Here is a 103,905-nt window from a genome sequence, read left to right on the forward strand (position 1 = left end):
TATGTCTTTATGGATAATAACAAAGAGCTGTCTCTTTAGGGCAGAACATCAAAACTTACTCTGCATCCATAAGACAGAAATATAAGTAGAAAAGAGTTTTAGGTTTAGTTATTTCAATAATTATGTAAAAAAAAAAACATTTGCATTTACCGCCCTATAACTAGAGGTCTTTGAGTTGTAAATATACAATGATGACTGTTGTGACTGCTTATAGAAAGAGTTACTCTGTAACATAACATGGTGCTTTCAAAGACTTTTTCTTAGAGGATGGTACACAACAAAAATGTGATATGTAGACATGAAAGTCTGGCCTTAGAAGTGGAAATACTGGAAACTTGTACATAGAATAAGATGGAATGTAAATCTATACATTAGCTTCATCCTACTTTATTGTAAAGTCGACACTGAACAGGCAGTAATATGTTTCCATGAATTTCAGTCTCACAACAAGCTGTTTGTCCTCTTTTTTTAAATTATTTATTTTTTTATTTTTTACAGTAGCATGCCCTAATTATCTGTGACAAAAGACTCTAAGATTATATTAGGGTGAGCCAGTGCTGTATATATACTGATATTATCATGGTTGGTTTTAAATTTTACTTGACTCATTAAACAAAATTATTAAACACCTTGTCTAATAGTCTAGTTGTGCAAATGCCAAAAGTTGTGCATGATCTATAATATTGTCCATTTTTGTCGATATAAAAATCGTCTTGTTTTGAATCATATTTCTTACTGTGAACAAATTGCCATTTTAAAATTGTTCAAAATAAATGTATTTTTATATGGAATTATGTTTTTTTTTTTATTATTATGCACGCACCTACAGTACAGTATGTGTTGTAATGGAAAACATAAGATTATAGTAGGGTTTGCACTTGTTTTTCCTCATGAAAGGGCGCCAAGACAGACTTTTGGGCTGTTAGTGAAGGGGTGTCGTCATGACAAAAACCTGAAAATGAATTAGTTCGTGAAGCTTTGTTTTTTCAGTGTTTCCACAGCCTTATCTGAAACGCAGGTGCCTTGTAGCAGCCAGTGTATCAGTCTCAGTGCACAATTTTTAATGATCCCACAGTGGCTCTGAAGTTGGCTTTAATGGGCAGAAGTGTGATAACACCCATGTGATGTGAAGATTCCCATCTGACACTCTGACTGCAGCTATCACTCGATCACTCAAGCCGGCAGTTACAGATGGTTCCTCTTTAATGGGAACAATTATTGAGGCTGTAGTCGAATGATGAGAAACAGATGATTTTGTAAAGAAGAACTTCTGGCATTAGTATTGCTAATTCTCCGTCTGCAGATTTAGAAGAGAAAAAAAAAAAGCTGCGCATATTTAAATGGCAAAGAGATGGCAAAGTTGAAGGACAGAACCGTGTGGTTGATTGGCTGAAATAACTCTTCACACACAAATCTGCAGCAACAAGGCCCTTGTTCTTCTGTTTTGCATTTTGTTTGCCACTTCAACAGCTTCATATCACACACCAATCTTCATCACTCCAACATCCACAGACGCCCCGAGAGTCTTATTCTCGTTGCTGCTCTCAGTCTGAATTAACACCAAGGCCTTTCTCTAACTGCCCTGGGATGTTCGGCGGCGCACAATCAAATTGAACGGTGACAATCACTAATGGATGATTCGCTGCAGCCAGACACTGTAATGTAGCACTCAATGAAAGGAAACATGCTCATCAATTTCACACTGTGGCTAACACAATATTGCTGTGGGTTATTGTTGTGGGACATTTTTCATTCAAGGTGCTACCCAGTCTGGGAAATCTTCCTTGATTGTGTGTGTGTGTGTGTGTGTGTGTGTGTGTGTGTGTGTGTGTGTGTGTGTGTGTGTGTGTGAATGTGTGTGCGTCGATTTCCTGGAGAGAGGGATAATTAATTTGTTACACAGTGGGAGAGCCAAGGAACCAGCCCATTAGAATCACTCCAGGCTACTTGGTGCTTTTCATTGTCCTCCCGCTCTCTCTGCCCCATTGTATCATGCAAATGGCCGCACTGAAACTTTGAGCATGCTAAGCAACACTTGTTAGAGACAAAGCAGAAAAAGCAACAAATTTGACAAAGCGAGAGCGCCTGTCGATCAAAATTACCAATTTGTGACTCATAGTGAGCCGTGGTGGAGTCCTGTCCTGCAGTCGATTGTAGTTGGAACTCAGAAAAACAACCTCTGACATGGAAAAGTGCAATGCAAGAGTCATTCAAGTTGGAAACAAGGGCAAGACCCAACTAGCACGAGTTTGCTGACGTAAACACACAGCAATATGGCAGTGCACACAGTCACCAGTAAGTAGAATTACCTTTTCATCAATTTTTATCAGTGGCTGACTCAAGTTGTCTGAGGGGCAGGGGTGAAAAAGCTAAAAGGCACACCAACTGTATTCTTTGGGGCACCAGTGCATCTAAAATTGTGATGCATTTAATTGTTTTATTATGTGAATTAAAGTACAACTACTACATCTCTGTAATAAAAACACACAGAGAACTAGTAACTAATAACACAAGCACGTAGAGGCCAACTCATTTTCTAGCATGTAGGGGCAGCCAGTGGAACCGTATCACTTTTTATCCATGGGGTGGACACCACAGAGGACACTTTACCACATTGTGTCCACTGAATGGCACTCTGGAAGGCACTTTATCACGTTTCGTCCATTGGAAAGGCACCCTAGGGGGCACTTTATCATGTTTTATGTAAAGTAGTGGCAACCAAGAGGTCACTCATTTTGTCCACTGGAAGGACACTTTAGAGCAGTCATTCCCAAAGACTAGTGGGTCATGGAAGATTTTATTTGGTTCACCAAATAAATAAAAGACTATGGATAACATTCTGCAACATTTAAGATTTATATCTGCAGTACACCATTTAAAATGTGTGTATTGTTTTACTGATGAGAGAAAAAAAGCAAGAGGTGATTAATTCCTCCTAAATGCACTTATTTTGTCTTGTTTATGAATCCGCCTAAAATAATAAAAAATAATAAAAAACCCAAATAACAGCAAATCAGGTTCACAGCTCATTGTGAATAATTTTTGAAATACAATTTTCTTTGAGTTTCTAAACTTCAGATTAAAGTTTATTGAAAGAGGAAACTCAACAAGGTCGGTTAATTCAAAACTTAAGAGTCTGAGTTTGATTCAAAACCCCAGGCCTCTCAACTTTTTTTAGTTTGTTTTCTTGATGAGGGAAAATAAAAACGACGAGATAATCTAAATGCATTTATTTCTCATGTGTGAAGTATTTAAAATGCTTATATATGCATGAGTCAAGATAACATAAGGTAATGTGGAAAGGGCAGTGAAAATAGTCAGGAATTTCATTTATGCTCAAATGAACTATCTCACGATTTATTAATATGGCCTATTGTGAATTGGATCATGATGGTTTGTTATTTTTAAAAAGCACTTTGTCCATTGAAGGGCACTCTAGAGGGAACTTTACCTTTACTTTACCCTTTATTACTTTAGGGGCAACCAAGGCACTTTGGTAGTATTTTTTCAAATGCAGGTCCACCAGGTGGGCAATCACCACCCCTGCCACTCCTCTGAGTCCACCAGTGATTTTTAATATATTTAAAGTTTGTGTCGTGAAACATGCTGTAACAACTTTGTATTTGCTTCCATTCAGCTGATTTATACTTGATAGAGGTCTCTGCACATGGTACTAGCCTACTCCTGTTTCTTTTCAAGTGTGCTAATCTGTTAAATCAGCTGCAGTTGATGCTTGTAAAGTTCAAAGACTTACCATACGAATATCAGTTTGCTGTGGCTATCCATGTTTTTCCAATAAAATGTACTGGGACACACTTAGATCGGAGATTGTGAATACTGAATGGATCTATCAACTTCCGACTTTCAATGGATTGCAGCAATAGTTTTGCCCTACATGAAGCCTGTTGATTGACTAAATCAAAAAGAGTCAAACACAACAGATTCAGACGGTTTAACATCGAAGACAGTAAAAAAAAAAGCTGTTTCTGTCTTTACAAATAAGTTTTACAACCAACCACACTGCATTTATGTTGTGTTTCTGCTTTATTCCGCAACCATGGTTACTTCTGCAAGGTCAAATGAAAAACACATAAACAACCCACTGAATAATCACGTCACTTGTAATTAATGAGTTGTCTAGCCTTTGAGAAATGTAAAATACTGCAGTTCACAATTCATTTTTTCCTAATTAGGACGTATTTTAAGTATCTTGAAAGAGGAAAAAAAACGTCATGCAAATATGTTCACAATCGTATTCACAGGTTGATTATTGGGACTTAACAAAAAAACTTTGTTAAATATATAACAAGCACAAAATAAAACTCTTCTGATGATCACTGCGGAGAGATGGCGTTCGTCTGATGACAAGCCCAAGTTTATTTATGCTTCAGGCTCAATCGTGGGATTGGAGGGAAGAAGTATGGAGAAGCCTCCAGTCAATTTGTCTTACTGACATATGATGCTGACAACACTTAAAAAGAAAAGTTTGATGAAGAAGAACTTCAGTACTTATCCCAAAGAGACAGCAGCTGACCAAAGCTCTGTGCGTAGGCTGAGCCTTGTTGACAGGAGATACGTCTTCTCTATCTCCGTGTCCCTCGCAGCGAAGGAGATGAACAAATCTGCAGCCTTTTGTCCGCTGAGTCCTTGGGGGCGAACCTAGAACAGACTGCTGGCTCCTCTGCATCACTGTAAACTGAGGAAATGCCATGTGGAGATGCTGGTATCATCGTAGTAGATAAGCAGTCCCAGAATGAATAAAATGTGCTTTAACACAACATAAACAACAGAACGTGTTTCCATTCAAACCTGGTGTAGCCTCGGTGTTGTCGTACATCCTGTCAGAAGGCACCGCAACCTTCACAGTGAGATCAGTTCAAAGAAAAACAACAAAAGCATGAGAAAATATGCTGTAACTGTGTCAAGGAGCACAAGTCTTTTAACTAAATCTAGAAGACAAACGAATAGCTAATAGATCTCAGACTCATAATTAAAATACAGATGTGGCACTGTAGCACTTTTTTTTACTGCATTAACAGTGAGTGTTTGCTGCTGTCTTTGTTACCAGAGGAATTATTCAGAAAATTTACATGTAGCTCACTGTGTAGAAACCAGAATGTACAAGAGATGCTCCGGGCAACAAATAAATATGAACACAAGTTTAAAAGTCATTGTATTGTTTAACAGTCAAATTGACTGTAAAACTATTAAATATACTGTAAGGATCACCGCTGCAGTCATAGTCTGTATGCATGATTTGCTGTAGATTAGAGAATACTTGTGTATAACTGGTTTTTCAGTTGTTTTACTATTTATGATGTTATTTATTCCATAGTCTTACTTGAGTCACCTAAACAAGAGGGACTGCTCAGTTTCTCGCCAGTCTAGTGTATCCACTTTAATTTTCTGTTCTTATTGTTGTTATGACATATATAACATTTTGAGCGGCAGGCTTGATGGAATACACAGATCAGGGACTCGGAGCCCTCCCTCATCTCCTGGATATTGCAAGCTTTCATTTGATGAGAATCTGGTGATAAGATTTACTGATTGTACAGAGCTTAATGAATCTGCTTCCCTCACTGTCTTACTCAGATAAGCTATTTCCACATAGTTAAACAAAGTAAACTTCACAAACACAAGCCCAAAGAACAGAAATTGGAGCATATTTGGAGATATTATTATACATCACTGCCTTTCCGCTGTTTGATATTTTCATATTTGAGCAGACGCAGCTGTAACCAGCTGAGACAAATAACTTTTACTTCTTCCATTATGGATGTACATTATTTACATAAAAAGATCAATGTCCTTGCAAAAATACAAGTATTTTCAGTCAAAAAAGTGTCCCTTTTCAAGAAGCAAGTATAAATCTGTACAGTCTCCTCAGAGGGATTAGGCAGCACAGTGTGAACTGGTCCATCCATGCATGGGTAGCAAAACACTCGAGACCATTCATTGTGACCGTGGTTTCATAGCTTGCTGGAAGTAACTGCCAAAGAAGATGTATTGCTTTCGAGTCGGTCATAGACTCTCAACATTAAAACACATGGGGCGCTTCATCAGAGAGCTTGATGTCTGTGTGAGATGGCAGGTAGCCTGGCAAGGGAGAAAAAAGGAAAGAGACAGAGGAGGAATTTTATGTAGCTATTTGCATACGGGTGTATTTTTGCAGGCAAACACATTTATCTTGGATGGGTCGATTGTTTATCTACGGGTGGAGGTAAATCAGCTGGAACCTCATAGATATTTCTTGATGAAAATGCTTTCACCACTCCGCTACTTTCCTGATGCACTAATTATTTTATTGGGTCAAATAATTCACCTAGACATTCTCATCACTTTAGCTTGCACTTGATTGTGCTTCACTTACCTGTGAATACTAATACCTTGCTCTAACAAACTCAGGTTGGCAAATACATAAATATACAGTGCATAATAATAACTGTATCTTGGCAACTCTTATGGTAATACAGGGCCAGGAAGAATATAGCATCAGCACTTAACAATAAGTGAATATGTTGTATTTCTCTCCTGTCAGTGAGCTTCAACTTGTTCCTCTTCGCCAATATAGTTTTCAATATACTGTCACAACTTACTTTGCTTTGGAAGCACAGTACTAAAGGCTTATTTATGCCTCCCTTACATTCAAAAATAGACGTGTCAGTTAGAAATGATTTAACTGTTACTGCCCTCATACTACTGTGTCTTCTACGTTGGCATGGATGTTAAATAATGCACATCCACGAGAATGTGTCGTTAGAAGCAAGACTATATGATGACAAACATTTCCAATGCTTTCAGATTTTTAAAACGTCTTTGTCATATCTTGTGATTGTGTCTTGCTTTAACTGTTGAATACACTGTCCCCCATGACTACAGGAGGTACTGCTGCATGGCTGTAAGCTTTCAGAAAGCGTGCAGAATTACAGATGAACTTAAGTCGCATGAATGAGTACGGACAGAAGGCTCCGTCCATATCTAACATTTAGCACAAAGGAGCCTTAAGGCTATTTTGCATACAGTTTTCTTGGATAGACGTTAATAGCTACAGAAACATGTTACATGTGTGTCATATATTCAGCTCTCCTCATGTTAGTGTTGCATTTTGTATGTTCTTCAATGATGAATCAATTGTATATAGTTAAAGAAAATAGAAAATAGAAACTTGTGTTGTACACACAAATTAAGCAGTAAAACTTTTTGAATGAAATGAACATTCCAACTAAGATAAACAATTATTGAAAATGTTACCTGGCTGCCTTAAAATAGTTATGGCAACACAAAAGTTAATTCAACAAGATGTTTAGTTCAGCCAATCCAAAGATTTGCTTTGGTCTTGAGAGGCTGCGGCCTTTATTCACTGACACACCCAAACCTAAACTGTACATTTACTGCCAGACCAACAACTTCACAGTTTATTTTTTCCTCTGCTCAGTGTGCATTCACTGTGGCTCTGCCTCCACAGAGAGTGATCAGTCTGTTACTCGCCCTCTCTCACACTCACTAACGTTACAGACTCAAAACGCTGCGCTACTCTGACCAATTAGTAGGTTGCAGTGTTTGCTGCCTCATCTTTGTCACCATGACTAAACCCAAAATACTCAGCCAGACGCCATGTTTCTCAGCTCAGCTGTGTTGCCATATAGAGAGACTGACCTCTGGTGGTGTGTGCTGCACACTACAATACATCAATCATCGAAATACAGCTTCACCATATCAGTTTAACAGAAAGAGGAGCGTCTTTATTTATTTATGCTATCAAAAATCATACCATCTGGATTTCTTAATACCCTGGTATTCTGTAGTACCTTTATACTACCCAAGCCTAGCACAACTAGAAATGTATTAATAAATTGATTCAATAATAATAATAATAATAAAAATTATCAAGATACTGAGTTTTAACGACCTCTAGTTTCATATTATTCTGATTTTATTAGTCATGCTCTTCTAGGATCTAGGTTTGCACAACTTTAAATATTTTGCTGGTTTCACTAAAAAATTTGTTGATTACATTTTAAGTATAAAGTTGATGGAACTATTTTGTCCTCTTTGCCATTGTCACCCAAACTGTTTAATCTCAGGAGAACAGATATGAGCAAACAAATGACATTTATTTGCTTGACTAACTCAACTTTTAAGGCAGTGAGGTTTCAAATTATTTTAAGTTGGACTGGTTTGTTAAACAGTCAGCATTTTACAAAAAAGCAGTTTCTCACTTCACCCTTGTGATATCTACGCAGATAGTTTTGGTTTTATGTGCAGAGGTTGTGAGATATCCATCTGTGATTACTACCAGATTTCCAACACAATGGAGGCAAATAAAATGTTGTGTGGGGTGTTCACAGCAGAAACAGAACTAATGTCTTTCCAGAAACAATGTTGTGGTTAAGGTACGATCACATTAGCCTTCTGTTCAATCAAAAAGCCCCAGCATTCAAACATTTGATGTCACAATTTTGTTGTGGTAATGAGCGAATATGAGCTGAGTAATCACCAACTGTAAGTGGTTTATGAGAGGGATGCTGCAGTTTTTTGGTCTAGTAGAGTGATATTGAACAAAACAAGTTGATTGCACAACTTTAGTCTCCATGTCAAGAAATCTTTCATTAAAACATACACAAAACAAAAAGAAAAACATCAGTTACAACATTATATGTACTGCTCTATACTTTCAGCAAACATGCTGAGGTGCTAAACTTCACCTCGATAGCACAAGAAAGAAAATATGCTTCAAGTTTAAAGTTTATACTAATAATAGGCTTTTCTCGTCTCCCAGGCTGTTTCCAAGTAACAGGCAAGCCCACAGTAAATGTTTTGTGTGTGAATATAGCCAACTCTACCGTACTAATTAACAAGAATAATGAATATATTTCCAAACACAGAGCATCTCTGTTTCTGCAAATTCACAAGGGGAACGTTTAATAACAGTGAAGTCTGAACCAAGAGCTGACCTGAAGCTGACCAAAAGTTCACAACAAAACAAGAAAAGCATCCTTAAATTCCTACTTCCGAGGAAGCACTTTTGCAGCTACCTCCTCACAAATTGGACTTGGCAACCATAATGAAAATACGAAGATCATGAGGATGAATGCAACTTTTGTTGAACCAATCACACCTGAAGGCAGTCTGTGTGTCCTTCACCTCTTTGGCAGGTGTTGTGGACAAACAGGGAGGGACAGATGTCAAAGCGAAAATAAGCAAGGCATGGATAGGCTTTTTGCAGCTCACAAACATCTAAAGTGACACAGCAACACATGAATATAGTGTAAAATCAGTGCTGCTTTATGGTGCTGAGAACTGAAGAATGACAGAGACTACAATCGATAAAGTGCAAACCTTTATCAACCGCGCAAGAAGAATTCTTAATATCCACTTGCCAGACAAGATCAGCAATAACTATCTGTGGACGGGAACAGAACAACTACCAGAAGCAGACGAAACTGGAAGAAGAAGTTGAAAATGGATCAGGCACACACTATGAAAAACAGCGTCAGATACCACCAGAAAAGCTTTGACATGGGTCCCTCAAAGGAAGAAAAAAAAGAGGCCAAAACACACCTGAGGACGGAAACTCCAGGCAGACATCCAGAGACTGGGATACACCTGGTATCATTTAGAAAAGAAAGCCAATGACCGAGAAGTTTGTCGATGTCCCAGTCCTCAGGATGGGTGTCAGTAGTGTAGTAGTAATCCTTGAATTCATCATGCATACAGTTTTGGCCTCAACTGAAGTGATGGGAGTGTGATGTGACCGTACCTTTAGTCTGTAACGTGACTGTATCTTTGCTGTTTTACTCTTCACACCCATTGCTGTTAAGTTCCCATGAAATGGCTAGCAGAGGGCTTACTGCTTTCCTGTAAAACAAGCAGCTAGGGAGGGACTTGTTGCAGATATTGATAGGCTGTTACAAAAGCCAATAGCGCTGTGCATTATGCTCCCTGCCCACTATGCAGTTAAAGCGGTTCATAGATGTAACGGTATGAGGGAGTGGACCTATTAGATGACTCTTCCCAGGCTGAGACTTCACAGTGAACACAGCCAGACCAGGACCAAAACAACCTCAGAGACCAACAGAGGCCAGTTTGATGAGAAGGAATAGGCCACAGTGCCAAGGCTTTCTGCTGGGTTTGGTTCTGGGCAGCCTGGGCTGAGTCATGGCTAACCAAGCTAACAGCAGTTAGTGGTTAGCTAACTTACTTTAGCAACAAGTACAGATAGCTTTCCACAAGGAAACTCCATAAATGACCTCTGTTTTGTCTGTTTTCCCTGTCAGTCTTAAAGCGTTGAAGTTGAGCAACCAGAGGATGTCAGAGGGGAAACTAGGAAATATCTTCTCCTTAAAATATGATCCATTTTGACCAACATCAGTGAATAAAGTCATAAAGTTGAGCTTTTGTACAGTGAGGCAGCTCCCAGAAACACTGCTGTCCACTTTGGTGAACTGATGTATTCTTCCTCCATGTTCTGCTGGTTCACGAGCGAGAAAACATTTAATTGGACGCAAATGTATTCTACCGCCCCCGAGTGCAGGGTGAGTCATCAACAGTTTTTAATTGAAAAGAAAAACTCTGAAATACCATTAAAATACCTACAAAATGACTTTGTAGTCATTGTTGAGCCAGATACTGGCGTATAGGTGGCATATAGCACAATACATATGTGATAAAAAGACTTTTACATTGATGTTGACTTCATGGGAACTTTAACAGTTTTAATGACTTTATACTTAAGAAACAGTTTAAATGAAAACAATCAACAGTGTATTTTGTGGGTTTTCCAAAGAAAAAAGGAAGAGAGGGAGATGATAGAGCTGAATTCCCTAAGTGTTTTTTTTTTTTTTTTTTTTTTTTTTTTGCCATTAGAACTACATATTAAATTCCAGAAATCCATGAGATGGATCTCAGGGATTTTCATCTGGAAACCTGGACAAATAAAACCACTGGATACCACTAAATGTAATTAGGAAAACGTCAGCTGGGATTGGCTGCAGCCCCTGCAGGGTACAGCCAATAGCTAATGGATAGAAGAAAATGTTTCTTGTGATTTGATAAACGTATTTCTGCAGTTTTTATGACCAACATTTTGGTGCTGCCCCTTTTGTTGCTTTGAAAACTGATTACATACATTGTACACGGTGATTACTCAGATAATTACTCTGACAAGTGAAACAATAAGGCACTACATAAAGAATAGACCTTCACTGTCCAACGTAAGTATCTGAAAATGATCTGAATAAAGCCTGTGTATTCTTGAGGAATGAATGAATCACAGTAGCTTGGAGGAAGAAACTGGCACGTTAATACCTCTGCTTTTTGAGTCCAGCTGTATATCCACATGATCCAGTGAGGTCAGCTTGTCCCCCTCAGGGTTTGGGACGGCTAAGGAGGTCACTGTTGGGATGACCTCTTGTTCTTTATCAGGCTGCTCCGCTGTGTATGTGTTGATGCCTGGGATCTTCCTGTAGGTCATGCAGGGGGAAAAAAAAAGAAGATCTTAAAAAAGGAAAGTTAATGGAAACCTGCCATCAGGTCTGTTTCACTAATGCTTCCACTATGCATAATGTGTCACACACTATTTTTAACTGTTAAGGATGGCAGAGGATTGCTTGAAAGCTAGGGAAACTAGGGCATTTTGCATTCCACTGGGCATTGCTCTCTCACTTTCATATTGTTCACCTCACTTTTCAATCAATTTTTCATCCCCTCAGATGCACCCCCCAATTCTGCTTAAAACTAACATCTTGCATTTCTAATTTCAGATCCTCCCCATGTGATTTTGTGCTGCAGCTGGCGCTGTGGCATTTCAGGCGACTTTAGAAACTCAAAAGTTGATTTCTTAATGCAGTAATTATGATCACGAAAGCTAAAGTTAAGTGATGTTTTTGCTTTATAATGAGCAAAATTCTGCAAACTACAGAGGAGCTAAAGCATTCCCCGATGATTGGCATGGGATTACCTGCAGCAGAGGATGCTATTTACTGTATGTCCCTCACTGTATAATATATGTTGTCTCAGGACTTATCTCTTCAACCTTTCCTGCCATTCCGCAGAGTATGCCTCACCTTGAATGGCTGTGTTTAGCATTTCCGAAAGGTCAACCCTCACATTGTCAGATAGATGAATATTGATAACTGCAGGACTCTGACACCCATTCAGCACTCTGGGAGAATTGATTAGACTGTCATTCCCTGTAATATTCTGCAGATTGAGACAGAGGGGAATTGTCTTATTCCTCGAGCTATTATTGTGTCGTGGATGTCCATAACTGAGAGATATATGGAGTGTGAATACTTGTGGAAAGTTTCAGGAGTTCAGAAGTGGGGTTGCTTTTCCTGTGGATAATGGGGCCGACTTTAAACTGGGCCGTTATGCAACACACGCACAAACAAAACAATAACATCTATCTCATCGTGGTTATTTGCTTTGATGAATCTGAAAATCTGGAGATTTATCTTCACACATTCATTCTAACTATTCAATTTATTGTGATGGAGGACTAAAGAAACTAGAAAATATTCACATTTGAGAAGCTGAAATCAGAGAATTTGTCCATTTTTGTTTCTTAAAAAATGACTCAAAGTGATGAATTAATTATCAAAATTTTTGGAAAATAATGAGGCTGTACAATATGGCAAAATAATTATTTTGACAGATATTAACAAAGTAGTTGCTCTATGATCCTGATGAAGACTCAGTTAAGTTGAAATCTGTTGGTGTATCCATTAAATAACAGAAGATTTTTAATTTATTATCAGAGTACCCTAGATCTTTCCAGACTGCCATCTGCAACTTTGTATTTTCATTTTCCTTGAAAAGCACCTGATTTTTTAATTTGTTACACCACCAACACTTAACTTTTGATCCAGTGCAGCATTCCACATTTTTTGTCATTAGTTTCCAATTAATTTCAGCATCATAATATTTAGACTGATTAATCAACTAATATTGCAACTCTACCTCCAAACTGGAAGAACTGTACAAACTCTGGCTTCACATGAGAAACAACACTGTGTCATCCCACCTGAAATGCACCTCCTGGCCCCCAAAAATAGACCGGAACACCATTTGTTCAACCTTTCATGTGGTCACAAAATAAATACAGCATACTGTACCTTTTAAATTTATATATTACAAAGACGGCCAGGCCCATCAGTACGACTGACACGAGCATGATGACTGCAGTGCCACTGTGGCCGCTATCGCTGGTGTCCACAAGAGGAGCTTTGAGCGAGGAAGAATGAAAGAGAAATGAAAAGGCAAAATGAGGACAGATGCATATTTTATTATCTTATATGAATAAAAATTATATAACAATCCTATTAAATAACAATGGAGAATAACCACTGGCTTGTTTTGCTGATAATATTATGACAAGAATTATGACTGAAGGAGCAAATGTCCAATTAACACTTAATCTTTTTCTTCATAGTTTATCCAGGATAATCCACTCACTATCAGTACTGCTCTCCGGGGAATCATGAGTATGTATATTAAAAACAAACAATAAGACAAGTAAAACATAATTAAAACACATAAAACAGTCTGTCCATCATAACTGCTGCCAAGGTGCGTGCGCCACTAACATATTATCAGTATTTATTAACAACTGTATATGACTAAATGTCTATGGATGTGATATGACAGCCATAATTGTAGTATAACCTGGCTCAGAATAAAGCCTTAAAACTTGAACAAATACATGCAGAGAACAAATGCCATAGAGCATGACATCTCTGTATCAGGGTTAATAAGTAACATGGTCTCAGATCGGTGCATAGACACATGTACTCACCAATGCCGACACCAGCATTTTAGGAAATATAGGAGGCATTTTTCAAATACAGGTGTCAGAACAATACGTTTGAAAACCTAGACTTACTGGTCATCTTCACCTGTGAATAGTCTTGTCACTAATGACTGTTTTCATTTTCTTGATTGATTGAAAATGGTGAAAAATGTTGATTGGTGACATATCAATTGTCTTGTTTTGTCCACAACCCAAAGATATTCAGTTTATGGTTATACACGAGTAAAGAAACAGAAAATATTCACATTTAAAAGCATTTTTTTTCGAAAATATATAAATAAATAAATAAATCACCCAAAGAGATTAATCAATTATCAAATCAGCTGGCAGTATTTCAATTTATTATGATATTCTCATCATTTTGACTTTATTCTAACAGTGAGAAATTTAAGAAAAATCTTCCTCCTCTGATTTATTTTTTCCTCATGCCTGTCCCTAATACTCTGCCAAAGCACAGAAGGTTCTAGTTCATATGGTCTTCAGCATCTGGCCACATGTTCTTGTCCACTGAGGTGTTGCTACTTCATTAAATGTGTACATAGGGATATTCTGCTTCAGTAAACTCTCAGGACAGCAGCATCACTTCTGTCCTCTGTCCTGTTCCTTTATACTATATTTAAGGTTTTGAACTGTGTGCAGACATTTGTGAATAAGACAAGAAAGATCCATCATTTTGTTATTGGGTAACCTTGTATGTAAATAAAATGTAAGCATATAAGATGCTGAATTGCCTGCATATTCTGTAAAAAAAACACCATGAATTGTGTTAATGGTGCAGTCCACAACAGAGAGACGTTGTGCTTATTGTGTTTAGACTTTTGAAAATGTGACTAGCTACTGTAAAAAAAAAACCACAGCTCTGCCTCCAAACTGTGAAAATTGCACAAACTCTGGCCTCAAATGGGAAACTAACCCTGTGACAACCACCTTGAATGCACCTCTTTCCCTCCGAAGTGGACTCGTTTGTTCAGGTAGGTGTGCGACAGAGGCAGCAGACTCACCTGGAGACAGCCGCGTGGCGTACACGTTCACCTGCACCCCCGGTTTGAGTGTGAACTGGATGAGGTCTTGGTTCAAAGCACTTAGCAGAACCTGAGAAAGCTATGAGGAAGAGTGACAGAGCAGAGAGGACTCTGTTAGCGGCGGCAGCACAGCAATATTCCACGGTCATCAATATTTCAGCCGCAGTCATTTCATCCAACAGCCTGAATTATGAATCAGAATTTTTGCTTCCTTCTAAAGAGGGGCAAATGTTGATATGACACGGAAAAAGCCAAACCTGCTGCACCGACAGCCAGCGCACAGTTAATGGCAACGGAAACCCTATCAGGTAAAAGGGCGGTCTGCTTATGGTGTGACAGTGTGACCTTTAAAAAAATTAATCGTTTGATATTTCTATCAAAGCTGCTCATTTTTCACTTTTTTAAAAAAAAAAAAAATAAAAAAGAAAACTTGATTCACCAGTTTAAAAGTTAAGTGAGGTAAAGCTATTGGAAATCAGTTCTAATATCATAAAATTGCAGTTTTAATTTTTCTCCCTGAAGTGCCCCGAGTTCCCCTGTTTTTCACACCTAGATGAAGCAGTCATTTAACAAGAGACCAAAATGCCTTTCCAGAGCCCATTTGAGTCCTTAGCCATGCCTCACTAATTCCATCTCGCTCTTTCTAAAATCTTTCCACTGGTTAAAATTAGACTGCTCTACACAGTATGAATAATTACTTTTTGTTCTAGTGGCATATCAGGGTCAGTAAATCTATTACACATTTTAATAAGCTGCTCCACACATACACTCACACCACGCATGCACGTGTGTGTGTGTGCGTGTGTGTGTGTGTGTGGGCACACGCTCAGTTTAATGCATCCACATCGCAAGTCATTCACTGGAGATGAGAACAGTGAACTGAAGATTTATTACCCTATTGTCTGTGAGGTTCTGCCAGGTAATCAGACAGGCTTTAGATAAATACATCTCTTTAATTCCCAATCCAGGCCGCCTGCCCCAGTTTGTCTCCTTTCTCCATGGTGCCAATTATATGATGCATCAATGTAATTAAATACCTATTAAGTTAGTTCAGGACTGACTACGAGCCAGTAAAAAGATGTTTACTTGTGATGCGTCGAGGCCCTATCCATTATGATGAATAAATGAGCTTGTCTGGCTGGTGGTTTTAAAAACATCCCCGCTGTTATATTGTTTACATGTTTAATTGCTTTCTGTAACATGATAAGAGATCAATTTTGAGAATTCAGAATTATTTTGCTGTTAGAAAATAATTACAGCCATGAAGCATGGAGGGTTAGAATGATTATGGAGTTGCTGTTATCTAAAGATTCTAAACTCTTAGAAAATATGGCTGTGAGATGGTTTGTGAGAATTATTTCACTGCTCTGAAGGAGGCTGTGTCAGTGCTTTACATGGGAAGACATTGCCCTCTAGTGTTCACACTATGCATTACTCTTTTTAGGAAGCACGTGTGTAGGGACCATCAAATCATTTAGCACTTGAGCCATAAGAGACAATATGAGACACAAAATCTCGTTTTTTAAAGCCTGGGCCTCTGTCATACGATGAGTGCAATCACGTCTTTTTGTTGGGTGGCAAAGTTACTGAACGCAAATTAACAATTTAAGTTTGTGTTGCAAGATTAAACCATTATAAAACAACAAATACAGAAAAATGAGAAGCAGTACTTCGATTTGATGGCGCCACAGGGAGTCTTAGGAGTTTACCACAGTTTGGAAACTAAATGTGGAGGGTGTCTTATACACTGTTAAAAAAAAAAAAAAAACTTGAAGAAGCTCATCATTTCAAGTGCTGTTACTAGATTTTTTAGTTTGAATCAAACTCAAACTCAGCATAATAACATGGCCTAGCATAACATAGTAACTTTTTCCTTAAAAAATAATGTATAGACTCATGCAGTAGAAGTGTGTGGTGGTGTATGTGCCTGCAGAGACCCTGCCCTCTGCTTGTTTTTTACTTATTTTCTCATTATTCTGCTGTGCTTGGGATGCTCAGGACCAACCCAAAACATCTATATTTGACATCCCATCGTTTTTCTGGTGCATTTATGAACAGTTTGGACAAATCTTACCGATTCTACCTTTAAGTTTTGAAATAACCTAAACAAAGTTTTGCTGACCTATAATCTTTTGTTGACATAATTTACTTTTCTTATTTAGAAACCCCAAAAAATGTATCTAAGTTGTTCATAGTGAGCTGTGAACCTGATTTGTCATTATTTGGGTGCTTGAAAATTAAATGGTTGCAAGTGAAAATTGCTTGCTTGCCTGGGGCAAGTAAAATGCCATGTTGGGCTAGTAAAGCTGGCAACCTACATGCCCGACTGGACCCGACCTGGCAAGTGGGAAAAAAATAATTAAACTATTTTGACAATCACAGAAAGGTGACATTTGCAAGTCCTGTGTCAAACAAAAATAAAACAGCAGTTATTTAAAGTTTTAACAAGTTTGGTAACATTAAATTTTTTATAAGTGATTAATTTTTCATGCAAAAATTATTTCAAGTTTCATTTAAGTGAAGTGAACCATTAATGCTGAACACTGTTCACTTCATTGAGTTTCCTCAACAAATTTTGAGAGACAGTTTTAGGGGTTTTCTAAAACACAAAGATTACCTGTGTTTACCTAAAGAAGAAAAGTAAATTATCTCAACAAAACAGTATTAGCTGTTAAACTTTTTTAAAAGAAATGTTTTAGTTGTGCTCAAAACTAAGAAATGAAGTAAACTACCTTGAAATGTTGAGTTTTTACAAAGTAGAGCTATATGAGATGAAATGGGTCCTATATGTCTGCACACTACTAAAAGAGGAGCTATAGAAAACATATCCCTCTTGTTCTCTGTGTGTTTTCATTTAATGAGCCACACCACAGTTTTTACTCCAATTACCACAAAAAATGTGTGCTCTTCATTACCGCTGACCTTTTCCAAGGAATAACAGAGCGTTTCCTCCTACCTACCACGCAGCCGGCGGTGTCCATTCATTTCACCGTGGTATGAAAATACATTTGCAGAGGCTTTAAACTTGGCTGACTTAGGTGATCCATCACCATGAGCATCATGTCCGCATTTATTTTTGTCAAAGTTAACCTTATTGTTGCGTGACGACTGAGTGCAGACTTTCCAAATAAAGCTGCACTTAAAACTGTGTTACCATGCAACGATAATGTAACTTTGACAAAAATAAGCGCAGACATGATGCTCATTGTGATGTATTGCCTCACCGAAACCAGTTTAAAGTCTCTACAAGTTGATTTTTATGCTACTGCACTGAAATGAGCGGCAAGCAGTGGCTGCCTGGAAGGAAGGGAAATGAATTCAAATGTGTGTAAAACGTAAAACAGTAAGTGACAATGCAAAGTACGTTTGACTTTTAGCCTCTCATACTGTATCTCAAATAAAGGATAAGTATTGCAACTATCGATTCACTGTATTTTAATAACAGTGTAGACATACTCTAAGGACAGTGCAGATAAGATGTAACCTTCTCTTTGCTCAAGTGCGTACAACCATGACGAATATTCTTCAGACATCTTCAGGTCCCAATCTGAAGACAGCTGATAATTTAATTTAGTTGGAATATTCACTGATGCATAATTTGTGTTGCCTATTAAGCTTATTGTTTATAGTGCTATTATTTAATTTATATATTTTCATGTCATGTGTTCAAGCTGTGTCTTCATGTCCCTCTGACTCTGTTCATTAGTTCCTACCTGCTGTTGCCTAGGAGAGACACATGAGTGTAACAAGAACGTGCCAAAGATGCTAACTAGAATCTGTGTTCTTCTGCTTGTCCCCATAGGAGAACCATCTGTGTTTCTTGGTAGAACCTTACATGAAGGTTTCACTTGGAACCCTTTCAGAGGGTTCTACCTATAACCCAGTATAGAACCCAAAATCCCCTATGAAAGGTTTTAGAGGACAACCTTTCTCTGGTGTCATGGGCCTATCCAGAACCCTCTCTGCGGGTCTTATCCAGAATCTTCTACCTTCTACGGGATTTCTACTGAAAACCCTTTCAACCAGTTTAATCTAGAACCCACCCACGGCACTGTACTGATAACTCTTATATTATAGAACAAAAAACCATTGACAAAAGAGTTCTTCAAGGACTTCAACAATCTTCAAAGAACTCTTTCTTCCAAAAAGGGTTCTTTGGGTGAAAAGGGTTCTTGATGACTGCTTTGTCTTGCAAAGAACCGTTAATTTGCATTAAAAAAAAAAAGGTTCTTCAGAAGTAAACGATTCTGGATAGAACCACAGCCCTTCAAGAAGAACCCTTTTGGAACCCCTTTTTTCTAAGAGTGTAGAGTAAGAAACCTGCTGAGAACCCCCAGAGAGTGACGTTGGGTGTACTGCACTGTCTTGCTATTTTTGGTGTTGATTAAAAGAAGAATAAAAGAAGACTAAAGAAAGAAAAGTTGTAACCTGCTTATTACTACCCACGGCCCAGAAGGACTGGAAAACACTAACAAACAGGAAAACAGGGTAACACATATAAGATTAAAGAAAACAAACATCTATTTAACTTTATAGAGTGGAACACAAAACTTCAAAGATGACTGGATATCCATGTGGAATAGAAACTGGAGAGAAAATCTGATATGATTGAGGATGATTGCAGTAATATATGGTGAAAGCCAGACAGTGATGATGAAAATTGAAATTTATACACGGGGGTTCTCAGGGACAAAATGTCCATTTTCATACTTTCTGTATTTGCCTTTTGTCTTTTTCATTTTGGCAAGAGACTGTAAAGGAGATGATGAAAATATCTGGAATAGAACTTGACGTTTCTGTTACATTACGTCAGGATAAAATCCTGGATAAACTGATGGCGCAGGATACTTTTGGCTACGAGCAAGAAAGCTATCACGCAAATGGCTGCAGGTAAATCCTTCAACAAAGGACAACTGGACTGCAACTGTCAATGAAGCAAAATGTAAGAAGAAACTGACCTTCATCTTAAGACTACAATATGAACAAATATCTAATGCTGGCTTTACACAGTGAAACTTTCACGCATCACAGCTATGCTTTAATATAAAGTTTTAATGAGGGCCAGAGTTGTTATCCAAAATACCATAATATATCAAGCTACAATTTCATATTGATGTCAGAAGGTGGCAACAAAGATGTTTTTTCCTTCAATCAAAAGGTGAACGCACTCACCAGAGGCTCACTGGATCAAGCTCCTTGAATGGAGTGTGAAATGATCCATAGGTCTCTTTTTCATTAATGAATTAATGCAACTCTCCTCCTTATTTCTGGGACAGCCATTATGAACAAAGTAGCCATCCAGTGCTAGAAGAAAACGTGATACAAGACATCTGAATTGATGTTATCCATGAAGAAAATTATATGCAACAAGATACAAAGACACAAGTGTAGTTACAGTGACACTTCCCACTTGATATAAATAGCAAGAAAATAGTTATTTTAAAAAAATAATCTTAATCTTAGTGATATTAACTGTTAAATTGTGCTGCATGAGACTTTGATTATTTTTGAATTGCTTCATGTAACTGTCAAGTTGCATGGAAATTATGTTTCATGCAATTTGCCACCTAGTTGCATCAAAGTTTCGCCATGTAAAGCCAACCTAAAGCACTGGGGAAAATGGACTATGTCCCTGTAAGATGTCACTGGCAGACAGTATTGTGTTGCTCGTGTGAATCCACTCAATGTGCTTGAAAACATGAACAAAATAAAGCCGCAGAACAAGCTGTAACCTACTGGTGAGGGAAATGTCTAAACATCACAAAACATGTTCTCTTTTTAATACAACAATAGAGCTTAAACTGACTCACTGACACTCTAAAGTAAAGGACATATTCTCCAGGGATGTTCTCTCAAGAGACGCTCTCTCTTGACTCCATCTGCTTACTTTTGTGCCGTTTTAATTATCACAGAAAACCACGTTGTACTGAGTGTCTGCCAGGGGCTGTTGAAATTATTTGACAACACACTACCTGATCCAGGTGCGCCCACTTCTCATCCATGCCTCCATTTCTCGACCTCTTCTCGGGCACAATGAAAATCTCTGCCGTAGTGGGTAAACCTGGAAGCACCGTGACCAGGAGCTGATCCTCACTGATTCCTGTGACCTTTATTAAACACAACAAAACCTCATTAAAAAGGGTTTTTTAATTGAGGTGATATTCCGCGTTTTTAGCTTCGAAATATGATCAAGGTTTGGCTGTATTAATGAGTAAATACTGTCGGCTTCCTGTTTCATATATCATTTGCCTAAGTACCAGTCACTGTCAGGATATAATGCACACATCAGCTGAAACATGCAAGTTCAATTTGACAGCCTTTGGTAAATGCCAGGGCTTTTAGTGCATTTATGCCATAACCAGAGGTCTGCTGTCAGTTTCCTGGTGTAAACCATGGTCATATCTGACAAGACAGAAGGTCAAAGTGAATGTTTCATACTGAGGGCTACTGTTGGATATATATAGAGCTCAGTAACCAGGTCTTTTACATAACCTGCTGCTTTTTGACATCCCTACAGAGTCTGAGAGGGAGAACCAGACGCACTTAACCACAGTTAGGCTCTCCTTACTTGAGGTTTTGGTGTTCTCTCAGAGTAATAGCATTCAGCTCTTTAAAGAGCAAATGGTAACTGTCATGGCGATGCTTTTACTGCCCTTTAGTGTTTTGACAAGTTCAGCTGAAAGCTTGTACTGGTAATAATCATTTTGGGTGATGTGCCATGTCAGCATGTAGAGGTTAACAACTAATTATACAGCAAGTGAGGTCAAAGACACTGCAAGTAGTGGAGTGCACCACTTGACACGACCACATGCATACATTACAAATGCAGTAGAACCAAGAATGGAAATATCAGTGGCTCACTCGACACCGGCTTGAGTTTCCCTCTCCAGGCTGGTGCAAAGCTGCTAATTGCCTAAATCCAAATGAGCTCTTCTGGAGTTTAGTTCATTGTTGTTATGGTCTTTATAATACGAGCTGTGAGCTGCAGCACTGACCTGAACCATGGAGCTCTTCACCACTCTGCTGATGTCCTCTCTCCACTCAGACACACCAGGGTTCAGCTCATCCAAATTAGATGAAAAGGCCAAAACATGTGACCGGAAATAATCTGAAAATTGAACATAGATCTAATTCAGAACTTTCTTCTGTCTAACTTCATGATGCGGGATCCTTCTTTACAATATTTTATTTGTTTATATATATATACAATTATTTGGACAACTTTTTACTCTTAGTCCCTACAAATGAAAAAAAAATCTGTACTTTTCTACACCTTACATTTTCAAAACAGTCTTTAATGCTTTGAGGACAATTATTGATAATTATTCATTATTTTTATGTTGCATCATTGCGTGCCACCTTCCAAACATCAAGACAGATTCCAGCCTAAATGGATGGGACAATAGATAACACATAAAAAAGAAGATTCCTCACATTCTGGACGTGCCCAAAGCTTAAGACTTATGGCATAACATATATGTAACACTCAAAAATGTTTTCAGCTTTGACCTGCCCAGAGATCCCTTAGTACCACTACTTGGGAGTGATTCTGGAGGGTATTAAAGGGCGGGCAAATACTTACCTTCATCAGATTCTATTTGCTGCAGCTATCAAATGTTTCACTATTCATTGGCTAGACCCAGATCCTCCTACTCATGCAATCTGGTTCCAGATCTACAGGTATTGTACCACATGGAACTCATTACTTACACTTACAGAAACACACCTCTGATAAATATTGGGAGACCTATTAGAGTATAATTATGCCTGACCATAAATACTATTGAATGTCCATATCTTTATTATTAGGACTTATAATGTACCCTGCTGTTACTATTTCCTATTTTTATTATTTTTTTTTGCCACATTTACTTTATTTATTGACTTTTACTTTGACCATGAAATACATGTAGGTAATTCCTTGGTGTAGCTATCTTTTTTTTCCTCAAGTATCTATGCTTCTACTTGGGTAAAGACTGTGTACACTTTTGCCATCTCTGCAGATACCTTAAGCAACCCTGATCCTGACTGTGAGGCAGACTGTACAGAGGTGTATTTTCAGCACAAAATATAGAGGCTGGCAGTGTGACTGCCAAATTGAAAAGGACAAGGACTGGAGATATTCTCAAAGTTCATAAATGTTCATATGATTTACGACTTCATTTAATGCTTTTTAAAATGCTGCATACTATAACCCATTCATCTTTTGCAAAGATGCATATGATTTATCTATGCATCTTTGCATAAGATACAAAGATTCATCTTAGATGCATAAGGTTTATCTTATGCAAAGATGCACAAGATGAATGGTGAGATGTCTTTTCTTTGTCGGCGCTGTAAGAAGCAAAGAGATATATTTTGGTCCTGCAACCTTCTTACTTTATTTTGCATCATTATCTATCACTAAGTCCCAGTGGTATTGCTTAATTACAAGAAAAACAACTGGTACTAAAGAATACCCAAAGTAAAAGTACAAAGTATTTTTCTCAAAAACTATTAGAAAAAAGTATAAGACTTTTAATTTTTAACAATTGATGTGTAGTGCATTATCAATAGCAGGCAATCAATCAGAGGAGGTTTCTGTTTCTCAAGACCTTCACTCTAAATTACTCTCAACTCTCCAAACCTGTGCCTGATGCAGCTTTGTGTTTTGTTTTTCCATATGTCATGATTTTTTTGGCCCATTTGCAATCTGAGACAGACAGATATTCATTTTCAATTTTCACTCCGTAATGAAAGGGACAGTTAACCCCAAACCAAAAATACAGTTAGGAGATATCAGTCATAGAGATGTCTGCCTTCTCTCCAATGTGGTGCTCAAAGCACCAAAAATACATTTGTAAAATTCAAAACTGGTGTCTCTTTCAAAACACCATGGCCCGGTTACTCAGGATAATCCACAGACATTGATGTGAGCAGTTTCATGTAGGAAGTACTTTCTTTCTACAGTAGAATCTACTGGACCTACTTTCTTTTCTGTGAGAAAGAAAGTAGTTCCTACATTCAAATGTATTTTTCTGGTGCTCGTTAAGTGTTATTGTAGGCAACGTAGACAGACTTCTTCAGAACTTCAAGAGGTCCAGTTGCCTAAAATAATCCTTAACTAATACCATGGTCATGATAACTGAGAATCTTCGCTGACTTTTTTTTTTGCGTGTGCTTTCAGCACCACAAGCCAAGAGGGGAAGAGACAGAGACGGCAGACATCACTTTAGCTGATATCTCAAAAAATGTAGATGAATAAATAGCACTACAGGCCAGGGGAAAACTATGTATTTTTGATTTTGGGGTGAACTGTCCCTTTAATTATGATTTTAAAAGTAACTAAGTATAAAACATAGCATACTTAAGAAAGATTAAAATTACAGACTTGTAAAATAAAGTGCCCCCAAAAAGAGCTTAATTACAGTAATTTGAGTAGCTGTAATTAGCCACTTCCAGTCCTGCTTAGTCCTCGACTTTGTTTATTAGGTACTATGAGACAAAGCCACTTGTTGTTCACATGTTAAAATATACTGATCTCACACTACTGACAGTTTGGATATATGCATTGTTATTCACTACATCTACTGTTTTGCCAATGCCTTCATAAACATCAAAGAAAACCCCCAGGAATTTTAGAAAACTAGATTTTTGGAAACATTTTGAAGCTATTCAAACCTGAAATTAAATTATGAGTTATCTGAATGTTGATACATAGGCCTTCTAATAGTAATTATAATTATGACTGCATGTGTGTGTGTATTTTTCAAAGTTTCAACCTTAGAAATTGCAGGTTAAAGGAGAAATATGTAAGTCCCTAGCATTCAAAAATGAGTAGTGCAGTCCAAACAGTGAGTTGGACTCATAGAGGGCATATGAAATAGGATGAATCCCTATTTTATCTATGAAGCACGTTGTTTTCCTCCACCCCCTCCCTCTCCAGACTCGAAGCTCATGCAGGTTGCCTGCAGGTTGCAGTAACACTGAACAGGAGTGCAGGATACTGTTATTGACAATAACAAGTGGCAACTAATAAATGTCATTTCAACTCAGAATGGAAATTTCAAAGGAGCACATGCTGGCAGCAAATATACTACATATTTCTCCTTCAACAAAATAATTCTTATTTCAAGGTCCACTTTCTTGAACCTTTAACCACATCTCATAGCCTTCATCAGCAAATGGAATTTAGTACAACCACCCTTTATCTTGTGGCCAAATACCATACTTATGTTATGCGATAACAACTAAGCCAACTCTATCTACTGATGAAGGCCACAAAAGCTCTGGAAAAATCAAGGAAGTGCACCTTTTTTATTCAGTCACTCAATCTGCAATTTGAAGAGAAGTGACATATAATTGACACATATATGTATGTGTGTGTGTGTGCGTGTGTTCATGTGTATGTATGATTCACCGTAAACTGCCACAGTCATTTGGTCCTGATGGACCGTGTTGCCCACTGAAGCCTGAACAGTGACAGTGTGACTCCCCTCCTTAGAGAAAGTGAAGGACATCGCTCCGTCCAGGGTCACAATGGGCTAAAAGACAAAGAGACGGAGAGAGAGATTGACTGTGACTTGTGAATTTATCATGTCAGTCAGTTAATAGACTGCATGGTGCAGAAAGAGAAAGTGAAGCGCACCTCCGTTTTGTTATCAAACCACCAGTAATAGGTGACTGTCCCCACATTGCTGGGGCGTAACACTGTGGTGAGGTTTACTGCTTTGTTCTTGACGACTACAGAAGGAGCCGAGAGCTGGACCAGTTCGAGTTGACCTTAAGAGAGGAAACATAAAAGCGAGAATAATGGCTGAATGCTGCTTTCATGGTGCTCAAATTTCCATGTTTAGCCATACTTCGGCACACAGCGGCTGTCTGAAACACAATGAGCATATAGACAGGTGGTGGTGAAGCTGATCGCACTGCCAGAGTGAGTTGACAAGTGTCTGTGGATGTTTTGATGCTTTTCGCCGCCATGAAAATGTCACCGTTGGTATCCATTATAATGAGCTGAATCCGAACTGACCACAGCTGCCCTTCTCTGTCATTGAGGAGACAACAAAAACAGCCGTCTTTCACGCCTACACAGGGTGAGTAACGCTAAAAACTTTGGATGTGGATTTTGGATGAAGTCTCACTTTAATGAGCGAATTTGAAGCAACAGAAGAGTCGTGAGCATACTGGCCCTAGTGGTTTGTAGTGTTTTTTTCTTTCTAAGGGCTCACAAGTGTTTTGACCTACTTGAAGTGTGTTGGATTTTATAGTCTATGATTAAATGTGATAAAAGATCAAGAAAATAGCTTCTAGTGTAGTAACTTTATGATACTTACTAAATGAAGTTAGTTTCTAACAAGTTCATGCTATATCACAGGGCAAGAAACAGGCACTGTTAGCCAGTTAAAGGGATAGTTGGGGGTTGGATGAGGTACTGGCTGACTTTGCATTGACAGTGCATTAGCTACAGTAGATGGCGGTCTGCCTGCCTCCCATTTTAGAAGCAGAGAGGAGCACCAGCACATAATCTAAGCAATTCACTTCTGTGGACACAATCAGCAAGAAAAGGTATTTCAGGCACTTAAAAAAGGTCCAACTGAAAGAATCAATATCAGTTTAAAGTGTGCATGATACTCACTTTCACTGCTTTACCTTGCTGTCAGACAACCGTTATATAAACCAAATATCACTCTCAACACACCAACCAAACACCACAGGCAAAATCAGTCATTTCAACTCTCAGAAAAAGGGAGTTGCTGTTCTGTCTAATAATCTGTTAGTTTGTTTGTGTTACTGTGTAAATTTGGTGTTTTAAAGGAATAATTTGGATTCATCCCACTCACACAACGACAAAAACAGACAAACAGACTGAGGCAGTAATGGATCAGCAACTCTGAGAGGTAAAATGACTGATTTTGCCTATAGAGTTTTATTGGTTGGGAGAGAGTCATATTTGGCTTATATAACTGGAGATCGACTTCAGAAAAATCTGACGGCAAAGTAAAGCAGTGAAAATATACTAAATATAGTGTACACTTAAAATGATACTGATTTTTTTAGGTGGACCTTTTGTAAATGGATAAAATATGCTGTCCACATCAGTACATTGCTTACCTTCCATTGTGGTGGCCCTCTCTGCTTCTCCAAACAAGTGGTGTGCCGACCGACATCTACTGTAGCTAATAATAGACTTTTGATAAAGACCTCATAGAACCCCACACCAAATAATCCAAACTATCTCTAAACATTACCTATGAACATTATCTATAAACATACAATAACTTATTGGGTATTGTGGAGGAAAAAGAGCTCAATTTTCTCATATTAACACAGTGAGAAATCATTAAAGAAAAGGTAAGGTGTTCTAACAGCAACATTTAAATGACTTGTTTCGACTCACAGGAAACGTGCAGGTACAGTGTCACCCTGTCAAAGCCCAGAGTGTTGCTTGCTGTAGCAGCAACCTGGTAGATGCCAACTTTACTGTAGATGTGCTTGACCCCATCCTCGATGGAGCTTATGTTAACATACGATATTGCGGTCCCATCGCCGAAGTCCACTGTTATACTTGTCGTGGAGCTGAGACCCTTCAAAAAGAAAACAGAATCCTGTCACTCAGAGTGTAGCCTCAGTTGTTTGTCGGAGTCCTCGCTCACACATAACAGAGTGCATTTTCCATAATATCTACGAGAACGAGGTCAAGTGGTAAATCATGTCACTGCATATTTATCTGACATGTTGGCGCACCGGCCTCTGTGCTGCATCTCTGACAGCATCTCGATATACAGATAAGAGTAAAGAAACAGCATGCAGTCTACAAGTATCACCCTGTAACAAACACGACTATTGCTTTGTTAAAGTGAAGTCAGCACCTCCTCTAGAAAGACCAAGAAAGTGACATTCCTCTCCAGTGTCGCTACCAGCGTTCCCTCACTGGTGAAGAGCTGGAGGCCCCTGGGGGCCTGGCTGGGACACTTTTGTCGCCTGGGGCTGTACTTCAACAGCGTTCCCTCAGTGCAGTTGTTTGACAAAGCCCTGCGATATCTGGAATTCATTAAAGACCCCCCAAAAGACACAGATGAGCTCTACATGACTGTAAAAGCAGACATACTAAAACACATGCACTCACAGGAAGACGTTCTGTCTACTACACAACCACAGCTGTATCAACTCAATTAGCCCTTGTTTTCAATTAGATGCCGTTTAACATTATTGGTTACATAAAAATTAATAATATTACAGTCATTTAGCTAAATTGATTCAACTACTTGCTTGCTAAACAGTTTTCAAGCATCCTAAAATGCAGCATGTGGCATTAAGATGATGGGAGGTGTGTCCTGTGCAGCTGGATTATTACAGCTGGCAGTTCACTGGTTATTGTGGCAATAAATATACTAAAGATCTGCCTCACATCAATTTGTAATCCTATTTGCGTTCCTCAGTAAACTGAGAACCTCAAAACTACTCTTAAATAGCTGCATGTATTGTATTGTATAAATATATAATCCATGATTATGCTATACCATTAAATATTATACTATGCCATATTACGTTACATTATTATTTATTTATCCATTGCAACGCCACTGTTACTTAACACTGACTACTACTGTGCTGCACTCTGTCACTTCGGGATTACTGCAAAGTCTTAAGGACTTAAAGTACCTCCAACAACTATCATGCTACCTCAGTAGAAAATACTACTATAATATTGCATAACTGTTGTCTTGCGCTGCTGTTCTGTCCTGCACTGTGTTGTTGGAGTATATGTGTAATGACAATAAAGTTTGAATTGAATTGGAGTGAGTAAGTGTACTTAGCTGCTTTCCACACCTGCAGAATAGCAGATAATTTATCAAGGAAGTTGAGTTTAAATGTAATTTAGGGCATTTGAGCACCAACTAGTCTCTTTGCTGGTGTCAGTGCAGATGGACGAGGTGTACCCACCCTGTGGTGTTGAGGAAGCTGTCCCCCGTGATGCAGTCCCTGGATGTTGCTGAAGGAACAAACCAGAAAGCCGGAGTACAGCTCCCATCAATCTGCCTCTCAAACCCATAGTCGCTGTTTCAGTTGGAACAACAAGTACAGAAAAAAAAAACACACCAGGGTGTTACTGGGATTAGTAATAACTTATTTAAAATATCAAATACAATTACTCAGCTCAAACAGAATCGTACACAGTCTGTGCATATCTTCTGTGGATAGAGGTGTTCTGGGCTTGAGAAAACTTTTCACAGCGCAGCAGCGCGGAGTATTTGAGATTTGATGTTTTATGTATCAAGCCTCTGAAGCAGAAAAGGAATTGTGTTTACACAAACTATAATTACACCTCGGCAAAGTCAGAGGGATCCGTCAGATTCCTTTCATCATGATCAACACAGTCTCAGGAGCCGGAGTTGGAAAGTTTAATAAGTCTTTTAGAAATAAAGTGGTGTTAAGCTTGTTTAATACTGCAGTCAGAGCTGCTCATTTAGCACCAGTGAGATCAGAAAGATAAAAGATACAAGACAGTGAAACCTCTAACTGGTTAGATATATATCTATATCTATATCTATATCTATATCTATATCTATATCTATCTATATCTATCTATCTATCTATCTATCTATATATATATATATATGTATACATACATATATATATATATATATATATATATATATATATATATATATATATATATATATATATATATATATATATATATATGTATATATGTGTATATATATATATGTAAGTATATAATAGAGAAAGACATGACTTAAATCATTATGAAAATCTACTCTATTCTAATCTAGAACCTGTTCTCATTCCCCATATACATTAATTGCATTACTGCACACCTGTCAACCACAGTATTGTGTTCTATTTAACTGTGTACACATTATATTATATTTAATCCTCATGTTTTAGCTGCTTAACTATTATCACGGGCAATATTATGCTCATTATGTTGTGCAATAATACTTTAGATTCTTATTACCATGTAGAATATTAAATTTTATATCAAGTGCAACTTTCATCATTCATTGTTCATTATCTGGTGCAATATAACTTTTTATTACTTTCAATATCACTGCCAATATTACTTTCAGTGTCATTGCCAATACTACTTTTGTCTATTTTACTTCATTTTACTTTTCTTATTTCTATTGTTATATGATTAGGCACTGTTTTTCCATGTACTTATATAGAATTCATATTTTTTATTTTACTTAATATGTAATCAGGGCTCAAATTACATAGTGGCTTTTGGGGAGGTTTATTTTCTGGTGTGCACTGTCACATGTCACATGTCACATGCATAGCGGTTTCATAACAAGAACATAACAGTACTGTTTCAAAATCAAAGAATGCATTTATTAATCAAGAGCAAAAAACAAGAAACAAAATTATGACATCAGTAGCAGAACTTATCTTATTATATCCTTTCTTATCATATCTTAATTTGCATTGTTGGGGGGAGGCTGAGATCTAAGAATTTCCTCGCTTCACTGTAACTGTTGCATGTGACAATGGAGAACTTGAACTATTCAAGTTCACTTCAAATAAGCAGAAAGAAACAGCAGTGTTCAGCTATCAAATTTTGATTGTTAGGAAAGGGGCTTCAATATTTCTGTTAATCTGTCAGTTCAAACTGAGTTGTGATGATATGATCATAGACCCTTACACTTTCATAAAGTTATGCTGTCAAAATTAATTAGTCCATGCAAATGGTGGTTAAAATTAACAGAATTAGTCACTGAAGTTTTTGTTTTAAGAGTTTTGTCTGATGTAAAGAGTGACCACAGACACAGTTCATTGCACTGAACCATCAATTTGATTATTATAATCATTTTGCACACATTTGCCATATTTTGATGTATATGTATAAAAAGTCTGAAAAAATATTTCTGGTAAAATCAGGATATAATTACATATGTTGAATGTTATTTGAAGGTTAGTCACACCTAGTTTTAAATCATAGTACTAACATCTTATGCTGACGGGAAGATTATAAAATAAGAATATAAGTTGTGAATTATAAAATAAAACTGTCTGGAAACCCCCCCTTGTTGTGCCTTAGGTTTGCTTCACAGACTCTGTCTCTGGAGAATGACAAAATGTTGTGCATTGGTATTTAATGAAGTGAAAAGAGTATCTGCAGAGCAGGGAACTCACCACTCAAAATCTGCCTCTGTGCACGGGCAGGAGTCTGACATCTGGGAAATATACTGATCTCTGGCCTTGACACATCGAACGTTTGCTTTCAGTTTTTGGAAGATTCTCTTCATTCCCATGATGCACACTTCGCCCTGTGATGAATAATGCATCATAAACATTTCAGAGGTTCTTCTTCCTTTTATTTTATTTTTTTTTTTACTATCACCATCTTGCTTTTATTGTGTGACTGAATCAAAGGAATTCACTTGGGTTTAATCAGCAACTGTGTGTTATCAGCAGTCAAGTAGCAGCAGGATCCTCGTACCTCATTGTGTAGCTGCCATGTCAGATAATCTTCAGATGTGCATCGATGTTGAAAAATAGACCGGAAGTCAATCTTGACAAGTTGCCATTCAGATCTATGGCTGAAATGACCAAATATTCTGCACAAACAAGAAAAACTAGGTCAAAAACAGCTGGTATATGGGTCAGATTCAAGGAAAAAAAAAAACTGTTGTGTGAAAACCTTCACTTTGAGTAATTTTAATGCAATGACTTTAATCCGTGTTCCTCTGTGGGCTGAGAAACTCCTCTGCATCTCAGGCTTATGAAACCCTTTCAAAACCACATTAAATAAACTCAAGAATATTTATGTACACTTCTAAGTCTTCATCAGGGTGCTATATCATTACCCAGTGCAGTAATTAACAAACTAGAAACATATGAGCTCTTTGTGGTTCCTTCATATCTTACGTCATTATGAGGGTGTCCTCTCCAGGCTCCCCCAGCACCCCGTCAACATAGAGCGGAGAGGAGGTGAAGCTATATTTGTCCCAGTTTCTGCCCTCATCAAAACTGAGCCTGGGGGAGAGAACAATGGTTGGATCACAGACAGACCAGCCGCAAATGGGGTTGAATTCACAGAGAAAAGCCTTAGCAGGAAAGCAGTCTCGCTCCTCGGTTTGAAGATGGTTTCTAAAAACATCCTTGGAGAGTCTTACCAAATATGTCTAATTGGCAGAGGTGTGTGTCGGATGGCCACCAGAGATCCTCCTTGATTCAGGAAAAACACGCTGTACTCTTCCTGAAACACCTGCAGACACGACCAGCGTCGCTTTATCACACAAGATAGAAACTCAAGTCTACGGTGACAGTGTAAGGAACATGCTCTCGTACACCTACACACTCCGTTCTTCAAACAAGAGTCTCAGTTGTAGCAAGTGTTGCTCTCTTTGTTGATTTCTGAAGTCTAAGCCGATGGCAACAATCTTTGGGTTTATTTGTTTCACAGATCAGAGGTGCACATGTCATGCACAAGGCTGAGTGTCAAAACTTCATTTTTTTTATTTTCTTGTAAACTGAAAAGTGAGAGCTGAAAGATGGCATTGAAAGCTGAATCATATTCTTACTTTTGTTCACCAATTCTTTATTCAGATAAAGCCTGACTAAGTGTTTTTTTTCTCTTTTTTTAGTTAGATTGAGGGGAAAGTTCAGGGGAGAAACATTTGTTGTCTGGACTAAAAAACAGTTTTATAGAGAAACATAACAACACTAAGCAAGATTATGTGACCAAAAGACATTACTTACAACGTTTACAAGAGAAATCTGTAATATATTTACTGTAATACATGATAAAATTCTGTCATCAGAGCTCAAAGAAACATGCGAAATTGAAATGCTTGCTTCTCCAACAACAATGGTACAGCAGGAAAGTTTCCATTCTTGTTCATAATGTCTGTTTTTATTAACCAGTTTCAAGTTAATTCACTTTTACTGGGGTTTTGGCCTGATTTTTCCAGATGTTTGCGTAATCTGCCATTGTGAAGTCACTTCTTTAACTTTTTTTAAACAAATGTATTTTCCCTTTCATTGACTGTCTTTTTTTTTAAACCATTTTATATTATTTTACTATTTGCCATATAACTACTTTTGCTTAATTAGGTTCATTTTAGCCACTGCTACTTCAAATGCCCATCCAAGGGCCCTTAACAAACATGAACCGTAAAACAGAAGGATGAAACATATTCAAAGACAACAGAGTAAAACTATAACATATATTATGGTGACCTCACAAACTGAGTACAGCTTCCCAGAATACACATATATAGATACGTTCATATACAAATATACACAGCATACGCATATGCATATACTGTATACCTACACCCCACCCCCCCAACCCTACACATGACTACATGATTGATTAACTTGAAAAAATTCCTTCAGTTTGATTTTAAAATGTTGATGACTTCAGGACGTCTGGCCAAAGCAGGTGTTCTGGTATGGCACTTTACAGTCCCCTGCAGTGGCATTCCTAGATTTTTTGGGTGTTTTAACCTTTATTTGATAGGACAGTTTTAGACAGAAAGAACATGGGGGAGAGGGAGGGGGGAAGACATGCAGCAAAGGCCCACAGGTCAGAATCAAACCCATGGTCCCCGCCGAGGACTGTTAGGGTGTTTTCACACCTGTAGTTCGGTTCATTTGGTCCAGACTAAAAGGAAAAAAATTAAACATTGCTGTATTTTAGCTTTGGTCCAGTTCATGTTCACACTGAGTTTTTACAAACAAACCAAGAGGAATAAACATGAAGTTTTATAGACGGGCAGGTAATTCGTTGTTTAGATAGTTTTGGTGATCACCATTCTGTATCATCAGTGCATCAACAGGAAATAAAACTCTTGTGACTGACAGAGATTTATGCAACACTTTAATGCTTCTGATGGGCATATTTAAGAGCTCACAAAGAAATAACTTATAAGCATTATTTAGCAAAGCCTGTTTTGAGTAATGCAGCGCTGCGTCTGAAAACCCTCCTGTACATCTTTAAATATTGAGTTTGCAGAAATTTTGTGAAGAGAAGAAAAGAATATGCAAAAAGAAGCTGGATTTTTATTTTCCTTAGATCAGAAAGGGAGATTTTTTTCATGTGTGCGACATACAGTTGTATTCCCGTGGGATCGCTGTCATACACTTTTTAATCAGACAAAGCACAAGGAGTAGGATACAAGCACAGCTGTTTTCACAGCTTTTGACATATTAATCAGGGAAAATACCTGCAGTGAAGTGCATACCTGTTACTAAATAAACTTCATAAATAAAGGCTATGCATGTCTTATACAGATAAATAATATGATTGCCTCCTGAACAGATGTCACGATCAGCAGATGGATTTATTAGTAGTTTAACTTTTGAAATCAGGCTAAAATCACATCTTCTATCATAAAATCCTGTGTTTAGTTCATTTGCTTTCACACCACAAACAAACCGCCCCAGGAACCATTTGGAACCATACCAAGACCCACCTTATCAGGAGGACTCATTCTGGTTCTGGTTGTTTGGTTCACACCAGGGTTCAATTGACAGCTTTCACACCAGCCCAAATGAACCACACTAAGTGCATGAATGGTATGTTTTACTGGACCAAAAGAGGTGTGAAAACGCCCTCTGCACATGGGGTGTGTGCTCCACCATTTGAGCTACCAGGGCACCCTTAAATGGTTTTTAAAGGAGCAACATGTAACAATTGCATATCTAAAAATGAGTACTGCAGTCTAAATAGCAAGTTGGAGTCATAGACTGTGTGTTAAATAGATTGGAATCTAGTAATGCAAAGCTAAGCCTGTTATCCTGCAAAATAAAAACCCATTGTGCTGAAAATATTAGGAGTTGGAGTCCTCCCTTACTGCCCGCCAGACTGCATTAACATATTGTCAATTTAACCATTATAACCATCTACTCTTTCTAAAGCAAAATTAATTATTTTTTAAGACTCATTAACAGACACTTTCTCATATGGCAAACACTCTCTATTAATTTGAAATCTAATTATGAAATGAGCAAACAATAACACAAGTTACAGCCCAGAATAGAAATTTCAAAAGGGAGACACTGAGACTGTAGCACTGGTGTCAGACGAAGACGTGAGTATTTCAACTTAACATGTTTCCTTAATCTCTGATGACATATTATGGTAATTTTATGATTTATTGCAGAAAATTCATTGCCTGTTTCTCCTTTAAATTATTTTTTTAGCAGTCTACCATTTATTATTTATTATTATTATGTTAATGTACAGAAATACAGGTATTGTACAGAGACCAGTATCACAAAATTTACACTCATCTGTCATACTGTACCTCTCTCCAGGTGTTTCCAGCATCAGATGTGATGAAAATACTGACATTAGTGCTGGTCAGCTCAGGCCCAACCACACCTGGATACAAAAGGAGTAAAAAAGTACCATTTCCAATATTTATTATTTCAAGCGTTTCACTTAAATGGTTACACAGGTAAATCCGTACAGTTGCTTCTTTTGAAATCTGAGTATTGCTTCAAATAAGACAAAACAAAAGTTTTTGTCATTTTTTTTATCTAGTATCGTGGAACAGATGTGCAGGAAAGACTGATTTCATTTAGTTTTGTAAACTGAGCAAGACACTGCTGGGAACAGAAGTAAAGAAGAGATTTGATTGAGAGCACTGAGGGATATGATCAAGAGTAAACAACAGTATGGATGTGCAAATCAAAGTGCAAATCAAATAATCTCCTCACCTGATGCTATTATAATTCCTGGAGCTGTGTCTTTGCTGACAATGTTTCCCGAGGTGTAAGGATTCTCAGATACATGAAGGTGCAGATGTAATGAACAGTAAGGCTGCAAAACACAAAAGAGATTAGTCTGCTGAAGTCAAAAAGTAAAAATTAAAGTTTTTAAACAGACCTTGTTCACATAAAACACAATGTTTCATGATAATTAATTGTAAAACCATCATTATTTGAAATCAGCTACTTATCTTGGGGAGTAATTTGGAATGTAAACAATCAAAATACAAAACATTACATAAATACTATCATTCATCATCAAGTATGTGGATAATTTATGCTGGAAGTTCAATATCAACGCCCTGATTTATGCTTACTCAAAAACCAAATATATCAAAATCTATGTTTTCAGATATTATGGTTGGCATTATTACAGCCTCCAGAATTATTTTGAGTCATTGGAAAACAGCTGAATGTCCAAATTTAAAAGGTGGTAGATGCCGTGGTGGAGATACGAGTGTCTGCATAGTAGATTCAAAAGCAGCTTGGATGATGGGAAATGACTGTGGGACCTTCATAAAAATCAAGAAATGGCCTGTTTCGATTTTATTTACAGCTAAGAATCTATCAGAATGTATCCTCTATATAGGAATTCTCATTTTTTTTAAATTGCTGACTTTGGCTACCACTTTCGTGTGTGTTTTTTTAGTTTTTGCTTATTATTATTTGGCCTTTCTTCCTGTGACTTTGTGATTATTTAAAATTTTGCTTTTCCGTTAAAACAGGGGTTCTCAAACATGTTACCTTTACATTATCTGTTTTTTGTTTAAGGTCAGAAGTCCGGAACAATTACCAATGACAAAATAACTTATTAATCAACTCACTAAAACTTTTACACGACATACATTCAACAAACAATTATTTCATTTAACATGATGGACCAGCAGAAAACTGAGGCAGACATGCCTCAGATAGTTGGTCCATTTATTTCTGACTCAGACATATTCTTACAACATGTATCACTCCACTTTTTTCAGTTACCATCCAACTCTGATATCTGAATTTGGAGATCTGCCAATACTGATACTACACAGAAACCGGCACTCTTTTTTTGTTGATATTTCTGATTTATTATTCTCTTTATTATTATTATTATTATTATTATTATTATTATTATTATTATTAGTAGTAGTAGTAGTAGTAATAGTAGTTGTTGTAGTACAGTCAGTCTGGAAAGCTTGTGTATTTTGTGCAATAGCATCCTTTAACCATTGGCAGACACTGTAGGATTCTGGCTTGTGACATTCACATGTGCATTTGAGAGGCCCTCATTTGTATAATTTCCCATGATGCACTGCTGAGAGGTAAAATTTGCTTTTTTATGTCAATAGAAATGTTACTGTTTTATAGTGCTTGTAATATGTTTGTTCAGAACATGGTGGTTTATGGTGGTTTAAGTTGGTAATTGTCATTTTTCTGCTGGTTCAGTGTTTCACCATGAATCGGTTGGCGAGTACATTTCGTCACTCCAGCTGTATGTATTACATGTAATTGCTAAATGGAAGAGAAAAGCGCTGTTCAGCTCTCAATTTGTGTAGTACGTACAAATAGAAAAGCACGTGGCAAATGTGACGCGAAACTGATATTGGATCAGTCCCATCTCTACTTACAACAGCATTTACATCAGTTGTAGAAACTGAGCACCACTGAAAACAGAGCTGATTTAGTAGCTAATAAAAAATTAATGTTAATGCATGAACTCAGCAGCTCTGCAGCAACAACCTGCAGCAACAACCTATTAAAAATACATTTTAAAAAATCTAATGTTCTGTAAGTATCACACTTAATTGCATTAAAATCATCTGCCTAGTTTTGATACAATACACAGTGCACAAAAGTACAATATGTTATGGTAAAATCCTTACTAAACTATTAAAAGGCGTACTACCACTACTAGTGCTAATAAAAAAAACAATAGAATGGTCTTAATTAAATAACTTCATAGTTTCATTCATGATTAAGTGTTATCTTTGAAGTGTTTGATATAAATTGGAAAAATGTTCCAACAGAACGTTTTAGGCATGTTAAATTATCTGAAAGGTCTCATCAGTTACTGAAATATTCTGAGCTGTGTTGGTGTGAAATACATTTATTTGCACTCTTGGACCGTGGCATGATCCAGCGTAGTATTTTCTGGAGCAGATAATGGAAATCCAAATAACCAAATCTATCTCTTGTCAGTGGCCCACTTACCTGTTCACAATAGACCTTATTTCCCTGGAGATCGGTTGTTGGAGCCTGAAGAAGGCGCCAGTCTCTCCCCTTGTTGTATGTGATATAAGTTTTCACTTGGTTCTCAACAACTTTATTTGACAGGAACACCCCTTTAATCCCTGCAACCTGCGAACATGAGAGACAGGGAGCAGCAGGAGAAAAATAACAAAAAAGGGAGGAAAAAAAAAAACAACCGTAAATTATTCAGACTTAAGTCAAGCTGAAGGCCTAGTTTGGAGAGGAAGAGATGTCTGAAAGTGATAGTTTTTCTGACAGGGAGCACTATTTTGGACCATCTGTAGGACTCTGCAGAATCAAAACAACATATGGCGCAGCCCTGAGATATTTCTTCTTCTTTGTGTTTATGTGCACAGAGACGCAGACTCTCACGTGCAGCCATCGCTCGAGTTTCTCCTCCGTTTGCAGAGCACCACTCTCTCGCCAAAGGAAGAATGACCGTTTCGTATCTTCTCCTGGTCATTAAATATGTCTGGGCATAAAATGTGTGTGGAGGTCAGCGAGCAGTGAGAGTAACCAGTGCTGATGGCTATCTTAGGTGTGTGTTTGTAACAATGTGATGCTTTTACTGCTGGCTGCAGATGAGGATAATCGAGAGTGATGCATACATGTGCGGTCGCTGCAACCTCAAAGCACATCTGTCGACACAGATAGAACATGTTCCAGGCACAAGATAAAGCTGCTATTTTGCCTGCATTGTGACTAAGTGACACTTAACTTGTGTATGGATGGTATGTTACCAAAAGACTGAACCTACTCGTTGTTTTTTTGGTGAGACAATAATGTCTCATGAAAAAAGATAATAACAGAAGGCAGGAGGTGGATATGAGAGAGACACTCAGACGCTGCAGAATAAAATGCAGTGTAGCAACATCTGTTCCATTATGGTGAGGACATCCGAGATGCGGCGAAAAATCGAGATTAACTCTAACTAAAGTTTTAGCCTGTCTGTTGGTACTTTAGTTGTCAGAGTCAGAGTCTGTTTAATTGTTCATGAAAGCTCCCAAACCAGGAATTTAAATTTGTATGGAGCTCTTAGATAACACAAAGTGAATGAAGCCTTTTTGTTTGCATGTTCAGTCCATGTTTGTCTCTGTCTCGTCTCATGGACAAGACATTAAAGTCAGATGGATCGGAGACACTAAATTAAAAAGTGAATGTGAGTGGATTGATGAATAAAGCTAAGAGGTACTTAAGTGTGTAGCAAGTAATATTTTCATTATTGATAAATCTGTCCAGTATGTTTCTGCTTAATCATCTATGCAGTGTCAGAAATGTCAAAGTGAAAAATGTCCATTAATTCCTGAGAACACAAAGTGAGCTCTACAAATTGACGACTGACAAATTCATCAGCAACTATTTTAATTAATCAATTAATCTATTAGTCATTTATCAAAGACAATTTTTGGACACATGATGCTTACAGCTACTCAAATGTAAGAACGTCCTCCTTGTCCTTGTCTTAACATTATTGTAAAGTGAACTGTTTTGGGGATTACACTGAAAATAAGTCCACTGGATGAAAAAAACACTTGAGCTCTGGGAGTAGAGTGGACAATTTCCAAATTTTATAAAATAGATAATTAATTAAAAATATTTTTTAGATTAATTAATAATGAAAATAAACATTAGTTGCAGTCCTACTCTTGTTTGACCAATAGTTCAGTTCAAAATCAGAGATAATATGGTCAGATAACCAATATGTTTGTAGAATTGCACAAAAAGCTTGTAATATTACACAACAGAACATCATTTTTCATGCATAATTGCACTTAGCGCTGCAATGATTAATCAATTAATTGATTACTTCTCAAATATTACATTAATCACCATTTTGATCATTTAAAATTAAATTTAATTGTTTTGAGTCATTTTTTAAGAAAAAAAAAAAAATTTTCAGCTTCTCAAATGTGAATGTTTTCTGATTTCTTTACTCCTCTGTGGCAGCAAACTGCATATCTCTAAGTTGTGGACAAAACCAAAGATTTGAAGACATCATCTTTGGCTTTGATAAACAAAGATTAACATTTTCACCATTTTCTGGTATTCTTTTAGCCAAACAACTAATCAGTGAATTAGTTGTTCCCCTAATTGAACTAATTACTGCACAAATTAATATAGTTAACATTAATGATCATGGCAAATAATCCTATAACATGACAACTTGTAAAAAGACAACAGCAGCACTGTCACTGCCCACCTCATAGAGGTCTATCATGATGTTGCCTTCAGGTCCTCCGCTGCTCACAACGCTCTCCAGCATCAGGGTGAAGAAGAGCCCTCTGGACTCAGACATGTACAGGTTGTAGGAGTCATTCTGGTGCCAGTCCTGAATTGCTGCCACCACCTGGTTATCGTCTGTGCTGATTATCTGCAAGTCCTGAAAATATATGAAATTGGTGAGTAGATGTCTCTGTGTGGAACCAACAAGGTTTTAAGAATTGATTTAAAGGACTTTTTTTTTTTTTTTTTTTACAAAAAACTGCGATTCTGCATAGTTTGTGTGCATAGTGGCCACAGAGCTCAAGCAGCAAGCTAGCAATTTGTCACTTCTTGACATGATTCAGTCCGGATCAGCAGCGATTAGACCTCAGGCGTTTCATGCCATGCACTAAAAATGAAGACAGGCTCCATTTAATTTTACTGAATCTCTTATCCGGAGCGAAGCGAGGTAGGGGATGTGTGTCCTTCTCAAGGAAACTGACAGCATACAGTACATGGATGGATGGATGAATGGATAGATTGATCAAAACAACACTGTGGGCACTAAATCTCTCCTGTTGTTATGACACGCTCTCTCAAACCACTAAGCTGCCCTGCTGTGCTTTTAGTAAATGGAATTCAGTGGCGAACGCTGTTTTGTGCAAATGCAAATGGACCTCTCCGCTTCAAAAAGTTCCTGTGCAGTTCTAGGGGAACGCTCACTGTGCAACCCCAGACTCATTTTTTAAGTAAATTATCTGTTGATACAGATGGGAGGGCAACTGATTAAAAACTATGCATGGGTCTTAAATAAACACAAGATCTGAAGATATAATTATGCATAACTGAATCAATTTTCAGGAGGATAATAATGCGGGGTAAACAATTTAATGGATTTGTCAGCAAACATTATGACTAACTGGGACCAAGCCTCCTTAAAATCATCTCAAAGTGTTTCACAGTAGAATTAATGCTGTACTGCTGCTTGTTCTTCTCCATATACTCAGGCCACCAAAATCTGCATACTTTTCAGCAGTCTTACCTTTTCACCTCAGTGGGATGGCTATGTTGCTGGGGGGTTTTTTTTGTTTTTTTTGTTTTTTTTAGGGGTGGCAGTGGCTAATTCTGCAAGCTCTTGGCTTAGGAACCAGAGGGTTAAAGTACGGATTATGAACTGGTAGCTGGAGAGGTGCCAGTTCACCTCCTGGGTGCTGCAAAGTTGCCCTTGAGCAAGACACCAAACCCCAAAGTGCTTGTGGGCATCTGACTATATGTATGTATATGTGTGTGCAGCCTCCTTGCTCTGACATCTCTCTGATGCATGTCTGAGTCCTTTTTGTGCATGTGTATGTATTACAGGCCTGAGTGTATAAAATACATAAATAAATAGATAAATAAAAATTACATGGGGATCAGCTGTTACTTAACTGAGCTGACAAAACTAGCGCAAAGATATTAGCCATGTAGATTGAGCAGTAAAAGAATATGTAATATTGTCAGCTTATGACATTAGCAAAAAGCTTTTTTAGAAGATTTTAACTCACAAAATGACAGAATATTCAAATTACAGAACGCTATGCTAAGTGACTAGGTAGCTAGAAATAGGGGTATATCAATATTTTCAATATCGGGATATATCGGCGTAAAATCTCAAGACTGTACCAGACCGTGACAATGAATGTAGCGACGCCTGCGAGCTAGTTCAGTCAGTCAACTCAAGCTGCACCGCAATCACACATCACACGCCTCACACTCTGTGGTACATACCAAACGGTGTGGTACCTTACAATCTGGCAGTCTATTTAAACCGCTAAACCTCCCATCTCTCCCCCTGCCTGTCAGTGCCACTGCTGCCTTGCAACAGCATCGCTGCCTGTTCATTCAGCCCCGCCAACTTTCCAGCATCCACCTGCAGGCTCCGACAGGGGGTCCAAGAAATGTGTTAATCACTCCTCAATATCTCTGTGTAAACATAATCTGTGAGGAGTGATGAGGTCGGAGCCTAGACGTCAAACTCTAACTATGTTCTGCTGCTGCAATAAACAGTCCTAAATGTGAGTTGTGTGACTAAAAAGTGAATGCCTCTTAAATAAACACAAGATCTTAAGATAAAAACCCCAATTCCAAAAAGTATGGGACATTGTGAAAAACAGAATGCAATGATTCATAAATCATTTTGCATTTAACAAATCATCAACTTGTATTCAATTCACTACAGTAAAAAAACAAGATATTTAATGTTCAAACCGATCAACTGCATTGTTTTTGTAAATACACACTCATTCTGAATTTGATGATTACAACAATTTTGAAAAAAGTGCTCCAACAGGGGCAACACAAGAGGAGAACACTCAAAAAAAAGTAAACAGGTTAGGTCAGGTCCTTGAAAGGTTTAGTCATTCACAAGCATGGACGGGGTGTAGTGCACTGCTTTGTGGACAAATGATCCAACAGTTTAAGAACAACATTTCTCAACACACAATTGTGAGGAATTTATGGACTTATCCATCTACAATTCATAGTATTTATAAAAGATTCACACAATCCAGAGAAATCTATTCATGTAGGAGACAAGGCTGAAAACCAATACTTGAATGCCTGTGACCTTTGACCCCTTAGGCAGCACTGCATTAAAAACTGCATTAAAAACCCACACAATTTATAAGGACTCTACATGGGCTTGAGAACATGTAGGAAAACTGTTGTCAGTAAACACAGTTTGTTGCTGCATCTACAAATGCAAGCTAAGACTCTATCATACAAAGTGAAAGCCACATACAAACTCCATCCAAAAACTCTGCAGCTCAGGCTTATCTGAGACGGACTGACACAAAATGAAAAGCGTGCTGTGGTTTGACAACACGAAATTTCAGATTGTTTCTAGAAATCTTGGACATCATGTTCACTGGGCTAAAGAGGAAAAGGACCATCCAGATTGTTGCCAGCACTAACATTAAAATTTAGCTGCTGTGATGGTGTAGGGGTGTTAGTGCCCGTGGCATCATGGGTAACTGTCACATTTGTGAATGCTGAAAAGTACATACAGGTTTTGGAGCAACATATGCTGCCATCCAGACAGCGTCTTTTTCAAACACATCCCTGCTTATTTCAGCAGGACAATGCAAAGACCTACAGACCTCTGTCCCACTAAAAATATATGGTGAATTATGAAACGTAAAATATGAAAAACAAGAGAGACCTCGGACTGTTGAGCAACTGAAGTCATGTATCAAGTGAGAATAAGAAAGAATTTCACTTTCAAATCTTCAATGATTAGTGTCCTCAGATCCCAGACACTTGCTCACACAGTGGCAAACACGCCTCTGTTCCAACTTTTTTGGAACGCGCTGCAGACATCAAGCTCAGAATGAGTATATATTTATAGATCACAAAAAGTTTCTCAGTTTGAACATTAAATATCTTGTCTTTGTACTGCATTCATTTTGAAACCTTTCTGTTTCTATTTACATTTTACACAATGTCCCAACTTTCTTGGAATTGGAGTTGTATAGTTACACATAGGATAATAACGCAGGGTAAAACAATTTAATGTATTGCCAGTAAAATCATTTGAAAATGTGAGAATTTCAAGTTTTGCTGTAGAATTAATGCTGCTCTGCTGCTCGTTCCTCTGCATGTGTTCAACTCACCAGACGCTGTGCATCCTTTTCGGCAGTCTTACCTTTGGCAGAGTGTACTTGGGAAGCTTCATTGGGTAGAAAGCATTTCTTTTATAGGACACGTAATGGACTGACTGGCCACCTATTGGCACCTGGAAAAGCAATATAGTGCAATTTGCAGTTCATCACATTTCAGGTAAATATTCATAAACTTCACTGTGTGCGCTGATTGCTAGCAGCATGTTTTAAACAATTTAAACCATCATGAAAACTCTGGGTTTGTAACTAATTAGGATGTTGTGCATTATGGCAGAGTGGCATAATACACTGTGATTTCAATTTCATGCCACCCTTTCCCAGGATAATGGCCCCTTTTAGTTAATGAAAAACATGACTGTACATTAAGATGCGATCGAATGCAGTGGTTTTACAGCTTTTAATTGTCTTTTAATGAAGCCAGACCTTGCAATAAAAACCCACCTGGATGAAAACGTATTCATCCTGAACCACCAGGGAATTAGGGATGATAAATCCAGGGAAAGGCTTGCCCTTGTTTCCATCAGAGCAGTTCTGAAGTTTACAAGTTATGTACTGTGACCCTGTGGGTAAACAAGAAATGAGTGCTAAAAATATAACAAAGAGAAAAACAAACAACCTTCTGTAGTCCATGATCAAGGTTTAGCATTGCTTATGCTGATGGTATTAACAGAGCCATAGAGGCAAAATTTTGGAGGCCAATCCTTATTCTCACTAATAGATAAAGTAGAGGGAGCTGTCCCAGTGTGTTAGCATCAGCCAAATGAGGCGGTCTCCCCAGGGACAGGGCATTAACACACGAGGCCTTATGGAAGTGCAACCCCCCCCCCACCGCTCTGCACTGTGGCCAAGAAAAGAGCCAAGTCACAGCCTGGCCCTTGAAAAATGAATTAACTTAATCGTATGAAGTGTCTCCATGCAGCCAATTCAGAAGGGGACAAGAGTTTTAGTACGGAAAAAAGCAAAAAAAGCTATAATCTCTCACCACTTTTAAAACTTGGTTAAGGAATTACAACAAATCATTCTCATATTAAATTTTGACTAATGTACTTTTCCGTAACGTCATTTTATTACTCACGTCCGTCAGAGAAGCTGATCTCCAGGTGAATCATTCCTTGTTCTTTGTCTAAACCCAGTCTGGACCTGTAACATCAGGACAAACATTCTGTGCATTAAGACTCACATTTAGGTCAGCGGTTTCCAACCTTTTTGACTTACTGTGGTCCCTTAAAATGAAGAAATGTCTTGTTTGTTTCATGTCATCAAAGTTTACGGAGTTGTACTTTTAATTATAATTTTCCTAACCGGATGGTTTTATCCTTCTCAAATTATTTAATTAGAATTTTAATTGTTGTATTTTATTTCTGTAGAGCTCTTCTAAAACCCCTTCCATCTCAGTGAGGTGACTACACTAGTTCTTCATAGGATAAAACTTACATCAAAATAAATAAATAAAAGTGGGGGGCACAACACAAACCAGATTTTACATAGAGAGATTCACACCCACTACTTAAGTGCAAGCTGTTGTTTAGCTATCTCACTATCTCTCAATAATTAGTATGAAAAATTTTTGATTTTGTTGGACTAAAGGGCTTTTAGCCAGTGGATATGTTTCGGAACAATGGGCTGTCAGACCATTGGCCAGTCCCCTATATATAAATGGCATACTAGCTAGTTTAATAAGTGAACAGACCAGTATTTTTTTTCTCAAACATGATTGCTGTTATTTTAGGTAATTCTTATCAGGCATATGTTCACATTTTCATTTTTCTGCCATGACTGACAGCTGAGCTCTGCTCCTAACTGAGTCGTTGAGTCAGTTTTTGTACAGTGGGAGGAGGTGGAGCACGTCACCCATGTTTATTTAAGTCGATGGTTTTAATATGAAGTCTGATTTAGAAAATCGCTAGTTACTGAAAACATATAGGAAGGACTTCACACACTAATGTAAAAATGAAATTATGCATGGAAAAAGAAGCAAACATTAGAGAAAATAATATTTATTTTTGTGTAACAGAACTAAATATTTTTCTTGCGTAAACTGTCAACCCCTCTGATTTATCTACAGACACTAGGTTTTGACGCCCAGGTTTAGAACCACTGATTTACAAGGCAGAGTGGCAGAAAACTTTATCAGGTATTTTGCTATTGTCCCAGGGCATATTTGATAAAGTGTATGTACGTGTGAATAATCAAAACAAACAAAGAAAGTTGAGAAAACAGTTCACACGATGAATTCATTTATCTCATAGTAATACCTTCTGTTTCTCTGTTATCAGAGGTGCAATATTTTGCATTTACATTAGATTTTCATTGTGAATCTGGGACTAAGGGGAACAAGAGATGCAGCTGTGATCTTTACTGTCCTCCCAGAAGCAATAAGACAACAACCTTATCTATAAACACTGGCCTGATGGACATTTGACCTGCACTGCACTTTATGGCGAAGGTGTACTAAGCCATTTCATTCACTCTCAGCAGAGATTCTTCATGATAGTGGTTAAGTGGAGAGCGACAGGAGTGACCACTTGTTGTATTAATAGCAGCTGTTGTGACAGAAGATGGGTTTCTTCTCATTTTCCATACCGTGTCTGAACTATAATATAAAAGGCCTCGTCCTGCTTCCCTCAACACTCTGTAATTGCCTCGCAGCTCCATCTCTTTTAATGGACTTTCTGTCAAATACTTCATCCAATTCTATCAGTGAACAGCAGCCGTTGCTCTTAAATAAACCCCTGCGATCTTATACTGTGTTCTCCTATAACTAACATATAGCACTATGTCCGCCTAGTGAGGGTGCATGTTAACATGTTTTGTAAATCCTGTTTGTCAGATTTTGTTAGATGAGTAGTGCAGGGTAAGATGAAAGTACTGCTTTCATAACAGATCTCTGATGGTGTGGGGAGCATTTTTTTTCTTTTCCTGGCATGTTTTGGCTGACTTTTTTCCTCGAAGACAAAAGTAGGATATTTTAACATCAAAAGCTGTGCTTTGATTGATCATCTTCTAACACTCCAACTTCAGGATGATGCTAAAGAAATATCACACACCACTGGCTTTATTTAGCATATTGACTCAAATGGTTAATATTGATTGGAAATATACAGTATGGTATATTAATGATATTGTAAAACTGTAGTTCATATTATGTGAAGTAGGTTGTACGTGATATGTATCAATATTCAGCATATTAGCTGCAGTAGAGGCCTGTTAGCATGCTCCCAGGTTGGAGAAACAGAGAGACGTACCGGCGCAGAATCAAGCAATGTACTACTGTGGACAGGGTCAGCAACAAAAGGTATTCTAGCCACCTAAAAAAAATCTATATCAGTTCAAGTGTAAGCTCTATTGAGAATATTTTCACCATTTTACCTTGCCATCAGACAGGAAACCACTGTTACATCAGCCAAATATCACTTTCTCCAAAACCAGCCAAACTCTATGGGCAAAATCAGTTCTCATTGAACACTGCTGCTTTGATCTGTTTTGCATGTGTGTGTGTGCATGTGTGTGTGTGTGTGTGACTTTGGTGTTTCAAAATGATAATTAGGATTCACAAAAGTCAGACAATAACACAAACAAACTAACAGATTGAGGCAATGGTAGACTAGCAATTCCTGTGTTCTGAGAGGTAAAATTATTGATTGATTATTTTGAATTTGGTTGGTTTGGAGAGAGAGCGATACTTGGCTTATATAACAAAGGTTTCCCATCAGAAAAGACTGACAGCAAGGTAAAATGGTGGAAATATTCTTTCAATAATTACCTCACACAACCCCACTTCAAATAACACTAATCATCCCTTTAATCTTTAATTTAAAACTCTGCATCCATAGGTTTGTGAGGTGAAATCTTTATTTGGTATCATTAATTTACTTTCTATTTTTCAAAACAAGTTACAGTATAATATTCATGATGTTCCGTGCAAATTGTTCCTGATGTACCAGGAAAGATGCTCTTTTGATGTTTGGCACAAACCTAAATTACAAACATATTCTCTACAGGGTAGAGCTTTATGTGAAGCGGAGTTTAACTAAAAGTTGAAGCTCTCTCTTTGTGCACAGCTGAACTTCGGTACATCACCATTAGCTACAGAAACAGATTTAATTGTTTCCCTGAAGAGAAAAGGCTGTGTTTGTTATGTGATTTAGGTGAGTTTTACTGCTCATTACATAATGACTTAGGGGCTTCTCTTTTTAGTAATCTGTCCTTCATTTCTGGTGAGGTCTGCATGGACGATTCTAAAAACACAAGTTGGACGGGTTTTTTGTGTCCGGTTTTGTAAAGCTTAGGACATAAGACAAAGTTCTTTTTAATTAGAGCTGCAACGATTAGCTGAATCGGGTAGTCGATAACTATTCTGAACATTGCCAATTGTTTCAGTAATTTTTCAAGCAAAAATATCAACCGTCTGTTGGTTCCGGCTTCTTGAATGAAAGAATCTGCTGTTTCTATTTGTCATTTTTGACAGTCTTTTGTTCTTAGTTGGACAAAACTGTCCACTGTGCAATTCAAAGACATCACTTGGGGTTCTGGGAAACTGTGATGAGCATTTTTCACATTTCACAAATGATTAATTAAGTTGCAGCCCTGTTTGTAATTTAATATTATATCTACGAGGTCATCACTGCGATTGTGCATTTGATGCAAGTCCATGTAGGTTGGAAATGTGTATGATAATGACATGACTATGTATTTCCTTCATGCGGTGATTTTAGGTTTTGCAGATGTTTCAGGCTTCATGCAAACTGTTTATCACAGTTTCTGCATACATTAGGAAAAATAAATTAGCCAGTACTGAAGATGCATATAGTTATAGATTACTCCTCAATCCCAAAAGGAAATGAGTGTCATACATTCACCTTCCCTTTGAGGATAAGAATGTCAGCCTCATTAAACAACATTAAACAAGAGATAGTCTTTGTTTCCTCTAATATCTGCATAGTCATCACCTCTTTCCTAAAGCTGATTTTTATTTAGTGTAATGGTGTTGGGTCATTGTATTTCCCCCCCCCCCAAAAAAAAACGTACTGCAGGTCACTGCAACCTCCTTGATTAATCTGTGGTTCTGCTTTTTTTTTTTTTTTTTACTTCTATGTGTGAAAGCGGTTTTGTAGCCAACAACTATAAAAACATGATAAATTAAACATTTATCCTGGGCTATAATCTCTGCACCAGCAGCACCCAACAGCTAATAACACTAAAACAGTCAAAGAGACACCCAGAGGCTCTGTGCGACATCATCAGGCCTGACTCTGTGCAATGTACTCCACATCAGGTATCATACAAATATATGAAAAACTGATGGACAATATTTTGATATGATTGGATTCGTAATACACAGTGGTATCCAACACTATCTCAACAATATTTCATGAGCAAACTGAGTTTAAGGGTTCAAATATTAATCAGTACGTGTAAAGCAGACCCTCCGTACTTAATCTAAAAAAATAAAGAAGTCACACATTATTTATCAAGATCTGCCCTCCTAGAAACCTTGGTTTGGAACTCAATAATAAAAACAATGGGATTAAAATGTGTACTGTATTTCATTTGCTCTTTTTCACCGTGACTGTAATCAGTCATGGACAGTAACTAAGTATACAGCATTTGCTCAATTACTGTACTTAAGTCCAGGTTTTTGCACTTTACTTGGGTATTTTCATCTCATGCTACTTTATAGTTGTACTCCAAACCCCTCATAGGAATTATTGTACTTTTACTCAATAACATTTCTCTGATCTCTTAGTTATTACATTTAAATTACAACAATTTTGTGCATTTATCATCTCAGGACCTCCTCAGGAATACTTTGTGACCCCTAAGTTGTAAACCTAGTCCCAAACTATACATAAAATAGTTAAAACTGCGTCCAGCTCAACCCTTAACCACCATCCCGTTCCTGTCTGTCTGTGGTTGTTCTATCACAGAAAAGCCTGAAAAATATTTTTACAAAAGTATATATTTTTTAAAATAAGTCATGTTTGAAATACTGTTAATTCTTGTACATTCCTGATAATATACGGAGCACTACATGAATGAATTCATGCTTTTTCATGCATGAAGTTGTGTATAAATTCATGATAATATATGCACCCTTATCATAAAGTGTTACCACTGAATTTGTATTAACAATCTAATATGATCGTTTTTCAGTATAAGGGGCCAAGTACTACTATATTTTAGCAATAACATGTATATACTTGCATTTAGGTAAACTTTGAAATACAGGACTAATACTTGTAATCAAGTACTTTTACACTGTTTTATTTCTGCTTTACTTTATGATACTGTAAAGCAACAATAAATGTATTTTTTGAGTTTGTCACACCACAGAGACATGTGTAATTAAACCCCAGCCAACTTTTAATGACTGAAAAATCGCTAGGTCTCACAGTCAAGAAAATATTGGCCGTTTTCTCTGCTCTGAAACACCGGGGACATGTCTGCTCCACTGTCTCAGCGTAAAACACCACTGTGACCTGAAAACCACCTGAAACACAGACGCTCTGTCTAGCAGCTTTACCGGACATGTCCAGACGTGTTTGAGCCACCAGAGCCAGAGGACAGTGACAGGGTGGTATTTTTTCTTCTGTGTCGAGTTATTGGAGCTGAAGTGAGCTGGGGGTATGTCTGACTCTGGTATGTCACAGAGCCATGTTTCATGGCCTCTCAAAAAAAAAAAAAAACTCTTGAACACAGAAATTGTAAATAACAGTCTACAGTCCACGATCCAGTAGTACATAGTTCTCAGAGTTTTCACACATTTCTGCTTTCTAACATGGATAATGTGTTTAGAAAAAAAGCTCCCTTTTTCCTTTACAGAGACTCTAAGTAAATAGGATGAGTACTTCCTCTACCACCGACTGTAATAACAAATGTAACTTTTCTTAAAATTACACTTGAGCCTTTTACTGTACCAGACTTGTGAACTGCTTAAAATCTGACTCAGTGATTTTCATATTTGAGTTAATATTAGTCTAAATGAGCTGCCGACTGATTTTGCAGTATGAGTCACAACTCTGGTAACTGTTTAATCATGCATCTACCACATCAGTAAAACTTGCAAGTACTTCCAGCAAAAAACACCCAACATATTTGTAAATATGTACAGTGAAGGCATTTCCCCCACTGTACCACAGCTGGGAACAGAATGCTAAAAAATGCACACAATTTAATTTATTAATGTATAATTGTTCAGTGCTTGTCTATTATTCATAGTGTTCTTTGAGCACATCAAAATATGCAGCAATATTGCAGCATTTTCTCTCCTAGACAGACAAGTCCTCTGCAAATGACTGATTGTTGATCTCACCAGTAGAATCTGTTGGGGACGACGCTGTCATGCACAAGCTGCCATCTCCTCCCAAATTCAACAGAGACATAGAGCTGGAAAAATGAGAGGAATGCATTAACCAAATGAGTTACAGTAGAAAGAATAAGTCAGAATATCCAAGAGAATTATTTCCTGATTTATGTCCAACCGTGTTATCAAGCAGCTGTCACATTTGTAGCTTTTGTGGCATCAGTATGGTGATGTTGTTTTGAATATTGCACTACTGAGTGCATACTTTATGTGAAAATGCAACAGTGATGAGAAAATCCATCAGCTGCTGTAAAACTAAATGATACTGTGAAGATACTGTGATATTGTTTTTCATATAAAAAAGAAAATATAAAGAATAGTTAAGATTATTAATTGTGATTCCTTGGAAAGGACAGAAGGGATGACATATAAATTAAAATCAAGTGTCTCCTTCTTACAATAACTCAGTGGGATTTCAGCCTAATTGGCATTAAAAAATCACTCGTTTAGCTGTCATTGTAATCTTTTTTTTCCTGTAAAGCCATTAGGCGCCTCTTTATTGCAAAGCTGGACTTGTGTCCAGGCATTCAGACGGCCTGTCATCCTGCAATAATGATCGAGCAAAAAGCATTTTAAGCTTGCAGCTTTACAAGGATAAGCAACATCATTTTGACTTATCCAAGAGCTTTAAACTTTTTAAAGACATGACAGGCGATCGATAGATGTAAAAATGAAACCAAGCAAAGATTAATTTCAGCAATGATAAAAGGAGAAAAACTGATGAAATTTAGCTTTACAGAGATGTACAGAATGACCCGAAGGCAAACTTCTCAAGAGCATCTTTATTTTGACCCATCGATGGCTCTCAACTAAGCTTTCATCTTCCCCCCTGCACCATTTATCTCACTTCTCAGACCTTGACTGTTTTTCTCTCCGAAAATCAACTCTTCCAATAGCAAGCTGGGGAGGCCGAGTTTGATGTCTGTAGTGTTGAGTAAAGCAGACAGCAGGGTTCTCACACAGAATAATGGTGGGTGTGTGTTTATGTTTTGCAATTGTGTGTGTATTGTGCAAGTCTGTGTGTGAGCTTGAAAATTGTTTGGGCGTGTCTCCCTTGTTAACTTTCCCCTGTCGAGGACACATCCATTCAGAGTTAGAGTGTGTGGACAGACCTTATGACTTGTTTACGGGAGCAGGTGATCAGCTGCCTCTGTCTCTGGCAACTGCAGCCTTGCTTTAAGTGGCAAATGTCTCTTCTCATGAAGACTGCGTCCTGAAAGCTAGTCGCTATTATCAAAATGAATGCTTTTGACCATGACAACAAACTAGTTTTATAGACATTAGACTGGATTGCACCGACAAAGATCGATTTAATCTGAGATTACTTCTAATCACTAGGTTTAAAATGAGTGAATCCAAATTAACAGAGGCTTAATCTCAGTTTGGTAAGCCAGCGAAGTAAACTGAAATTAAATAGTTAAATCAATATGGAGATGCTTGCTTACCCAAATTAAAATATATGAGTGAATAAATGAATGAACAGATCAATAAATAAATAAATAAATCTGAGCGTTGTCAGGACCTAAATAGTAAGTATAAAAGAGCGTGGAAAACCGTTGACTTTCAGCTGCTCTGTATTCTTGCAACTGCAGCAATTGATCTAATATTCAATTATTAATTGATTAAGTTAAGTTTGAATATTTTCTGGTTTCTTGGGATGTCATCTTGTGCTTTAGGAAACGCTGATCTACATTTTCCAAGTTTTCCAGTTAGTTATCTTTCTCATAATGGCTTGGCAAAGAAACTCTAATTTCTCCTGCTTTTAGAAAAACCTGTTGGTCAAGTTATCAACTGGAGTGAAAGAAAGAAGAGAATTATCTTAAAACTGAATCAGTTTACACTTGAGTTTAAAATTGTTTAAATTTGATCTAGTTCTAGTGTAAAAGCTAAACTGAGTTTTAGAGAGAGGTTTAAATTGAATCTTGCTTTATTGCATGCTAGTTTGGTGCAACATAATTCAAAGTTAAACCATGATTTAATCGTTTTTAAAAGTTAATCCTTCTTGATGAAACCCAGCCTAAATTTGTTATATCCCAATGCTCTTATGATGTGTAATCTGGCAGAATACTCACTCCAAGCTAACGAGAGCAGAATAAACAGCAAGTAGCCCATACACAACAGCCCATGCTCTATTTTTTCCTGTCACATTTTCAATTTTCATTCCAGCTACTTCATGCCATCTGACAGCTACATGTTACCTTTTGGTCGTGGCTGTAAGCCAGGATCCAGTCCTCCTGCTCGGGGTGAAAAAGCAGGCTGAGGATATCAAAGGCTAAGCTGTGTTTCTGATAGGACGCCCCCTCGTCAAGGCTAATGAGCAGGCTGCTCTCCACCTCCGGGTCCGTTAGCAACATGATCTGAGACGAGACAAGAACGGAGACGGGGGATTCAGCGGCCCACCTTGACAGCGTCAATTCCACAGGGCTTAAATGTGCTTGTGCAATGCTTGGAACAGACGCAGGGTGCAAGCTCCAGCGGGCTGCTGTATGGTGGAGTTACACAGAATAACTGACAGATCTATTCAATACTGGCAGGATGGTTTTTATAACAGCCATGTGGAGACCTACCTTCCTTTTGTTATTCGGACTCACATACAAGTAGCTCAGGATGACTTTTGGCCCGACTTTCTCGTTAAGTTTCTCGTACGTGGTCCCATAATCAGTTGACCTAAAATTCAATTATAGGATGAAGTAAATAGGTTGTGGTGGGAAGCAAAGGAGAATGGAGTAACACCTACTAGTTAAGATGCTGATGGTATCATTAAGCATATCAGGCAAGCAGAAAATTGCAACAGCAGAAGTCATGAAGCAATTTGCTAGATGAATGGAGATTTTTTTAATTATCAAAATAAACAGGAACATCCTGTGTGGCATGCATGGCGAGGGGATGAGATATTATTACTATTATTAATATTGATGCTTTGGGCTAAGAATGTAATTTTAATGTTTGTGATTTTCAGGTTTTATAACTCAAGCAGAGGATTGGAGGGCATATTTGCTTGTTGGCTGAAGAAAAGCTCAACAATTGGCTTTTTGATACAAAACCAGAGATACACTCAAAACTACCGACAGTCCTCTAAAAGTGGCACTGCTCTGCTGAGTTCATTCTGAATGCCAGTCATTGCCACTAAAGTAGATATTGGTCTCAGCTGCTTGGTACATTTCAGGAATAAGCAGCCATGAAATGTTTTTACTGCACAGAATAAAAAAGACATTCTTTTTATGATTTTGTTTTGTGTTAAGAGCATTTGGGAAATATGTATTCATTATTCATTATTTATCCCTTGTGTATTGATGATATTGGCTTTACTTCCTCACAGTTTGGAGTCCCACACAGACCCCAGTGCTGTATGTGTAAAAGCAATAATAATCAACCTCATTTTTTCCTTCACATATTTTTTTTTTTTGGATGACCTTATTAAAACCCAATATGTAGAAAAGTATTTCTGTGGTAACCATTCCCTTGGAAACTGGGTTTGCTCAATAAAACTGTGTTAACATTACATCACATTTATGATGTGATGTGATGAACTTGTTAGCAAACAGTTGCTTATTTACACACCCAGCAGTTACGGAGCAGCATTATCATCCATTTGGAGTTGTGTTTTTGATGAATGCAAGTCAAATATTTACTCTTTTATCTCTGTTTTGGTCTCCACCGATTCCTGAGAGTAATATCTGGAACTGTAGCTGCTAAAAGCTCCACTGTGTCCACCAGCTAGTCGCTAACTGTGTCTGTCTGCTGGTTATAAAGACCTTTTTACATTGGCATTTGAAACATTTTTTGAAAATAAAAAAAACTGATTATAGCTGCTATATTACATTTTTCCAGGTAAAGTTACAGTGAGTAGCCAGTTAAAAAGAAATAAGGAGATTTTCTGTTCAACAAAATATGAATGTTCTTGTCAGCTTTAATAGAAGAAAAGTTATATTTTGTGGCTGTAGCAGTGGAATCACTGCTGTTTTTGCCCACAATGCTGATGCAAGCTCCTTGTAGCCACTTTAATTAAACAGCAGAAAGGCTTAACCTCCTGTTAAGAGTTTTGGAAATAAACGTATTTGTGTCATATTTCAGAGTGTTTTACAGCTAGGATCTCTGAGACCTCAAACAAAAGTCCTTTTCTGTCATGGATTTCTGAATCAATCAATTAAAAATCATGTTAATAAGCAATTTTCATAGAATTAGGAAACATCATGAAGCAGATAAAACAATGTTAACTATGTTTCTTGATCTGGTGATGAGGATCCAGGACCTGAAAGATGCGAGTTATGTCATTGCATTACAAATGAAATACAAATATAAAACAAATTACATATCTATTTGTTTAGCTGCATCTTTTATATGTAAAGTAAAAGCAGACAGAAGATCTTACCTCCATAAAGAACTCTCTGTTACTCTGCCAGAGTTGAAGTCGTAGTACTTTGTCAACATGAGGATCACCTACAAAACAGATCAAACAGATTACTGGCTTCCAAGTGAGTGTATCATCATTTTTGAAACGGCAGCAATAACATGTCACACAGTGAAACAAAAGAGCGGAGCCGTCCACACAAATGTCTTTTAAACTCCCTGACAGCCACGGCTTTATTAAAAACCAAACAAAACTGTCACAGCACGTCAACCCACTGCCCTGTTTGTGGTATAAAGCTTTAAACCTTGTGCATATTCCCTGAGGATCAGCTGATCACATGCATGCTTTAATGGTTTTTAAGACCCAGTGGACTACCAGCAACTGCTACCATTGGTAAACTAAGGCTAAATAAATAAATAATTCTACACTAAGATTGATTGCAGGCATAGAAAGACAGGCCTCGTAAACATCAAGGACAATCCTTTTGACGAGGATCATAAAAAATATGTGCTTTATATGGTTTAGGCTAATACACAGGCCTCCACTTATACATAAAAGCTGTAGACTTCAAGATGTCTTGTAAATTAACTCAAATATTAATGAATATCTCACTGTGGACATTTCTATTTGTTTCAGCAGCCTAAATCAAAGCCTGCGTGTTTGTATATGCATGTAATTACCGATGCATGAAGTCATATTTACATACATTTAACTTGACATTTCCTTTTTTCTCAGCGAGGCAATAATATGAGGAAAAACTGCAATTATTATAATAACTTCCATCCAAAATGAGTCATGAGTCAATCTCAACAGTCCTTTACACAAAAACTGGTGTTCACATTGTGTCCTTCGCCCTTTACGCAAATTAATCACTCAAGCGATGTCTGGCCTGCACTGTGCAATCATAAAATCTGCAGATTATATCGCTCTCTTGGGACGCCTCTCTGGGCATCCTTTTCATAGCTATCTTCTAATTATCGAGTGTTATGAGCGTTTGGGGTAACATTCCCTATAACAAGTAACAACTCCATCATGTAAACAAGGAATCTGAACTTTTTAAAACCTTGCTCTCCTCGCGAAGACTTTTGCTCAAATCAAACAAGTCAGTCGTCCTCATCTCTGCAAGATAAAAGCCCAACACCTCTTGAAACTAATTGGTTCACGGGAACAGAACTGTGACAAAAGCACGCGGCGCACACATGCACGAGGCTCCTCAAGGTCACTTACGCTCAGTCGACACCAGAATTTAGCTGTAATAACTATTTCAAGAACAACAGTGTCCCAGGTTTTTTAAAGCAAAATTAGTCAATACGAACTGTCTGCTGATAAACTTTACTGGAGCAGCACCACAAATTAAAAAAATAACTGTAACTCTGATTATGAGACATCATTCTATTATGCACTGAATCCCAAATACAGGCTCCTCGCTGTCTGATGCTCTTAACTGATGCTAATCCTTGTATCAATAAACAGAATCACAAAAGCTAATCAAATGTAATAAAGAATCTTCTCATTTGTTGCTACAGAAACTTTTGTTATTATGTAAGCTTCCTAACTTTTAACTCTGTTATGTACAGTGGACCCACTCAACTGACGGCACGTGGGCCGAATCTGGCCCTTTACCGACCTTAATCTGGCCCTTCAATTATTTATAAGTATAGAAAAAAGTACAAATAAATAATTTCTTCTTCTTAATGTGAGAGACTAATTAGCTCATTCATTGGTTATATATGTTGTTATCAAACATAGAGACACTTCTTATTCTAAAACATTTTAACTCAGGCTGTTTAAGCAGAAAGAATTGAGGAGAGTCAAACTGAATGAAACAACATATTAAATACAACATTGTGTTTATTAAAACAACAAGCTACTTCTAATTTAGGATAAGGTGCAATGTTTTTTGTTTTAACTTTTGTACATAATGTTTCTCTTCCAGTTGTAAAAATTAATAAAGTGGAGGGAAAAAAAACAGACAAAAAGTTGCATTGTTTTACACATTTAAATTCTTAACTTTATAGATCAAGCATAGGAAATGTTAATGTCTGGTCCTTTGGTACTTTACTTTTTTCAAATCTGGCCCTAAAAAAGTAAATGAATAAGCCTGATGAACAGTTTATTTACTAGGGTTGCAACTAATTCTTCTGTTCTCAGTGATATATTTTTGGAAAATTCTTAACATAGTTTCCCAGTGAGCTAAAAGCATTAAATGTCTTGTTTTGTCCAACCAAAAGTCCAAAACCAAAAGATGTTCTATTTACAATGATATAAATCACAAAAGAGCAGAAAATCATCACAAATGAGAAGACAGAAACAGATCATGTTTCCTATTTTCCCTTAAAAAATAACATATTGCTCAACAGTTACTGGAATTATTGTTGATTCTCTGTCAATTCACTATTTAATTGACTAATTATTTCAGCACTAACATTAACTATTCAATCATTTTTGTACTAAAAGCTCTTACATGTCCTACAATCTCCTATGCTAGTTTATTTATAGTGAATATCACACCTTTTCCAAAGTCAAATTCAAGCACTTTTCAAGCATTTTCAAGCTTTTCCAGCACATTACACCTGTTTCTTCATCACATAAAATAAGATGTAACTGTGCTATAAAGTGCCAAAATTATTTTTCATGCAGAGTGGCAAGTGAGGCTCAAGCAGAGCCGTCTTCATTTTGTGCAAAAGGCAAAAGCAATTAGACTGACTTATTTTATTTCTATATCTAGAGAGCGAACTACTCAGTCACTGACTTATTATGAAAATAATTTAATTATAGTTTCAAGCAATTTCTAGCACTTTATCCAGAATCCAAACACTTTTAAAACCTTGAAAACGTAACAACTTATATCATGTACCACATTGTCACACCACAAGTTTCTAAAGAGCCTCTTGCTGTAAATGAGGCAATGAATTTAGCTTTATTTCCTGATTATTCCCCTCTCTGTGAATAAGCTGACTAAGGGAGCTCTGACTTTGGCATTACTTTGTGCTGAATGTATGAATCCTTTATATGAGCACTAGTTCAGAGATAATCCATGTAGCTTGTTATAACTATGGTACCAAGTGTCCAGACCGGTTTGCAGAGATTTATGGTCTTCCAATAAAATGGCCTTTATACCTTCCAAAAGTCATACCCTCATGGACACTGTCATACACAATAAAACAACCTGCAGCAGTCTGAAAATTAGGACGAAATATATCCCCCCATTCTGTATGGCAATTAACTTTATGCATTTACTTGGGAGCGATCCAGGATTTCAGTCAGATGTAATTTGCATCCACCTTACTGCTGGTTGGAAAAGTTTCCTTTGTTCTGAGGGATGTTGAAAGTGTGAGGTCAACTCCATGGCTGCAGTTAACGCATCAATACAGTGATAGAATATTCACTTTGTAGATATTTCAGTGCGAAACAGGTGTTTGAAGTTCAGGATGTCAGTCATATCAGCCTTGAAATTGGTATGTGAAACTGCTGGACAAACACTCTTCTTTTAATGATTACATAACCTACCCTTTGAATTTAAATAGTAATGCCATATGTATTAGCATATCTTTCCCTTTGAATGTCGACAAAAGTGCCACATTCGGTGCCAGCTACCATGCAGGGCATGGCCCATTAAGCTGCAGTGGCACTAGCATATCTCCAAACTGGATTACCTGACATCCAAGAGCAAGCAAATTGATTTTTCAACCTCTAATCCTTTGTAAATCTTAAACCTTGGAGGTAAATGGACTGGGATGAATTTGATCATTATGTAACAATGAATGGAGGCTTAATGGTGACTTAAAGGGCTTAAGGTGGGGAGATTACTCCTGAAATGAAGGTGTTGCATGAAGAGGGGAAGGAGTAGAGGTATCAGGAAAGCAGAAGGTAGGAGGGGGAAGAGGGGGGGTAATGTTATTGAAGGATGAACACCTGAGACAAATGAAAGGAGCAACAGAGTATACACATTGCAATTCATTCCCACTCTCACTAACCCGTTGATCCAGCCTTATCAGCTGTTGGAATTAAGTTGCCTCATCAATAAAACTGTCATCACGTTTAGCCACTGCAATTAAACAGATGGATGATTCCATGAAAGCAATTGTTACAGGAGTTACTGACTGGAATGTTAATAATAAAGACAAATATGACGTTTCAAAAACCTGTGTCGTGTCTGGGGTGTGTTCCTGCTTTTTGCCCAATGCATGCTGGGATAGGCTCCAGCTCACCTTTGACCATAAAGCAACTGACACATTTCCAGTGGTATCTAGCCATGCAGATGCTGTTGCTTTGGTTTTGTTTGCACAGGTTCTCTAAAATTTCTGCTTCCATTCCCAATACATTGGTAGTGAATGAAATGTTGTTGTGCTTGTGTGGCGTACAAAGCACTGAAAAATGACTTTCAAAACTTTTACAGCCATGTGTCTTTCCAGGAACAATGTCCTGGTTGCTAAAAGTCATTTGTTTCATTACAAAACAAGACCAGTGTTGTTAATCTCACTGTCACCATCTGTGGGTAATTCAGAGTAATGAGTACACTGTTTGTGGATGGAGACAGTTTTCTTTTTGTAATTCAGGTGAACTGACCCTCTGACAATTTACAAATCATCAGCCAACAGAGTACCAGAGCTGGTAATTTATACATCCCTTAGTTTGGACACTGCGAGGCAGCACAATAACCTGTAAACACAACACTAATATTGAACAGGTTAGCAAGTTGGCAATATTCATTTGGAGTCATATTTTGTGCCACTTGGTGAATGTTAGTCCAATATTCACCATCTATTTAGCTCTGTCTTGTACTCCATAGATTTCTGAAGGAAATATCTGGCTCTGTAATTGCTAAATGTTGCTAAATGTACACCAGGCAGTCAATTACTTGTTTGTCTATATCATAGAGTTAACTGGTTGTAAAAAAGAAGTTTGAGTGGATGTACCCTTATGGCAAAAGGACCCTACTTCTTCCTAATTTATTACATTAGTAAACTGATTCCTAATGAGTTTATGGTCCCAATCATAAGCTTAAAGTCTTCTTCTATACAGCACGATGTTCATTATATAAATTATGGTCCTGTTTAGAGTAGAATAGACAATAAAGCAGGGTATATTTTGGGGTGGGGCTGGGGTGTAATTGACAAGTCATTCTCAGTTCCCAGTGCAACACAAAGGTCTCACAAAACTCAGATCAAACTGTCAAATTAGATTGATCAAATTTGGATCAATATTCTGTTGCTACATTGCCTATTTCTCGACTACATTGTTTTCAGAAACATATTTTTGTGTACCATTTAGTTGTAACACTAGAAACTTTGTTACTATTATTTCCTGCTGAGCGGCCAAAACCAAGTACCGTCCATGTTGCCTGTCTGCTCCACCCTCTTGTCGGTACCGTGAATGACCTGGTTGCAAAAGACCAGGATGGAAACCCCCATAATGCCAAACTCAGGGTTTCAAAATGCTAGTCCACAGAAGAATGAGTGACATCACTCTTGGTTCACTTTTGCTTCATCTCAGCTGCATTTGGAAACAACTCTGATGAGAGCGGTGAGAGTGAATCAAAACTTTTAATTTAGAGTGAGTTGAGTGAAGTTGGTAAAAACAAACCAGAAGATGCCAGAACTCTGATGAGTCACGTGATCTATATATAAAACTGATAGCAGCTTTAAAGTTCCCCTCAAGACACACTTCAAAGTTTCTTAAGATTCTGCTGTGATTAATGTTTTGTTTCCACATAAAAATAAAAGGGTCTGAAAGCACATCTACTCTTTCTCTCTCATTGATTGATTCTGGATCTGGCCTCGTGCCCTGCCCACCATCACTGCTTGCACTAGGTTGACTACGTTGGTGAAAGAACGCTGTGCAGCAAGAAGGCTAGTGTTAGCGTTAAGGAAACCTCATTAAGATTCAGCCATACATGTTTGAGCTACAGTCAGACCCAGACTCAGATGAGGAGTCTGTTTGTGCATAAATGTTTTGTACCAAAATTGGCAACTTAGTACAGATGTAACAGCATGGTAAGTGCTGTTAGCATCTTTTTTATTTATGTTGTTTGTTAGCTTGTTAGCTTAACTGGCCATGGTTGACACTGACAATGCTAACTCTCACTCTCTGCACTGACATGTCCGCTCTGAACTGGAGGTTTCAGGTTTGCTTGCCTGTATAACAGCAATTGGCTTTTGAATTTGTTATGTACCAAATCTAGCTTACTTGGGTTCATTTGAATCTCAGATTTTGAGCGCAGACATCTCCCTCTTCAGAAGAGGAGTGTGAAAACACCTCTCTAGTGACAAACCCAGATACAAGTCAGTGGTGACAAGGTCAGATATTTTAGGGGACATAAACACAAGAAAAACACAATTTTGATAGGTGTGGTTGTTTCTGAAATTTGAATTTCACATTTCATAAGATATCAAGATTTTGGTTAATGATATTCAAATGAGTGACAACTGGTGAGACTAAACGTTACAAACTAATTGGGAGAAGGAGGGTGAAAACACCTGCCTACCAGATCTTAACACCACAGAAGTGTTAACAATGTGGCAGCGGATGCTGTACAAGGAATGAAAAACACAGCTTATCAAGCAAATTCAAAGACCCCAGGGTCCACTATAGCATAAAGTATGAAACTTCACTTGATGAAATCGCCACATTAAACAGCATCATTTAACACCTTTTATAAAGAAAGAAATGTCTGTTTCCATTACGTTGTTTACGGCCTTGCAACTCACTCGATGGCAACAAAAGCCTGCAGGGGAGCACATCCTCGTATACTTCAATACCACCTCAGCGAGACACGTAATGTACAGAGGCTTTTGTCTGCCACATCAATTTATATCACTTCATTAACAAAGGCAACATCTCCTCGTAGACCAGATGTTGTGCTGAGGCTGGGCCGTTTGAAGTCAGAGCTGTTGGCTCTCCCATGGATAGGAGGTCACTGCAATCATAAATTATAAAACAACAATAATGCAGTACACAGCTATGTGAGTTTTTACTGAGGAATGAGTCGGAACAACCCGATAATTAATGAATCGTTGTTAAAGTATAGCTTGACTAATTCGGATTTGAAGATTATATAGTAGATACTGAGAGAGAAGACATAGAGAACAGACTGGGAGATAATAATGAATTATTAGGTAATGATAGGTTCATAAATATCTGTGAACCAGAATAACTTTCTTCATGAGTCATTCCTGATTAAAGGTCCAGACTCTAAGATTTCAGTAGATGTACTGGCAGAATACAACAGGAAATAACTACAATATTCATAATCACCTCAAAATAAGAAGTGTTGTGTTTTCATCAGTGCTGGGCATGTTACTGAAATTTAGTAATTAGTTACAGTTACTAGTTACTTCTCTTAAAAAACGTGATTTATGCGTTCCTTTTAAATGTATGCTTAAATTCTTTTATTAATGCGCACATAGCCATATTCTTTTGTGTACCTCTATTACTTTATTCTATTTTATTGTAGCTATATTATTTCAGCATAGCTATATTATTTTAGTGATCATTTTGATCTACCGTTGTAACCTACCAATAGGGATCATTAATGTTCCTGACCACCAGAGGGCAGCCATGACTAGCATCCACCTGTAGGCTACATTTTTACTGCCTCTAGTTTAGACAGTTGGATTTAGTAGAAGAAGACCCACAGGAAGGTGAATATGTTAACCAAGCATTGCTGAAGCCAAGCAGGTCCAAACTGTTCCTTATTCCATGTGGCTGTGGGTTTTCGTTCCTACCAAGCCGGAGCACACCGGGCTTGACTCACTTCATCTACTGATTTCAGCCTTCTAACAGCTGATTAGTCAGGTCAGGTGTGCTGTTGGTTCGCTTGAGCGAAACCTTGTAGCCACTCGGCCCTTTGTGGAATAGTTTGGACATGCCTGGTTTAAGTATTAAGCAATAATTATATTAAGAAAGGCAGTGTTTCCCCTAGAATGACTGCTTTGGAGGGGCTGTAGTGAAGGATTTGACCACTACAGGACTTAGGACTGTAAAATGAGATCAACATACTGTGTGAATACTACAACTGTTTAGTATTCACACAGTATGCTGATCTCATTTTACAGTCTTAACTGTGATCACAGTAATACAGAGCAAGCTAGCTGGGCTAGCCTGTTAGTTTATCACCTAGCAAGGTGAATTTCCCCAGGCTTACTGAAATGAGTCTTTCCGACATTACAGTGGTACAATATACACACTTAACATCGAGAAGACAGAGCAACATCATGAACAAGTAAGAGAGAATCATGTTATTATGCTACTTGCACCTGACATCACATTGTCAGCAACTTCTGCCCCATAATGATGGCAGAACCACAGGAGAAACAGGAAGCGGAAACAAACGCATAATAAAATGTCAAGCCTCTGAACATAAATGTCTGAATGCAAAGAATTCACAGCATGAAATAAATTAAATATTATTTGGGGAGATGGAGGGTCCCATTGGGTGTGTTATGATGTAAAGCAAGCTCACATTGCCTGTACAGTGTCTTGAAAGGGGAGGGTGCAGGGAGCTCACTGTTACATGCCACGAAATCCTACAGACTGGTCCTTTAAATCTGACCTGGCAAAAACTAATAACCGCTATTTCATTACTAATTACTTAATCCTTAGTTACTCTTCTTGTGCACCCTCAAATAAAATGACACATCATGTGGTTGCTAAGGAGTCCCTCATTTTTTGATTATTGAAAATAACTTGTTCCTTAGTGATCTCTCACAGTCTTATGTATTGTATTAAGGGTTACCAAAGCAACTCCACAGTATCACTTTGCAGAAAATAAACTGTTGGTGTCCTGACAAAATCTGATGTACAAATACATGCAGGTGTGAAAACACAGTGAATAAATGTCTTGAAGTTTGGAGAATGTGAATAAAACATAAGGTGAGGTATTACTATGACTATGAGTTTTTAAAAGATGTGATTCAAGATGAAGTTCAGCTATGATGTGATTGACGGCAACATTCTGTTACTTGGCAGACGGTAATACCATTGATCTGTGAACATCAAACAAACAGCATTTTAAATGGACAGCGAGCACATGCTCCATTTTACAGATACAGCTTTCAAGCACAACAGCAAGTGTCTGACTTTATTGGACTCCTCATGTCGAGCCGACGGCCCTGTGTGGAAGTAGCAGCTCGGTTGATAAGTCATCTGAAACGGCTTCCTTCTTCTTTGGGCCTCTGCTCTTGCATCGTTTGCTTCTTCACCATAAATGAAAGCCCAGTCTAGTTCAGCAGCTAGGCTATGGCGGCCTGCTGAGCTTGGAAGCTTCAGCGTGCATGAGGAGGGGGTCTGATCAATGCAGGCAAGATTAGACAGCAAGTGGGTAGGCTTTTCAACCCAACCCCAAAAAGTTGTGCTCGCTGTGCAAGAATGTTTTTCTTTTTTCAAAACTGCTTTTAATTCTCGAGCACTCCGTTCGAGATTTGGAAGTGCTGAGTGTGATGGTAGAAGATTAGTTGTGTGTTGACAAACTAAAAGCTCCCCCGACTCTTTAATAAAGTGCGTTTCTCTCTGACATAAATAAAGTAAAACAGCTGATTAGATAAATATGCTGCAAAAGGATTTCTCTCACCCATATGTCTTGTTAGGCTCAACAACACAGTTTGAAACCTCCTGTTCGCCAAAATGCATCACTATAAATCCAAAAAGGAAACTTCAGAGCGTGAATCAAAGTCATGGTTTCGAATGTGAGGCTTTTCTTGCAGGCAGATGGTGTAACTCATACTGTGTGAGCAAGTAATACAGGTGGCCACTGTAAAATGAAAGTGTTGTGAAACACGAAATGAGGTGGCAACTCAGCAATGGCCAAAAAAAGAATACTGACAACAGCAACCAACCGAGTGTTTCTGATTCATAGATGGAGCACCGAGGCACTGAATGTGTTGGATTAAAATTTAACCGTGCCAAACGGCTGATTTTCACATTAATTTTCAAAACACCATCTTGGTTATAAAACAGTGAAACAAAGTGAAAACAGGCAGCGCACACGTGACAAACATATAAACCTGCAGATCATACTTTTGATTTAACTGAACACAAAGAAGTGCAAACACAAAAATGTGTCTTCACCCAAACAAAAACCAAAAAAACAAAGAAAAGACGGTGAGATCTCATTTATGTATTATTCATCATTTCAGCCAAATTAACTTTGTCCTGGTCTAGGATAAAATCTTTGCATGGTTTTTATGGAATTTCTGCTCTATTAGATAGCACTCGGTGGAGAAGAAAGGAAACCCAGGAGGGGAGCACAGCTTGCTGATAAAAAAACACACTCTGCAGGATTTCAAGGCGTTAGAGAACCTCACCACAGGAAGGCTTGGTGGCTTGGCAGAGCTGCACTCAGCCTGCCAGTAGTTTCTGTGCAGTGCTGAGCTTTAAATACCAGCCACTCTGTTTATCCATGCAATGTAGGCACTGCCACATCCACAAATTTGTCAGGAAAAATAGATTCTTTGTCTTCGGGCGTCTTAGGGTTGAATCGTGGTGTTACAATTCTTATCATTATGTATTTCATGAATTTATTTATGTTTCTTGAGCGGGACGTGTGATGTTCGCTGCCTAAAACAACACTACAGCAAAACCCCACCCCAACCCGCTCAACCGCCTGTCCATCAGAGCCACCCAGGAGAGAAGGGAGCTGGTGGAGGTCCACAATGACAGCATGAGCCACAGGGTGGTCGGAACATGACAACATGCTATGTGCAGGAAGCTACATGTGTCACAGTGTCCAGAACAGGGCTGTTTGTACTGGTGTACTGAGGGGAGGCAGGCAAGATAAAATGGTGAAAAGGACTAAATTGAATTTAAATATTGATCACATTAAGTCTCCCGTTCCTCCCCCTGAGGTACAACATGGAGAGCCAGGGCTGAATAGGTATGATTACTGACAAAATGACTCTTGCATCAACCGAATTAGATGTCGCTCTTGTCGGGCAAGCTGTAGTGTCTGTAGTAATTGTTTCATACTGCTTTCTACTGGGGGGGGTGGGAGGCCAGTTTGACAGCAGCCAATACAATCAAAGTATCAAATCTGCCTCTGCCTTAACTCCCTGTGATTTATGGGGTTACCCGATGGACATATAGCTTTACTTGTTGCTAAAATAACCATTACCCGCTGCTAACTGTAACTCCTCTGTGTCACAGTATCTTTTTGCACCCAGGTGATAGTAGTCACACAGCAACTACTTGACTATTTACTACTGTTTCTGCAGAGGGGAGGTTGTGGTGGGTGAAGGGATTTAAAAAAGGATTATCTCCTGGGAGACTGGGACTGAAGTCCTGACCTGGGAGACTGGGGTTTAAACTAGAAGTCAGAATTGTCTTTCAGTTTTAGACTGAGTTGACTTATTTTCAGTTTTTTTTTTATTATTATTATTGTCAGTTTTCAGTTACAATTTGGTTTGGTTTTGGAAACAAAACTATTTGGTCGGGTTTGTCTCTGCCATGCTAGGCTATATTCATCTACCAGCCCAAGTGAAAACAGCATTGTTGGCTGCTGACACCTGGGTGCTGATAGCATCTGTGTGGGTGTGTGCAGGTGTGAAAGGTTAATATAACCCCTTAAGGAGCTGCACAGCAGATTTCATTGTAAAACATGTAATGGCAATAAAGCCATTACAAACTTTCAATAGGTAAATTCTCAAATCTAAATTCATTTTGTTACCTTGAAAAGTGACATTTTAAAAAGCTTTTTGACTTAACTGACTATTTGACTGAATAGTTTCTTTCACCCTTTCAGCCATTCTGCACATTGACTGCAGAACACACTATAGATACAGTGCTTTCATGTATCCTTTTGTACAGACATTGGTAGACTCAAGGTGACACCGTACAATCAACTAGACTCATCTTATACTCCATAATGAAATAATAATCACACCATTTGACTTTTAACTGATTCATAGCATTGTTTGCCTCAGACAAACAATTGGTGCCCACAAACATGAATGTATCTGGATAATTACAGCAACAGAAAAATGATGTGTGTCTTAATAGCATCAATGGGTATTTTTCACAGACTTTTTCCTCAGTTATGTAAAGTCAAGGAATGACAGCCTCTCAATGTCCACAACAATATAGACTCATTTTAAATAAAACTGAAGTATTTCAGTAGAATAGGACAGACATTTATATTGAATGCAATGCAATGCACCACGCTAAGTTCCTATATGAGCCTACATGAATATGTTTTACCATTAAGACTCACATCTTAACCTTCTTTGTCACCTGTGATGTAAACGTCAGATTTTCACACAGTCAGACAAATTAAAAGTGTACATTCATTTATAAATTCAGTGGACCTGCAGAGCTTCTCTCCTGTCATCACCTGTCTTACGTGCTCTTTTACCTTGTGGATTAAGGATTTATCTGAACCAAACCAGAGTTGATGATTACTGGGGGCAGGGAAGAGACAAACCAAGACATTTTTGGTGAGTTTTGTTTAGTTTCTGCAAAGTTTCAATGAAACTGGTTTCTCGTGAGTTTGACAAGAGCAATTAAACAGCTGTTTCTGGTTAAACAAAATGTATCTCACTCTTCAAAATAAGGTTTCTCACTGTCTTGATCATTTCCAAAACGTTGTCAGACGCAAACAGTAACAATCTGAGTCTGTCAGTGGTGAAAACAAGCACAAACAACAAGGAAACAAGCTAGCGTCACTTGCTCTGCACGCTCCGCGGGTGGGCCTGCATGCATGAGGTGGCTGACAGCGTGTCATGCTGCTCTTCATTTCTATCACTCTTCTCATTTACATCACAGTTAGTTTTGTGGTTTGTAAACTTTATAGCCTGTCATGCTGTTACACTGCTTTGTGTACAATGACACAGATAAAGAAAACGAGCTGAAACTTGTTTATCAACAACTCCTTTCACCCTCTCTCATCAGTCAACCAGACAACATGTGATTCTGAGGATATTTTTTAATAAATACACCAGCTAATGTAAAAATATCTTTATGATTCCCTTGATTTCCTCCCTGTGCATTTTTAGGAGTTTCTATCTGTCTTATCCTGTAACTGCAAAGCACGCTGACTGGCAGGGGAAAAAAAAACGAATGTTCAATTGGAAGAATCTCAGTCAACTGTGGGGGCTCCAACTAATGATTCGAATCGTTGATTATCAGGTAGCAGCCCTAGTTCACAGAGTCATAGAAGTAACCAAGACTTCAGATGAAACTACTGCGTACCTGGCCCGTCTCCAATTGACAAAGACAGATGAGACAGTCTACTGAGAGCTCAATGAAGCAGATGGGGAGAAGCTATGCACCAGTGTACCAAGCACAGGGTCTGTGAAGAGGAGAGAGTCCTCTACTAGAAAACCGGGGAGCTGAAAATACTACAAAACATGGTGTACCCATGAGCAGGGCATATACATTGAATGACGAGAGACCTGCTCTTCAAGGTTGCTCAAAGCAGAGAAAAGGGTATTTGCCATAAATGGAGAAACTCATAAATGCTTAAGATACAGAAAGTTTTGAGTACCCAGGAGATGGCCATTCAATTACAGCTGAGAAGGATTATGAGGCCGCTTTTGCCAAGAAATGGCAAACCACAAAGAAGGAGACACTAACGGCCTTAATACTGAAGAGCAAGCTGAAGGTCAGGGTCAGTGAGATGTAGGCAGAAGCTCTACATCAAAATCGTGATTTTTACCAACAACAAACACCTGCTCCAAGTCTCCTGCCGTAGGGCTCTTCACAGTCCTGACCCCATCACACAGGAGGAAGAAGGCGTAAAAGGAGAACGAGGTGGTGTCCACTTCAAGGTCTGATGACTTAATGTTTGTGAGCACCATTAGGACATGAGTATCTTTTTCCTCAGTTAACTATCAATCACCTGTGATATCTCTTAAATAATACATTGTGCTGCCTGTATGCTTTTTCTTCTGTGGAGAATTTTAAGTGATTAACATCATATGCATGGCATTTAAAACAGCTGGATAGAGGAGAAACAGAATAGGACAGACGTGTTCAAGGTGATCAGGGGCTGGAGCCTATCCCAGCATGCACTAGCCAACACCCAGGACAGTTCGACAGTCTCACAGGGCTAACATAGAATGACAAACACGTACAAACCCTACAGGCAATTTAGACTTTCTGATTCACCTTACTCACATGTGTTTGGACTATGAGAGAAAACTAGAGCACCCGAATAAAACCTCTACAAACACAAGGAGAACAAGAAAAATAGGTCTGTCACTGTTACAGAAAGATAAATAGGTCAGTCATTCAAATAAATTTAAACACCTCATCATAAAATCTGTTGTAAGATAACCATTACTGTGTTCATTTGCAGTGTCCCCACAGTCTCACTTAAAGGATCCGTGTGTAGGATTTAGTGGCATCAAGCAGTGAGTTTGCAGATTGCAACTGAAAACCCCTCCCTTCACCCTTTACAAGCATGTAGAAGAAGCTACAGTTGCCTTCAGGTGCATTTTGTGCCACCAAATTCATGCTGCCATGGAAAACGTCAAAACACAAACGGATGCATGTAGAGACAGTGTTTGGTTTGTTCTTTCTAAGCTGCTGTAGAAACAAGATGTGATCCATCAAAGAAGACTCAGTCCCTGTAGATATAAACATCTCATTCTAAGCTAATGAAAATACAATGCTTACTTTCAGATGATGATACACTAATTAGGGCTGCAAATATTGTACAATTTCCTTAATTGATAATGGAAACGCTGAACATCATTAATTGATTAATCATTAATAATATACAAAACATATGTCTTTTTGTTTTATTTAGATAATTTTATTGGCACATTAGTAATAGGAAAACATTAATTTATGAAGCACAAACAATGTAAAGGCTCTCCCTCAGTACAGCTGTTCTTATATGCCTGTCCATATATAATAAATGGAACAGCTACACAAAATAATGTCAAATGGGGCACAATTATGCCATTGCGTCATTTTTAGACTAAAAGGGCAGACCAAAATAAACTGTCATCTCCAGGTAAATGGTACACAACACATACATGATCAGCTAATACATTTTTAATTTGTTAAAGTTTCACTTTTAATTAATATCCCTAAAACAGATGAAAACAGAATTGCGAATATTAGAATATTATGCTATATTCCATTTCTGGTAATAGATCCCTGTGCAAGATCGGTTGCTGCTAGATGTTCAGTGTGAAGGGGGTCACTATGGCCGATCAATTACCCAAATGATCTGCAATCTGGCTGTTAAAATAACAAATTTAACAGATATATTTCTGCTACATTTGAAATTCTGTCTTCCCATCTGAGCAGTTCCACGGTCGGATTTCCCATGTGGCTGCTGTCAAAAGATTAATGTAGCGATCTTATTTTAATATTGCTGTAGTAGTAGTTTACATGCTGTTCTATAGCGTTAACTGAGATTGTACTGTGATTCAAATAAAACTGAAGGTCACTGGAGACCAGATTGTCTGCATTTCCCTGCCATCTGTGTCTCAGTATTCTTGTTTTTTTAAAGTCTTATTTTCAGTTTATAGTAGCACTGCACAAAGTAACGCTGCCTGTCTCTCTTTGTCAGCATTGTCAAACGATGCGCCCGTCTTGTTTGAATAACTTTATTGGAATTGTCAGCGGACAAAGCTGAATGAGGGTTCTGTATTTACAGTTTGTTCAGTGTGAGAAGCCCGTCGTTCCATACTGTGTGAAGCCATATGTCTTAGCCATGTAGAAAGGCTGATTTTAGATTGTGGCTAAGGTGCAAAATACTGATACCAAAAGATTAGCATGTCCAATATTCATTATTCAAATCGCTAAACATTTATTCACTAATATGAATACAGAAAAGGTAAGGCCTTCTTCCGTAGGTGGCACTGTTGCAAACAGTCTACAATCCAAATATTGATTAGATTAGAAAACACTTGGTTTAAAATATGGACTCAATACACATAAACGTTGGAAAATATACCGACGTGCATTATTTGCTGGCAGGGTATAGTCTAGGTGATTGCCTTAGCTTGCATTCATGAAATCTTGTGTATTGTATATCAATTCTGTGTAGGCTGAGGGCACTATTATAGTCATGGAGAACTGTGACCTACAAGAATTCCTATTAGTTCTATTTATACTACTTCCTGGAGTCCACTCAGAGTCCATTTGGAGGATGCACATATGCAGTGGATCTGTATCTACAGTGGCTGGATGCAAAGGTGACAACAAGTGAAGAGGGGCATGGATATGTGCACAAAGCCTACATGTACATTTACATCACTTGCATACACAGAAAGAATACAATAATACCAGCTTAATACGTCAGCAGCACAGTGGAGCACTAGTTAGGGAAGAGCCCCACCGATGGCCACCGGGTGTATCACACACTGATTGTAGCCTTGCCTTTTACAAAAATCAGAAAACAGACACAAATTTCCATCTGTGCTGTTGATTCCAAAATACTTCTTCAAATTACTTCTTAGATGGTTTAGTGTCATGATTATTCTTTAAACATGGCTCGCTAGTTTTCTCCATTTTGCATTAGCAAGGAGAACAATAGCCTAGAGCAATAGCGTAAGCACAGGGCCAGCAGCAGACAGTGAATTTTACAAACACCTACCATGATGTGCAGTACCTGTTGTGGTTTGAACACTGAGAATTTTGCATTTGAACAGATGGACATGACACTGGATACGCTAATTTTTCTCAAGCCCGTTCAAACCATGGTTCAGATTTTAAAATAAAAAGTGAAAAAACCTGATGGAATCCAAACAAAATCAGATATGTTTTATTGCACATTAATGTCATTCAGACATTAACATACAGTATATAGTTTATTGACAAGTTCCATACTGTATCCTTTAGGTAAACTACACAAGGCTATGGCAGCATTAATGTTACATTAGAGTTCAGAATGAAGCAAAGACTCAAATGCATCATCAAATAATATTATATATTGTACATTTGTTACAATTGCTTTCATTGTAATGAAATCCTTGAGGCGTGCTGTTTAATTGCTAAGTCAATTTGTTTCATTTCAGTGAGAGGACGCTGAGTATTGAAATGTTGCATAAAGACAGACCAGCCCCAGTTTGTGTCTGTCATGTATTAGCACACATTCACTTCTGTTTTCCTAAGCAGTTAGTTGACGGGCTGCCATCTTTCCTTTGATTCCTGCTCAACTTGGGGAGTGGGTTAAAAAATCTTTTTTTCATCAGCCATTAGATGGAATATTTTTTCATTTTTATGGTTTGAAAAGTCTTTGAGGAAACGGGTGTCAAAACAACAGTAGGTGTTTTGTCTTTTAGAGAAGCTGATGATTACCTCTGTGACCTGAATGTATACTAATACATGAGAGGCACAAACTGGTTCTAGTGTGTCATAGACAATAACTGCATGAATTAGACTGGTAGCAGCAAGTGATTGAGCATTTTCCATGGTTTTCATGTTGATAGAAAGGACAAAATTAGAATGGCAGCTTAATTATCAAACCGTGATAATTGGACAAATGATAAAAGAACAGTAACATCCACCAACCAGGCTTCTGGAATTGGACAGGAAAAATAAACATCAAGTCAATAACAAGCTCAGACAATGTGCCCCACAAACTGTGTGTACAAATTGTCTGATGCCCTGTGTAACCAATTATCAGATTTCAGAATTTGCAACACATACATTATAGTGGACTTCATAATATAGCTACCAGACTGAAGTGCGGACATCCAGAAACTGATTTCATGTATGACAAAGTCCACATGTGAGGACAACTGCCTCAAGAGTCAAAACAGAGCAGCACTTTCCCACATGAACTGAGTCACATTAACAAGCCAGAGGAAATGTTGCATGTATGAACGTTGCAAGCATTCACCAGTCTCTAAATATTTTCCTCTTTCTTTCTATTTGTTGGCCAACGTAGCAACTCAAAGATTTTACAAAACAAATTGTCTCACTCTCATCATCCAGGCTGCCAGATAAGGTTGCCTATCGATGCGTGACCGGCTGCTAAACCTCTTTCAAATTTTCTCATACTCACAGAAGCTGTTTGCAGCCATTACGACTGAACAGTAACTGTTACCACGTTAAACAAAAACGTTATACATGGAAAAGGGGAATTCAATCATTTGGAAATAAATCAACACTTTAAATAGATTTTTTAAAAAGTACACCAGCTGTGAAATTTGTGAGTTTCCTTGCTGACCACCTGGCCTGGACCTACTCACAGAGAGGGGGTGTGGCACAGAGCAGAAGTGGGAACACACACACACACACATATTACATTTGTAAGTAGGCGTGATAAGACTTTGTGCCACTGAGGGGAAATTTCTCAAAGCAGGACTAGAATGTCACCTAAGTGTGAAAAAGATTATGCAAAATCCCTCTTATAATTACTTGAATTAAAGACAAATATTCAAATGTCAGGTTTAGGAGTATAATTTACTAATGCATATTGACTCTTGCTAATTAGAAACAGAATTTTCCCAAATGTGATAATACCTTAGACTTATTTGTGGCGTAGGAATTCCCAAACCCTTAAACAGTAGCTTACCTTAAGTGCCCTACAAGTTTTAAAGGCCATCCACACCAAGACCTATATCTTTAACTATAAGAATATAATTTAAAAAAATGTCCACATAGCAATTATAAGGCTAGCAGTTAATTAGATAATAGCTTAGCGCCTAGATTTTGAGTGTACCACTGATGGTGCATGAGTTCCCTCTAGTGGCATGTGGAAGAATGTCAGAAATATATTTTTTCAATGAAATAAATCAATTTAAAACCATACAATACTATCAAAATTCTACAAAATTTCAAATGCACATTCATAAACATGACATCACTGAAGTGTAATTCAAAATAAGTTTTGTATTTCCTGTATTTTTGTTTCAGTATCAGCCTGTTATGTAGTCATGATCATGCGTGTAGTGTGTCATCCATGATTACTGGTAGTTACAGGCTAAACTGTGATGGCAAGATAAGGTAAAATGAAAAGACTGAAAGCACTGCAATAGCGGCTCCAAATGGTAACTTTTACGAAGAGAAGTGCAGATCAGAGGGAAAATAAATTGAGCACCCATGTTAAAAATGAAATGGTCAACAGTGAATCAATCCCAAGTGCTACTGGCTGCTTAAGAGTGGCAGTAAAGTGTCCACAGCACCTGCTAGGACCAAATAGCACAAAACAGTCTGGTGGTACTCAAAAAGCACAATCTTCTCTGAGGTGGTACATGGAGTATAAAGTTTTGGAGGCACTGGATTAGCATAACAAAAGGCAGCAGGGAAAATGGCTAAGGAGGCCAAGAAATAGTTCCAGCATTTAAATGAAAGGTAGTGAGCAAAATTTATAAGTGCTGGTAGGTGGGATTTGTTACCTTTGGACAGAGCCAAGCTAGCAGTTTTCCCCCTGCTTACAGTCTTAATGCTAAGCTAAGCTAACCACCTGCTTCATATTTACTGTACAGACATGACAGTGGCATCTTTCTCCTCAAGAAAATGAAAAGTGTATATACCCAAATGTCAAACGATTTCCTCAAGCAAGGCAGTAGTTTTAAAAAACATAACATGACTTAATCTCTTTGATTTATTTTTCAGCCTTTTTTCTTTTTTATTATTTCTTTGCATCCATTTTACAAACTAAAGGTCCAATTTGACATTGTTTAACAAGCATTACAGAAGCTGAATGTTTTAAAATATTTCAGAATCAGTGCTGCATGAGAAGCATTTGATTAACACACAGTTGTCACTGGTCTTGTCAAATTGTTTAGCCTTGCTGAATATGTTTTAAAGGACCAGTGTGCAGGATTTAGTGGCATCTAGCAGTGAAGTTGCAGCTTGCAACCAACTGATTACCCATCGTTTCACCATCTCCTTTTAAGCATGTAGGAGAAACTATAGTGAATGCAAATTGTGAAAAAAAAACGTGAAAGGCCCTCTCTAGAGCCAGTGTTTGGTTTGTTCACTCTGGGCTACTGTAGAAACATAGCTGTTTATCATGGCAGCCTCCATGAAAGAGGATGCACATGGGAGAAGTCAGCCTTTAAATCTCTCTGTCAGAAAGGGCTCTCTAACACAAAGTTAATGGCATTTTTTAACCCAAACCTAAACCTAAACCAAGTTGTTTTGTTGCTTAAATCTAACCAGTGACAGAAAACTGAAAAACAAAACACCAAAAAACTTGAGATCAGTGAATCCAAAAGTGTGGCCTGCAGCCCACTGGTGGGCCATGAAAGTACTACAGATGGGCCATTAAATAAAAATAAGTATAGCCAGGCCTTATTACATTATTATATTAAGATTATGTTTGTAATATTATGTATGTAGAGAGAATGTGATCTTGTGAGATTTTGCGGGATGCAATTTCACGTGATCTTGTGTAGAAGCAGATGTAAACAAAATGGAGACAGGCGAACTTTGCAAACTTTGCAGTGAGAAAAACAGAAGCAGAAGTTAAACAAGTCTGGATGAGAAAATGTCTGAGGAGACGCATCAACACAGGTTGTTTATTCTTCATCCAGAACAGGAGATGAGATTTTAACTGTCAGTCTGTGAACAGCAGTCTGCTGCTGGCTAATATTAACATGCAGAGCTAGAAAGTTTACCGCTGTTTGGCGACACCATCAGCTGCTCTGTCTCATTGTAGACTATCTGTCCTCTCTTTATGCTGTTCTTGAAGTCTGTCGCTAACACTGGCCAGCTATTTTGCTGGCATGCGAGCATGTGTCTGAGTGTGTGCTGCTGTGATCAGCGCTGTTGTGAGTGTGACGTTACAGTCAGTTTGTCTGCTGCGCATATGATGTGACCATCGTGCAGAACATGTGTGTGAATATGAGCAGCACAGAATTGCGTATGTGACATTGACCAGCTGGTCACCGGTCAGGGCCGGTCATGCTGAAAACTGGCCGGCTCCGGTCTCTGGCCGGTCAATCAGCGCATCCCTACCATTAATCCATCACAGTCTGGTCCTGTTGTCGCTCTTCATACTATGTCACCTGACGTCCTAAAGCCTTTCTGCCAGAACGCCCTTTCTGGCAGACAACTTTCTGGGCTTTCTGCCAGAGTTCCCTGAAGCCTAACTTCTTCCATGTGCAAAGAGTACCCAAACCTTCTGTAGGTAAAAATGCTCATTCTAAGGTAACAAAAAAACAATTCTTATTTTCAGGTAATTGTGCACTAATGAAAACTTAGATTTTGTCCAGATTCTGACAAATAAGCCCCTTTAAATCTTACAATCTTAATCTTAAATGTGTTTCGTTAATACAGGATTTCGTATCATTTTGGTTGCTTATGTGTCTGAGAAATATAACATTTGCTTTCATTAGGAGAAGGAAGTTGCCTTCATCACATGCTCTTCTCAGCCTGCATGCTGCCTTTAGATGATGTCATCATGTCAATTTCCACAGCTATGCCGAAGACACAGAATCATACAGCTCTGCAGAGCCAAATGCAAATACCTCAAACTGGCTCACAGCCTGCCTGCCTGCACTTAATAAATAGATGAGTTATAATTTTTTAAAACTCAGTGGAAGACAAACAAGACATAAATACTTTTGCTTAGCCCTGAGGCCAAAAGAGATGCACTATGCACGAACCTTGGATCTGTAGTTCCCCACATCAAGCCAATGCCCTGTGTCACACTCTGTTACACTCTGATTTTAGTATTAAATCACACCTCTAAATCATCCGTCTTTCATCTTAGAAATATTGCCAGGATGCAATTTAAGCCAGCAAGATGTCAAACACCTAATTCATGCTTACATCTCAAGCAAGCCAGACTACTACGCATTTCACTGGTCTTGCTGAAAAGTCTATTAAGTGGATACAAATAATTCAAATCCTGCTGTTTGACTCCTGATCAAAACAAGAAAAGGAGAGCACTTGAGTGTTGTTTTAGCTGAACTTTACATGCTCCACATATCTTTCAGAGTTGATTCTAAAAGTCCCTTTGTATATACAGTAAAACTCTAAATGGCTTAGGACCAGCTTAGATCGCTGTCCCCCAGTTGGTTTCAGAGCCTTCATATTCAGTCACGTCCGCCTCTGTGGGCCATTAGATGTTCAGAACCACAGATGTAAGAAAACTGGATGTTCCCAAACTGGGAGAAGCCAGTCCCTTGGATATTAGGGAGGCAACCAAGAGGTTAAAACACATCTATTTCTGTTAGCTTTCAACTTGTCTTTTAACTTGAAGTGTTTATCACTCTCTGAAACTATATTTAGTATTTTATACTTCATTTTGCTCATTTCTCTTTATTCTAAAGAACTTCAAGTTGCATTCTTTGTCAAAAGAGTCTTATGTAATTTAGATAAATTATTTATATTGTTTCAACCTTCCTGCTGTATAATGACTTTCACTTTTACCTTTCAGTTGCTCTTCTCCCTCAGACATAGATTAACGTGCGCTTAACTCTGAGAACACAGCAAATCATTCATCATCCAGCTGTATACTTAACCTTTTGTACCTTTACCTGATGTCTCTCTATTTTAAGAAAAAGTGGATAAGACTCGAGCAAGAAAATAGCTAGAGAGAAAAAGTCATTGATCTCATTTATGTACAGAATACATGCCCATAGCCAACTGCTAAAATCAGTCATTTGAAAAACTGCAGTTTGTCTTTTTGAGTTAAGTATTTTGCAAATCAATACTTTTAATAAATTTTAATTTAATTTTTGAGTCAACATTTTCTGATTTCAGCTTCTCAAATCTGAATATTTTCTGATTTCTTTACTTCTCTTTGACAGTAAACTGAACATCTTTGGATTGTGGACAAAGTAAGACAGGAGGAAGTCACTTTGGGAGACAATGACCAAACTTTTTCACCATTTTATGGACCAAACAAGAACTTTTTTGAACAGAAGATAATGTAGATTGTTTTTATTTGTTATCTTTATAGGCAGCATTTGATCCTTTTTCTTAATTCATATTAACATATACATATATTTAGCATTTTTGTGTTTTTTATTTCTAGGTATGTATAATTATTAAAAATACCAGTTAAACTACTAAATAGAAATTAAATGGAAATCAATTAGTAATAATTAGTAACATAATTGCAAAAAAACTGAACATTTTTGGATTATTTCAAAATTACACAGTGAAAATTTTGCTTTTCATACTAAAATGCGATGCAGCCACAACAATTTGAGTTTGACAAATATTTTACTTTATCTTTAAACATTTCAAAATCTTTTCGGTGCAAATAACATATATTTTTGTATAGTTTCTTCCCCTGCCATCTCAAAGTAAAGCACTTTGAGGAAACCCCCATGTCAAACATACTTCTCATAAGATAACATAGCATTGGTTATCATGAAAAAAAGTTTCATAATGTTAAAATTGCCATATTTTGAGGATGTAATCAAAACTGTAATTAAGTAATCCTTGGCAGTGTAACTATAATCTAATTACACATTTTCCAAGCATAATCTGGTCCAATTAAAGTCAGTTATCTGATTACATAATCCTTATTAAATATAATGTGTTACTACCCAAACCTTCATATCTTTGTAACAACTGTTGACCATTTCGATGGGTCTCTGTAAAAAATAAATAAATAAAATAAAAAAGTGTGTTTATCGACCAATATATCAATATACGTTTTTTTTTACTCCCTAATGTTGGTATTGGCATTGGCCCCAAAAATCTGGTAATTGGGCCCTTTAAACAACATTTCAGATTAATAAAGAAAATAATCTAGGGATGCACAATATGGATTTTTTTTCCAGCCAATACCAATAAGTACCTGCCTCTCATGGCCAATACCAAAAGTAACCAATAATTTCACATGGTGTATTTTAAAAAGAGTTCACGTAACTGTGGTTTAAGCACACCTGAGGGTAAGAAGGCTGAGATCTAGTGAGCAGAGATGGATTATATAATATTCCTCAGCTCAGCAAACTGACACCACTATTACAGCAAAAGCAAAGAACAGTTCTGACTCTTCAAATGTTCATTTTTGTCTTCTAGTAAAATTAATCAAAACAGTAAAACTACACTACAGCTATATTTTGACTTTTATAGAATGACAAAGAATACAAATAAATAACTCAAATTAAATGATATTGCTGACATAATTTGTTAAATAAAATTATTATGGCTGATATTTATCGGCTAATATACACCATTGCTGATAGACAATATAGCTGTAATAGACCGATATCATCCGATAATTTGGTTAGTTGCAGATCCAAAATGCATGGGACAGAGAGGACATCATTACATTAAATTTATATTATTTTGACTTTATTTTTCTTTAATAATTCAGCCTACCTGCCAGATCAGCTAATCAATAAACAATAGGATGGATGGTGTGTGCGTGAGTGTTTGTGCGTGTGTGGTGTGAGAGAGAGAGGGAGAGAGAGAGCGAGCGAGAGAGAGAGAGAGAGAGAGAGAGAGAGAGAGAGAGAGAGAGAGAGAGAGAGAGGCAAGACGACTAATTCCCTCAAACTCTGCAGCCTCTCAGCAGTCACACACTTTCATCTCGTCCTCTCGATCATTCTCAGCCTAAACTAATTATCTTTAAATGACTCAAATGACCATCAAGCGCGATGCGTGAGTGAACACTGACCACACTGCGTCAAAAGAGCTCTGTGCGTAAATTAAAACTACTCACGCTGCTGTTCTGTCCGGACCAGTGCACCATCGCCTGGTTGTGCGCCGTGTCCCCGGTGAGCGCAAATGTCGAACTTGTGAGCTGGAACTCCTCCTGGTCCCCAAACGAAGCATCCTCCCCGCCCTCAGGTCTGAATCCGGACCAAGTCTCTGCGCTCCTCGCACTCCGTATCCGTCTCCAACTGGCCGCATCCGTGTCCTCTTTCACCGCCACATCACCCTGCGCCCCGATTTCTGCGTAAAAGCTGCTATTTTTTCCATCTTCGATGCTATTTTCAGTGAAGTCACTGGGAAAAAGGGTAGCCAGGCGTGAAGAAAACACTTTCACTGGGTGGGAAAGTTTTTGCTTCGCGTCCTTCTGGAGACTACTTGTGTTATTACCTCCTTTGGACGAACTTTCCTCGCTTTCGGTTAATTCCGCAACCTCGTGCTCTGCGTCCCCGCCGGCGGTGGGTTTGGCGCCCGGTGGTGACCCCTCTGTAAATCCAAGAAATTCTCCAGCGGCTGCCTCGAGTTCTCGGGGAAAGGCAGTGATGAGCGGCAGCTGGCAGGAGGGAATGCACCTTACCTCCGCTGTTGTTCCGCCCAGGATGGAAGTTAGGGTGAAGAGCCAAATCCACTCAGAGAAAATGATAAAAAGGCAGTGACCGAGGCGCGTCTCCATTCTACGTTAATTCCTTCTCCAGGCGTGGTTAAAAACATATCATTTTCACTCTTGACCGCTTGTCTGTCATCACCTGGTAAAGTGCAGTCCGTGAATGCACTGTGGGGAGGTGCAGCAACGCGCGGAGCGGACAAGTGTTCCCAAGTACTGATGCAAACGATGCATCAGAGGAGGAGCTGGAGGCTGAATCCTGGACGAGAGGGGAGAGGGGCCCATACCCCCGCATCCTCATCTCAACCTGGACGAAAAAAAGAAACTGGGCGTACTCTTAATGAAGTTATATTTCTGTAGAGGCATGTGGTCTCCTGAGGGCTTTTATTCTGGTTTTGATCAGCAATGTGCCAAGCAGGCTAATGTCACTAATTATAAAAGGTGGAGGGTTACTGCAAAAATGTATTTGATATAATCAGTGATTACCTGTTTAAAGTTTTCAATAACCTAATTCAAGTGTCATAGTATTAAAACAATGTAACTCGGTTGCTTTAAGCACCTAACATGGTGATTTGTTTTTCTTTTTTGGGGGGGTTAATATACTGTTTCATGTTCGTTGAAGGTTTATTAATTGTTTGTTCAGATATTCCTTCATTATGCATGAATGCATGTAGATTAATAGTGGCCATTATGCATATTTCAATTTACTTTGTTAGGCTATTCATACTCAAACCTCCAGTAAACTGATATAAACTTATTCTGGCACTTATGATTTTACCTTCACGTGATCCTGGTCACCATTATAACATCCCCCAAATATTTTTTAGTTAAAGCAGTAGTAGTATCAACAGGTTAGCTAGCTAACTGGATTACTGTGTAGCTAATATTCGTGGTTGGTCTGTGTGGCTAATGTTAGCGGTTTTGCTGCGCAACTAACAGTTGGTCAGGCCTGTAAATGTTTCTTTAAATAAGATGTTTAGTTCTTGGATGATGACAGTATTTTCACATTCACTGAGGACAGAACTGTCACTATACTGTGATGTTGTTCCTCTTCTCTGATTTAAAGACAAACTGTGTCAATAATGTCAATAATTTTCACCCAGTGGAGCGTATTTTTCACTAGTGGTCATGATGCTGAAGTGACTGTAAGATTAGCTGATTTCACTCAGATCAGAGTGGTGCTGTGCACATTGTACATGGTAGTATATGATTATTTATTTCAAAATATATTTTAAAATTTTATCCCTACTAATAATCACTATTTTACTAAATGTATCTGTAACCTGATAATGTCTTTTTTCTGTAATGTAGTTTATTACAGTTACCTTTTTTGTATCCTAAATGTGTAATCCATTACTTGTGATACTTTACTTCCCAAACCTGATCTCCAGATTACCATTGCTTGCGTCATTTTTGTATTTTATCTCAAAAATGTTATTCGGAATAATAAATTGGCAAGCTGTCACCATATCTTTACCTTTCCTGTCCAGTCTTCTTTAACTCACAGTCAAAAACAGGAACAGAGACTGTCCCTGCAGAACGCGGACGTTGGGTCACCCTATCTAACAGGTCTTCAGATGTTGGGGTCCCTGGGGAGAAGTCTAGAAAGATTATAGCGTCCAACCTGGGTGTCTTTGTGTGGAAATGTTCCTGACGGGACCCTTATGGAAGATACAATGAGGCTTTGCATTTTCCATTAGCACAGGGCTAGGTAATCAATTAACAGGATTGCCTGTGTTCACTGTCAATTATGCCGTGCAGGTAATGACTCTGTTGTGGACCAACAGCAAAATGGCTTGGAAATTGTTTCACTGCTCTGCGGTATTGTCCATTCAACACAGCTGAATAGAGAAAATGCATATTTTCCCCCAAATTTTGAAGGTTTTGTGCCATTTTCCCAGGTTAATGGAGGCTTGTCTGACTAAAAAATTATAATTCCAGCGACATATCTTTCTGTAACTCCATCTGGTTCGGCTGTTGTATATAAGCACAGAGGAGTAGGTGCCATGGCAATAACTGAGAACCCATTATTACCATGCAATTCAGACACCCAGGAATATATTGTTATATTTCTCTATACTTTGGGCTTTGTTCCAGTCAGCTAATGGTAAACCATTAGGAGAACTAGAGCCTGTCCAAACCCCGTGATTAGATTCTATTTCTGGGCAACATTTAGTCAATAGGATGAGGATGCTGTTGACTGGTGACTGATGCCGGAGAGAGTCCCTATATTGAGCTGTGTTCTCCCCATCGCTCTGAGCTGCGACGTGATCCTGTTCCACATACGGGTCAACTGCACAGAGACGTCTTTCATTGGCAGCCATTAGTGATGCAGTGAGCAAGAGCTGTCTCAATCTGTTTCAGTTAGCCCCCACCAGACAAGGGGAAACCAGTCTATAATGCAGATTGATGGCTGACTGAGAATTTCAATCATGGAGAACATTGGCTAAAAAGCTCCAGTTCTTGACTGTAATGTAAATCTAAAGCTCAGTCCAATCACTACAATGCAGAGGACCTCTTAAAGAAACTCATGCCTGTGTGTGGCACCTGTTTGACTTTTTACATGTATTTTTTACTGTCTGTGCCCGGAAAACATCTGCAATGACATTGTGGCGAGATCATAATGGATTTTTGCCTGGCCTGTCTGCTTAGTTTAGACATGGATGACTGTGTACATGCTAGGATTGTGTATGGCTCGTTTTTGGTGCTTTGTCTTGTTTTGCTTATGATATTCCTGTGATAAAAAATAACTCCCCGAAGACAGATGCAACAAACAGTTATGTTCATTATCAATTAATCTACTAATTACTTTCTAGATTATCCAATTAATTGTTTAAATGTCAGAAAATATTGAAAAAAACTAATAACAATTATCCAGGGACTAAGGTGACATTTTTAAATTACTTGCTCTATCTCTAGAGCACAAAACCCAAATAAATTTCATTTACAATAATTTAAACCAGTGAACGGAAGAAAATTGTCCCATTTTAGAAACTTAAAGCTACTACAAGGATTTTTTAACTGGTTATGAAACAGTCTTAGTTTATTACTGATGCCTCTATATGACCTACGTAAGCAAAAAGGATCTTCCACGAGCAGATTATTTATTTCTCTAGAGTTGTTTTTAATGGCTGCCACCGGGTCAGATTTTCCATGATATCAGATGAAACGAGCCTGTGTTTACATCTTCACAGGCAAAGTGAGTATATAGTGAGTAGCATGTATAGCCTGTTCAAAAGAAGAAAAAGGAATTTTTGTTGAGAAAATTGTATTTTGACCTATTAAAATGGTTATAATATTAAAAACACTACTTCTTTTGTCCACAGGGCCTTCTAAAATCAACAAAATATGAAAATACCCAGTAGTAGCTTTAAACTTAAGAACGTTTGGCATTTTTTCTTGATACATGACTTAAAGGACCAGTTTGTAGGATTTAGTGGCTTCTTGTGGTGAACTTGCAGATTGCAAACACTGCGTGTCACCCTCCCCTTTCAAGCGTGTAGCTACGGCAGCCGTGAAACTTACACAAAACACTAAAGACCCTGTCATGAGCCAGTGTCTGGTTTGTCTGTTCTGGGCTAAAAATGTTGGTGCAACATGGTGGCCTCCATGGAAGAGGAACCACGCCCTCTGAAGATATAAACTAGGGATGCACCTGAATCCAAATACATTATTCGGGAAAGCATGAGAAATGCGACGGATAAGGATATTTATTCTATCCGCAGTTGCTCATTATTTTTCAGAAAAAGTCAGCTACATGATTAAAAAAGGTAGCATCAACCTTAATCAATCATTCATTTAATGTACCAAAATTATCCTCTTCAACTGAGGGATATTCGTACATATTCGTGTATTTGATTTTTCAGTATCCCCCTGTTAAAGCGTAAGTGGTGGTGGCCTTCAGACAGTTCAAAAACATAGTTAGAGACAGATGAAAAGTACAGCATGTGGAAATATACTTGATAATTAATTCTCTGCCAATCTTTCATCACCACAACATTTGCATTACCAATGAATATTAAGTTGCCACGCCCACTGTTGGTCTTCTACCTCAATACAGATAAAGAGATAAATCATTTTGTTAATTGAACAGATAAAGAAACAAATCATGTCTCTGTGCACCTCTAATATGAAAGTCTCAGTGTAAGGTAACATAATCACGATGATTATGGTTATGGTTTCTGTCTCTAAATCCCTGTAAATCTTACAAACTAGTCCTTTAAACAATTCATTAATGATCAAAATAGAATCAAAACTGTCAAAATTCTGTCAATGACTAATCGAGTAGTAGTACCAGCAGACTCTGAGATGTGAAAGTGTGCATTAAAAGTCAAACACCCATGAAGGATCTTTTTGACTTGTTCACAGACTTCAAATTTCACAACGCGAGGTGACAGACTTCAGGACCGATGTCGTATAGCACATTTGTGTGCACAACATGGCAGCTGAGTGGAATCATTGTCTTTCGACAGACAAGATTGCTGCTTTGCCGCCTGTCACACAGACTGAATACAAACTGCGCTCTGCTCCCCGAGCTCATACTTCTATGATGGAAACTTGTGAGCAGACGGTGTGAAAAGCACACAAAGGAACGAGACGACAAAGATCCATGTTTTGGGATTATTCTCTGTGTGTTTTTTTTTTTTTAATTTAATAGGATTCTGTAGGAAAAGAAAAGAGCAGTGTTGTAGCTCATCTCTGAAATTAGACCTTTTCCACTCTGATGTCTGGTTCATTTTCACAACCGTCCTAATTACTCTGCTGCTCATAACAGTGGGGAAAAAAAGCAAAGACACTCAGGACATTATTCATGCACAGTACATTGTCTCACCCTTATGCTCCAACTAAAAAGCTAACATCTGCCTTCAGTGCTGCTTAGCATTGAGTATCAGCAACAATATGTCTATATGACAAAGGCAACACAGTTACCATAGAAAAGCCTCTTTTCAGCTCCCAATAATTATCTACACATAATGCTCTCCTTAAAGAAAAGAAATGTTAAAAGTGTGAAACTCCCTGTGTAGGATTTGTAACGTAGTCTCATGCAGATCCACACATGCTCATATAGAAGGTGTTGAGGTAGCAATAGACACCTGAGACATCCACTTTAATTAGTGCTGAACACACCTCTGGGGCAGCAGGAGAGAAAATTGCCTTTTCAAATAATGATTTCAATTACATTATCGAGAGATATGGTGAAATGCAATACAGGGAGCAGGTTAAGTGCTCTGACCCCGGTGAAATGCTGCAGGGTTGTACCTCAAATCCTTTACTTACTCTTTTGAAAATGTGATATATGGTTTGCAGTCTCCGCCAATGTCAGTGAAGTAAAAAGGTGAAATGATACTTTGCCATAAACCAATCTGTGTAGATATAAATCAATATCTAGTTAAGAGAGAGATACAATTCTCTGTTTATTGTTTTATTGCTTATTTTACTGCTTACTCCTCCACCAGGGGATCATGTTACTGCTCTCAAATACCATTGAACCGATCTGCCTACTTTTTTGTACATATTCATGACTGTATTGACCTCGAAAAAACATTTTTTATGGCTCCACGTCACCGTCACCTGTGGCCACAGGCATTATGTTTTCAGGTCATGCCATTCTTATGAACTTAATATCTCAAGAACTACTTGAGGAAATTTCTTCAAATTTCCACTTGGACTCGAGGATGAACTGATTAGATTTTGGTGGTCAAAAGGCAACGGTCACTCTGACCTCATGTCCGTCCTGATCTCGTGAATTTAGTATCTCCTCAAACTTGGTAGAAACATCCACTTGGACTCAAGAATTAACTGATTTGATTTTTGGCCGTAACTCAAGAATCCATACGTTAATTATGACAAAACTTCACACAAATATCGAAGAGCATAAAATGATTAGGTGTTGACATTATTTTTTTTGACTGCTCTGTTTAAAATGACCATTGGCAGCTGACTTCTCACTCTTCTTATCTAACTGATTGGGGCGACAAGTGATCAACAACTGCTTCAATTTGAATTCTTGTTTCAGCGAGGCAGAATCTCCACGGGTTGCATCTGGCAGTTGTGGTGACATTGCAGTAGGTGCTTCACCATCTGTTGCCTGGCAGAGTTCTCCACTGTCTGCGCTCCACTAATTACACACTAGGCGCAGCTTTAATTCATTAACCTTCAGTTCTTGCATGAGGCCTGATTCAAAACCACAATTTATTCAGCACAGATTCAGTATTCAGCCCCATTACAGCACTTCTTCACCATCACGTTAATCTTATTCTTCCAGTTGCTTTTTTTCCCTTTTTTTTTCTTGGCTTAACCTTCAGCGTGCAGAAATTACTTCATTGCAGCTCAGGACAACAACAGTAGTTGTATGAGATCACAACGTTACATTAATCTACAGTTAAAAGAGCTAATTCTTCTCACAGTTTGATAAGAAAGTAATGTTTTCCGCTACAGGGCATAAATTTCACCTCATTTCATTCCTGCCAAGAGGCCAAAAGGCTCTGATGTTGCATGATCTTAGGTCAGCTACAAATTAGTATGATAGGTGTGAGCACATTACTGACCTGACCTGCTTGTAAGATTAGAAGAAATGAAACTGTAGCCTAAGGCACCAGGAATTAACATTTTTCACCACGAGCAGAATAATGGTAAAATGTAGCCAATTATGTATTTTGGACCAAAATGGCTTGAGCTGTTTGATTTAGATTTAGTTTCAGTTTGTACTTTTATAAACATTTGCAGTACAAACAAGTCAAGCAGTGAACTAATGAGACTACACAGCTTGCATAACTGATTAACATATGTGACGACAGTTTTATAGATAATACACTTCCCTGTCCTGTTAATCATTGCACACATTTTTTTTCCGAGATATATTTGTATCATATTAAAAGTTTCACATTATGCATACAAGTCTAGAACTACTTTATTGTGATTTAAATAACCAGCACATATTAGAGGTAATGCAGGCTCTAATAAATGCACTTAGGAGCAAATGTAGTAGATTGTTCCATATGGTATTCATTATTCACAGGATCGGTGCTTTAAGATTGAAAATGTGCTCACATTCGTGTCTGCTTGCATTACCAACAAGCTCACTCAAGTCCATTTAGACCTAGAGGATATTTTAAAAAATATTTAAAATATACTGTAGACCCTCATTGAGTTGTATTGTATTAGTTGTGGTGGTGTCTGTGTTCAACTGCCATGACAGTGTTAGACAAACAAGGCTCAGTGGGGAATAAAGCCACAATCTTGCCTCAATATGGTCTATCACAACACATGGATTGTTGTATTATGCATATTTGGATGAGACAGATTTTTTGTGCAACACCAAGTATGCAGAGAACATGTCGAAAAGCTTGTTAAGTAATATTTAATATTTGTCCCCACCACATGAAAGATTACTTTAATTCTGTATTCTGTAATAATATGAACTTTTGACATTTTTGAAAACAAAAGTAATGCCATTAAATTTGTTTTCTGGAAGATAATGTGCTTAAACAGTTCATAACTGTGCCACCAGGCTTGAGGAAAACAAATAACACAATGATAGATGTGACAGCCTATCTGCACCTCCCATTAAAGGAGAAATCTGTAATATATTTACTGTAATTAATCATAAAATTACTGTGATATGTCATCAGAGATTAAGAAAACACATTTAAGTGGAAATACTTGCTTCTCTAACAACAATTGACAGTTATAAACAGCTGATCAACTTACAATGTAGGACTCAACATTGCTTGATACAGCTCACTTCGATCACAAACTGTACATTAAATTGGGTTTCAAAATATTTAATACACAGTCTGTCCAACATGCTATTTGGACTGCAATATTCATTTTTGGAGGCAATAAAACATCTCTTCAATTAATTAATATACCACTGGTCTGCAGACTTGAATTGATCTCTCCTTGCATTTCATGTCCCAGCCTCATATCCTGTTTCAATAGGAAATGTGTCGATTTTCAGAAAGTACACCAGCGTGTTTATAGATTTCTCTGTGTGAGTGAACTTGTAAATGCAATTTTATTTGGTGCCCAAAATAAAGCTATGATAAAGTCATTTGTGAGACTAAAGGTTCATTGTAGGGTAACAAATTCACACAAGTTTGCAGATGATGGCGTCATGTGTTATTATTCTTATTATAAAAATGGACACCTTGGGAAATGATGGCTGGGTGACTCATCACTTTATTAGATTAACAAATCTGATTCCTGAGGGATGGCTTCAGGTGGTTGGAGGAAGCCCTGAAAGTGGAAAAATAAACCTGAACCTGTAGTTGAAGTCACCCTGGCTGTAAACATTAATAACTGAGAGAAATATTGAAATGTTGGCACAGCGGGCCTGAAGTTCTCCTGAAGTAGCTTGTAATTAAAACTTTTAGAAGTCCATCATGTCCACTTTAAGGCTGTGTGGTAGTGACAGAAGTCTGAGCCCCCCTGCTGAAGATTTCCTCATTAAAGCTGTTGTTTTTTTTTCTTTCTGACCTGCTCACTTTAGAGATGATTACAGCAGTTTGCAACTAGAAAGAGACATCTCTGAATCTTGAGTAATTGCAGCACATATGAAGATTATAAATGGACTGGATTAACATTTGGAAAGGGTTCCTGGGGTGTGTTTATTAAGAGGTACGCAGGACAAACCAGATCATCATTCATCAGCTGGACAAGTCAAACAATTAATTGCACAGTTGGAGTTTCAGTTCGTATCAACTACTCATTAGCCCTAAAGAGCAGAGGCACAGCCCAGACGCACAGACTTGTGATGATCAATTATAGATGTTCCCATTCATACTGTTTCCTCAATTTTCAAATGACAAGAGTCATACAAGCCAGCTGCTGTTTCTTGTTAATATTGATTATTAAATAATAACAGTGCAAATCCATCAATTCTATTTTGTTTTGCACCAACGTCCCTATCTATCTACACTGAAAAAAAAGATAAACCAACTTTAAAAAAATACTTCAGTTGCAACTGACAAATGAATTAGAATGTTTTCAAATCAAGTTAACAAGTTCAATGATCACAATTGTTTTATGTCAGAGGTACTTAACAATCTGATTGCTTTCAAATCAACAGTTTACATTAATGCAACCTAAATTTAAGGCAGCTCAATTTAATGGTTTCCAAAGATCATGATTTGGGTTACGATTTGAGGTTAAAGGACCTTTGACGACCGTGGTCATGGTTTAATAAAAAACAGCACTGATTGTGGGAAATGAAAAGCAGTCTCCCGTGTTGTCTGCTGACCCATTCATACCCTAAATGGACTTTAACATCGCCTCCGCTACTCCTTTGCATTTGAACGTGAATACATGTAATTGTGAGCACAGGCTGAGATGACTGAGACTCTTGGGAGGATAGGATCGCTTAATTGCTTTCTAGCAGAGAATTAGATGAGAGGATCAATACCAATCACATGGCTGAACAGTAAATATTAGGGTACAGCCAGGTGCTGGTTAGCTTAGAGTACTGTACCAGACACTGGAAACAGCTAGCCTAACTCATCCAAACCTGTCTTTTCTATTTTTTTAATCCTTTTTTTTGTTTAAACAGATTTAAAAAATGAGATGTAACATGTTAAATAGCGGTCTTTACAACAGCTAGTGGGCACATTTTGTTTCCTGTTGATAGAGCAAAGCTAGTCCTCTGAAGGATATTTCTACTGGCTGCTTCTATGCAAAGTTTAATGAACCTCACCTTTTTTCTGTGATTGAGCCTCTCTACTTCTCTGTTTTGTCTTGTTACGTCTTTTAAATCTTTTGGATTTTCGGTGAGTTTTATTAAAAAAAAAAAAAACACCCCATGTATAGTTGTCATGGATGAAGAAATTAGCTATAGAGACCAAAACCATTTTTTGTACCAGACAGGGAAGATGTTTTTCCCTGATGTAAAGTTGAACATTTTAACATGGAAATCTGCTCCATGCCTCAAGTGGCCGCTTGAGGGACAACAGTTTTGGACACTTCTGTGTTGGACCCACTTTTCAGCCCTGGAGGATGCTGCTTGGTTATTGTCTCATCAGTTTCAGCTGAAATTTGTTCTGATGTTGGGAAAGTGGTATGCATGATGGAAAATAAAAATAGTCAATAATTCCCTTCAGATGTATTAAAGATAAAGTAACAAGTCTATTTTGAAAAAGTAAGGAGTAGAAAGTACAGATATTTGTATTAAAATGTAGAGGGTAAAAGAACAAATATGTATTTTCATTATTTCCCATTTCTGTTGGCTGTAGCTTTATATCTAAAACTAAAGTGGTATCAATTTTTCCATGTAACTCAGAAAAAAAGCAAATGAACGTATTCCCCAAAATATCAAAGTAGTCTTTGGCTTACACACCCCTTTGTAGCTTGTCTTTGACAGCAACATGCTGCTCTCATGTTTCTCCTTGCAAAGCAGTTATCTTCTAGTCCCCTTTTCCCTAACTTAATTAGTCATGGAGGGACACATATGAGAAAAAGAGAAGGTCATTTTTGTTGTTTAGCATACAGATAGAAATTTCAAGACACAGATCACTAGCCTCCCATGCTAGCCAGTAACCACTAATGAGGTCAGCACAGCCTCTCTTTACTAGTCTAAAGGCCATGGAGAACTTAAAAACACTGAACTTTGCACAATAACAAGGGAGCAAGGAGGGGGCGGGAACTCCCACACAGTGCATCAGTAATTCACAAAGTGAAATATTTCATCCTGCAGAAGACCCCTCTTATTTTCAGGAATGTCATTTTTGAGTCGAAGGAGCTGGAGAGAGACATCCTTCCAGACATCAATTATTAACCAAAGCTTATATCACAACCTCATAGATCAAAACAGCAAGCTTGTACGATACTAGAGGGCATCTCATATATTTAGCGCTGCCAGAGAAACACAAACCTAAGACAGAAAGGTTAGGCGTTTGAAATCTGACGCGAGCTCACGAGTCTTTGTAATTTCCCTGACAGGTACACGATATGGCACAGGAACACTGTAGGGTATGTGAGTCTATCTTTGTACTTCTCCATCAGAGGCAGAGGATTTTGCACCACCACAGAATAGGGTTCCTGTGAAAATGAATATTTTATGATATTGCTACCAGGCTATGATTGGTAGCATAAGAGTAGATTTGCATTCCAAACTGCCTGTTGTGCAAAAAATTCTTCATTACCAACCTTAGATAAGTCGTAATGTACCCAACAGTCCGAAAACATGTGGTGTGGTGTTTTGTATTGTCTCCCCTGAGGTTAAAACCACGAGGCAGGTAACAATATTTACCCTGGGTTAAAAGCCCACAATTCCCTGACTCATTAGAGCCATATTTAGCACTGGGAAGACAAGATTTTAGCTCTCGCCTTAGTTCATTCTGCTGCTACAAGTGATGATAAAAAGACTTTTCCCCTCCTTGTGGGGGCTTTTAATAATGATGAGGCGCAGTTGCCATAGCGCCTTCATTGTATATTTCCAGCTGACAAAAAAAAAAATCTATTTTTAGCTTTTTTTCTGATGCGCTGCCTGAACTTTTATCTGGTGTTTTTTGGCAGCTTCCCATTGGTAGTTAAGGTAGTGGTCCTGTTCTGTTTTAAGCACTGTTGCAAAACAAAGACATTAGAGGTGAAATGAATAATGTAGAGTCATTTCTCAGTAAGGAGTCTGGACATTTGCCTCAAGGGGTGCTGCGTCACTCTCTAAGCCCCTGTAACCTATATTTGTTTGAGTCAGTTTTAACAGCCCATCAGGGAGCAGCGCTTTCCAATACAACGAGCTTGCAACGTTAAAACAGATGATTCATCTTTGTCCTTGTGCTGCGATGCGTAAATGTGATACAGTATGTTTATCCTCACAACATACCTCTGAATTCATTAAAAATTGTATTTTTATATGTTTCTGGTTGCCCTCACATATATAGAAAGTGCTTTGTAACAGAATCCAATGCAAGATGCAGACGCAAAGCCCATGAATTCGTATCTGTTGGAAAAATCTCAAAAATAGCCTTGCAGTCTCTGCATTCCTATGCCTACTCCATCCTGATCCAAAGAACCTGTCACTCTCCACCTTGTGACACAAACAAACTGGAACCACCTCAGGTACTCGATGCTGATTTGCATTTTGTATCAAGTTCCTTGGTCCGACGCCAGCACAAGCATAAAACGCTCTGCTCCCCAGATATGGAGGCCCTGATTGAAACTGTAGGCAGAGTGGAGGCTCTTGCTGTGTGCTCTCTATATAGAGAGCTCATTAGTTGGAGAGACCTGTGTGCATTGTTCCAAGTCTGCAGAGTCAGCGAGGGAGCCACTCATCACTCCACACAATCCAGACTCCTGCACATCTGGTCTGGCAGCTTCAGGGTGACCTGCACGCACACACAGACACACACATGCACATGCAAATGTTGGCAATACAAGCAAACACAGACATTCACCAGTGCACAAAGAATACCGCGATACCCGAATGCATAATCTCCTGGCTGATCATGCATGCATTGTGTTAGACTGAGCTCTGAGGATGAACAGCACTGAAATGTAAAAGATTTCACACACACACTTCCACACAAGCACTGTCCTGTATCGCCTGTGATTTACTGGCCATTTTACACCCAGCTGAGGTGGCCACCTCCATCGCTGACCCTGCACTGCACCTCAGGGACACAGGTACAGCATTTGGCAGAAGAATCCCAGAGCACAGAAGAAAACTGTGCTGTCAATCTCCACTTATGAAGGTTTTACTTTAGAGGCTTGAAGGTCTAAAATGCACAGCTCCTTTCATATAGGTCAGTCCCTTCGCTGCTACTCCCAGATTATGCAGCGAGCTGGTCTGCACTGCACCATGCTTTACAAACCTCTGGCTGCAACTGCTTGTGCTCATATTTACAATGCTTTGGCATTGAGAATCTGTAGGAGGAAGTTGTTGGCATGCAGGTGACTGTCATGAATGGCATCAGAATAAAGAGGAAAAGAAATAAATCTATTCCACTGCGAGTGAGAGGGCATGGCTCTATTGAGATCATGTCAGTGTGCATTTTATTGATAGACTCGTTTTATCTGGCTACTCCATTTCCAAGACACGCTGAGCAGTGAGTGGAGGAAAAAGTTGACTAAGAAAGCTGAGAACAATAGTGTAGAAGACCACATATTGAGTCTTTGTATCAGTATAAAAGAAACACACTTACTGAACCCATAGCTGCCATTTCAAAAGACAAAATTAATCAATGAAGTTCACTGGAGCAGCTCTCACATAATGACGCTCGCCACCAGATTAAAACCACCATTTGAAATCGATACTTTTGGGCCTTTTTGCTTCCGATGCCACAGGCAAGATGCGGTAGTGGCAGCCTCAAAGTGTGACCCAAGAGGAAGTGTGATGAGAACACCTTCATGATTCAGACGTAGTGTGGGTGAGACATATCTCAACAAGTCTGGACCCATTTAATTAACAGTGATCCCTTCAAACCTTTTCAGTCAGCTTTCAGGGCCTGTCAGCAGAAACTGCTCTTACAAAAGTGGTAAAGGAAATATAACATGGTATTCACTCAGTGCAGCAAATGATACCGGTGTGGCATCTTCGGCCTGGCTCTTGCTTGGTTAAAATACCTATCCAAAAGAACACAGTGTGTTTCCTACAATAATAATACATCAATATTTACTGATGTGAAATGTGAAGTACCTCAGGGCTCTGTTCCAGGCCCTTGACTTTTCTCTCTGTATACATCACCTCTTGGCCAAATTATACACAGTTTTGGGATAAATTTCCACTGCTACAATATAGCCGTATGTGCCTGTAAAAGCAGAAGATCATTCCCAAACTACAAATCTAGAGGCCTGCTTGTCGGTGGTGAAAAACTGAAAGTAATTTCCTGCTTCTGTATTCTGTTGATGAAGTAATATGTTAACATTTGGCTAGCTGGCCACAAAGTTATCGTGCTTTCATCAAATAAACTCTAACAAGTTCCACCTTGCTCATAGTGTCTATTGTGGTTTCCCTGTGTGTCTTGGTATCTCCTCCTCTTTAATCATCATAAATTCAGCCATTATCTTATGTTCCCAAAAATATTTCACTTTTAAGGGACTGTTAAAGGTCCCTTAAAAATGTTTAAGGACCCTTTAGAAATGCATAAGGGAATACTTAAGTAACTAAGGGCCAACACTTACAGATTAAAGGCTTTTCTCCCGTATTATGCAAGTCATTTTTCCTTAAGGCATTCATAGATGAAAACTTGAGGGAAACATTAGCCTAAGTGGTTTTATGCGCTCTATCCAAAGGTATGTCTTGTTTGTTTAATCCTTGGAACAGAGCTTTGTAGTTTTTACTGCTGCAGTTTTGCTAGTATGATGAAGGTATTTTTAGTGAAGACACTCCACAAGACATGTTTGTGAGACGAGTGAAGCTACTTTATTCCCTTTTTCATCCGCACATTTCTCATCGTCTCCTGTCAGATAATAATAAATGGAGCCAGTTCTAGGAAACAGCACCAATCTCATGTTTCTTTTCTTAGTGTTGCCATTGTAAACTTTCTTCCTGCTTTCAGTTAAGCTGTGCAGGTCTCCCACCAGCTTACAATAGGCAGTTGTGATTTGCGACTGGTCTACATTATCTGGCAGCAGACAGCAATTTCAGGAGGGTTGTTTAAGCGGCTTGGACAGATGTGCTGTAAGGATTAGATCACCTTTGATCCAAACATGTCCAGTCAATCATCACAATGCTTTGCTTCATATAGTTTCCTGAATTATTATCAAGCTTAATATTATCTTTGCTAGATGCAGAGAGCGGATTCAGATGCATTTTAACAACTGTAAATTGTATTCCCTGGCTGTCACAACACCTCTTCAGAAAACTGCTAATTGGGAAGACTCAGCCTATTCTCAGAAGCCAAGGAGGGGAAAAAAAGAAAGATAAAGAAAAGAAGAAAAGTGCGAGACTTCAACGTCCCAGGCTCGACTGTCATAGCACAACGTGCCACTGTTCCTCTGAGATTTGCCTCTGTGAAAAGCACACACAAAGCCTTGCAGACTCCTCAGTTCAGTTTTATCGGAGGTGTGAGAGAAGAGAGAGTTGTCAAGGCCATCAGAAATGTATTCACAAACCTTATGTAGGTTCAAATTAATCTGTGTGAAGAGTCGTACTGTGACGTCAATAGACTCTCTATTTATGGAAGCATTAGTATTCAGCGTTGGGGTGATGACACTGACACTTTAGCTGCATGACCTCATCATTATCCAGCCTCACTCCCGACACTTTGTTGTTGAAAGACTGAAATAAGAAACATGTCACAAATGAGGCACAAGCACCTCACATGGGAGACTATCAGAGTTCAGTGGCTTCTCAGAACATTTTTGATGTGACAGCATTGGAAATATTGCAGGCATCAAAGCTACAAATTTTGGGGCAAACTCTTCCTAATGATGAATTTCAGCCATATTGTGTTTCCACAAATCTCATGGCCCATACATTGATGGACTCTGGAACTGTACAGAATCCCATGTGACAAAAAAGTGAGTCTTTGAGTGTACCTCTAAATAATAAATACATAAAGATGCATCCATTTCCATTTGATTCTTAATTCAAAGTCTAATCCCCTCTGATCCAGACAGCCATATTCAGACACCTGTTAGCAGCAAGTTTTTACAGAAGATTGCCCTAACTGTAGCAGAGTGTGACTTTGAAGTTGCTGCTTGCCCCTGCAGTGAAAACACAATTTTATTCCTTTGCAGGAAATGTAATTTGTGACAGAAATTTGAAAAATCTGCGTGTGATAAGTAGGCTTGCAAATGATACAAACAAGAACCACATCGAAAAGAAAAGCCAGTCAGACGTGCTTATTAGACACATGCCAGCCTTTCTCATATGTTTTATGAATGAGGATGAAAGGTCCAGCAGAGGCTACCCTCAGAATGCACCAAGACATTTTCCCATTTTTGGACATGGAGTGACTGTTTTCAAACTTTTCATGTGAAATGAAATAATTAAAGACAACATGTCTAAACTCTCCTTTCTGAAAGGAACTGAAACTTTTATGAGCACCATCCAGTTTTTTGAAGCCTGACGTAGGAAGCCGAGCCTTCTCTGTGGCACACTTTTCAGACTATATAAATAATATATGACATTCACATGGGTGTGCTTAAGCAACAAAAAGAAACGCTGTCTGGGTTGTTCTACAATGATTTCAAATAGATCTTTTGTGAAGAAAAATAAATAAGAGGATGCACAAACAAAGTAATTGTCACTTTCAAAGTATATCTTTCTCGTGATCAAAGCATCTATGAGTATATTGCCCTGTAGAAAAGAAATCAATCAAAAGTGAGGATTTCAAGGTTCTGATCTCATTATTTCTGTAAATGAGAGCCCTAACGATGGTTTAATTGCACTGTGATGCAGTCAAAATTGATTCATTTTGTTTGTTAGATTCCAGGCCTGTGGTGGTTTTGATAAAGCCATTTAAGGATGGGTAACCCATTAATCCTGCTCATAAAGGTATCAGTCACAGCAGCTGTTACACATTGTAAGTCATGGCGGACAATAACAAGGCTAACACGATGCCAGTTCAGTGCAGTGCTGTTTAAAAAACAAATTACAAAGTCAAGGTGAGTTTGCTTTTGCATGTGAATTCTGCATGAGTAACACTGCATGGATAAGACTGAGTCATCTTTAGAATTATTACATTACATTAAAATATAAAGACTACAGAATAACGTTCTTCGCGGAGATCGTGACTCTTGAATATACCTTGACACTTTTGAGTCATCACTCAAGAAATAAAGTGTATATGTCTGTTCTCGTCCTGTTGGTGCAATGTGAGGCCCTTTCATGTTATGTAGGGTTAAATTGGGATCATATTATGATATAGAAATTATGTTTCTGTACTACTGCCAATTTGCAACGGCACGTGAAACTGCCCATACGTTACGTTAACTGTGACACAAGCACAGGAACAATGGAGGATATCAAAGGGATGGTTGTTTGTCACAGCAAAGAGAGAAACCTTATTTCAGAAAGGGCTGAATGCAGCAAGACAAAAGACTGCTGAAAAAACAAGAGTCTGGGAAATCCTACATCAGAGAGCAGACAAAGAAACGATTCGAGTTGCTCTGTGTCGTGCATGTGACAGTTCTAGTGACAATTATCTGACAAATCAGTGGTCTGCACTGTTTTCACTTCACTTACTATAGTATTGGCTCAGCTCGCTTGAAATTTAGACTAAAGTTATACCAAAGAAAAAGTGCCAGGCACCAGATACTCTCCACATATTTTTACAATGGAAAAACAAACAAACAAAAAATAGTGAGTAGAGTCAACTTGACCTGAGCTGTACCGTGCAGGGTACAAGTAGTCAACAAACCACTCAACCTCCTGAGCCACAGCTGTCCCAGATGTATTTTAGTCACACTCATGGTTCTCCAAACACTCTGGTATACTTGGTCCATGGCTGAATTGTCTCAACAACTGCATTAATTAAAAATAATTTATCTTTTCCATTTGGACTGCCACCATGTGGTTGTTGTTTTTTCATTAAAAACTAACTTTTAGATGGGTTGCTGTGATATTTTATACAAACATTCATGTCCCCTTTTAGGATGAATAATGACTTCGGTGATCCCTCATCAGGTCAGGTCACTCTGTGACATTTTCTCAGCTGTACTTTGTGTTTAGCACTAATTAGCAAATGTCAGCATGAAAAAATGCCAAATTAAGATATGAACATTATATGTACTAAATCTCAGCATGTTTCATTTGTTAGCATGCTGATGTTAGCATTTAGCTAACTGTAGACTTTTGAGTCTTGTTTTGGTTATATTTTGGAATCCAAATCAGTTGGTTAACCTTGTGAACCTTGTGATCTTGGTTAAACATTGAAAAAGTTGACAGGGACTTGGAACATGCGATTTACTTTATTAAAATTTCACTGAAAGTGTTCTATTGTTCAACTGACTACACGTTTTTTACAATTGGAGAATCTAAGAATCCCTTTAAACCTGCAAAAGTGCTAAACAAAATTGAAAGGTTAAAAAATAGCCATTAGCCTATTTATTTCCTGATGATTTTTTGTCAGAGCCACAAAGAGTCACTGGAGAGGGGCAAAAAAGCTGCATGCAGCTCTGGAGCAGCAGGTTGCTGACCCCAGGACCAACATTAATTAAAGTTCTTTTGTTGACAAAACCTGACCACACACAGGGCTCAGGATGTGGACCTCATCTTGGTGGTGAAGGTCCTGCTCTTTGTACACCCACCATCCACCCAACCACTTCCCCAGGACTGTAATTGGGATACTAAAACTTCCTACACTGGCATTTCTTATGAACATGATCCATGCAGCAATTATGTTTAAAAAAATAAACAGTATAAATTTTTAGAAGGCTTGGTTGATTTTTAAATGGAGGCCACTTTTAGACTGAGTTCATGCACTGTTTTTCAGACTCCACACTAGATGTTTTTCTCTGGGAGGAACAGAGCATTGTTTTGGTGAAACTGGAGTATATTGTGAAAAGTGCACAGCTCTCTTTTTGGACTATTTTAAGGGATTTTGTCCACCTTCAACCTAAAGAGCTGTGCGGTGTTTGAGCACCGCCGGGGATCCCACTGTATGTGTGTCACTTTTCGATTGCCTCTAAGGAGCGAGGAGGAGACCCGGCTCATTAAAAATGAATGTATCAGAAGGAAAAAAATCAATGGTTACAACAATGGAATATATTTAGTGTGGACCCTGCAGTGACATCAGGGACATCTCAGTCAGCAGCGATATGATGAACTCATTAAAATGATTGAAGTTGGTCTTCAAAGAGCCACAGTTCAAATCCCAGGACAGCAGGCTAACATGAATCACAGCCAAGATACTGAAGTCATGACCTTAATTCTTTCATTTTAGCGTGTTGCGCTTTGATAATGACAATGACAACCAAGAGCACCAGGTACAGCACCCAACCCTGGGCTATATTTCATGAACCAGAGCGCCTTTCATTTCCATCTATTACATTCATTATTGTGAATTATAGGTAAAGATCCCCCCTGGTTTCTATAGAATCGTCTTTTACACCTTTCCTTTTTCAGTTTCTGAAAAGCAGAGTGCAGTCGGAGACTGTGTATAAAAGGTGAGATAAACATAAGGTTTAATTCATTTCTACAGTATCTTTTGAGCGTAAGCATTATGGGTCAATGAAAGGAATGGCAGACATGCACAGAACAGCACACAGCATCAATAAAAGCCCAGTCTGTAAAAACAGGCTTTCAGATGTCGATTAAAAACAATCCACAGTGCTGACCAACTCAATATCAATGGAAAAGTTTCTCTCTATTATTATTTTCCTGCAGAAAGTTTGGTTTGCAGGCAGACATTAAAGACATTAAATGATAGAAATGTACCAAAATCATAAATCAGTGTACATATAAAAGGTTGTAAATAGACATTTTGACTGAGAAATAGCCAGTAAAGCCGTATTGTGTGCTTGTACAAATTCTCCAATCAGTATGCTAAAGTCCTCGGAGTGATAAAATGTCTAGGCGTTTGGGTGGGTGGGTTTTGGCTTAGGAGGTTCACGGGGTTGGTATTTTGATCCCCACCTCCTCCTGTCCACAAGTCAAATTATCCTCGGGCAAGACATTGAACCCAACATTGCTTGTTACAGTCAGTCCAGCACCCTAGTCTGTGTGTAAGTGGCAAAAACCTTGGAAAGTGCTTTGGATAAAAACACTGGATAAATGTTAGACTCACAAGTTTCTAAATGCCTCACTCAGTAGAAACTGAAGACCATCTCCCAGCTCATTCATGCTAAACACTAGATATGTTAGCCTTCTGTCTCTAACCTGCGTTCATTTCATCCATATCATCATCATCATCATCCACGTTCTCAGAAATATAATAGATACGGATGAAACATAGCAGTACTTGCGGTAATTATGGTTATAGAAGTGTAGCTAATAGTTCAAGTGAGACACGACCACAGAACACAACAAAGCATTGTGTGACAATATAAATATAGCTGTTTACCATGTTCACCATCTCAGTTTAGCATGTTTGCATGCTAAAATTTGCTAATTAGCACTGAAGAAGGTGAAGGTGACCAGATTTCTGAAAAGAAAACAGGGTATATTTCCAGTTTGGTGGTCATTAAAATATCTAATGTTATTATCTATTAAATTAATTTCTTGTATTTTGACTATGGTAACTGTTATACTGTACTAAACTATGGTGCAGGCTTACTTATAAAATTGGGTATTCAACCGAGTAGCTTTGTAAACCGTATCAGAAAATCATAGTTTATTGTAGTATGGACATGAAGCTGTGGTAAACAATGGAACACTCTGTAAAGAAAATGGTCAAACTACAGTGATTCAATATAGTGTATGTTATAATTCAAGATAGAGATGACAGACAAGCAACACTACCAGGCACTGTAACAGAGAAACAGAACTATCAGACACTGACAGACAGAGAAAACAACTATATTACAGAAGCACTACAGACAAGATAGAACTGTCCAATCTTAACAGCCGATCTCTCTTGCCACATAAAATATTATTAAACTTTGCGGTCTGTTTAATGCACAGTAAAAAAAAAAAAAAAGAAGAAGAAGAAGAAGAAAAGAAAAAAAAGGAAGAAAGAAACTGGGACATTTCCGAGGGCCAGCCGATGACAGGACAAAAACAGGGACTGTCCCTGGAAAACAGGGACGTCTAGTCATGGTACAGAAAGTACAGAAAATGTTAATGGGAATGTCATCAGTTTTGCAGGTCATAAACCAGAGCAGGCCTATTGGACAAAATTAAATGACCTGATAAAAGGTGAGGGCATCAAGGTTATCCCATTTCATTATTGTGGAGCTATTTCACAGAAAAAGCTTTGACCTAGTGGTGGCGCTAGAGGAATTTAGAAGATCGTCATAATCATTAGAATTAATCCTCCGTGGACCGTGAATGCTTGAGACAGAGCATCTCTAGAGTCATGCTGGGGCCAGGCTAGGTTAAAAATTACAGTGTAGCACAAGATATATATGAATATTTACAAATTTAAGGTCATTGAAGGCAGTGGTAAACAGAAGAAATTGAGTTAGGAAACATAAGGTTTTCTGGGATGTTGTAAAAACTTAATGCCTCCTGTCAATGTTTAGTTTTGGCTCTGGGGACACAAAACAACCCCAGACCAGACAGGCGGAGAGGTCTGGATGGTTTACAACATAGCAGCAGAGCAGCTGTGTATTTTGGCCGTAAACCATCAAGTGTTTAAGAAAAAAAAACCTAATAGCAGTATTTTAAAATCAATTCTTTCACCAGTGCAAAGATATGGGGGCAGGAGCTCTGTGCTGTCTTATGAGGACTCCAGCAGCAGCGTTTTGAATAAGCCACAGCTGTCTGATCAAGTTTGTAGTGAGAGACCTAAGGCCCTTGTTTAAAGCCACAGTGTGTGCTTTTGCATTTTAAAAACTGTCCAATATGTAGTTTGTAGTTTGGTTGACTCCAAAATAATACTGGTGACATGATTATATATATATATATATGAAAAATATACAAAAATCTAGACATGTCAAGGATATATAAAACACACACACTAAGAACTTGTTGTGAAGAGTTACATTTTTAACTTGTTTTTAAAGGTGCTCAGTGTCAGGGTCTCTGAGGAAGGGTGTTCAGTCTACTTGGGAACAAAAGACAGCCTCCCCTGCTTTAGTGTTCATACAAGGAAAACACGCAGAGTTGTTGCTGGTTTGTATGTCTTTTATGCACTGAGGTGCAAGGCCATTTAAAGCTTTACAAGTGACAGAATCTTAGGATCGATTCTGGTTTTGACGGGGAGGCAGTGCAGAGATTTAAGAGCAGGTGTAATATGTTCATAGTTTTTAGTTCCAGGTGGATTTTGGATTAGCTGTGGTTGCTGCACAGATGATTTTGGGATGCCAGTAAATAGATCATTACAGTAATCTAGTCTACTTGCTATAAATGCATGGATCACTTTCTCTGTGTCTGATTTTGATGCGAGCCCCCTCAGTTTTGAAACGTTTTTCAGGTGGTAAAAGGCTGATCTTGTGTGATGGTTTATATAGCTTTTAAAAATTAAAATCACTATGATTACTCCCAAGTTTCTAGTCTCATAATGTTACCCCAGACTCATCAAGTCTCAAAACCCTGTGATTTTCTAAGGAAGGATGGAGAGTTTTAACAAAAGATCAAATTGCACTCACTGATTTCGATCGAACAAAAAAGCTACAACTTAATGTATTACTCTGCTGAATTCACTATTCATTCTTAATGAACATTCGTTGAATGAAGGCATGTTTATTACAAATGTATGTTTTGTGTATTAAAGGGATAGTTCTGATTATTTGATGTGGGGTTGTATGAGGCACTTCTTGATAGTCAGTGTGTTACTTACAATAGATGATGGTCAGCACACCCGCAGTTTGGAGAAGCAGAGAGGAGCACCAGCAAAGAAGCGAAGCAATGTGCTGCTGTGGACAGGCTCAACAGCAAGATGTATTTTAGCCAACTAAAAATGTCCACCTACACCTAAAAAGAAAGAAAAAAAGAAAAGAAAAAACAGGGTATGCTGTGTTGAGAATATTTTCACCGCTTTACTTTGTCATCAGACTGCTTTTTCTGAGATCAGTCATTTTGCCTTGCAGAGCACAGATGCTGGGAGTTGCTGGTCTCTTGCTCCCTGTATCTATCAGTTTGTTTGTGTGTGACACTGGTCATTTAAAAGATTGAAAGTAGTTTGAATTCACCAAAGTTACACAATAACACAAACAACCAAAGAGATCAAGGCAGCAGTAGACCAGCAACTGCCGTGTTCTGCAAGCAGAATGACTGATTTCACCCAATGAGTTTGGTTGATTTGGAGAGAGCAATATTTGGATTATATAACAGCAGTTTCCTGTCAGAAAAGGCTGTCTGGAGGCAAAGTAAAGTGAAAATATTATAAATATAGCATACACTTTGACTGATAATGATCTATGTAGGTGGGCTAAGTGGCTAAAATACATTTTGTTGCTGACCCTGTCCACAGCTGCTTAGCTTCCATGATGGCACTCCTGCTCCTGTCTCCTTCTCCTAACTGGGGGCGTGCCGACCACCATCTACTGTAGGTAACACATGAAAATGACTATGGATAAATAATTCACTCATCCCCACGTCAAATAATCCAAACTATCCCTTTAATGTCATGTTAGGATTATACCCTCTTTATAGATTGAAAATCAATGCAAAATTGATTACAGATAAACATTGCAAATCAAGACTGCAAACTGATTGCAATAAAGTTTTTCATGTCTCCTGATAAAACATATATACAGATATAGCATATGCAGTCAAACTACTATATATATAGTTTCTAGTTTCATAGTGCCCAGCTCATGGCAAAGTAAGCCCCCAAAGAAACTCTTGCCTCGTCCCCCTTGTTGTCTGCTGTGCATTGATAAATTAAAGGTATAAAGAACAGCCACAGATACTTGTAGCGACTGTCTG

The 103,905-nt window shown here is 38.2% G+C and overlaps 1 protein-coding gene across 1 annotated transcript; it reads right to left on the reverse strand.

The window, feature by feature from the left end:
* Positions 1-4,039: 4,039 nt before the first annotated feature.
* Positions 4,040-81,219, reverse strand: LOC146315503 (VPS10 domain-containing receptor SorCS1-like). Its single transcript, XM_084735743.1, has 27 exons — positions 79,902-81,219; positions 55,391-55,458; positions 53,586-53,685; positions 53,217-53,375; positions 50,968-51,041; positions 44,731-44,795; positions 44,097-44,215; positions 43,679-43,768; positions 39,995-40,174; positions 37,756-37,902; positions 35,512-35,614; positions 35,097-35,173; positions 31,959-32,050; positions 31,711-31,818; positions 31,283-31,400; positions 30,976-31,109; positions 28,762-28,875; positions 27,687-27,858; positions 27,215-27,401; positions 25,463-25,596; positions 25,235-25,358; positions 21,831-21,943; positions 20,808-20,942; positions 14,815-14,914; positions 13,119-13,227; positions 11,311-11,465; positions 4,040-6,099 (listed from the first exon to the last, which is right to left on the reverse strand). Exons 1-27 carry the CDS (start codon positions 80,562-80,564, stop codon positions 6,041-6,043), a joined length of 3,699 nt encoding a protein of 1,232 aa, XP_084591869.1. The 5' UTR covers positions 80,565-81,219; the 3' UTR covers positions 4,040-6,040.
* Between the last annotated feature and the right edge of the window lie 22,686 nt (positions 81,220-103,905).

Source organism: Lutjanus erythropterus, chromosome 14, assembly GCF_056507025.1.
Source record: "Lutjanus erythropterus isolate fLutEry1 chromosome 14, fLutEry1.hap2, whole genome shotgun sequence".
Lineage (NCBI taxonomy): Eukaryota > Metazoa > Chordata > Actinopteri > Lutjaniformes > Lutjanidae > Lutjanus > Lutjanus erythropterus.

What these genes read in the sequence shown, in the direction of transcription:
- LOC146315503 (XM_084735743.1), bottom strand. Translation starts at nt 80,564, where the DNA reads ATGGAGACGCGCCTCGGTCACTGCCTTTTTATCATTTTCTCTGAGTGG. An exon ending in GATCAGCTTCTCTGACGGAC is followed by an intron (nt 44,216 to 44,730) that starts GTGAGTAATAAA and finishes GTTTACCCACAG; the next exon opens with GGTCACAGTACATAACTTGT. An exon ending in CTGCCAATTAGACATATTTG is followed by an intron (nt 31,819 to 31,958) that starts GTAAGACTCTCC and finishes TCTCTCCCCCAG; the next exon opens with GCTCAGTTTTGATGAGGGCA.